Source organism: Argiope bruennichi, chromosome 4, assembly GCF_947563725.1.
Source record: "Argiope bruennichi chromosome 4, qqArgBrue1.1, whole genome shotgun sequence".
NCBI lineage: Eukaryota > Metazoa > Arthropoda > Arachnida > Araneae > Araneidae > Argiope > Argiope bruennichi.
The window spans coordinates 45,396,140-45,540,318 of NC_079154.1; the positions used below are offsets into that span (position 1 = coordinate 45,396,140).

Below are 144,179 nucleotides of genomic sequence, written 5' to 3' on the forward strand. Positions count from 1 at the left end.
ATTTTGACGAATCTCCTCGTTTTATATTTCCCTGAGTTCGAAAAACGCATTTTTGGAAAATGTCCGTCTGTTTGTCTGTGACAAAAATAACTCAAAAATGCTTTGACCTAGACGGGTGAAATTTGATAAGCGGTCTTTACACCAAATTTACAGAATTCTATCAAATTTGTACAAAATCTGCTCAGAGGAAATCAGTCTGTACGGTTGTTCGAATGTTATGTAACACTATAACCACAAAATGTAGAGATCTAGAAAGATAAAATTCGATGCACAGAATTAACATCTATAGTCTAGATATCAATCAAACTTTCAACCAAATCCAACAAGAGATTGACCGTCTGTCGATATTTACTTTTAGAAACATATAAACTCGATAACTCAAATGCAAAATGTCTTAAATTTATTAAATTTAGTATGTGATTCTATGACTAAAGATTCGTGTCTTTTTTTGTTTGTTTGTTTGTTTTAATCGGTTGAGAAAAACGTATCTAAAACACAAATTCGATTTTCAGATATTATTAATCGCCAAAAAACTCGCCAAGGATGACATGATAAATTCAGTAAAAATACTAAATTCACGTAAAAGGTTAGTATTTCGTAATTACTGTTTGCCAACGCCATGTAAGGCTTCCTCTGGGATATCACCTTTAATAGAGAGTATGCGAGAAAGTTTTGGGAAGACTACTCACGCTGGTTAAGTAACCGGAAACTTCACAACCTTAAACGAAAGTTATTTTTCAGTATCAAGTATTTTCAGTATAAGAAACTTTATTTAGATATCTTTCTTAAACATGTTTTGTTTACTTCGTATTTAGTTTTCTTTGCAAATCTAAAATGCTGTCATGCTTTTGCTTACATGATACTTCTTATTCGCAATGAAACACATAGTTTTTAATTAATATAAAATTAACTTATAAATTAATTGACACTAAATGTTTACTGAAATCTTCCGCATCCTTCAAATTATTTGTGATTTAAATTAGAAAAAGATCTGATCAGTTGAGAATTTTGTAGAATACACAGAAAAAAAAATTGCCATTTCAGTTTTGTTTAATTAGGTTACTTTTTATCTGAACTATTTTTGTAACTGGGTTATGGCAGCAATAAAATATTATTCTATTTAGCGCTCAAAAATTATAATTCAAAGTGCCTACGCTTCAATAAATGTATTTTATCAAGGAAATAGGAGTAATTTATGACATTTATATTGATTTTTACCTATTTAAAGAGAGAAATATTTAGCTATCAGAGAGATAAATGAAAGAAATAAGATTAATTATAACACTTAAAGCCGCATTTTTTAGTATAAACATTTATCTCATGGCAATTTTCCAAGCAAATAATAGTGCTTCGAATTAGTGATGTGATTACAATAATTTCAAAGGACATTTCATACTTTTTTTCATTTTCATTCATTTTTTCATATTCAAAAGGATTTTAATATTATCAATTTTAGAAGGACAAACAAATAAAACTTTTATAGTTTTACTAGTTTTACAAATAAAACAAAAAAAAATATTCCATGAAGTGTCAACGTTTTTAATCCAAAGAAAAATGAAGCAGAATAGGAATGGATTATAAACTAGTAAAACGACTTTTCAAGTGCGAACGAAGTGAACTTTTTGGAGTCAAAAAGAGAAAAAATCGTCTGCCCTTTTCCAAAACATTCAAATCAGTTCTTATCCTTTCGTTTGTAAACAAACAAGGAAAATTGATGGATGTACTTACAATCTCCCACTGCAATTTCTTAATCTCTTGACGATCTTGAGAAGAGTTTTTCAAAGAATTGGTTCAAAAAATGTAAACAATGTTTCTTTATTTTATTTATAAAAAAGTACAACGAAACTAAATATAAGATGGATATAGAGTAAATTTCCAATCAATTGTTGCCTTTAGGTTTAGCAATGAAATTTTTGTTGAAACGTTAAACATTTATTATTCTTGGAAAATTTTAAACTTCTGTTAAAATGCATTCCATAAAATCTAGATATATAAAACGCTAATGTACTTGGCACAGAAATTACTCTTATTACTTATTACGGAATGGCAGCAATGAAATGTAAACATATCGATATACGAAACTTTCAGCGTTTTTATAGTTGCACTTAATTTAATATTCCTCTAATTAAATAAATTTTTTGTATTATAAATGCGGCTCGTCGTGTCAAACATTTCATTCGGGTAGAACCTGTAAAATAATAAATAAGCATTAATCGGAAAGTTTAATAATCGCAGAATGAAAATAAACTTAACCATCACTATGGATACTCGCTATGACTTATCCAAATGGAAATAGATAATTTCCAAAACTATTAATTTCTCAAAAAGGCTTTTGCATTATCTTAAAACTAAAAAAATGCCTCTTTAATGATATCGAACTCATTTCTGCTCATTTTTTTTCTTTATTTTTAATAAAATCTTCGAGTTTATTTTACAACGTTACGATGCTTTTAATGTTATGAAATTCAAAATATTCATCCACCTGCTTTTGCCAATGTTAAAATTAAAATTTAAAAAATTGCCTTTTTTATCATTAATTCCGAAATAGAATTTTCACTTCCGCTTATATTTCATAATATATACACTTTTAATTTGTGCGCACAATAATTTGTTGCAGAATGATTAAGTTAAAATCATATTTTTAAATCGAATAAAATAAAACTGAAATTTATAAAAATGCATTTCATATTAATCGTTTAATAGTCTAAAAAGTCAACAATCTTGGCGAGCAAATTGGTCGCCAAAGGCGGCTAGAAGTAATAATTTTATAATGCGATTCTAAAGTCATTGTAAAAACTGCTGAGAGATAAAAGAACAAGACATTTTTATAGTAGAACATGAGATCGCAAACTTAATAAAAAGAACGATGTTGCAAGAAATCAGTCTTTTGCCAATTAATTAAATTAAAGAAATGGATACATACAACACAAGTTTAACGGAATATAATTTTACAATAACATATTTTAGAGTTATGAAAATAACAATATGCGAAGAGTGTATAACTTCAAACGACAAGTCCTTTGAGCAGCTGTTTCAAATATTCAATAAGTTTTATTGCTTAAAGTTTATCTGCGCTTTACTTGCCATTGTATTACTTTCAAACGGAGCTTTAATATAACTATACTTGCAAATGTATCCATCATGTTGTGTATAATTTTTAATGGTGTTATTTATGCAATAGATTTATTGTACTAGAATGAATTTATATAGCATTAAAATATATCATTATTCACTTGTCACAAAATGTATCACTTTTTTTTTTATTTCATGCAAACAGGTCACTACATCACTTGAAATCTGATTTGAAATTTCGTGTTCTCGATTGAAAATGACTTGTTATTTTATGCCTATGCTTCCATTAAGTAAATCTTAAGATCTCCCGCCCCTATTTTCCATATTTTAACATGCTGTGGATGCATGATGTCCGACCTAAAGGCTTACGAGCTTTTAGGAAAATTAAAGTAAACTTAGATCAGGGGTGGGCATTAAGTCAATCGCGATCGACCGGTGGACCATCAAGACATTTTGGGTTGACCGCCTTTACTAAGACCTAAGAAGCGCATATTAAAATAAACATATTTATGGAAAATTTTAATTTCTTGAGGAAAACGTAGTTTTTCTCCTTCAAAATGACATAATTTTAAAAGCACGTTGTCAGAACCTAAGAATAATTTTTGGAATCTAATAAGCATATCCTAATTTTTTTAAAAGTTGCATACCATTTAACATTGTTCTTTGATTCTACTTACCTGTGTGAATTTGCATTTTCAACGATGAATATAATTAAGACAACATACCGTTTCCGTCTCACAGACGACCACTTAGAATCCAGTGCAAGATTAGCAGTTATTGGTTATGTACCGAGATATTAGCGGACAGTTAGTCTTCTACTAACTATAACTACATAAATTAACTTTTGATGAAAATGATTTATTTTTTTAATGTATTTTGAATTTTTTGTATTAAATGCATCATTTGATATTATTATATTTGTGGCAATTATTATGTTTATATTTATGTAGGTAAGTACATATTCCGTATTTATTATTAAACTAGCCGCCTTTGGCGACCAGCCGGTTCGCCAATCTTAATGTTCGTTAAAATTTTAATAATTAAATATTTTATGCAATTTCTACTTTAATAGCTTCTTCATCAAAATATTTTAAAACTTCAAATTTTGATTATCATATAATTCACTCATAATATTATAAAGGCCTTCAGTCAAAACGTAATATGTATCTCTCTCATTTTCTGTTAGCACCCGTAGAATTTATGCTTTAAATTAAAGTGGAAAGAATTAATCTTCAATTAATATAATAATATTTTTTACTGAAACAAAGCATTTTTTTATAATCTGATTACTGAAAATAGAGTCACTCAGCGTTTAAACTTTATGGGCACTAAAGAATATCTTTTTTAATTTATGTAATATCTCAAGAGTTGGTCAACAAAATTTTCTTAGATTCATTATGAGCAGATCGATTAATTAACAATGTTTAAATTTAAATGCATCAAATACTAAGAAAATAAAACGAATCGTTTAAAATAAACGGTTGAAAACAGGTTTTAAAAAAACTACTTAAAAAACGATGTACTTAAAACTATAAGCATATACAAAAAATATATAACTAACATAAATACAATTTACTTACAAAAGCATGCAACTAACCCAAAAATAATTTAAATCATCCATTGATAACGGTTGTCATGGCAACAATCAGAACAGAATGCGCATGCGTGAATTTTCTTCGCCGGTTACGTAACGCAAATACGTGATTTTTTCTACGCCAGTTGGGGTAACGCTATGCGGATTAGAAATTTTTAATTTCCTTTATTCTGTTTTATTTTAATTCAAAAGTACTTCAGAATGAATCTGAAAGATCGATTCATTAACAATGTTTAATTTTAAATGCATCAAACATTAAGAAAATAAACAGAATCGATTGAAATAATCCGCCGAAAAATTTTAACCCTAGCCTCATTACTGTTGGGAGAAAAAAAAATGAAGCCTTTCTCGTTTGGTGGTGGGGAAAATGGAAGATTTTTTTGGCCGGAAAGTTAGTTTTTAATTAATAATTAAAATTCTAATTAAAAATTCGAAAAAAGGAACCCCAGGTGCACATTCCCAACCTCCAAGGTATACATGTACCAAATTTGGTAGCTGTATGTCAAACGGTCTGGCCTGTAGAGCGCCAACACACACACATTGAGCTTTATTATAAGTATATAGATTATATAGTAAACCTACGCTACTAAGTGGACCGTAATAATAACACCTTAAAATTATTGGAAGTAGCCCGTTCCCTGAAAAAGTCTGCCCACCAATGACCTAGACCTATCTGTATCTTTTAGCAATGTTGGTATGTTCATGCTTACTAAAGGCGGTAGATGGCGCTGCACGGAAGTGGAAATTCTAAGCTTTTTGTAGAATGATATCTGATAAAGATGTTTATCTACAATTTCCTTTTCTCTAGCTTTTGTGTCGGTTCGCAGATGAGTTATTCTTTATGAGAGAAATAATGTTCAAACCTCATAATGCTTAATCTGCATAATGCACTTGTGTTGGATGTAAAGATTTCATAGGGCACGGAACAGTGCATTTCAGGAGCGTTTTATGATCAATGTTTGGGAATTCATAATGGAGGATCGCCTAATCGAAACCATACCTGTTGCTCGCTCCTCTAATAAGCGCAAATTACTTGATATTTTTGGAACAATTGTTACCAGAGATATTCGGCAGCGATGCTAATTTGACTGTGGTACCTGCACTTTGGAATCTGTAGTGAAGAAAAATTCTTTTTGTAAATGAGTGATGCTGCATGCCACCACGTTTGTATAACTGTAACTGTGACGTTGCTGCTGGTAGATGCAGCTCGCAGAATTTAAATGTGCTTTTGTTCTTTACAGAATCTCTATTTATTGCAACCTTGACTTTTGCGACTATTTAAAGGACACATTTCGGCTTAATTTGGCCTTCAATCATAGCATCTATGTCCCTTTTGCTTTTCTGAAGACAAATGAAGTCATTTGTATATAAACATTTCCGTTAGTGGAGGATAGGATATATATATATATATATATATATATATATATATATATATATATATATATATATATATATATATATATATAATATTATAGGAAATGTTCGAAACATATCCGGAATCTTAGAGATTGTTCGGGCTTCCATGCTTCCCGATGTGAAAGCTACATACCAGCTCTAGGACGACAATTTGAAAATCTCTTTCAACACTTTTATCTAGTAAAATTTGGTTACTTTGGACTGTGCAATTTTTTATGTATTAATAAATTGTAAATTCAGTCCTGTGATGTGCTCTCATTTCTTGATTTTTCAGCGTACATTATTACATGAACACATCATTTTCAACGTAGCTAGGTTTTGATTTGTTTAAATGTACTCCTATATCATGAAATTATAATTTTTTTGTGTGGAACACCCGGTATAAGCAACTGGAAGAAACATTGATTTTAAAAGAGGTACTCAAAAATAAACGAAAAAAATATTTTTTTTTTGATAATGTCATTTGAAAAAGTTATTTTTATCTATGTTAATATCATTGATCTCGTCTAACAGTAAAACAGTAACGCATGTTTTAAGAATGCCTTCTTTCACAACTGAAAGGCATTGATTTTTAATTAATATTCCTTATAAAATGATACCATTCATAAAAGATTGATTTATTTTTTGCTGTAAAATGAAAACTTGTTTCTGATAAAAAATTTATCTAAAATATTTCTGAAACTTTTATTTTCATAATACAGATGAATAATAATAAAAAATAATAAAAATAACATATTACATTTTAATAAAAAAAAATAACACATTGCATTTTTTTGAATCATCCGAAAACTTTCTTTATCATTAGAGAAAGCGATAGCTAATTTTCAACGGATTGGAATTAAGCTGGCATTCAACGCGTATATTTTTGTTCGACCTTCTAATAATTAAATTCTTCAGGCAATTAATTAGAAGGCTAAATCATATCCTTGAATAATTGCTGTCATCCATTTTTATGTAATTGATAAGTAATGTGAAAGGAAGTGATTTTGTGGTTTTCCGTGAACTTTTCTTTTTTTCTTTTTTTTTTTTTAATGCTTATGCAAATAAATCGATTCTAACAAAAATAATATAATATTTGCTTTTAATATTACGTTCCGTTTTGCGCACTGTTTTCTGATACGGAAAGCTTTTTTTTTTTTTTTTTTTTTTTTTTTTTAGATTTTTACAAAATAGGGATGAGATGAAAGATGAGGAAAGATATACATATTTTAACAAGCAATACTTAAAAGTTGAAATTTCGAATCAAAGCAAAATAATAAGAATGAAAAAGAAATAAAAAATTGAAACCAGGAAAAAAAAACTTGTCTAGTAAAGAGCTCCGTTAGTTTAGTTATGTTAACGTCCCGTTTTAAAACAATACTATAGCTATTTTGGGATGGACCTCGTAATTTTGAACCATGGTCAGATAATAAGGACGAAGCCTGAGCTGGCACCCCTTCTACAAAACTCCACACAGCACCAGAAGGAGGATGTTTAACCCCGACGGAATTGGCGTTCTCCAGACCTGCTTACACGATGATTTTTCGGTGGAAACGGGTCTCGAACATGAAGCCCTCCGGTCCCGAAGCCGAGAGGTTACCACCAGGTGTTCTTGTTTATTACATATCATCCCTTTGCTTAGTATAATCGTCCATATGTTATAGGTGCACTTCTCTGAAACGAATAGTAAATTGCATATTTTACTAAAAATACTTTGTGAGTTTTTAAGCATGTCTCGTTTAAACCGCCATTTCATTATTATTTTTAGAACTTTAATTGCTAAAAATTCTTAAGTAACATTCATAAAAATTTTAAATATATTTTCGAAAATAATAATTCAGTCAGACAGTTTTCAATGATCAAAATATTTGCATGATTCTTTTCTAGGGTTCATACAAAAACCGACCTTTTGAAAAACCGGTTTTCGAATTTGATATTTCCAAAAAAACCGATTTTAGTCGGTTTTCGAATTTTTTTCAAAAAAAATTGAATAGGGAAAAATAAAATATTCTATTTTTCTTATTTTATTTTAATTTATATAAAATAACAAAAAACGAAATCAGTATCAAAATCAAAATATAAAAAACAAAATTAAAGATTACATATACATATTACTTACACAAAATAACGAAAACTCAAACAAAAATTTCAAATAATATTTATATTATTTTCACTAATTTTAATTTCTCCTAAGATAATAAGATTTTAAAAAACATAAAATATCCACTGAACGGTGGCCGAGTCTCGTTCTTATTTCGGACACAATATTGCTTGAAATTGAAAATACTCGTTCACTAGTTACTGAGTTTGGCATCAAATTACAAATCTTTGTTGTTCTTTTATTCGTTTGTTCAAATAATGAAAATTCAGCTTTCAGTGTCTTTGGATTTGTGTTTTTCTTCAGGGTCCTCAAGAAACGAAACAATTATATTATTTCCGACAATTATTTTATGAACTGCTTTCAAATGATTATGTAGATTGCTCGTAGATGATCCTTTGCAGCTCAACATTTTATTACAATGATTTCAGATTGCCTTGTCTTTCCCGCGCTTTTTGAAACTATCCCAAACTTCGGACTTAATCATTTTTATCTAAAAATGAAATTAAAGTTATTGAATAAATATTTTTGAAGTTTATTTTACAATTGTATTATTTTAACTATTCATATTAATGCAATTTAAAATAATCTAATCTACTCATTTTCTAAGAATTTTGAAGAAAAAAAAACACTTCTTAATCTAATTCAGATGCTGCTAAAGACATAATTTATGTCAAAACATTGCGAAAGAAAATATGGAATATTTAAACATCCTGTGTTTTATTTATAATTCCATTAAACAGAAGCCGGAACTTCTTATTTTACACTAATTTTTGATAGAAGAAATTTATATAATAAAATTTAAATTTCAAAATGTAAAATAGAAAATATAAACATAAAAATTAAACATACTTAATACTTACGTTATTTTTACCAAATAGAACAACTTTATATTTTTGTTTCCAGTTTTCACCTTCACAATATTAAGCAAACCTGTCGTGACTCGAGACGGATCGGATTCTGAGACCAAATTTCCACAATACCATTTCATTAAGGGGTGAGACACGGAAAGATGAGCACATTTGACCTTGGATTTCTCGCATTAGATACTTTTTTAGTTCTATTTTTTTTTCACGTGTATGTGAGTGTTATGTCATTTCTGACAGCATTTTATTTTAACTGAATATTTTGTATTGATATGGCTAGTTCAAGTGGTGTAAAAAAGCTTTCAGGAGTGGTACGAAGAAAATTTTATATGATATCATTAAATATGTATAAATACTGTGATCAAGAAGCAGAAAACGGGGAATTCCTTTCACACCTCCTTCGAAACGAGCCAGTCAAATTGCTGACGTTTCTATTAGCACCGACTTCATACCGACAGACAAAACATCCGACGAGAAGCAAGAAATGAACTTTATCAAACTTTTGTTTCACCTAGAAAAAAAACTGAAAAGGGATGTTCATAAAAACGTAAATTGACGAATTCGAGGCACAACGGTGCAGTGCACAAGCACTGACCAACGCAACTTGCAATGTTGAAAGAAATGTGTTTGCTGCCCGTTGCATAGAATGAATAGCAAATCAAATAAGTTCAAAATTAATTTTTACATAATAATATGAATTCTTAAAACCGGTTTTCTTAATTTAAAAACCGGTTTTCGAATGTGACAATATTACTTTAAAGAAACCGGTTTTTCAAAACCGGGTTTGAAAACCGACAAACACTATTCTTTACATTTCATTTTGTAATTTGATAGTCAAAACAAAGAAAAGGATTAAATTTTAAAATTCACGATTTTAAACAGAATTCATTGAGCTTTGATAAACTACTGATTAAAAACTTTGGAGGAAATCTAATTTCTTCTATTTTTTTTCTTCTTGGAGGAAATCTATTTTCTTCTACAGACTCAAAACCACCAGCAGTGGTCTCCCTTAAACTTTCTCATATATTTTCCGATAAAAGGATCATGCCATGTCCCCTGCATAAATTTGTGGATTTACAGCAAAGCCGCGATCACCACGAGGGCAGAATCCCACATTTATAGAATCTCTCGCATGAGAGTTTTGTATTATGTAATATGGCAAAGAAAACCGAATAGGCATTTTGAATTTTTTTTTTTTTTTTTTACTCTGATTGAAACAGTAATTTGAAAACAGAACTACAATTTTAGAAATCAAATTTCATTTATTTAAATCAACTAGCTAATTAGACTAAGTAACTAAGACGTACTCTTGGCCCTAGATGGCGCTACTTAAATAAGAGAGGCTAAAACTCGGCTTAAAATAATCGTTGACTTCGTCAGCGGGCTTTTCTATGTTGGTTATGACAAGTGCCATAAGCAACGATACAACATGCGTTTTTGAGATTCTGCGTTTACATGCATGTTAAAGTACAGACCGACAGACGAACAACGGATTTGGTTAACTGGAACTACTGGTTAACTGGTTTTGGAACTACGGATTTGATACGAATCTACATTTTATGTGATCCATGTATTAAATTTTTATCATTCTAGTTCATTACGTTTTGTAGTTAGCGTTTTCACTTGTTTATAGACAGCCAGACTTAATCTATATGAATATCATATAAAATTGGATAGAAATCTTCAAATTTGGTGTAAAGACCACATACCAAATTTCACCCGTCTATCTCAAAACATTTTTTAGTCATCGTTTTTGCAGAGAAAAATGCAGTTTTGGATTTAAAGGAATTCTGAAATAAAAAAATACGTCGAATATTTGAATGTAAATTTCGAGTCAAAAGCTCCAATATACAATACTTTATCTTTGTATATTTCTATACGAGGAAAATATTATCCGCTTTTGTTTTATTCCAGTGTTTTGAATCCCTTAGAGACCACCTAATTATTCTATAAATTGTTCACAAATGTTTTATGTGACCGTATTATCTGCCCAAATAATTGATAGATATAAATCGAAATAATTTACATTTATTTACGTCATTAAATTTCATAGCTTAGTTCTGGTAACGTTTTACGACTGTAAAACGTTAAACTAATATATAATCAATCAATATACTATAAGAAGTATAATCAATAAATCATCAGTAATTTTCCTGCAGAATGGCAGAAAAACTAATAACATGAATAGGCGAATGATTTAATCGATATATGATTTCCTTGGAAATTAAACAATATTTGCATTTGTAGTTTCTAAGTAATATATATATTTGACATTGAAGGTTGCAATTAATTTTAGTTTAATAACATAGAAAATAGCCAAATAACTTTGTAGCATATTAGTCAACTTATATTTCGATTAGAGTTCTCTGTGTAAACGACAAATTAAATTTTAATTTCAGTTAAATTAGGTAACATTTATATTTTTGAAAAAAAATTTACAATTTTTTAAAACAAAGTTTTCTTAAAAAGGTTATTTTCTTTTCAAGAAAGGGTAAATTTCAAAATTAGATTTTCTTCCAAATATGTTTGTCCTTCAAATTGAAAAAAAAAAGAAAAAAAAAAAAAAAGTAAATCGAAGAGTCAATCAATATCAAATAAAAAATGCAATTTAAACTTTCAATAGTTATACACAGTATTATTAAACAACAATTATTAATAAAATTGTATTTTTACAATTTTATTAATAATTGTATATATATATTTTTAAATTTACATTTTTGGAAAAAAGTACAATTTTTTTAGGCCAAGGTTTTTTTAAAATCATTATTTTTTTTCAGAAAGGGAGGTAAATTTCAAAGTTACATTTTCTTTAAAAAATTTTGAACTCTCGCCTTGAAATTGAAAAAAAAAAGAAAAGAAAACGAAAAATCAATCAATATGAAATAAAAAATACAATTTAAATCTTCAATAGTTATACAAAGTATTATTAATGAACAACTATTCATAAAATTTGTAAAGTAAAAATAATGTTTTAGTATTTTTTTTATTATTTATTTATTTATTTATTTTGTATTTTAAACTTATCAGTTTTCTGACCTAGAGATGAAGAGGATTATTTTTGATGTCTTTGGCGCCAGTCTTAAGAGGCGCATGGCGACAAAAGCGCATAACATGTACGCCAATTGTTTTAAACCAAATATTATTAAGAGACGAGACATATTAATAAACCCTGGGCCCCATTTACAGTCGCAAGGCCATTGATGACAATTAGAAGTGTAAAAATCATATAATGACTCTGGAGGTTTTAACCTTAATCATGATACTGAATTTGCATTACGTTCGGATTACCAGACAGAATTACTCGTGTATACGAACAGTATTGACGGTTGTTTGAAATTCTTCTGGCATTCTTTCATTTGTTAACACTTTACAAATGTGCAGGTCATCAAAGGGTACGTTAGCTGTCTGTGTAAATGAATTCTACAAAGGACTAAAACTTAATTACGATTGTACAGAAGTAATTAAAGAATATTAAATGAAAAAGAGAGATATGCGTGCTATAGAAACGATGTTTTATCGCTTAAATGTGGCAGAAAAGTGCACTTATGCCACATTAACAACCATTTTGCTTACTGTAGATTAAAAATTTCCAAACCGAAAATATGATTCTATTTATTTAGAATTGTCACTTCCTAGTAGATTTTGTTTGAGTCATGATTACATTTATATAAAAATAACGCTTCTCATTTATATATATTATATCCGAAATGAATTCATTCTAATATTTTTTATATTTGATTTTGAATGATTTTAATTTTAATAATATTATCGTTTTTGTTTTCGGTTCTATATGATCGTTATTTTAAAAGTACAATTGTATTTTGAGTGGTAGTCAAATGACGTGGACGACATATGAATTGGTACTACATCAGCTCGAGCATATATAATTAAGTTCGGAACAGATCTATAAATGTTTTTCATAATTTATTTTTGCCAAATTTGAATTTAACTTGCATGCAGACCTATACTCGAAATCTGGTATGTAAGTTATCACCTTTCAATTTCAAAATCATTTGGCCAATATAGTTATTTATGTTATTACGAATTCTAATTTAATTCCTTTGTTATTTATATGTTTTATGTAATTTATGTTATTATTGCGAATCTTTCTCTTCAGATTTTATGCACTTTTCAGCTTTTTGAATTGATGCAGATGACAAGAACAAATTTTATATATATATATATATATATATATATATATATATATATATATATATATATATATATATATATATATATATATATATATATATATATAGTGTTTGAATTTTAGTTGCCAAAATGTTCTAATCTTCTGGCATTTCGAAGCGGAAAAAAAGTAATCCCAAAATGCATTTAAAGATAAAATGCTATAAAAAGAAATACACTGTTTAATAGAGGAAGATGTCTTTATCTAAAAGAGCTGCTTTCCGGAAATATATATCTAATGCTTCTCTACAGATCTTACCATCAACTTTTACTTGTCATAACAGATAAGCTAAAAAACGTTCGATAGTGCTCAATGTTTAAGGATTCCTTTTAAGTCATCTACGGCAGACATCCTTAACTTTCATGACGTGAGACATTTTTAGTTCTTTGTAATTTAGTGTTGTATACATGGTAACAGAAATAGAACCCATTTCTTTTTTTACTTTCTCGTATGTGGAATATACATACGGGAAAGTATTGTAATTGTGAAAAAATTCGAACGCGGGATTTGACAAATCTCCACTTTTGAGTACGAAAAATGCATTTTTGGAATTATATCTGTTTGTATGTTTGTGAATGGTGATAACTCAAAAACGCTTTCAGCAGGACTAATGAAATCTTGTATATGTAATTAAAACTAAATCTGACGATTTATGTCACATTTTGAACTAAATCCAATCAGAGGAAGTCTATGTGGCTGTTCGAGTAAAAAACTCGATAATTATGAAACTAATTAGAACTAATCAGATAAAAATCGGTACACAGATATGTATGATACATCTGAAATATAGATCCGTATGAAGTTTGGAACTAAATCTGTGAAAGAGCTGACCGTTGGTCAGTTTGTGCTTTTGCATGCGTGTAGACAATTACTCTAAAACTCAATGTTATTAGTAAAAGAAATTTGGCCTCCGATCTTATGACTACAATTATAGCCCTGTGTCAAATTTTTGTTTCTATCTATTTAAAAAAAAGTTGTCAAAAGTATTTATTCAACTTTTTGGCATTTGTGTATAATGGCATGCATACGATTTATCAAGCAAAAAAAAAAAAAAAAAAAAAAAAAAAAAAAAACCCGCCAAAAACTGCATTCTAGTTTCAGTAAAACGCTAGATTCCCGCCAAAGATGGGTGTTTCGAAACTACTGTACGCCATTGCTATTCAATTAGTACACAAGTACCGGTTTTCTTTACACACAGCTAGCATGCGTGGAAGTTTGAAAATAACAATCTGAGCATTTCTGGTATTCATAGCCTTGCCTAAGATTCACAATTTTAAACTGGGGAGGGGGAGAGGAATAACACTTTTATTAAAAAAATATGCGAGATAGTTTTGTTGAGATCACTTCCACTGGCATCTAATGAAGCTGAAACGTTTATCAAAATATTCACTTTTCTTTACTTTTACTAATAACGGTCACTTTTGCTGTTATATCGCATTATAAACTGAGGCATCTCTTTATCGCTTTTTCTCTGTACATAATATAACTCCCGCGGTAAAATAAATCAAAGCTAAAATTCCAAAAGTTTTTTCCTTTCGTCCACGCATCTACAAAATTATATTTATGCTGTCGCGTAAAATTGGATTGTTGGAAATTTGAGTTTGTTTAAATAATTATTAGCTGATTTTCTTTCACTCTAAATTTTTAAAACTGACTGAATGTTTTGTTAATTTTTGTTATCTAAGTAAAGACATTATATAAATAACTCCTAAGAATAAATAATTGAGATAGTATATATATAAAGAGACAAAATTTCAATAGTTTCCAGTTAAGGTCAATATCTTTCAAAATGGATACAAGAAAGATAGAAAAAGGTATCAAGTGTCGGCAACAGATTCATGAAGATCGGCTTTTATTCGTTATCTTAATTGTTTAGAAGAAAATTTGATCTTAGCTGGGAAATACTTTTATCTTCTTAAAATTGAAAAAAATTCTTCAAATGAGTTTCTTATTTATAAAACTCACAAAAATAATTTTTAAAAAAGTTTTGCCTTTTATCTCCTACATGACATAAAAGAGATAAAGACTTTTCACGATTATGAAACGATCAAAGCGATAAAAATTCAGAAATAAACTTTTCATGCTACATTCTTATTAAATATTAACTAGCGATTAATTAATAGCTGTTAATTGATTAATTATTAAAATCCGTATTTTAATAGACATGTTAAATCAATTAATTATAATCGGGTCAAATGTTAAAAAATTTACAAAGAGAGGGAATTTTTGAACTTTTGAAACTTTTTTAATACTTATTTCTTTTATTAGAAGTTAATCATTGTAAATCAATAATTCAAATAAAGCCTATGTTGTTTTAATTCATGATATTTTTATCATTTTTACCTCTTTCAACATATTTTAGGTGATACACTTTCTAAATTTCATCAGCAGCCATCTTAATGGAATCACATTGAGCAGAATGTTCTAAAATTCGTTGATCACTGCTATTTTATCCCACACCAAAGTTTTAAAAAGAAAAATGAGAACCACCTGCTTAAAATATTTTTCTCATTATTAACGAATATTTATCTCTAATATTTGTCCGTATTTATCAAATGAAATAGTTTTAATAATCCAATCTAGAGTTTTTCTCACTGCGGATTTAGTAAAAAATGTTCGCGTCAAAGATCAATATTCGTAATTATTGTTCGTCAATGCCACGCAAGGAAATTGCGGCCTCACCCATGTACCACAATTTTATGCATAGGGGATGGGAATAAAATCATTATTAGAGAATGTACGAGAAATCATTATTAAAATCATCATTAAAATCATTATTAGAGAATGTATTATTAGAAAGTATTGGAGACATCAGTCACACTGGTTTTAATAAAACTTGTGTAACATTTGTATATATTGCCAAATAAAAAAAAGCATTTGATACCTAGTTTGGGGCAATCAGAGTCGACTGAGGCATATTGAAATGAAAGAAAGGTTCGTATCTGAAAACGAACTACATTTGTTTATTTTAATCTTTGCTTTATTTTTTTTTACAAACATTTTTTATAGTTTTTTTTATTAACACTGCAGGCCTAAAATACATTAACCATTCTCTTTTTTTCAGTGCAATAAGACATTTAAATGAAAATGATTCTAATTTTCCTTTTAATACATTATTGATATCATTTTGTACTATTAAGCGTCAGGGAGTATTAAACAACATTGTTTAATTTGACTTCGTTTATTTTGGATGCAAAAATCGCAAACGATCTTTAAAGTAAACAGAACATTTTGCATTTCATAATTATTTTTTTCAATGTAAAAAAAAAAAAAAATCAAAGAAGAAGAAAAAATCAAAAGAAATCCATTTGTTCTTAATTATTCCTACGCAGATTATATGACACGGAATATTTAAGTCATACAATATTTAATTTAAACTCCATACGTTAAAATCTGTTGATATGTTTATGAATGCACAATCGATTAAGATGAAGGACAACTGCTACTTATGTGCAATGTTTTTTGTACTATAAGGAAATAATCCCAAATATTAAAACTTATAAACTATTTTTTGTTATTTGGGGAAATAAGAAATAATAGGAAATAGATTTTGATTTTTCGTTTAATCTCACAACAGGCGCGTTAATTAGAGATATATGCTAGTTTAATTTAGTTATATGAACGTTCCGTTTTAAAACAATACTAGGGCTATTTTGAGACGGACCTCGTAATTCGGAACCGTGGTTAGATGATGGGATGACACCTGAGCTGGCACTCCTTCTCCAAATTTCCGAGATATATGCCAGAGAGGAGTTTCATTTTATACCTTTTTACTAGAATGTTCTACGAAAGCAGGATTTTGGCTATTCTTATAGACCTTTTCGACGAAATGTTAGCCAAAATTTGGAATTCAAGGCGTTAATACAACTCCGCAAATCTTCTATTAGTATTTCAAAGATACGAAGGTTGGGATAGCCTCGCTTGGTTGGGTGCTGGATTCGTAGCCCTTGAGTTTTGAGTTGGAATCTCTCCGGCCGAAGACTCTTTGAGTGCAGGGTGGTTGGTATACGTATAAATATGTCGTAGTCACAAAGTCCACCAAGTCTAGACAATGCCACCGGGGGCACTGGATCTTGGGTTATCGTTTTCTGATTTATGTCTAAATTACAACCTGTGAATGAAATGTATGAATAAGTCCGCCCCGTGAAAGTGTGAGTAGATAAGACGCATTCGTGACCCTAGATGGCGTTACTGGAACACGAGACGTTGAAACTCGGCTTAAAATCGTTGATCGATAGCGAGCTTGTTTATGACAAGTGTAATAAGCAACGACAACACAGATATGAGCGAAAGTTGACGCAAGTTTTTATTGTATCTTCTTTTTTTACTGTATTAAAGTCATTAATTTGATTTTAAAATAATATAACTGCAGTCAACAGTTACATTATTCATTCGACAAACAGTGAAATAAAACTTAGCAGGAAATATCAATGAAAGCTAACAAATGTTCTTATGAAAGAATACCATTATGAATTAATAAAGAGGTAATAAACCCTTGCTTTTTACAAAACGATTTAAAATTAAAAGTATTGGATATCTATACTTTTATAGATATCTGACTAGATATCTGAAGAAGTGAATGGTCATTAAGTAAAAAATTGATTTACATCACGTTTAACCAGTTACAATCTAATTTTAATAATTAACCTATTTATATTTTATAATCAAGTATCTAAAAATACGCGCGACCGTACTAGTTAGTACTAAGGGCACGTCCGCTTGAAGGTTATTATTAAAATCACCATTTTCCCTTTCTTTCTTATAATTAATATAGTTATTCATTCATCAGCTCTTCTTATAATTTATATATTGTGCATTCCCGCGTATCCGGTTCGCGACTATCCAGCATCCGTACTATCAAACCTAATGTTCTTTTATCGAAATTAAATGAGAAAGGCAAAGAAAGCATTGCATTGGCAACAGGCTTCAGCTACGATCTTCCTACATGTCGCGTGCAAAATACAAGTTGTGAAAGTATAAGAGCAGCGGTCTGTTCGCTGTTCATTGTTTCGTCTGAGTGTAACGGACCTCAATTGTTGCCGTTGTTCCTGCTTATAATTGCACAGAACGCACAGTATTCGTCAATTATTCTTGGAGTATGCTTAATGTTTTTTTTAATTGTACCACAGTAAAGATTTCAAAATGGGTGATATTTTAACTCGATAAGTTACTGGCAACTGCTTCTCTGATTCACCGGACTACGGTCTGGTTCGTATTCTACGTGGCTTGAGGTAAACGGAGGGCTTAGTACTTAATAAGAATTGAGAAAATATGTATTATGACAGTGAGTTTTGGTATAAAAAAGTTGTCTTTTAATACCAAGCTTTTGGAAAAGAAATGAATTCATTGAACTTCGGATAATTCGGTTTTATTATACTACCTGCCCCTCCACCTCATTAGGCCGTATACTAGGGAATGTACACTAGTTACATATTTTGCATCGTTCCTCAATTGGTTGGAAAGACACATAACTTCTCAGAATGAAGAGCGGTGTTTGAGAGACTAAGGAATTCTTAGTTCAACTTTTGCAGCTTAGTAGAGAGCCATATAAAGACCATAGATAATGAAATTGATAAATTGGAAAATATCGTTCCTATAAAACAAGCACCACATTCATGAGGAAATATATTTTTTTATTTACTAACAATCAGCGAATCATATCCGTGACTGAAAACTGTTTAATAGTCTGCTGATTGAAGTCAAACAATGTCAGCCAATCATATCCGTGACTGAAAACTGTTTAATAGTCTGCTGGTTGAAATCAAACAATGTTCATCGAATCATGTTGCTCATATTTTTAGAGTTAGAAGCGCCGGTATAGACTAACCTTCTGTGATATCTTCGAATTTTCATTTGTCTGATTTTTACCTCATTGGGGCTTCTCTGGAACTCGCTTTTTAATTTTGAAGCACGTCAAATGACCTAAGCGGGCACTTCTTATCAAAATTTCTATTCCATATTACTAAGATAGAAACAAATTTAAAGTGGATCAAGCCCTCTTATAAGAGTGCAAGACCATCCAATCTGAAATATCGAAACTCGGCTACCATGTAACGGCAACTCCTACAAATTAGAAACGGAACGTTGTATGCCTTCATTTGCGGCATGGAGGTGCTATTAACAACCTGTTTAAGCCAGTCCAGTAGATATAGCTTAATACCTATTTAAGTTTACTCTAGGAAAGGGTAATATTATAAATTATATGAAATTTAATAACATAATTATAGAAAATAGCCTATCCTTCATGGTGACTCCATGCCAGTATTCACACAACACTAAACTCAATCCAGAATGTGTCAGAATTGGTATGACGTTGAGTGATATTAGATATTCATAATTTCTTGATATCTATAACTCCAAAAAGGCTTGGTGATAAGGCTCGTCTACAGGACCAAAGGGTTCCAGGTTCGAGACCGGCTTCTATCGAGGAGCCGTTGTGTAAACGGGTCTGGTGTATGCTAAATCCATCGGGGTCAAATGCCCTCCCTTTGGTGTGGTATGGGAAGCAGCTTAAGTGTCGTCTTCGTCACCTAGCAGCGGTTCAAAATTACGAGGTCCGTCCCAAAATTGCCCTTGTGTTGAAATAAAACGGGACGTTAATATAACTAAACTAAACGATAAATCCATATTGAGTTGGGCACATATAATAGATGCAGAAGTAAAAAGAGAGTTTGGAGTTCGTGGAAAAAGAGTTATGTTTGGTGCAGTCTAGCAAGCTCTTCTCTAAGGTGGTTGACGTGAAGTTTTTGTGTAATACCGTTTAACCCTTTTAGTATTTTTGAAGTTTAGATTGTATTATCGATAATCGGATCTGTGTAAATACAACATCTTTATATTTTAGGAATGCACTTTATTTTAAAGGTTCATTTTACATTTCAAAAATGTAAAAACACCGACTGTGAAAAAAAAAGCATCAGCTTATTTTTGTTGCACTGTTATTGCTCGAATTTCAAACGCTCAAGCTTCTGAAATATGATTATATATTTTTAAAAAATTTAGAATAAATTCATTTTTATGACATGTTCAGAGAAGTACTTTGATATTATAATTATGATACAAAAATACCTCCGGCGAAGTTCTAAAATTAAACTCAGAACACTTTTAAAAGTATGTGAGAAGAATACGGATTAAAAGCGGGAGTCATTAGTTTTCCATTTCCGATGCGGTTATTGTCCGATTAGCTAATTATTATTATAATAGGCTTTTGTGAATATATTAATCTTATCTGCTGAGCTGGTTCATTAGTATATATTGTAATTGAAACTTGATAATGAAACTGAAGTTTATTATGGACTCTCATTACTTTAACAATAATTCTGAGTGGAAAATAGTTTTTATTAGAGGTTTTTACTTCCATTTACCACCTTTTTACTTCGCAGAGACTAAATACCTTGTTAATTGGAATTTACTAAACACCATTCCATTAGAAACGCAGTTTTTACATCTGAATAATTAAAAATGAATATGGGAATTTTCGCTTAGAGGCCTTGCCAGGAACACCATGCAAATCGATTCTGCTTATCATTTAAATCCACCTGCCTGCATATATTGTTTTAAATATGAGATAAAAAGATAAGTGAGCATGTAATAATTATGTAATTTCGTATTCGCATGCTATATTTCATTATTGCAAAGATCTCTCATAGTTATACAATTAAAGCTTTCAAAAGTTTAAATTATAATCTCATAGAAAGTCTAGTAATAAGAAGATATCTGATATAAATTTAAATGCTATTTGCAGAGAAATTATTTGTATTGAGAGATTTTATAAGGAATTAAAATAATAAAAAGATATAAATTTTCTTTTAATACTCTTGGGTTACAAGAAAGCGGAAATTTCTACTGCTTGTAGCTTGAAAATTCAGTACTTTCATAGCAGAAATGGATCTCTGTTTTCAAAACTGGATAGGCTGCATTCATGAGATAGACAGTGTGAAATTAATTGTTTCTACCTCTAACTCACTTATCATTAGTAAGAATAAGTTAAGAAAATTATGATATGTTTGTATCATAAAGAAATAATGATAAAAAAATTTTAACATAGATTTAATTAATTACGAATTTACCCATTCATTTATTAACTGAAAATCCTAATTTAAAGCTGTTATAAGACTATTTGGCAACGTAACTTCTTGTTCTGATTTGTGGTGAGATAATTCTTATTCCAAATTTTTATCAGAGGAGAAAGGGGAAGGGGCATTCGATTCCGACATAATCAGATGCCTGCTTTCACGACTGCTTTGTAGTGGTGTCAGATAGCAAGTTCATGATCATCCAACCCCTTAGTCCTTCCGTCAATGTCACCAGACCACCACTGAAATTGTCAGCCAATTTGAAATGATTTCGGAAGAAATTTTAGAAAATAAATGATAAATATGCTTTACTACTTCACTGTGTTACACAAGATATATTTCTATGAATTCACTAAGTGTAAGTAATTATTTTCTTATTGAGAAAATCTGAATTGTCAGCTTTTATATACCTAATTTGGAAGAAGATTTTAAATCTCCTGAATGTACCTCTTAACTTAAAGGATTTTTCATATAAAAATTCAATTCATTTTTGATGCTTATTAGTTTATTAATGGATTTGATTAGTTGTTAAAATTAATTATCATGAATTGCTTTTCTCCATTGTTTTAATTAGCTGATAAGACAAATTCAAATTATGGGGAGGGGGGAATGGAGAATACATACTTGTTAATTACAAGACAATATTTAGTGGACTTATTATTTACCAAATTATTTTACTATCATTTTTTCCATTTTGCTGTTTGCATTATTAGTTTAGCTATATTAAAGTCTCGCTTGAAAGCAATAGTAGGGCTATTTTGGAACGGACTTCGTAATTTTGAACCGTGGTCAGAGGACGAAGACTATATCTGAGCTAGCATACTCTATCCAAACTTCCACACCCCACGAGTGGGAGGGTGTTTCATCCTGAATAATTTAACATGATGATTAAATGAATAATTAAAGTTCTTAATTCCTGCTTTTAGTTGGTATCTACTGCATGTTATTGGAGTCGCTTTTCTTTAGAATATTTTCAGAAAAAGCAGTCAAATAATTATGATTTAAATGATACTTTAAAATACCATCGAGATATCGAGAGATAAAAACGCATAGTAAATTTCTGACAAATTTCAAAAATGTTACTGGGGAAAAGTTTGAAACCTAAAAAGTTTCAGAGGTACAATAGCAGAATTTAGGATTGATAATTAGGAAAAAAGGTGTCGAATTCCCATATCGAGTGAGATATGAGCCCAGAATTCATAAATAAAAGCTAGGAGGCGTGAAGTTCTGCTGGCAATTTCTTAGCTTCAGGATCACAGTCCTTTTAAAATTTAATTTAGCCCTTTAAATTTAAAATTGCAAGGGCCGCGGTGGCCTGAATGTAAGATCTCGGCTTCGGAACCGGAGGGCTTCAGGTTCGAGACCCGCTTCCACAAAAGAACCGTCGTGTGCACACTAAATCCGTCCGGGCGAAACGCTCTCCCGCCGGTGTGGTATGGAGAGGGGGGTGCCAGGTCAGGTGTCGTCCTCGTCACCTGAGAGAGGTTCGAAATTACGAGATCCGACCCAAAATAGCTCTGGTGCTTCTTTAAAACGGGACGTTAATATAACTAAATCAAAACTGCATCCGGAAGTAATACGTGCCTATTGTAAAGTGACAATGCAGCATTAATTTAGACAGGTTACAGCGTACCTAGAGACTAAATAAGAAAACAAAAAATATCTCCAAAAATATACAAAAAACATAATTTTAAAAATATTTATCCAAAAGGCAAAACAGAAAAATGGATGCTATATTATAATAGAAACGTTTCATGGAATTATCCTCAAAATTGGCGGAGGTATTTGCGATTAACTTATGAATTTTCCGTGGCTTAAAAGAAAAAAGATTACCGACCTAAATTCAAAAATGTATTCTCCGTTATTATCATACAGTTTTCAGAAGGTCAAAATGAATTTTAAAATAAGAAAATAAATAAAACAAAATCTGAAGAATGCACTTGGTGTGGGGATACCGGAGAATACATTTTTTCCCCCATTTATACAAGATGCCGTTTTGAATTTAAAGAGGTTAAAAGACTTTAACAATCACCCTGTACATATACATTCTTACAACACATTTTCTGCATTATATTTAAAATTCACGAGATGCTTGTTGAACCAAAATTTTCATAATGCACAGTAGAGTTTTGTCGTCCTCATCACTATGGCTCAGAATTATGTGAAGTACCTCCTCCCCCAAAGTAGTCTTAATGTTGCTAGAAAAATTTGTATGATAACCAATCACGTGTCATTTCAAAATATTCTCATTGATAAAGTTATAAACTAATACATGATTACAAGCATTTTTATTTCTCTTTCTTTGTGAAGCAGGTTATGCAATAGGAACCAATGTTCTCATAATATCATTGGAACCATTGTTTTTACAATCGCTAATTTCTAAATTATTATAGTATGTTTTATTTAAATTTGGATGGTTCGCAAATGCATTTTATTTCTCATTAATAAACTATTAATAGATTCTTTTGTCGATATATTTTATAAGCATTGTAAAGTCTGTATTCACAGATGTTAGCATGCAAACAAAGAAGATGCCGTTAATTGTTACTTTTTCGTATATGTAGTATAAAGAAAGTATAGAAATCATCGAAAACTCCGAAATCGAGATTTTGACGAATCTCCACGTTTTAGACGCCCCCGAATTCGAAAAACAAATTTTTAGAACGTGTCTGTCCGTGACATAGATAACTTAAATATGCTTTGAGCTAGACGGTTGAAATTTGGTATACAGTGTTTACACCAAATGTGCAGATTTCTATTAAATTTTCAACAAAATCTGTTCAGAGGAAGACCGTTTGCTTGTATGTTCGAATGTAAATTAAAACGATAATCACAGTTGTTTCTAATGGCACTTGTCACAGACAAGCCCACTGACTTTAGAAGTCAGTGATTTCAGCGCGTCTCTTGTTTTTTCAGTAGCGCCATCTAGGGCCAAGAGTACGACTTAGCTACACACATGTCACAACCCTTTTTACGGGGCAGACTTTATTCATGCATTTCATTTACTTATTCACAGATCGTAATTTAGACCTGAATCAGAGAACGATCACCCCTAATGCAGTGCCCCCAGTGATATTACTCCCTACATGGAGGACTTCGTGACCACGACAGATTCATACGTGCGCCAGCTACCATACACACGGAGGGTCTTCGGCCGACGGAGTTCGAATTCGCAACCCAAGGGACGCGAATCCACCGCCCTACCAACCCGGCTATCCCACCCATCAATAATTACTAAATTTATGGAGCTAGATAGATAAAATTCGGTACACAGATTTAGCAATTATATTGTTGACACTTGTTAAATTTGAGCCAAATCCAACTTCATATTGACTATCTGTCAGTCTGCACTTTCAGAAACTTTGTAAACACGATAATTAAAAAAGGCAGTGACTCAAATATGGTATGGATTTTGTGATTACAAGTACAGTTCCATGTCACAAATTTTTCTCTCAGTCGGTTGAGAAAAACGTGTCTAAAACACAAATTCGATATTTGTATATTATTAACACATGTCAGAGATTTATCACCAAATAACTCGCCAGAGAAGAGAAAATAGATCAATTTAAATGCTAAATTCACGCCAAAAAATAACATTTCGTAAGTCAAAGCCATGTGAGGTACCTGTCATGACAAGTTTATTAGAGGTTATACGAGAAAGTTTTGCGGAGACCATTCCCGTTGGTTTAATACAGAAAATAATATTCGTGAAATTCTATTTCAACGAAATAATATTGATTGCAAAATATATGTTTGAAAAGGAAATTATATTTGAAATATGCGTAGATCCAATGATTTTGGTGAGGCAATTTCTTTAATCATTTTATTCTACTGTCCAATTGGATCTCGTAAGACTGTGTTGGAATAGGTTGGTGTTTTGATTCAGTTATTAAATCACAGACCACTTGAGATGTTTATGGATTTCACACAATTTTTTTTATCAGAAACCTATGAAGTTCCGCACACTTAAATATTTCATCTGCGTAAACACACAACAAAAACAACAAATAGCACAAGCGTAGTTGTTTGCGCTAAAGCAGGCATAATCTCCAAATTCCCACTTGGACAAAATTTCAAGGATACGCAAAACGCGGCTTGCCAAGGAGGAGAAGGAGGAGGCGGCGGCAAAACAAGCAAAATCATTCACATAGTTTACGACACCGGAGTCCTTCGGCGGAGTATCGGCGGGTGGCGCTGTCCGCGCTATAACTCGAGCAGACGACTTTTCTCTTCAGTCAGAAGTGAACTGGAAGAGAATCAATTTGGAATGGAGAATCCGGGACCAGCAGCCGTTGTGGAGCGAAAGCGGGAATCCATGTATTCCTGGCTCATTGCTTTTGCTTGTTTCTGGCTCAGTTTCTTGACTGTGGGTCTTCATAGGTCCTCCGGCATTATTTATGTGGCAGTCGTGGAAGGGTTTAATGTGAGCAGAGAACAAGCATCATGGCCTTTCAGTTTATGCGGCTCCCTCATGTGTTTGCTAGGTGAGAATATTTTTTTAATTAAATTTTATTTATTCATTAAATTGACAATTAAAAGAATAATTAATATGTGTTGTAGGTAGGTTCTTAAAAGAAAACTACATAATGCAATAGTTCTCATGATAAGATTTCAGGAAAATTTCTCCAGTTTTTCACCGATCATGGTCTCTAGAACCCAACACCAACCTTCGTTCAAAAGTTTAAATGTATATATATGTTATGCATGCATACAACACTTTGCCCATGTTATCTTGTGAACAGTATAACTAGAGTAATTTTGTTTGGATTTTAATTGGCTTGGAATATGTTCTTAGAAATATAAAAGACTCGGACGAATTCGTGAGTGACCCCTCTAGCTCAAAGGGGATAGAAATAGTAGAGGAGTGAAATTTTTATTCGCTATAACTTTCTTATTATTGAATATAGAAAAATAAATCCAATTAACCAAATCAGAGCCTCATTAAAACGAACAACTTTTGGAATTAAAGTTTTTCGATAAGTGCAATATCTTAGAAGTTAGGGGTTGAAAAGTGATTTGCAAGCTCGTCTATTGACTGTTTCTAACATCAATAGTTTATTTTGCCAGATAGTAACTTAGATGTAAAGGAATCTACCTTTGCCTTCCAGCTTGCAGATATGAATTTTTTTAATACGGAATTATATTGAGACTTAGAGTTGTGAAATTAATTCCTTTGATCTTATTGATTTGAAAGTTTGAAAGGCCAAGAAGTCGAAATCTTGATAACAAAATTATACCAAATCGCAATTTTCTACAAATGCATCAGTTTCGTTAAACGCTGGTATTTAAACTGTTGCAATTTTTCGTTTCTAAACCTCAAGTACCTCAAGTCCAATACAAAATAAAGCAATAGACGATTGTGTTTTCGTAGTTTTACTATGTCATATCATATTGAACTGTAGGGCCCGACTTAGCCTATTTGGGGCCGGGGCAAAAATTTTTTTGAGGGACCATCTGCTGATTTGAGCTCCTCTCTGATATGGGGGCCCGGAGTAACTCCTCCGTATGCCTCTGTCTAAGTCAGGTTCTGTTGATCTGAATCTTATCTCTAAATAATTAAATATTCTATTGCATTCCAACATTGTAATCAATAAGTTTTGTTGTTGTTTTTTCCAAATTTCATCTTAAGTACTCTCATTTTAATCTTAAATAAAGCTTTAAGACAAATTGAACTTGTCTGATCTTAATGAATGTAATAAATATTATTCATGAAATAAATTTGAATTATAGAAATTACTTCCAGTATCCAATGACTCCATCATAATGATTGGTTGAATTTTCACGTCTATCTCTGCAGATAAATAATAAATGTTTTTTGTTTGATACTTTCGTGTATGTTAAATGAGAAAAAATAGAATAATTTTAATGAAACCATGTGAATGAAATGAAGCAGTATAACGATATAGATGTAGTAGAATATCTAAATTATGTTTCGAATTTTATAAGGTTTATTTTGACTAAAATTGATTAATATTCAGTTGACATTAATAATCTGAAAAAAAAAAAATGAAATCTGAATCATTTCAAATTTTATAAGGTTCTTTTTGGCTAAAAATGGATGAATATCCAGTTGACATCAGTAATCTGGAACAAAAATGTGTAAAATCAGTGAATTTTAGAAAAATTTAAATGCTTTCTGACAACGGAAAATGTACCATTAAAATAAAATATTTTATATCATTGAAAGTTGTGAATTTACGACACGATGTCAGGTTCGTTTATGATTTGTCATTCTTTGAATTCTATGAATGACATTAAATTTCAGATTTTCCGGAAGTTTTTATAATTATAAAATTGATAATGAGAGCGATGTCTTAAAAGAAATCTATTTAATTTATACTATAGTTTTAATTAAAGATATTTTAATTAAAATTTCTGTAAATGCTTATTTTTTTATTGAATCAATGTCTTTGAACCCATTTAAAACGATGACTAAATGAAGTCGCATATTTCTGCTTGTGATAACAAAAGCAACATGAGTACTTATAAATTATTCTTTATGCATTTATTCTGGATATGCATTTTGAGTAAGAATGATACCATACACTCTTCATACATTCTTAAAACTTATGTAACATTCTTGTAACATATCGTATAGCAAAAGTTCTTAAAACAAGAATAAGAATGTGGTTTAATTTATTCTGAACTTTAATGTTAACATGCTTGTCATGCATTTTAAGTAGAAATCAAAATTCCATTTTTGTTTAAGCGTGAAAGCTTAAGCTTTAATCATAATATGAACTTTAGTAAACAAAATAAATAAAGCGGAAGATAATTTACTTTATAAAAAATTTAACCCAGTTTCATAAGCATTTTAATGTATCAGATGCAACATGTCTTTGTCTCAAAACGAAATTTTATATTTATTGTACCTTGATCTAAACAATCTTATCTTCGGATTTAAGTATTCTAAGAACGAAAGTTTTTTGGAGACAATTAATTACAGTTCAAGTGCCGTTCTAGTCGCCGTAAGAGTTAATAATTAATACTTGTAAAAAGAATGTTTCATCTGTAGAAAAACAACGATGTTTGTCTATCCGATGCTTTCGGGCTTATTTTCTTTTAAACGTATATTATCCTCTTTCCCCCTTTATGAAATAAGGAACCGTGGATATAACTGCAAATCCATTACATGGCATTAGAAAACAATAGTTACAGAATATGGTATGAAGCTACTGTTTTTACGAAATATATCATATGCTCTTTGATGGCGAATCTCTGGCATGTGGTTAATACACAAGTATCCGAAGAATCGAATTTGTATTTTGACATACTTTTTCCCAACTGATTTGAAACCAAAAAATGTTATAACAGTGCAATTTTAGTTAGAAGATTACAGGAAAATTTCATTCATTTATTTAGATTTCTTTCTTGATTTATCACGTTTATATACTTGTGAATATACAAACTGATAAAAGATCAACACTCCGATGGATTTGATTCTAATTATGATACGTAACTGCATTTTAGATGTTAAATCTATGTACTAATTTTTATAGATTTAGCTCTTTACTATTTTTAATTATCGTCTTCGCCTTTATTCGGACAGACAGACTTTCTGTGATTAGATTTTTTTTTTAATAAAAGTCTACAAATTTGGTATATATACCAAATTTTACCCATCTAGTACAAGTGTCTTTAAAATATTATATCCATAAACAGATAATTTCAAAAATGTATTTTTTGGATTTAGATAATATAAAATGTGGAGATTCATCGAAATCTCGAATCCTAATTCTTTGAAAATTATAGTTTTTTCTCTTGGTATACGAGAGAGTAAAAATTCATTAATTCCATTATCTTTCCATCTTATCCTAAGAAAAATTTCTTGTCTTTCAGAAAAAAAAATCATTACCATTCAGATCAAATTCTTATAGTTTTTACCTTTATTCTAAATAAAATATTTTTTTGTGCAAGTTCTACGTAATAAATCAAATAACAAAATTGTGTGAATTTGAAAGAGAAAAAGAAAAAAAAAACAAAAAAAAAAACTTACAGACGATAATTTTCTATTAGTAAAAAACAAATCTCCCTTATTTTTAAAAATATTTGCATTTATTTTCATAATTTGATGCCATAATTCATACATTCAAAAACGGAGTAAAATTTTTATTTACTGTATTTAAAATAAATGGTTTCCATTGCGCAGATTTAATTTCTTTTTAAAAGTACTTTAATTTATTTGCAATATACAAATACTATGAAACTTTATATAAATGAAAAAATTAATAGTTCTATTTTTTAAAATATAAGTGTAATATATATATATATATATTTGCAGAATTGATGAAAATCTTATAAGGCTTTCTTTCAAACTAACAAAGTTTTTATCTTTGCTGAATTTATTATATGCGAGTTAAGTATGAAATGGCAATATTTTTCCTTTTTTATGAATAGTAATATTGTTATTGTTATAGAGACAAAGTAAATTTTTGAGTTGAATGTTATCATCAAATAAAATGAGACGCAAGAAATGTCTCAAAGAAATAGAGGTGGATGAATTCAAAAACTTTTCCCTTTCGAATAATTTTTTGTAGAGAAACTTCATTATTCAAAATTGCGCTGCGTTCGAAACTTATACAAATTATTATAAAGCTTTCTAAATTTTATAGAATAATTGTGGGACTTCGGTGTGAAATGTATGGTTGTTAATTTTAATTACAAACGATTGTAATAAAATATATAAATATTTTCGCACTGTATAGTAAATTACGTCGCAGATATGAAAGATTTATTTTCAATTACTGAAATGTGCGATTATTAAAATATAGGGAAAAAAACCTTTTGTGTTTAAAAAGTAATGAAGTCATTTAGTGAAGTTACAGAAAAAAATGAAAAATTTATGCAAGGTTACGCATTTTATTTAATATTTCGGTCATATTACTTTATGATGCGTTATGATAATGCATTTAGGTTTTATTTATATGATAGTTTAGATTCACTTTAATTTTCATATATTTAATTAATGTCTCCTTTTTTACTATCAAAATTAGGAAAAATTTATATTGATGTAATTTAAAATTTGTGTAGAATGAAAAATATTACCTTAAAAAAATAAGTAAAATACGATTACTAACTTTTGAATAACAGAATATTTTTTTACAAAAACTTTTTTAAAAACGCTTGATTCCTTCCTTATTTTTAATGTTTCGTCAGAACTTTACAGCAGCGATAACATGTACATTAAAGAAGGTATTTAATGCAGTAGCAACAACATTGTATATAACTAAAAATTCAGGTACTAAAACAATTAAGCAAATATACTTAAAAATATTTTTTAAATTCATAATGGAAATAAATTGTTAAAAATCGATATCACTGAGAAGATAATTTTTTTTTTTTTGAATTTTTCTAATATAAAAAATATTGTTGTGCAGTAATATAAACCAAGATTACTAAGCAAAAACTTTGAAATTTTGGTTAATTTTTTAATTAAAAATCTAATTAAAACTATGAAAAATCGTTTCTCATGTGCGCCTACTCGGCAAAAAGTAACTACATGCCGATGTTGGTAACTCTAGATCAAAAAATTTCATCTATAATAGCAATTTTTGCATCATTTACAGATATGTTTGTTTATAAGCATTTTTATGTTAAAATCGAATTATTAAAAATGATTGTGTAGTTATTCAAATAGCACACAGCCGACTTTCAGTAATTTTTGATAGTTAAACGTCATGAATTAGAGTAGTTTCTATAAAATTTAAACTAGAATGTACTTAGGATGGGACTTTGATGAATTTTTATCTTAACCATCTGATGTTATGTTCTACAAAGCGATGTTTTGAGTTTTCGTTGCTTTTTCGCTCGTGTTCTTAATCGGACGAGTTCTGGTCAATATTTTATAAGAGGTAAATCCTTAGTATTGGGTCATGTTCTACATAAATAAAGATTGTTTCTTGGGTTTGTTGATGTTTTCCACGAAAGTACAGACGGTGAAACATCCCTATTTTGGTAAACACTTCCATTAATCCATTGAATGATATTTGCCGAAGTTTTTAAAATTTTATTTTGTAACATTAATCTATATCAATATAAGAATCCCAGTTTAGTATATATCTTTTTCGGTAATATTTGTGAATTAATAATTTGAAGTTCCACAAACACAGTATTCTTCTTTTAGTTTCTGACTATATCAGTTTTTTATAGCACGGTACTTGAGACAATATGGTCAATCTTATTTCAAACTAAAATTGTGATGATACCAAAAAGTAAAGAAAAAAAAAATATTTCTCTTTGTTTTCGGGTTTTTTTTTTTTTTTTTTTTTTTACAATTGAAATTTAAATATAAAACCCCAGTTTAGTGTATAACTTTTTCTGTAATATTTATGAATAATTTAAAGCTCTACAAACATGGTAGTCTTTTATTTTCTGACTATATCAATTTTTTACGGCACTGTTACTTGACACAGTATGGTCAGTCTTATTTCAAACTAAAATGTGATTATCGTGGTGATTCAAAAAAAAGGGGGGATGATTATTTCTCTCTATTCTTGTTAAATTTTTTTAAATAATTCTTCACTTTAAATAAAAAAATTATTTCATTAACAAATTGATTCCATGTTTTCACGATGCAGCACAGTTTTATAGAATGAACTATTTTATTTTGCTATACTTTACACATTCAAATAGCTTTAAAAATGAGGCGTTAATCTCACAAACGAAGATGTTTAAATTTGTGTGACATAATCGTTTTTGACTGAAGCCTTTCGCTTACCGTAATGGATCTGACCCATACAGTGAATTACAGAATTTTTTTAGTATTTAAATCTGCAATTAAATGAAAGTATTATTTAATTTAAAGCTCAAAAAGTCTTTGAAAATGCTTGAGTGTCTAAAATGCTCTTTATGCCATTATAAGAATTGAAATAACAAATATCCCAAATAAGATGTCCTCTAATTAGGAGATTAATAAATTCGTAATTAAGGTCGTTAGAATGGAAGAATATTACCTACGAATCAAGGATATTTAAAGAGAAATTTTGATGGTAATTCGGTTTTTAAATATGCTAATACTACTATCACTGATGGCAATTCCTCAAACAAGCAAAATTCATTTTCTATAAAACTCTATAATTTAGGTGCAACTTATGTGGAATGAAAGACTGACGAAACTTGAGTTCTTATTGAAAATGAAAGAATTAATTAATTCTTGGGAACAATATGCAAAAGAGAAAAAAAAAAAACAAAATTGGGAAGATTTTGATTTTTTCAAAACATCGTAGAATTATAATGTATTACGAAAACGTAATCATAATACTTTAGAATTGATTTGTCAATCTTCACAATTTGCAAAATTTATTTTAAATTATACCAAGGATAACATAATATTTCTTCCAATAAAAAAATATTTTTAACATTATGTTTGTTTGGTTGGGCGTAAACGTAGTTACTAAGACGATTAAAATTACTCTTATGAATAAACATTTAGAGATATTGTGAATTTATTTTTATTGAGAGAAAAATTATGCGAAAATAGAACTGATGTTACTAGAAAGCTATCTTTTTAGATTTTAAATTAGTGTAAAAGATTTTTTCTGCCATATTAACAAAGAAAGCTTTCAAGGTTTAATTTTCAATTGCAAAAAAGAATGTGAAAACTTCTTTTAGTGAGCACCTGTTACACAAAAAGGCAACTATCTATCAAATTTGACATCTCTATGTCCAACGATCTATCTTATAGAGCGGTTTCGACAATTTTTAATTTTACGTGCATCACAGTTTATAAAATTATTTTGCTTAACACAGTTTATAAAAAGTACTCCTGACTATAAATATTATCATGTTAAAAATACAGCAGTAAAATTAAAGTTTTCTTTCTTGCATATAGAATATCTCCAATGATACCATTTTTCTTACTTCAGAAATTATTGATACCTTCGATAATTTTGGGAATAATTAGATCCTAATGTCCGTAATGTCCTTTAAGATTGTTCGATCGTAATGGCCTTAATTCGGCCCTAATCCTTGTAAAGTATGCATCAATTAGTATTTCCAAACATGAAAATAGCTCCGTTTGCGAATTTTTAAAGTTATATTGTTGTCTAATATTGCATTAGTGAGACAAAGTATATCTATTATAAGAATTGTTAAACTAATTCTTGAATGCAACTAGAACTGATAATAATATTAATCGAAATTGTCTGGAGCAGTTCTCAAATTGCTTATATAAATATTTTGGCAGAAGATATATTATAGCTATGGAGGTGTTCACCGTATTTGTAGAAACTCTATAATATATAATATCACAAATTGTAACGATAATAAGATGTTTTATGTGACATTTAAGTACTAGCACTGGTGTATTCCCCAGTGAGTTGAGTGAAGTGTCGCGGTGGTTTCGCGTACTAGTCGGGGCTTTAGGGTATCAGTGGAAGTTACAGATCCGATATATGATCCCACAGTGTGTGCGCAGGCCTCTTTCATCTTAAGACCCATTGCCTTTACAGATATGGTGGTAAATCCGCCATCTAATCCTTTGTAGGACCACTTTCTTTTGTGGACGTCGATCGGGAGCTTCTCACAAATTGTCAGTAAAATGAACAGACATCAGAGAACCCTGAAAAACTGCAAGTAAAGGGGGAAAGAGCAAGATGTACCGAACTCAAGGCGCGCACGGGCCATGGGAACGGGGCTTTATATTCATGGAAAGCCAAACATTTCATTAGATAGCGCAGAAATGTGTGCTGGCAAATGCTGGTTCGGGTACCATCTTCGATCAAATTCGTCGCTGAAAATTACAATGCGAGTTCGACAATAATTTTCGTTTCACTCCAAAAATGAAATGTGTACCAGACTAAACTTAATTAGCAAAATACTTATACAGCTGTCATGGATCTCATACCGAAACAGTATTGCACTTGCAAATATCAGTAAAAACAATCTGAACTGACGAATTAAACATTTTTATATCCATCACAATTATATTCGAATATATCAATCGTTTTTTTTATGAAGTTAGCAAATATGAAATGCAATGATGCGAATTTGCTATTTCTCGAAATCGAGTAACAATCAATTTTGTTACTTTTTTGTATCAATTTTCTCATAGGATGAGTAACCAAATGTTAATTAGACCATATCATGCAAATCAAATTTATGCAGGAAGTTGATCATGTGGAAAGGAACATATCGGATAAGTGTAACAGTAAATTGTAGCCATAAATCATGAGATTGCTGAACTGCTGAAATACCAAGAAAAGCATTTGTTTCTTGTCGAAACATGGGTTGTTAAATCCTGTGGTTACATTTATGCTAGATTACTCGTAGCACAATTTAACAGCAGTATAGACAAGTTCTTGCAACATTTTGCATAACAGTATTTTTTTAAAAACAGTGAAAGTTTTTAAAATTTGTTGCGATTTAAATTTGCATAAGTATGATACGTAAACTCTTTTAAAGGACTGAATTTTTTGTTTTTTGAAAATTTTAATTAAGTACTTAGTGAAATTTATGATTATAATAAAAATGACATGAATTTATCAGTCGTACATAACCTAATTTTAAAAATCCTTCATTTTTTTTTTTTTAAATTCTTAGTTACTTTAAAGTAATGGCTAACTGGTCCATTGAGCATTTCATTTCTTTGCATATTCAAAAATTTCCATTTAATGGCATATTGCACAAAATAGAAATGTAACGCTCCTATAAAATCTGTGTCCAATAGGTCTAATAAATCGTCTGCTTATTTTGCAGTTTATCGAAATATTCGCTGCCCATGAATTGAGTAACAAATTTACATTTCTCGTTTGTGGCAACAACTTGATCTGGGTATATTCAAGAGAAGTTTTGTAATTTTATGTAGTTACCCAAATAAAATTTTGAATATAGTTAATTCTCAATATAGTGTCTATTTTTTATGTTAATTGGTATCGTATTGTTAAAAAATATTTTTAACACCCTACCTTTGTTCACATACTTAGTGATAAAATTCTGATAATAATTCAAAAATATTCCTTTAAATTACTATTTTCTATATTTACATAATGCATTTTTGGAATATATAGTCTTGCTTTTTAAATCTTCGAATGTATAAAATGATATGAAATTCAGACTAAAAGGTGCCCTAAAAGTCATTAACAAATTTTAAAGGTACAAGATCTGTTATATAGAGATACGACTTTTTTTTAGACAAAACTAACTCAAATACGCTTTGAGGTAGACGAATGAAACTTGGTATACAGTCTTTATACCAAAATTGTAGATTTCTATAAAATTTTGAGCAAAATCTGCCATGAGAAAGTCTGTCGGTCCGCTTTTTGAATATAAATTAAAATGTTAACTACAAAACGAAGAGAGCCACATAGATAAATTTCCATACAAAGAATTAGCATCTCTAATTTTGACAGCTTCCAAATTTTGAGCCAAATTCAACAAGGAATTGACCGTCTGTCGGTCTGTGCTTTCAGAAACTTGTAAACGCGATAATTCAAAAACGGAATAATTTGAATACATAAAATTTAGTATGGGATTTTGTGACTGTAATTGTAGTTTTGAGACAAAATTTTGTTTTGGTCATGAGAGAAAAACGTATCTAAAACACAAATTCGATTTTCGGATACTATTAACTGCACGCCAGGGATTTATCGCCAAGTAGCTCGCCAAATATGACATGATAGATTCAGTAAAAATACTAAATTCACGTCAAGGTTTTATACTTCGTAACTATTGTACGCCAATATTGTGCAAGGGATAATACCTCGTTCAGAAAATATGCCAGAAAGTATTGAGGAGATCACTTCCATTGGTTTATTTTAATGATTAACTATTATTATTTATATTACGAAAATTTTATTTTAATTATTTATTTATTTTATGAAAACGAAAATTATGATCTTTAGAAAACCTCTAAAAACCGCCAGCGACAGAAGTCTTATCGGCGCCAAACAAAAGAATTCCGATCAAACGTGCAGAAGGTTTGGTGTTAAGTAAAAGAAAAAGATATATCCCACAAAATACACAACATATATTTTTAAAATATAAAGCACATATAATTTTACAATGAAGCAAATCAATCACATATTAAGCAAAAGACAACTTATAATGAAATAATCAATTTTAAAACAAAGCAGCAGATAAATATATCGTGCTTTAAAAAAATTATTCTATATCGAATTACGGAATTGAATTCTAATTGCTTAATTGCTTCCAAGTTTTCTTGCTATCAATAACGAATATCTTTGCCCACTTTTATATCAATATAACTCGGAATTAGACCATTACCTTTTAACCAAGATTCTTGCTTTTTAAATGTACGAAAACATTGATTAATATGCAACAAAAGAGAATCGATTTGTGAATGGAAAATAACAAATCGATTGTGAAACGATGTATTGTTTTATTTTTAGTAATTAATCTATTTGAATGAGGTGCTATTTTTACAAGCTCTTTCTGATGCAATATTTTATTGTATTTATAACACGCGTTAAGAGAAAAGAATGATAGCCAATTGTTCTTTATTTAAATGAATCGATCACAAAAATACAACGAACTTTTTATAAATGACTTTGACATTCTCGCATGCTAGAATTCAGATTTTATTTAACCCGAATAGATCAACATGTTTTTCAGTTGTCAGCTTAATTCAATCTAACCTAACCTTATTCTCAGTGTAATAAACTGGAAATATTAGGCAATTTTATTAAGTGCCATTTCTACATAACTTGAGATTTGAAAAGATAATAAGCGGATCACTCTCTTTTAAGAATATCTAATGAAGTAATTACTCTTTTTTATTATCAAAGAATTTGCCCTGTCATAAAAATATCGCACAGAGATTAGAAGCTTGAAATAAACGTTCGAATGCAATTCTAGTCTTCTAATTACAACAGCACTTCTTTCTTAAAGCGTATACAGGGAGCTCGCTATTATTGATGTCTAATAACTAATTTCTAAACTTTTAGAGATATGAATATTATTTTAGTTGAAAAAGTGCTTTAAATCAAGGGAAGAATTATATTTTACGTTTTGAGTCAGTAAATATATATCTCAAAAAATTAAAAATAAAATCTAACTCCCGGGTCTACCAATTGCATTTAGTAAAATATTTTTCACAATATAAAATTTTAAATAAAACAATTGTTGTTCTCTGACTAACAATAAAACGATAGTTATGTAGCATTAAAAATCTCTACTTTATGTGAATTTTGTAACTGAATCCGCAGCTTCAAAAAAGAAAAGATCGTTTGCAAATTGAAATTATGCATTGTTTTATTAAATTTATATTTTTTGAATACTTTACACGAAGAACTATTACTATAAATTTGAAAATATTTTTTAAATTAATCTCCTTTCTTCAATTTTATTTTCTTAATCCGATTTTTCAGGGTTCTTTTTAATTTAAATATAAATCTATAATTTGCAGAATTTGAATTCCATATGATTATTAATAATTTTTGAGTTAAGTTTATCAAAAAATTTGCACCTTGTGATTGTGATTGAAAAATGTTTAATATCAGTAAGAAAAATTAAGAGATGCTCAACTACTCATAAAAGAAAAAAAGAAAGCAAAGAAACGAAAATATCGATTTCTAAATGGAAACAATTTATCGCAAAGCAGATGACAATTGACAAACGAAAATTTAAATCCTTCTTTGTTGCAAAAATTCACCTGCTTATAACCATACGCAGCTGAAATATAATTTCAGCTTCACATTTACTGTTTTATTTTTCTTAAATTTTCATTCACACGGAAAATTTATTTTTCATTTCAATGATTGCTTTTGCATTAAAAATGTGTCTGCGATTTACATTTTTATTATATCTTTGTTTGTATGGCTGCATACCTGAACAAGAATTAAATATAGAACATAAATCGTTTTCAATGTTAGTAACTTTAGGAGGTTAACGGTGAAGTAACTTTTATTTTTAGTATTTATAATCATTGATTATAATTGCATTTTAAATTTTATTTTATTTTATAAAAATATTAATTAGCTTTCTCATTATATTTTTTATACAACATATTTCTACATGTGCAAATTAAATAGTTATTTTATGTTTTCTACTGAATTTATAAATCAATAAAAAAAAATAAGACATTTTTAATTTCACCCATTTTTAATTTGAGGCGAAAAAACCAAATAATTAGAACGATTTTTTCACTTTCAAAACTCAAACTATAATGAGGTATGGAAAAAAATTGAAAATGAGGAGTTTACTAATTTCAGTATCACTAAAAATATCTCATTAGAAAAATTAAATTAGTGAAATAAAATAAAATCTGTAAGGATGAAATGAACGAAGACATGTAATTATCATTTTATACCTTGTAAACATAGTTCAAAAGTATTTTTAATTTATAGGATTGTATACTACTTTTCCACAATACTTCATTTTCCATCCACGGCAATTCTAGTTACAAGTAGGTTAAACAGTTATCGCAATTCCACCATAAATTAAGCTTAAAAGAAAGTTCTCTGAGTCTTGACTATTTCTAGGAGCTTCATCCTCGATTAACACGCTTATTTCAACAGCACTGTTATTGTTAGACACAACTACACAAATTCACAAACCGACGATTTATGAAATCGCTGCGATAATCGATCACTTTTGTTCAGGAAAACCAAAATGCTTTATTGTCTTTAATCTTGCTTGTCACATTTATTATTTTATTTTTCAACACAAACTGTATGAATCTCTGTAAATCAGTGTAAGTTATGTTTGAAATATAATTAAAAGATTTCGTTTTGAACTTCATTTTTGAGTAAAATTAATTACTTAGAAATACTATTTTAATAAAATTTCTTTTTTAAAAAATGTTTAAAACAAAACTTAAGTTAGTAATTTTATTAAAAAATTAACTAAATCATTGAGTGTAATCGAAACAAGGTAAAAATAGTAATGATGCAAATATAAAATCAGCGTACAACTCTATTAATAATCTCTGTTGAATGAGGAATATATACTTAAGAGAGATTCTTTTGAAATTTTAAATATAATTTTAAATTAATCGAGAATTCAGCGTTTTCCCATGATCTCCCCCCTTCCAAAAGTATTATTGCACAAAACTGATTAAAAATTTTTAAAATCTTGTATGTAAATCTGTATCTTTTTGATTAAACTAACTTGATTACAAATTGTTCCTGAATTTTATCATTTAAAAAAATTTTCTTGCATTATTTTTAACAATAGATTTCATTATTCCATCAAATACTTAATCGTATTCTTTTCTTCAGTTGTTAGGAATTTGATAAAAAAAGATTTTGCTTGATATGTAGGCAGTTTGTATGGAGAATTAGAAAATGAGGATACATCACGATGGTATAGTTTAATCAGACAGTTAACGTTTTAAAACCACTATGATGTCATGGGACTTGACTCTATTTGGATGGTTCTTATATTCTATTCATAGAACAGGTATAAGAAATTAAAATAATTATGTCACCATTTGATGCTCAAAGTTATTTTCTTGGGGAATCATGAACTTTAAGTCATTATTAAGAGATTTAATGGAAAATAATATAGACAATATTCCCGACGAATTAGCTGTTCGCTAAAGGTAAAAATATAGCCGAAATTTAATTTTTAAGGAATTCGTAAAAATGTTGAATAAGGTGGATTGAATAAAAGTACACCAGAATGAAGCGGATTTTTGACTTGCTGCCGGTCGATCCTTGGAATTATTTCTAATTCTTGAGATTTCAACTGACCAAGTATAATCAATTGTAAATACAGGAAGTCATGTTGTGAAAACCCGAAGCTGAAATTAAAGCGAATATTTAAGGAATTTTGATTTTCAAGATTACTTTGATTAGTTTTTTTTTCCCCTAGAGAAGTCTTTGAATGACTTTTTTCAACCACATTGAAGCTCCCTTGCGTGTTGAGATATTTATTTATTTATTGAAATAATCTATACGAAGTGATGCAGTAAAAGCGGAAGCTAGATTTCAAGGGTATTTTTGGCATAATATTGAGTTATCTCTATTTCACAACTACTTCCGTATGAGAGGTCAGTTAGTTATAAGGAAGTGTTTTACATAGATGATGGACAGGATTACTTGGTTCAGCGTATTGCATTTGCGCAACTTCGAAAAAAAAATCTGACGTTTCCTTTGTTTACTCTATTTAATAAATGCTCACTTCAGTATTTTCCTGCTAACTATGGCATAATGGTTATTTATCATCCATATTCTAATGAAACGATTAGCTTACCAAGGATTTTTCTTGATAAAATTGTGACATCAAAGATGGAGAATCTTTCTTTTAATTGAAAGGTTTTTATAAAGATTTGTTTATCAACGTCTTTAGTTGATAGGTTTACGATTTTTTTTTGTCTATAATTATGTGGAGTTGCACATAGGTTTTAAATTCTTCTTCATTTAAATCCTGATAGTATTTTTATTTTGTCAATTTTTTAATATGTATTGAGACCTATTTAATCTTTTGCCATAACGTAAACAACTGCCAATAAGCATCTGCAATTACATAGACTGCTAATTAAAAAAAAGTTTAGATTAAATTTTCTGAGATATAATTGCTGCCTTGCTGGTTCCATAAGTTGCATAAATAGAACTTCATAAACGAGCTAAAATACTTAGAGAAATACTTAGAAAATACTTGAGAAAAGTATTAGAGAAAACAACACAAAGGTATAAAAACTGATTTTAAAGATATGGTTAAAATATTTTTTAGTTTTTATTTCGAGAGAAATAAGCCTACATTTGTGTTACATGGAAGACAAGGCTAGGAGGAGAAACTTACCTAAGCTTTTTTTATTCCTTCTAGGATTTACTTGATCAAAATCTCTTTATATAAAATAAATAAATCTCTTTTGATAAAATATTTTTTTTATTCTGAGAGACGAAAGCGTTTATTTAGTGTTAACTTTTCAGGGTGAATCTATTTGACTCATTAGATTTTATTTCATTTTATATTAATTTTATTTTATTCTTTAAAAATATATCTAAGTTTTAAATAATATAATGAAATATATACATTCTTATTCTAATTTGTCTTAATTAATTTCCAAATTTTTATCTTAATTTAGCTCATATTAAATTCATTCTAAAATGGTCTCTTATATTCTGATCCCGCTCCCGATTTTTAATTTAATTATACACGCGCTATATATGACTGCTCACTTCAGCATTTTCTCACGCTCTGAGTGAAGGGATAAAATTGTTTACAACATTCTTTTAAAGATACCTAAATTTCCTTTTCCTAAGTCTGTCAAAGAAATCCCTATCAAAGTATAATTGTAAAATCCCAGAAGGGAAAAACTTTGGTCTCTTGTGTCGCGATGTAGAGTGACGTATTTCTTACCACTTATTCTTTGTACGTAAATTATGTCTCCCATGGTGAAATAAATCGAAATAAAAACTTTCAGAAATTTTGTTATATTCGGCCAAGCAAACTGCTAAAATATGTTTACTTACATTTATATAAAGTAATCCTTTCGTTCACTAATTTCGTATTTTTTCAAAAGTCATATCTATATTTACTATTATGTATCACATTTATATGTTAAATGATTTAATGATCAGTTAGTTTAAACAAATAAAATTTCTCTTAAACGGTGGGAAAACGAAAATTCTAAATACAACTGATGCATAAACTTTTAATGATTATTCTTATCAATTAGTTGCATACAAAATCAGTCATTTCAATGATGTAATTGAATTATGCAAGAATATTATTTAAAAACATTTGTTCGGAAAGCAGAAAAAAAAAAAAGAAAAAAAAGTGGCCATTGAAAATATATTTAAAGAAATAGTGTTTATGCCAAAAATGTTTTCAATAATATTTTTTCGTAGTAAATTATTTAAATTACATTTAAATTGTTTGTTTTTTGTCTAAAAGCATCTATTTAATGTACTAATAAAATTGACACTTCAGTAAGAATTGGTAAATATTCAACAACTGTTTATCTGATGTGAATGAATGAGTATTAATTATAAATGTTTTCGTTTTTCCCTTCTTATTCATCGAAGAGGAAAACGAGCAATTGGATAGAATTGATCCATTTTCTCATGTTTGCAAATGCACTGCAGAGACTAAAAACGTGATTTAAATTAAATTTATTTTAACTTAAAAAAAGCAAATTGCATAGAAATGTATGTGCACCGAAGGGATGATTAATCACCGGAATCCTGGCAAGAACCTGGGAAAAGGAGTTATTATATAACGAAAGTGTTAAGTGTGAGTGGAGGAACATGCCATTACTTTGAACTTCCCTGCTAAGTACTATGCGGCAGATCCCTTTCACGGAATTTGGCTAAAATTTGATATAGATGTGCAATTTTGGAATACAAATTATTAACCAAATCGCTCTTGTTTAACTGGTTCCTTCTTTCAACTATTGTGTTCCGATTTATAAGAAAAGACTCGTATACTGATTCTCAACCCACCGCTGGATTCAGTTCAAAATTTCATACGGATGAAAACATCATCCTGCCGATGAAAATATCATGGGTTAAATTTTATCATATAAAACGTCGTATTTTTAGTAATCTTATTCTAATGCAAGCAATTGGATAGAAATTCGTGATTTCAAAAACGAATTTTTCCTACTGAAAGAAGTTAAAAAGGGTCTAAAAGATTCATTAAAGTCTAGAAAATATATTTTGATTATTTTAGTACTTTCTTTATATATTCTAGAAATAATATAAAAATATATTATATTACTATAATAATTGATCTATTTTATCAACTATTTTTCGAACTCAATCTAATTATGATCTGTATTTATCATATCAATCTGATGCTTATTATCTCTCAAATGCCAATAGATCTCCATAGATACTCTTCTCATTTTACCACGTTTTACCTTTCTAATAAATAATGAAGAAAACTAGAAAAGTGGAATAAAGCATTACATTTTTATATTTACTTTATTTACTTGTAGAATAAAGCATTTCAGATGCGCCAGATATTTCTGTTTCATTTAGTTTACATAAATTTATTGAATGCTTTAATTATATTTACTTAAATAAACCATCCCCACCGAGGCTCCTCAGGTTAGTAGATGAGAAGTTTTCGGCATGGTGGTTGGTTCTCGACTCCTGAATGGATATAGAAATGAAAAGGGTCGTCTACCTCCTACCGATGATGTGAGGTGCTTCCCATGGGAAGGGTTATACCGTGGCCGGTTATGGCCCTTATTACTCAACCTTAGTTCCCGTCAATGCTTTCTCGGCGGTCTGGTCTTCAAATTTAATCCACATGCCTTAGGACTAGGCGGGGTGGTGTAGATTTGCATTGTTACTAAATAAATCAACAGTTTTTATACAATCCTGCATAGGCATTGAGATTATTTATTCATTATATTTCTGGGCAAATTGTTTGTCAGATTTTAAGACAATTTGGCCTATAATTACAGAAATGGAAAGTTTCTTGAAGCAGGAATAACATGCATGAATATCACAGGGAAAAATTCAGAGAAAGTAATCAACAATCTTTACATAATAATATGACACCTCATGAAACATGTCTTCTCTTCCGGCAAATAAATCTGGTTTTCTGTTCACATACAAGGATTATTACTTTCTTGAGGTTTTATATATCACTATTTAAATACAATAAAAGTAAATTTCAACACGTGCCGCAGATGACAGTTATGTGCAGTCGACCATGACATTGAAATAGGTGAAAGTGGCATGAACTGGATCTTTCTATTTATTTTTATTTTTTCTACTTCTTTCTCTTGTCTGCGAACACTTGAGGAAGTAAAGTTAGAACGAAATGATACGTTTACGTTAAAAAGTTCTTCGCTAGTAAAATTTATACTTTTTAATTTCATGCAAAATTTTTCGTGAAAAATTCTTGGTTTGGTGTCATTTATTTTTAAGCATATAACATTTTATTGGTGAATTTATGAACACTTAGAATCTGCACTTATAAAACTAAAATTTCTTTTTATGAGTAAATTTCAATTATTCAGACAAGTAATTACTTTTGTTCCCTAGGTAATGGCAGTTCAAATACACTTTTCCGTGGATGTTATTTTGAGAAAAGCTGTGATTTTTAGATAAGATTAATGATTTACTTTATCCGATTCATATTTTTTGTAATTTTTACCAGTGTATGTTTTAGACCAATTAATTCTTTTTTGCAACATTTTATGATTTTTTTTCTATTGAAATTTGAACAAAATTAATTAAATTTATTGCCATGAAAGATTGAAGGACTTTGGAAATTTTTTTGAAGAAGGTAGAGAGTTATCTAATTTTCTTCTGTGAAATTAAGAGACTGTGCTTGCTAAATTTCCTGCGAGTTACAACATATTGCAAAGTATTACGGAATGTAATATAAGACCTACAGAGAGTTACAAGAAATTAAAAAAGTATCTATTTTATGCGAATAATTTATTTCATTTTTTAAGCTAAGTGACTGCGTTAAAAAGTCGATTTTTTGCAAAAATACCATTTTTTTGCTAATATTTTTAACGTTTGAACAGTTTGTTTTGTAAAATCGTTTTAATTTTATGTTTTAGGAAGTTACACTGATTTTTATATCCGCATTTACACACGTTGAAATCTATTTTACTTCTTTATATGTTATTTACTCAAACACTAATCTTTGGTGAAGTTTTCTTAATAAAACTTTCATAAATTAAAGTCTAATGCGTATCTTTTGGTCAAATTTTGTATATTAATTTCTCAATATGTTATGAAGTACTACTTATTTTTAAGTTCAGGAGCTGATTACATTTATTTCTTAAGCTATCTGCAAATTTTTTTAGCAAATCTTTTGATAGATATTTAAAGTAAAAGAATTTTGCCTTATATCTTTTTTTAGACAAAAAAAAAAAAAAAAAAAAAAAGGCAGGCCCTTTTATAAAATTTGAAAAAAGCTTTGTCATTTAATGTATATTTTGATGATATAGATGATTTTTTTATTCGTTTTTATTTAGAAATGCAAAAATAATATTATTTAGAATGTTTTTCAAAAACTCCATCCTCAAAGGACTGATATATAGATTTTAAAAAAATATTTTTTTAAAGAAACAGTTAGTCTAGAAATAAATATTCACGTTTTTTTTTATTATTATTTTATAAAAAGTAATTAAGAAAATTCAAATTTCTTATCCTAAAATGCATGTTTTAAAAAAAAAATTTAACATCAGCAATTTATATATATCGCGAAAGTTTTTCAAGCAGTTTTAATTTCCCTTCCTTGTTATGTTTACCTCTTTCTAACCTATTTTCTAACAGAAACTGAGCCATAATTAACTCATTCGAAAATAGAAAAGAGTAAGATTTGATCACATGTTTAAATAAAAAATAGAATTGTAATTAATGAGAAATAAATCGGTAGAAAAGAACTCTCATATAATCCCAAACGATTTTTGACAAAGCTTCAATGTATGAGCCAAAGTGCATTACTCGAAAATCAGAAATATTTTTAAACAGTATATTTTGTTGCATCTATCAATTTATAGAACTGTATATCACATTCTTATTTTTGAAGAAATTATTTTAAAAGAAACTAATTACAATTGATAAAGATGTTGACAAGCGGTATTATTTTGCAAATTTCATATTTTCTAACTTTTCAGTATTATATTAACTTGAAATATAAGTTATTTTTTTGTTTGAACTGATGATTGAACATCGATTGAACATCTATTTCCTATAATAAAATTCTAATACTAAATTTATAGAAAAAATTATTTACTGTAATAACTTAAAATTATATGTCTCAAACTACAAATCATAAATCTTTGGATTCAGAAACATAATCAAAGATGCTGCTGAGAAAAATATTTGATGAATTTTTTTAAAAATTGGAATTATTATAACGGCTTGAAATACAGAATATTTTCCTCGAGCTGATTTATTCGCAAATATCATAATAGTGGAAACGTTAAGCAACTTAAAATAATATTTAGCGTTTAGATAATTCTGCTTTAAAAAAATAAATCTAACTAAAAATAATTATTCTAATTAAATCTAAATAAAAAATTTTAGTTAATTTTAATTAAAACTAATACGGAGCTGGTTTGGTGTATTTTTAATTAAAAATGTACTAAATCTTTAGCTTTTTTTTTCCTCACTTTCGGATGATACGAATGTTCAAAAATCATTATTTTTATATCGTCACAAATTTCTAAAAATAAGTTCTTCAGTAATATTAATTTTCATTTTCGTACTGTTTTTTTTTCCTTCTAATTTGAATAATTTTTCAAATATGTTTGAGTATATTTTAAAAGAACATTTTTTTTATTGCTTTAGATACTGAATTTACATTTATATGGGTTGCGTTACATAAATTTTTCACACTTTGCTAAATAGTGTTAAAAGACAATTTTAAAAAGTAAAATAAACATATATTAAACATTATCATACTATGATGAATCCAAATGGAAGTCAGAATTTTATTTCAGGGGGTATTTTTGCATTAACAGAAGATCAAATATTAAACAATTTAACAGAATCCTATTAAAATTTTAAATACTGAAATGCGAGTAGGGGCATTTTATTTTAAACCTTTAGTATTAGATACCTTTTAGTATCCATTAGATATGAGGACATTGATTTATATCGAAGCACGATCAAAACACTCAATGGGTTTCTTATAATGAATTGAAAAGTAAGGTTAATTCCTGTCAGTCGAAATAACTGTAATTTTAAACCAAGTAAACTTAGTGATTTTTATTCTTAGAATTAAAGAGAATTACTAACTGCATAAATGTCTGTAGATATATTCTAAAACATCCGTGGAAATTTAGATTTCCTTAAGTTTTTATAGAAACGTTATCTGATTAAAAGAAATTCCTAGATTCTCGAATATGACATTTTATCACACTTCTTTTTACAGTTAACAGTCATACGAGTAACAATGAAAGTATGATTTACAACATTTGATAAAATCTAAGATGATTATTTTCAGTGTCCTTTACCTTGAATTAACATCCATTACTAAAAACTGATAGACACTGTGATGAAATATTTCAAGAAGACATTAATTCCGGATTTTATCAGTATGAATATTGTTTTTGGCAAAAGAGAAATGTCTGCAGTTTGACCTTTATCTTTTTCTTGAAGATGTGTGTTGTTGCATTTCTTTGAATTTATTTTTCCGCTTTCATGAGCGATGCGTTAAAAAGGATTTTTTTCGAATTGTCTGAATGCTTTATCAGATTGCATTAAATAGATAATACGTAAGAGTGTGTAAAAATAATTCCAGAAAATGAGGAAGAATTTGTTGACACAAAATTCTTTTGTCATAGCAAGAGTTTTCTTGAAAAGAAATTAAGAAAATTCTTTCGAAGTTATTAATTTTAATATTGACTTCATAGAACTGAAACAATATGAAGCGGGCATGTCTGAACATAAGAGTAAATTTTTTATTGTTTCGTTGTACGAAGAATGAGGAAATGAATGCAATTGTTTCTGTGAAAAGAAAAGATTATTTTTATTTTATTATTTTTTTATATTTTATTATAAAATTTTTGTAAAAATTATAGTAATTTGTAATAATTACAAATTTTGTAGAAAAAAACTTATTCTTTTCTCTACTTTAGTAAAACATAAAAATTGGTCAAAATTGAAATTTTGGTCAGCTTATGTACGTACTGTAAATGTGCCGAAATATATATGATCTAATTTAGATGCTGCCATACAGCTGCATCAAGTACTGTTTATGGAGCCGCGGTGGCCTGGTGGTAAAGCCTCGGGCTCGGGGATTTCAGGTTCGATATCCGATTCGACCGAAGAATCACCGTGTAAGGGGGTCAGGTACATGTTAAATTCGTCGGGGCCATACGTCCTCACGTTTCTGTGGTGCAGAAGTATCGAGAAGGGAAGGGGAGGTATCGTTCTCGTTCTATGACCTTGGTTCCAAATTATGAGGTCCGTCCCAAAATAGCTCTAGTGTTGCTTTAAAATGGGTCATTAATATAATTAAATTAAATTAAGAAATATTTGTCGATCCTTTTAAATTCAGTTTTTTGTTTTTTTTAGATAAATTTTTGTCTGGACAGATTTTAAATGATTATTACTTATAAATCCGGTACTATGTCTATTGTTATTGAAGCATTGTTTACTGTTACTTTTTTTTGCAATGGAGATTTCGAAATTTTGTTCTTTAAAATATCATGAATTCATAAAAGCAATGAAAAACGTGAGGTATAAATATTCTATTTTTGCATAAGTATTTCCTGAACAAATTTTCTACACAACAAAATTTTATATTTATACAGGTTTGTCTATATAAAACGAATCCCAAGCTATGAAATTGCGCGCAGCAACAAGAACATGACCTAGCGACCCAAAACTCAGTTCACAGGATGGGCAGCGTGTCGTTAAGATTGCTACATGTCGCTGAAACGCACGAAAATAATAATCCGCTCTTCAGTGGGGAAGAGAATATGAAATGAATTCACGGTTTCCACTCTGTAGCAGTGAATATTTATTCTCAAAGTTTGTATTTTTTAAAAATAAATTCACTGATCTCTGCAACCATAAATATTTATTCTCAAAGTTTGTGTTTAAAAAAACAAATTCACTGATCTCTGCAACAATAAATATTTATTCTCAAAGTTTGTATTTAAAAGAACGATACCAAGAAGTAAAATTAACTTCATTAAAAAGTTACCAATTTTTCCATTGTCGAAAAATCCGCAAACGGTAACTGACCTTCATAGGCATAACGAGATACCTTAAACAAAAATTAGTCACATTAGGCAATTATTAGAAAGTTTACAGGTTGAATATTTAATATAATATAGAAATTCTTTTACACTTTTTATAAAAGAGCTATAGTGTTACATTAAATGCTTGTTGAAGCATGTTTTTAATTTGGTTTTCTTTTATTTTCTTGTATACGAAATATAGAATAAGTATTGCAATCGTCGAATTTGAAATTGTGACGAATACCCACGTCCCAGAACTCCCCAACTTCAAAAGAACATATTTCTGGCATAATGTCCTGTTAGTCCATCTTTCTGTGAACATCACTAAAACCTGGTTTGAATTGGATTAGTATTTGGACTTCAGATACGCTTATAGATTTCTCTCAAATTCTGAACAAAATATATTAGGAGTAACGCGGCTTCTCCGTGATCTGGGCGTCCTGGGGTCGAATCCCGGTTTCGCATGGTTGTTCTTCCGTTTTTCTATCTCTGAGATGTGTGAATGTGCTTTCCTGTAAAAAGGGGTTGTGCAAGCGAATGAGTGATGTGTGAGTAGCAAAGTCGTACTTTTGGCCGTAGTCGGCGCTACTGAAAAAACAATAGACGCTCTCCCACTGGCTTAAATCGCTGTCTTCGTAACAGCGGGCTTGTCCATGGCAAGTGCCATGAGAAACAACAACAACACAACAACAAATATATTCTGAGGAAGTCTATGTGTCCGTATTCGAGTACAAGTGAATGCGATAAGTACAAAATATAAAGAGTTGGATAGATAAAATACTTTAGGATTTGAAATGTAGATGCATAAAAATTTGGAACTAAATATATCAAGGAGTTGACTGTTTGTTTGCCTGGACTTTCGCTTTAAAATGCAGTGAGACACAAACATTATGACTTAAATCAAAGAAATTCAATGTATGATCTGCTAGCGATTTGACATGGAATTACAGTTGCATTCCATGTCAAATTCTGGCACTAGTCGATTGGGAAAAAAGAAATCCGAAATATGTACACGCACTAAAGATTCAATAAAAAAATATTTGATTTAGACATATTTTGCAACTATTGTTCTTCTATTTGGGCCTTATTCTCAATAAGGCCCAAATAGATCTCAAGTGATACAATTTTTTTTTTGACTTTCAAATTTTAAATAAAATTCGTCTGCAGAAATTCTTGTGCTGTACGTTTCAGTATGATTAACTCCAAAACGAATTGTGCTAGAAATATTAAATTTGTCACATGATTTCATCATTATAACTGTATATCTATATCATATTTTGAAACAAATCCATCTAAAAGTTGATTCTTTACTCTTTCCTGGGTAAATGAAAAAAACATTATGTCTTAAATAAATGATTTTGCAGTTACGTCAGGAGTACGTCGTTTCTTAATAGGAGGGAATTTTTGCTCACGTGATTGTCTTCAATGTACTATGAAGCCTATAATCATATTTTTAAAGTATACTAGAAAGCCGAGAGGAGAACACAATCTTTAAACTCTTAAAAAAACTGTTGACTAAAATTTTTTTCTAACTGAATTCTTCAAGTCCTAAGACCAATTCTTTATATGTCTGAACTATATAACTATAACACTCACTCAAAAATGCATTTATGGATTTTGACTTCATAAATTCAAATTTTGGACCTAAAAAGTCAATAAAGGTTCGAAATTCATTCGAACGATTCTATCACATTACTAATGACTAGATGTAATTTACTAGAAAGGTTCAAAATTCCGCTGGTAAATGCCTGTGTCAGTCATTCGCAGAGAAATCAACTACTTTAAATAAAGAAGAATTAGAATGAAAGTTTTATAAAACGATTCTAAACTCATTAATGATGCACTCAAGCGTGTCCATGAAACACTTCGGAACTTTCTATTTTACAAAGATACGGGTCAATCTCCGCTGCGAAACAGAATAGACGACCTAGGGTTGTGTTTACGAATTTGATGGATTTTTTTTCGCTCTTTAATCACTTTTTCATTGAATGTAAAAATGCAGAAATTTCAGAATGAAGTAAAATTGCACTCGTAGACAAAATTACATCTCTAATTGTATGTTTTTTCCAAACTTTGAAAAAAAAATGTTCTTAGAATTGAGTTTGGATTTCGCATGCCATTTTTGGGCCCCGAAATCATTTTTTTTTTTTTTTTGCAAGTTTATTCCCCCCCCCCACAAGATTATCAACTAAATTTTGAAAAAACGTACAAATAAAGTAATTCATTAATGATGAAATATATACAAATTAAATAGATCCAATTAACCCTTTGTATTTTCTTTTCTTTTCGTCACAGAATATCCCCGAACTTGGAATCTTTAGAATAACTTGCCAGTTGAATGATTATATTAACGTCATGTTTGAAAGCAATATTAGGGCTATTTTGGGACTGACCTCGTAATTTTGAACCTCGGTTAGATAACGAGGATGACACCTGAGCTGGAAGCCTCGTTCCAAAGTTCCACACCACACCACACCAACGGGAGTACCTTTGGCTTCGACGGATTTAACGTGCACCAGATCCACTTACATGACGATTCTTCGTTGTTAACGGGTCTCAAACCTGAAACCTTCCGGTTCAGAAGCTCAGGCATTACCACCAGGCTACCACAGCTCTTGTCAGTTGAATGGATATACGTGAAAAGATTTATTAAGAAGAATAAAAATGTTTAAGTTTACATAAAGTACTCAAAATAACACAACATTTATACATAATATAATAATGAAAAAAAGGGTGTGTTTGGTGAATAATATGAGTTCAAGAATTTTGATTGAGAAAAATAATGAAATGAATTATTATACAAAATTCTACTTATATAAAGATTCCTTTTAGTGTTTATAAATCTCAGAAATAATTGAAAGTTTTTGTATAATTTCTATAATTTAATGTGAAAGTTTTTGCTTTTATACGGCCTTTATAAAAATAATTATCAAACAAAAATGAGAAAACGATGTATCCTGTGTAGTGGCAGTCAGACTGAATAAAAGAATACAAAAATTTAATTTAATCAGTTAAGATGAAAAAAGACAAAATTCGTAGTAAAATTAAATTCTAATTAACTGTTTTAAGACATTATTTTAAAGCTTTATTTAGCTATAAGTATTAAAAAAATCAAAAAAGGGAAAGCCGTGAGAATTTTGACAAGCCGTGTCTTGTGTTATAGATCTTAATTTTGGCCGTAAATCAATACAACTGTTACTTTTATTGTATTTGAATATTTTTTTTCAACTTTCATAGTATTTCTTTTGGTTGGCTTTTGCTTCGCAGTTACGGCTTATTTCGTTCAACGTTGTAGTTATAGTTCTGAGTAAACGTGCCAAAAATATCTAAGGATTGGCGGTTTTTTTTTTCCTTTCTCTTCCGCCTTTTATTTAAAGCTCGTTTGTTTTGCGCGATATCATTATTCTATAAATAAATATTGTTCTTTGTAATTCATCTATAAAAGAAATAACAAGCATAAATATTAAACATAGATGTAGTAATAGATGTAGGGCTTTCAAATTTTTTCTCATAAAATTTCTACTTTTATCATTTTTTTAAAAAAAAATTGCTGTTTATTGTTTTTAAAAAATGTGTGATTGCGATTTTCAAATAAATAATACTCAATATCCACTAACAGAATAGAAAGTTTCAAAAACAAGAAATAAAAAAAGGATTTCATTCATAAATTTCATTCATAATTTCATTCTTGGCTACTATTAAATTATTTAACACATTTCGCCAAGCATAAAGACATTTTTTATGATGTACTATTCAGCATGTATTTGGCAATGTTTCCAACAACAGTTCAAATTGCAATCGCCAAAAGGCGCTGCGAATTTGTTAAGAACGGGCCATCATCAAATGTAATGCAATATATATAAAGCCAATTTGTGATGCATAGGGACAACATAAAAAAAAATTTAAAAATATTCTGAAATTTCTATATAGTTTACCAATTTTTGAAATAGTAATTTATTAATAATTATAAATAAATATTTTCTACACTATCTATTGAAGCTATGCTTTATAGTAACATATATTTTTTACAACATATTAAAAAAATTTTATCTGACAAATAAGGACAATATAAAAAAATGTCACAAACATAAAATAATTCATAATTCTCATGTGTAGTTGAAAATCGATTTTCCAAATAAGGCAAAAATTAATTTACACAGGGACGATTTTAAATGTTTTATTTCCTTATGATTTAAAAATTATATCTACGAACATTTCAAAGTATACAGATAAATATTATTCATTGTAAATATGTAATAAAACTGGCTATATAACATGAACATATTTTTTTATGTGATGATATTATATCGTGTGTCATCTGTTACATTCTTTTTAAATTACTTGCTTATTACTTGATACGCATATTACGTATTTTGATAATTTATATATATATATGTGTGTGTGTGTATGTGTGTGTGTATGTATGTATTGCATTAGAAAATCTCACAAAAAAGGAGTGCATAAAAACAAATTTGAAATTATTGCCAAAATATTAAATTCTTCTTTATAAATGATATTCCACGAAGATGTAAAATATTAATTCTCGTCAGAATATTTAATAATAAATTTGAATTGTATTTAAATTAAAATTCGATTTTTTTTAATAAATTAAGAAAATACTCTGTAAATAGTTACAATTTATTGCACTTCAAAAAACTGCAATGATATATCTTCCGCGTCATTTTAGAGACCTGTGTGCGATTTTCACATAATTGCACCGTCAGATTTGATTAAGTAACAAGCCAAATACATGCGTTTTGCTCAGGAATCGCATCGACGAATGATAACTAATTAATGCGCAATTTTTGCTGATGAAATAATTTAAAGTGGGAAAACAAATGGTATTTTGATTCGTTGTACTATTTTGGAATTATCATCGTATGCTGTTAGGTGTAGATCTGCTTATTTTAAACTACCTTAAAATCGCAATGCCGACATTTGCTGTAACTCTTTATTACTGGTACTAAACACTTCCTTCATAACAATGACCGTATATGAAGAATATCAATCCGTAGATGCGATTCCTTTTTTTATGAATACTGATGCCAAGATTACTGCGCGACTGCAGTTACTAAAAGATACTATAACCTTTTAAAGATAATTTTTTTTTCTTTTTGCGTTGATATGCATGATTGTTTTCGTCCTTTCATTAGTTGATACTTTAAGATATGACAAATATTGTTAAAATGGGGCCATATCTCTCTTATATTTTGAAATTTCTTACAAAAACATAGTTTATCAAATCAAATAAGCGTATCTAAATTTATTCAGGGATTTTTGGTCAGGTAAAAACATCATTGTATATAAGATTACTTTAACCATTTTTTTTTTTCATTTACAATTTCTAATATTTCTGTAATTTTAGAAAAACTCGAATTAAGCCAGACCATTTAAAACAAAGTTTGACTTTTTAAATACTTGGTGTTTTAAAAGATATCAATTAAATAAATTTCGTAATTTAACATTTTAGGAAACAAAGTTGATTTGCTTTTGACACATACTTTAAAAATAAATGTGTAATTTAACGCCGAAACTCTATAACTTTGTTTCTTTATCATTATCATTGGCCCTTTATAATTAACCTACATTTGCCATTTCAAACAATTTCCTAAGACTGCAAAAGTAATGATAGAAGATAAATATTTGATTATTTTAGAACAAAACAGTTGTTTTTGCAATAAGTGTTCTAAAACTTTCGCAAAACTTGTTCGCGATTCTGTAAAACACAGTTTTGTGTGAAATTAATTTCTAAACCTTTCACCAAAGTTTCCAAATGTTTCAATTCATAACAATATTTGGGAAATACACCACATCTGTAGCCAGCGAAGCATTTATTCTTGAAATAATAGACCAAAAGGCTAACTTATCTTAATAGTCACGCTAGAATGATAATTGCTCAACCGTGGAAAAAGCTTTCTTGTTTAGTTAATTCACACATTTGATTACAAGATATTTGGAACTACAAATTAAGAATTGCGATGATATGTCTTATTTCTTTTTTTCCTCAAAAAAATTTGACATTATTTTCCATAAATTAACAAAAACATTATCAATAAAAATATCTTCTGTCCAAAATGATACTTAATCGTAAAATATCTGCAAAATACGTTGAACAAATCTTGTATGAAATATAATTTAAGATTTTGCTTCTATCATGCTTACGACCCGAGGTTATTTATGTTGCATCAAATGACGATTAATAAAGTTATTGGAATATAATAAAAAATTCATCTCGCCAAGCTGGAAGACAAACGTAGATGCCTTAGCATCTGAGTTGCTATCTGGCAACATAAATTGTTGATGCTAAAACCAGTCAAAATAGGGGCTTGAAAGTCCCTTTTCAGCCCCTAACTTCTAAGATATTGCTGTTATCGATAAATTTTGATTCCAAAAGTTGTTCGTCTTAATGAGGCGCTAATTTGGTTGATTGGATTTATTTTTCTTTCAATATTTATAGCGAAAGGAAAATCTCAAATCCCCAACCACCAGCATTTCCACCCCTTTTGAGCTAGATGAGCCATTTACGAATTCGTCCGAGATTTTTACATTTCTTGCCTAAAAATAACATGCCAAGCATTTAAGGTTCATCTATTTGAACCTTTTAGCACCATCTTAAAAGGTGTATCATTTTGGCTTTTCTTGATTTTGATGATTGAAAAACTGTGCACAGAAAGTTGTAATAAATTACTGATTTATTTTTCATAAACAATCGGCATGTACAGCATTTTTTACTTGAAGCAATAAAATGAGCTCTTGTATTCAGTGAATAATCATGAATCTAATTCTTTTTCACAAGTACAAAGTTAATAATGAATTCAGAGTTCAAGTTTATGCTTTTGAACTACGAATTTATTTAATCTCGGAGTTTAATCATTCTGCAGATTGTGGGCATTTTCCATTTAGTATCTTATTCCATTTTTAAAAATAAATTCTTTATATTCCAAATTATTCTGTATTTCTTATGTGTGTCAAATCTTAGTGTCCCAGAGCTTTCAAATTATGTTTAACACTTGAACTACCAAGACCGTCATTTTGACGGTTTTCAAATTTCATGTTTCAAAATTTTGATATAATTTACGTATTGTTCTACAACTTTAATTTTTTTTAACTCTAATGAAATATAAGAACATTTACATTTTCCTATTCAATTTCTACTCTTCCCACTCAGCCATTTTAACTTCCATAATCTATATGGCCTATACCTATTTATTCCAAGATTCGTCAAAATGGTGGCTTTAGCAATTTCAAAGTTTGATATTTTATGGATCATCTATCTATGTAAGCCTGGACATCAATACATATTTACATTCATTTATACATCGCTTTCAGACATTTCCTGCAAAAATTCGAATTGCATTTTTTCATATGAATCCATCCAAAGTATTAGGTAGCCGTTATGATGGGATCTATTTTATTCCTACTATGATTCAGTTTAGAACAAAAAGCTTCAACTGGATATCCTATAAATGCAAATACAAAGTGTTTTTATCAGTTTTTAAGTAATAATTAATGAATTATATTAAATGTTATTTTTATTAAATTATATTCTATTTTCATAAACTCAGTCAAATATTACAATGAAAGCCATGATGATCAAAAATCCGTGAGTTTGACGGATGTGGTAATACTAGTTATATATTTAACATCGTAGTTCTAGTGTGTAAGATTTAAGAGTAAAACTCAAAGTTAAGAGTTCTAGATAATTGTCTCTTTAGTTTCCACACCTCTGTAAAAGTCGAAATTTCCAAATATTGCAATCAGTACGAATTTGAAAGTCAAGCTTAGACTGCCGATACACTATAATTTTCAACACTTTTCCACCTGTATTTCGATGCTCAAAACACCACTGACCTTAACCTGAAAAAAGGAAAGTTTTAAAAACCAGCATTAGAGAGCAATCCCATAAACAGGGATCAAACTTTGAGCATGTCCGCAATTCTCACACGTGTTACTGGAACCACTGACACGCATCGGCAGCGATCTACTTTCCCTAAAATGCAAAATTTTTGCGTAAGCTGGTGTTGAGTTTGTTTTAGTATGTGAGAACCAAGGTTAATTAGTGTTTCTGCTGTGTTCGCACTCCGATTTTGACTATGCCTTGACCTCTTGGATTTCTCTGCGACTGTAAGCGTGGATAACTTGGTAAAACTGAGGGGATTTCCTAGCGCTCACAGAAAAGTGAAAACAAGTGAAGGGCATGTTGTTTCTGATTATGAGTTGTAGGTTAATTGAAATATTGTCATTGGATCGGATTTGTCAGTGGTTTGGAAAATGGAAAACACTGATTGCATTGACTCTTTTGCAAGAATAGTGAAATCAACTTGTCGTTATGTTAGTGTAATTAGAATAAGAAGGAAAATTTTCTGTCAGTTTAATTTTTATCACTTACTAAATTTTATAGAGAACAATTTCAACAACCTAGTTTTTTGACGGATTAGATGACATTTCCCCTTGCGAAATTGATAAAGATTATGAATTTTAACATCCCCTGATTGTCTTGTTCAAGACAACCATGTTTGATTTGGATCAATAAAATATATCGAGAAACATTTTAAGATCCAGCTAAGAATTTCATACAATTTAATTAGAATTTTCTTTTGCAAAAAGCTTTAGAAAATGTTTAGCTATTTAATTCATTTATTTTCTCTATTTAGACGACAGTTTTTATTAGCAAAGTGAAATAAGAATCTGTTGAATATTTGTGATATTTATGTATTCGCTTAATTTTTTAAAAATATAACATTTTGAATAGTTGCTTAAAATTGTAAAAATATAACAAATCGATGCATACGTGGTGTATGAGCAAACTGGTTAAGAAAAGTAATCGAAAAGGCCTTTGTCTATCATAGACTGAACTTATGTGTGATATCTTTAGCATTTATTTTCAAAAAGGTCTTAGCTTGAATTCTATGAGTTCTGTATTGATATTCAGAAGCAATTCAAAATGAAAGGTGTTGCCTGAGGGAAATTTTCTTCTAAAGGGCTTGTAAGGATACGATGAAATCTTCTCCTAAATATATATGATAATCTTCAAATAGTTTCAGATAGTTATAATTATCGATTAATTAAATATTTAATAAGATTGTGTAAAATGAAACCTATATTTATGTTTATTAACTAGATATTTCAATGTAAACGCTGACAAAAAATAAACATGAATTTGATTGGATTCGATTTATAAGCTATTTTGAAAGGAATTTTACATTTAAATTAATATAAATGTTTCTGCTTATATTATTTTCGGTTTGTCCATTTTTTTTTGTATTGAATAAATTATTTTATTCATTGCAGTGTCAATCATAAAATTTAACATTCGGCCTTTAGAAAATAAGTATAACAAAATTATTCCTATATTATATGTATTATTTAAATAAGTGTATGGGTTTTTTCTTTAATAAATTCTAAAGAAATAGCCTTAATAAAATAGACAGATTTAAATGGAATTAATGTTAGTTGAATACTGAATCAATTCGCCAAAAGTCTTCAGAAGTTCGGTGGCAAAGATTTCTTATTTATTTTTGAGTGATCTATTTTTACAGAATTTATTGATCATAGAAACAGGTGAAGCAAACATATGCATTTATCAATCACAACTTTTCTTTTTTATTAATAGAAAATCCCAATCTGAACAAACATTAACAGTTGCTCTGAATTGAATAACTCAAGAAGGAGTATTATTATTACAGGAGTCGCAATTTAATAAAATTTATGAGTATCAAAAATAAAGACAAATAGCAAAATAATCTAAACATTTAAAAAAATTCAATTATATATGATTACAAAATTTTTCGAAATGTTTTTAAGCGATTGTTTTTGGAATTCAATTTGTAAAAGTGCTTCGAACAACTTGTGCCTTCAAAGCTTTGTGCCCTCGCATTAGACAAAAATACTCCCTTCTTGGAAAACAGTCCATTTTAATTATAAATGCATGCAGAAATTATGAAAATCTCGATGTAAATCATGGTGCTCTTTGAAACTTGTAGATTTACGTTGATTAGATTCTCGAACGAAAAGTTTGGAGAAATATATGGATATATATATCTAGAAAAGTAAATTTCATTATTTTTCTTTCTATACATTATTTATAATAATAAAGGAATGTTTATTATTATATTGCAAGTTATGTTTGCAAGTTAGCGCTTTACAGACCAGACCGTTTTATTTAGAGCTACCAGCTTTGCACAAATATACTTTAGAAAGTGGGCATCTGCTCCTCGGAGGGATTTTTTTTTAATTTTTAACTCATTAAAAATATTCGAGGTTTTGGCTGTTTTTTTCGAAAACGAAATACAGAGAAACATTATTTAAGATTTTGGCTACGAAAACATTTTATACAAAATTGAGATTTACTTCATTTTCAAATTAAGAAAGATAGTAATTAATGTTGCCAATTTAGCTGACGTAAATCCGTCCTCTGAATTTGGATAATTAAAAAAAATATGTTGTACAATAAATAAGTTATAGTTTTATTGTTGCAATAAAATTGTTTCATTAAATACTTAATCGCGTGAGGTTTTTTTTTTCTCCTCTTTTCCATGCTAAGGTTGAACAGTTCTATTTTATAGTTTGTGTAATTTATATAAAGTTTAAGAAAGTAAAATCACAATACCACAAAAAAACAAAAACAAAACAAAACGTTCAGTTAGAATATAGATAATTTAAACTGTACCGTTTTAATGGATTTGGTTATGGAATTTGAATATATTGGAAGGAAATCATGTACCCAGCAAACAGAATTGATGTAAGGTTATTAGAAAACACAACTTTATTGTCTATTACAATTTGATCCTTGAAAATACTTAAATGAGGGAATTTTGAGCATTAAGTTATGTATAAGAGTTGTAACTGAAAATAAACACAACCAATATTACTGTCAAACCAGATGGTCTTTAAAGACATCTAATAATAAAATTTATATTTAAAAACTTTCAGTAGGATAAATCAAGGATTTTCTTAACCATTTTTGCACATGAATGTAGAGGATTGGAAATATCGATGGAATATGTGCTATCACAATGTGATGCCTTTCAAGTCGTCATTCAGAATTTAAAAATTAATTTTAGGTAACCAACAGATATAGATATTAAGTTTGAAAAGTTATTAAATTCATACAAGTCTAAGAAATTACCCATTAACTAGAGTTTATCATATAATTTCGCACATAATTATTTATCGATATAAATAAACATTTCTAAAAATTTAAAGAAGTACTTCTTTTTCAACTCCTTACTTAATCCTTACATATATTCATGCAGTTGAACCACTGTGGCTTCATAATAGATCTACGTTTAAAATTCGATTCTACCAAAAAAAAATCATCTGGAATCGTCTTTCTTAACATTCTCGTATCTAAGAAACTTGTCATGCTCGAGATTAATAATGAAACATTAACTTTTGGCTTGAATTCGGCATTTTTATTGAATCTATTGTGTGATACTTGGCGAATTTTTTGGCGATGAATCCCTGGGATGCCATTAATAGTATCCAAAAATCGAATTTATACTTTAGACATATTTTTATCGACCGATTGAAAAGAAAATTTGACACAAAACTACATTTGTAGTCACAAATTCCCATACCAAATTTGATATATTTAAGTCACTGCATTTTTGAATTATCGCGTTAACAAGTTTTTGAAAGTAGAGACACATTATTCGGTATGACTCTCAATTTGACAAGTGTGTACACTATAAATTTTAAATCTTTGTGCTATCTATCTTTCTTAGCTTTGTAATTATCATGTTCACTTATGTTCGAACAGCCGGACAGACGGACTCCCTCTGAACAGAATTTACTCAAAAAAAATTGCAAATTTGGGGTAAAGACTGTATGCCAAATTTCATTCTTCTAACTCAAAGCGTGTTTCAGTTATCTGTGTTACAGACAGACAGACGGACATTCTTTGAAAATTTGTATTTTTCGAGCTGAGTGAGGTTTAAAACGTGGAGTTTCGTCAAAATATCGAGTTAGAATTTTTTTGACGATTACTATAGTTTCTCTATACTAAATATACGAGAAAGTAAAAATCTATCGTGTGTATCAGGTGCATGTTAAATACATTGTCGAGGTTTATAGGTCCTCCTACTGATTTGATTAGAATAATCGAGTTTGGGAAAGGGTTAATACTATTGCTGTCATCTTTGTTTATGTTTCGAAATTAAGAGTCGCCTTGTATTCGTTGAAAACAAATATTATAAGTAATAAGCGTAGTTCAAATTGCATAAATTTTTTTAAATAAAATACGGAATTTTAGAAATTTTAATAACTTCCATTTCAAACAGTCGTTTCGAATTTTAATCGTAAGTCTTTATACAAGGACACACCAGAACTCTCATATTTGACTGATAGCGAAAACTCTTCCGTGAAATGAAAAATTCTAAAACTATTGTAAACATTCCACGGGTGAATTTAAATGTCCTCGGTCCTTCATAAAACTCTGATAGGAATAATAATTTGTATATATATTCAACTTTTATTTATTTTGAAGTCCTTTGTCTTACTTCCACCTTTATATGAATCTTATATTTAACTCTGATTTAAATAAGCAAATCAGGCATTAGAAATCTAGATATGCTTCCTAATGGAGACATTATAAAATAAAAACTTGTTTACAACCCAACAAACATATTTAAATGTCTGCCAAATTGTTTTTGTTTGCGAATAAATTATCGCCAAACTGGAGGTCGCACGTATTACATCATAATTAAAACATAACCGTTTGTTGCATTATAAATGTTTATCGCATTTCCATGCAAATGCAATTCCGGGACTGCTTGTTCCTAAGTTGATTGGTATAAAAATTTATTAAAACTTTAGGGTCTTACTTTTATGGAACGAAGCCACGTGCTGTTCACATGTACGCTGGTGGGATTAATAATATCTTAACGTGATTAAAGGAAGGCCAATTGCCTACTACATCCATCTGGATGAAGTATTCGCCTTCAATAAAAAAGACTGTTCTCTCACCTGTTCTATTAGTATTCCTATCGTTTGATGCCTTGGATTTGGCCAGTCTGAGTCGATTTCCTTTGCAAAAAAGAAAAAAAAAGACTTAAGGCGATTTACTTCTTTCAGTACTGTGAATTAAGATCAAGGGTATGAAGTCACGGGTACGTGAAAGGCCTCGGAAATGAGATGATACCGCATTTTTTAATTTGGAAATGTTTATGTTTATTCTGATGTCGTTGCAGTGATAAATTATTTCTTTTGTACTGTCATTCTGACGCTTCCGTTTATTTATACGAGATAGGAAATTCGAATATGTATATTTTGTTTAACACACCCTATTTGAATTTAAAGGAAAATTAATTTTATATTTAGTATATTTATAGCCGAATGATTGATAGGACTAGTTTTGACAAAGAGTGAGTTTTGTTTTTTTGAATTTGTAAATTTCCAACAAAAAATAAGACAAATATTTTATTGGGATGGCAGAAGTGGATAATGGAATTGCACTATTCCATTTAAATAGTCTTATTGATTGATTGATGAAGATGTTGATGTAATGAATAATTAAAATACATCAGTTGTTGCCATAAAATAAATTGAAACTATTCTCTTCAAAGCTTATTATATATCATTTTTTTAATGTTTTTATTTATGGCTAGGCATACTATTTGTAAATTGTGAGATGGATGGAAAAAAATTTCATTCCAAGCATTCTATAGACCTTGGACTTCTTACCAAATTTAGAACGTAATTATATTGGGAGTAAAATAGTCACTTAAAAATATTTTTCAGGACTAATTATGTTTTTAATTAAAAATGTATCGAATTTTGTTTTGCGTTTTTTTTTCTCAATAACTTCGGAGCTTATAATGTAAAAAAAAAAACATTTTTATAGCACTTTAAAATTCAAATAATAAGGTTTTCAGAGATGTCAATTTTTAGTTTCCGAATTTTTTTCCATAACTTTAATAAAGATTTGAAAATATTTAAAAATATAACAATGCTTTTCATTGTTGGTATTGTAATATTTAGAGTATTTTTATTACATAAGCATTGTTACGATATTAAATCCATTTACATATTATCTCTGCTTTGTAATTAAAAGCGGATTTCAAAAATAAAAAAGACGAATGAAGCATAAAATATTATCATGTTACCATGTTTTGAACTAATCTCTTTTAGATTTTTATCTTAAAAATTGGGAATTTTCGAAATCAAACATAATTTTTTCGATAAATCCGGTTAACAATAATATACAAAGAGCGGGATATAAAATGTATATTCTTGTGAAAACACATCAGATATATTTCTAAGAGTTTGGGTTTGCATGCCATTTCTGCATAATAAATTCTTAACAAGCTGGATATATTTCATGCATCACTAGAAAATGAATTTGATTATTTACCTGTAGATTCTAGCCTTCGGGGTCAAAATGTAGAAAGTTCAACATATAATTCCATCGTTTACATGGATTGGTAAATATTGAATCTGTTGCAGAGATCTAATCCCTTCTCATTGGTATTATCTGATAGTCATTAGAATTTGATACCAATTTACTCATTCGGTATTATCTGAAAGTCATTAGAATTTGATAACAATTTACTCATTGGTATTAATTATCTGACAGTCATTAGAATTTGATACCAATTTACCCATTGTCTTCGGCGTTTGACCTGTATCCTGAGTTTTTGCATCCGTTGAAAAATATTCGTCTTGTGGATATTGGTACATAAAACAAAACCCGAAAAATCTTTAAAACTAGAGGAAGTGGTCTCTCCAAAGCTTTCTCAAATATTTTGTAATAAACTTGTCATGACAGAGAACGTCTTGCATTTCATTGGCGTGCAATAGTTAAGAAATATTAATTTTTGGCGTGTATTTAGCATTTTTACGCGATCCATTGTGTCATCCTTGGCGAATTATTTTCCAATTAATCCCTTGCAAGCCTTAATAATATACAAAATCGAATTTTGGTTTTAGACATGTTTTTCTCGCCTGATTGAATTAAAAATTTGTCACAAAACTGCCCTTGTAGTCACAAAATCCCATATGAAATTTGATATATTTAATTAATGCGTTTTTGAACTATCGCGCTTACTTATTTCTGAGAATGAAGACCGACGAATAGTCAATCCTTAGTGGAATTTGGCTCAAAATTTGGCAGATGTCTACACTATAGATATTCAATATGTGTATCGAATTGTATCTATCTAGCTCTCTTCGTTTTTTTAGTTATTTTGTTAACTTATATACAAACCGCCGGGACAGACGAACTTCCTCTGAACAGTTTTATTCGAAATTCGACAGAAATTTGGAAATTTGATGGAAAGACTGTGTACAAAATTTCAACGTTATAGTTCAAAACTTTTTTGAGTTATTTTTGTCACAGATGACCGATGGACATTTTCCAAAAATGTGCTTTTCAAACTCAGACCTAAAATGTGGAGATTCGTCAAAATTTCAAGTACTAATTTGTTGACGATTATTATACTTCCTCTATATTACGTATACGAGAAAGTAAAAATCTATAGAAAGATTGCAAGGGAATTTTTTTTGTTGTATTTGTTTCAACCGTGTTTCAAAGGCTTGCATGAAATTTCAAGCATCCATTTTTATGTATATTTTAACCCAGATACAAAATAGGAAATTAAAGCAGACACTTAAATGCATCATAATACAGAAGCTTTTAGCAATTCTCACATTGAAAATAGATTTTAAAACAGTGAAGAAAAGTTGTTCTCTCTGTAACGTCTCTTTAAACATTTCTATTATGTAACTGCAAAAATAACATTCATAAATTTATACGAAGAGTTATGGGAAACTCAGAAATTCCATAAAAATTCATGACATTCGCATTATTTGAGCTTTCATTTGTATGTACCGAAACTCTTTCGCGGAATATTTTAGGCTTTGTTTCATATTCAACCAAACTGATTATATATGATATGTTAAGTATGAGACTGCTTTTCTAAAGTTTTCTTTTTATGAAAGTTTTAACTCTTTTCAATTGTGACAACCGTAGTGGTGAACTGCATGAAATGATTATATATTTTGCATTGAAAAAAACCACCTGCTGCCAGAAAAGCGCAGTCTTTATGTTTCGTGGTATGTAAATGTTGCTGAGTGATACAACAGGTGGTCTTTATTCCCAACTCATTTCTATCTGGGTTTTTTTATAGAAATTAATTTGCAAAAACTTTTAACTGCTATAACATGTTAAGAATTACAAATAATTATAATTGTTACGAAAAATTGTTATCGATGTTTAAAAATAAAATTACATAAACCGCAAATTTAAACAAAATAAAACTTTCATGGCCGTTTTGCCAGGATTAACTATATTTATTCTTATAAACTATTTATTTCACTAAGAAAAAGAACAAACCAATTTCATACCATAAATTTGAATATAATTATATCAGATTAATTTGCATTTAGTCTACTTGCAAAGTAAGTACAAAAAAAATCTATTCATTTTATTAATAGAATCAAATGTATTCCAAAATGGAATTTGTAATTTTTCCTTTTGATTAATCTGAATGACTTGACAAAGCGCAGTGCTGAAACAGAATCGAAAAATTTTTAAGTTATAAACAAGATAACATTTTATTCATAGATAAAGTTTTAATTAATTCAAAACATAATGAGGTTTCCAGCTGTCATCCTTGTACTAGTTCAGAAATTAAGAATTTTAATGTGAGCATTTTATTTTTCGATTCAGAAATCGGGTTAATATATGCGTCCTTAGACTTCTTTGGAAGATTATCCTTTGACAAGATATAAATCAGCGAAAATGTCCTGTTAAAACTGAAAAACGTGTGGTTTAGATCGTATTAAAAGTTATTTTAGTTTTTATAAAGAATATTAAAAGGATTTAAATTCTTAAAAATAGTTTAACACATAAAAATAAAAATATAAAAAACCAGAGATATCTGAAATTTAAGCATTTAATCTTTTGAACCAAAATTTCAGCAATGACACTTGTTGTTTGTTTAGGTAACAAATAACCAACACTTAATGACAGATTTCATCATTTAGACCATCAAAATTGTTTTTAAACAGTATTACATTTTTAAAATTTTATTTAGTTTGCAATAATTCAATCTCTGTAAGGTGACATCTAGAAAATCATCTACGGATTTTGTGTCAATAATTTGAAATTTTATCTGAGGAATTGCAGAAAATTCCATGATATATATTTTTTTGTCTTTAAAAAATGTTTAATAAATAATTGCTTTTACTTCTATTGTTAATTTCTCCTCTTTCTCATTTCTAGGTCCATTAGCTGGGTTCCTAACTCATTATTTTAGTATACGTAGCATTTTGGTAAGTGGTATTGCCATTTCTGCTGTGGCAATTGCGGTTTGCTTTTTCACACCAACTTTGATGTATCTCATCATCTTCTTCGGATTGTTCAGAGGTAAGAAATTTATTTATCTCTTAGTAAAACTTTAACATTAATTGTGGAAAAAAACGCAACATCATAATTAATTCCAATGTAATTGAGTGTTTGCTGGTTTGATGATAAGATCTATGTTTTAGGAATATAGGATTCAGATTAAAAAACCAATTCTTACTAAAGATTCAAAATGAGTGTGGCTAGAGTTGAATGAAGAACTTTATTTCAAGAATGCAGCATGAATATTTGGAATAAATATCTTATTTTGTCGATGACCATGGTTCAAAATTACGATTATAATCCCCAAAATATCCCCGGTGCTGTTTCAAAATCTTACATTAATCTATCACAAAAAATCTTACATTAATCTATCCTGAAAAACCAATTCTTACTAATCCCCGGTGCTGTTTCAAAATCTTACATTAATCTACCGAAACTAAACCAGAAAGCATTATGCTATTGGTTAGAATTGACTATTTTAATTCTTTTTTTACCCTTGAAGAGAAGGGGGAGGAGGAGGGGAAAGGCTGAAAGCTATCTTGACTTCAGTACCAAAAGATTGCGGGATTCAAGAACCTGATTCTTCTAAAAATCTGCTTTGAATTCCAATTCTTATTGTTGGAGATAGACATTTCTCTCTACTAGAGTGGAAACTCGGGGTGGAGGTAGCTGTCTGAAGTGTCATTATCACTGTGGTTCATATCTGAATGATTTGATTCAAAATAGAATCCCCCCCTAGTTAAAAAAAGAACAATTTAAATAAAACAAACTAAGTGCTGCATTTTCTATGTTTATTGAACAAAATTTCATTTTCAATTGGATACAACAAAGAAACTGTTACAATTTTTTTTTCTTCTTGTTTTAACTAATAGATAGGCGCTAAAGTAACTCGGTTTTTCTTTCTCTGAATGACTGCATACACTGTTTTGAAACAATGAGTGACTTTATATTATTTGAATCGTATTTTTCCATCTTTTTTTTCCTGCAATTTCATTGACGCACATGCATAGAATTTGATTCTTAGCACCAAAACTTGAGTCAAGTACTATCTCACTACTTTATTATAATTAAAATCTTTACCATTCAACGCATTTTGAGAACACATAAATAAATGATAAATTGGCAGGGTAAAGCTCGGTCTTCATTATCGTTTTACAATTAAACTAATAATGTTTTATAAGTCATTAAATATGTGCATGGTCCTCCGTTATCATGAAGAAACGTGACTCCTAAATGATTTGCTGATTTAAAGCATTTTTCTTTATCTAAATTCATTAATTTTTCTCGGAATACATTGGACGCTGATAAAAATATAAAATATTCTTCTAATTCAATCAAACCATAATCTGAAAGTCTCTATTTGCTTTGCACTTATTTATCATGTTTTCTATAAGTGTTTTTGGCATAACATTTCAACTGATGTTAAGACAAATAATTCGTTTTTAATTGCCGTTTAGCATTCGTTTTAAAATCTTAACGTTTTCAAGATAGGTTTGGTAGGCTGTGTTTATTAATTTATTTTTAAATTAATCTGGGATTTAAATATCTATATTTTTAAAACTCTCAGTTTTTACAAATACCTGTGTTGATTATTCAAAAATGAACTCGTAAGATTTCTCTATTCTCATGTACAGAAAAGTCATGATCCTAATCGGTTCTGGTAATCATTTAGTATCATTATTTGAGTTGGCTGACCGAAACATTGGTCACAAGTTAATGAATTACCATTGGAAAAATATTTGAGTCAGCTGTGACAAATGAGTTATAGAAATCTTTACCTAAATCCGTTTTTACGATTAACAACTTTGTGAAAATAAAAATGTAATGAATGTTGGGAACAATATAAAAATTCACCTGTTTTTCACTTCATATGAAAATCAACACCATACACAATTTTTATAAGGAAATTTGCATCAAAAGTGAGATTAAAATATCGTATTTTTACACTAAATGAACTAAGTTCTATACAAACAGAAATTATTCAAAAAAGTGACTATGTGCTTGTGAAAACCGCATTCATTTTTAGGCCAACCTAACTATTTTTAACAAACAATAAATCGACGCTCTTTCAGTATGTTATCCCCAATTCTGTTTACGAGTCAGATTTGTATTACAATTATCAGAGATTGCCATCATTAATCTCCTGCGTAATTGTGTATATGTTTTTGTAACAATTGATTAGTGCACTTTTTTTTTCAATATTTGGTAGTAATATATTTTTCTAGAGTATATATTTTTTATATTTAGGTATAGGAAATGGCCTTGTTGTAACACTGAACCCAGTTCTCATTCATCAGCATTTTAAATACCAGAAAGCAACGGCTACGGGTATTGCTTATGCAGGGGCCTCTGTTGGATCCTTTGCGCTTCCACCTCTCATTGAATACCTGTTAGGAGCTTACGGCTTCAAGGGCTGCTTCTTGCTTCTTGGTGCAATTATTTTGAATGGTCTCATCCCAGCATTCATTGCGAAATCGCCACCTCCAGTAGAAAGTCCTGCAACACCCAATAAGAAGAGGATCAATGGAAAGCTAGTCTTCCTTGAAGCGAAAGCTCTCAATGGAGTATCCCATGTTAATGAAGTAAGTTACAAAAAACAGTTTATAAAAAACTTATTTGTATTCTTTTCTAAGGAATGTAGGCATGGAAACTATGAATATGATACGTTTGGATATAAGAGATGAATCCTTTTACAATTCCAAATTTCACCGTTTCCTAGATTATCCCGAGTTATATTGGAATTAATTATTATCAGAATAAAATTCAGTGCTCACAGGATTTGTCAATACGATTTGTTTAATCGAGTTTTTCTTCGGAATAAAGCTAAAAAAAAAATAATCTGGTTTGATTGGAAGTTTTATTGGAGAACTTCGTCATTGGATGTTGGGACTGGCCAATAGGTGCTTATCTCAATAGTTTTTCTGGCAGATGAGGAAAAAAAATAACAAAAAACGGCGATTGCGTATGACAAAAAATATGCAGTGCAGATGATTTTTCAGATGGAGTTTATGAAGGCGTGTACTTTAAATATAGTAGACTAATATTTAATTTTTTCTCATTAGCCCAAGGTAAATTTGGGGGAGTGAATTGATAATAAAACTATGTGCTTTCACTTCTGTAAAAGAAAAAAAAATCAACTTAAAATCTGTTTATTATGTTTTGGTTCGATTCCTCATATTTAAAAAAGAAATTTAAAAAGTATGGATTTTTTTTTTTTTTTTTTTTTTGCAATTTTAATTAAAAAGTGCTAAGAGAAGCGGTTAATATTAACATGATTTAATACAGATTTATGTGTTGAAATTCTAGAAAATTTGGGGAATTGTTCATGTAAGAATTTACCGTAAAATCTTGTTTGTCTTCATATGCAAAGCTGCAAGATTAAATTTAGGTTTTGAAGGAATTTAATTTCATATGTAGATGAATTATAATAAGAAAATGATGATTTTTCTAACTCGTTCATTTAAATACTCGTTTTTTTTTCAGAAAGCTACAACTGATTTGGGCATTATTTCATAGAAATCTTTCATTAGACAGAAACCTGTATATACATAAGAAATTTTTAATGTTTAATATATTTTATAATATAAAAGCTTTTATATTGATTTGTAATTCTATAAATACAAATTTTTAGGAGAAATATTTAATGTCTGAAATATTATTCATTGCCAAATTTTTTATCAGATAAGACACATTTCTGAACTAGCTTTATTTTATGTTTTTACTTTTGATTAATAGTTGTTTATTCTTTAAAAATTTAAAAAAAAAATTTGAACAGAGAGATATAAGAAAATAAAAATTTTAATCAATAAATTTTAAAATTAATAATTTTAATTCAACTCGTATATTGGGAAGCTCGTTGCATGTCGAAAAATTTGTGAAGTACCTAATAAACTTGAAATTTTTTACGAAAGTTCTTTTCCATTTTTAATTTATCTTATTTATCATACAAGTATAATTATTTTGTTAAAAACTGCTATTTTTATTTCTAGATTAGAGTATTTTTTTACACAAATTATAAGTATTTTTACTTTGAAAAAATGTTGTTTTCAGAAAAATGTTGGCTTTATTTATATAATCATTTAATATTGAATATAGTTTTATTTTAAAAAGTTAACTATTAGTTTTATAAAATTAAATTACTTGACAAGTTTTACAATTCCATGTGTATATCACTTTATTCAGTAGTTATCAGTGAATAAAATTAATATTATTAAAATTCTACATTATCTAATAATTTATTTTATAGCCCACAACTGCAGATGAACCTCTCGCAACTGAACCTCTGGTCGTTAAAGATGATATTACCGGTGACATATCAAAACATCAAATCATCATCATACCGAATCCATCCCTAGAAAACGAAGATGAACCTCATAATAAAGCTTCCAACGGTGTTCAGCAAAATGGTGATTACAAACTTATACCAATGTGCTCTTCTACCGAAGTTAACAACCCAACTCGTTGTCCAGTCTTGGGTTCCACAAGCCCTATCAGTCTGTTTCAAAAGATGAAGCAACGGGAAGATGGCGTATTTGGCCAGTTCCGTCACACTGCCCAAATCCTCACCAGTCCAGTATATTTAGCCATTTGCATCACTTTTGGCTGCAACGTTGTAAATTTCATTGCTTATCTGACAGTAATCGTAGATTTTGCCAAAGACAGAGCCATAAATGAGCCAGATGCAGTGTTCCTTGTTTCTGCTTTCTCTGTTGGCGATCTTTTTGGTGCTGTTTGTCTTGGATGGTTGTCCGACTTCAAATGTTTGAAGAGGAAGTACACTATCATGGTTTCCTATGGTATCATGGGAGGCCTGCTTTTATACCTGCCCATGTGTGATACTCATGCCTACTTCTTGGGCATTTCTGTCCTTATGGGCATTTTCAATGGATGTGTCATGACGAACATTCCAGTGGTCATGAGAGAATATCTGGGTCTAGAGAGGCTAGCTGTTGCTGTGGGACTTGGTCATTTCTTCGTTGGAGTGGGCCAGCTTTTGTTCCCAATGTTAATAGGTAAGTTATAACTTTTCCTCCTCTTAATTTAGATAGTCTTTTCATTATGTCTTAGTGATTTTGTTTCATTCATAAAAATTTGTACAAAAAATTGGATTAATTAAAGTTTAAACTACTGCATTTTACAACACACTAGCAGTGTTTTGACTTCGATATCGGTGAATTTTGGAACTTGAGATTCAATTCCACCAAAGATTTTTCTTATATGTTGGTCAGATACACATTAAATCTACTGTCACAGAACAATTGTGGCGCATAAAAGTATGGAGAATTGCTTGAAAGTTTGATTTTTGATTATCATTTGACGTCTATTTGGAATTAGGTTTCGATTAACTTTATCCAAAGAATGGTCTTGCTCCAAATAACATCCATTTACTTACATGCGTTAGAATTGCAAAACCCCAAAATGTGCCTACGGTAAATTCAAACGTTATGTTGGTGCTTAGTAATTCTGTAACGTAAAATTTAATTGTAAAATATAGAGAAGAAATTGTAAATTGTTTAAAGATTGTCTTTATATCTATAGTCTTAAGGCTACAAATTGCATATATATATATATATATATATATATATTCCTTTTAATCTTTTTTTAAAAATCTAACATGTAGAAATACTAGTTTTTCAAAGTTATTTTTCTTTTAAAAGTTCTTCCTTACTCAATGACACACAAACACCCACAACCCTATTATTAGTAGACATTTTTTGAGTAAGCAAACGCAGTGAATTTAAATTATTTAAGAATACTAGCTGGTGCCGTATCCTTTACTATTTAGGTTTAATTTATTTAATGCGACACACGTTTGATTTATATTATTTTTAACAGATATGTCGTCGCATAAACTGAAAATGAAAACAATATCCATTTTTTTTCTTACAATTAAAAAAACTAGTTTCGGTATATTAGTTTCAGATTAGACCCTGTAATTGCAATGTTAATGATTATCAGCATAAAATCTGTTTAAATGTTTAAAGCACTTTTTTTTAAATTTAAATACATAGTTTTGCAGAATTTTTTAATTATAAAAATGAAAGAAAACGATTCATTTAGATTATTTAACATAAAACATTGCTCCAAATATCAAAAGAATAAATTAAATAAAATAACATTTCAGTAAATTCTTTTGTACTGGTGGATCATATATAATCCTACCAATCCCAGCTGCAAAATGAGTATAAAGCATCAAATAACATGTTATTTTATTATAAAACAATTTATTCTTATAATAAAACAACACATGCCGTTATGAACACCAAAAATACATTGCATTACACAATATTCCAATCTGAATGACAGCAGAGCACACACATAATAATTTGCATAAATTGCATACAATGCTAAGCAAACATTGGGGACAGTTTTCGACCTATTTAGCCCTAAAGCATAAAAATTTCGATTTAAAATTTAAATTCTACTTTAAAGCTTTATTGAACACAATTTGCAATTGCTTCTGCAAATAAAAGCATAAATGCCAAAGAAAATATATAGACAGACTTTTGCTCTGAATACATTTATATCATTTTCCAAATGCTTTTATTTTTTTGGGGGAAAATTCTTAAAAGCTGTATTAATTTCTGGTTTTTAATACACGAACTTAAAGCATTTTTTTACACCTTTTGTATTGAAGAACAGATATTAATCTCGCTGTTAAAAATTTCATTGACAATATCCGAAACAAAAATTTTGGTACTACCAGTCAAGATATTGAAGTTTTTAATATTATTTTCAATAAAAGGATCATTGGCACCATTTTTTTATAAAAATTCTGTTTAATTTATATTAAACACTAGTTTGATTTTAATAAGCAAATGGAAACTTTCAAATCGGCAGTTGATACAACACTCTTTTCTTTGGCTAGAACTTGGCCATAATTCTTCACAACCGTGACGGGATTTTGACATGTTCGCTGCCGGAACTGATATGTGAACTATTATTAAGGGTAGCTTCCGGTATTCTTATGTCAAAACTAGGCAGATAAATGTAATCTACTATATCGAAGCGACTATTTTCTTCATCGTTTTCTTTCATTTTTGCCCTTTTTATTTATTGAATACCGTTTGTTTTGTTTTATATAGTTAAAATAATCCCCAGATGATTTAAGTTGTATTTTAGGCATATTAGTTAGATTTAATATGTTAAATTATAAGTTAATTATTTTATCAATTTTTAAAATCAAAATTTTATTCAAAATACAAGTAAAAATAATAATGACAAAATAAAAATGAATTGAGGCATTCTTATTTTCATATATCATCTGTGTGACGGATAAATCTTATATTTCTTTATCATTAGATAGCAGTATATTCTGCACAAGTTTTGATATGCACAATTTTTTTTTCTGAAACAATATATAGCAATTTATAGCAATGGCATTTTAAAAAACAAGAACACAATAACTCTTTTTTTTGTTTTGATCCTTTAAATTATGCACCTATGATGTTTAAAAAATAAAATATTCAAACAAATATTCCTTACTGAAAAGAATCTAGAATTTCATATTCAAATTATTTTCTAAAGTTGAAGATTTTTAAAAATTCATTTCAATGTATAACTTTGTAAAATTTGTAATTTCTTATTGCATTTGCATAGAGGTAACGGCAAAAATTCAAGAAATTTAATATAATATTGTTTATCAGAATTTGTATCTTCAATATATCTTAGATTATATTTTTAATTTTCTAAACTTTTACTTCAACATTTGTAACTCAAGCAGAAAAGTATGTCTTCATGAAAATTGTAAAATGAAGAAATCGCTTCGATATAAACAATAAAACACCAACTAATATATTAAAGAAATAACACCCAGCATTGATGTTTCCTATTAATTTACATTTTTTAATAATGCACATTCTGATTTTTAGATACATTCACATGAATTCTAATTGATTTTGTTTGTTAAAATGAACTTTAAAAAATAAAATAACGAATGCTCTAACTGCTATTTCTATCATAGTTTTTATTTTCTAAAATCGTTTGCCGGAGAATTAAACCGTATCTTTTAATTCCGACTTAACGCTTTCGAAATCTGATGAAACTTTTGCACCTGCGCCTTAAAAATAAACAACTTGGCCAACTAAACCTTGGGGAGAACTGCAGTTTGTGAAATCGAACCAAACCACCTCGCCGGTTCCACTGCGATCTGACAGTTCAAACACGCCGATTACTCGAGGGAACGGAAACATTTTACCTTCCTTTTCCGCGCTGGAATATTTAACATCCGAATCTTGACCTGAATTTTTATTATCTTTTGCTCTTCTGGGTCAATGTCGCATCATCAACCAGAAGCAAGTGTAGCATGCATGTATATATTTTTTTCACAATCTAGGAACGACCTGTGCTCGCCTCAAGGTGAAAGGTGCTTTATGCAATTTTTTTTCACCGTTGAATAGTGTACTTAAGATATAATTATTCTTCATTTACACAGCCAATATAAAGGTCGTAGAGTCCTTTTGTGTAAAGTAAGGTGGCAATAGTAAAATTCTTTTTTGGTATCAATGAACTTTCGTTTCTTACGAATACAAGTGCGTTTCATTTTCTTTTTTTACGTTTTTCTTTGTTTCGTCCCTGCCTTTATTAATAAAAAAGGATTATGAGTATATTAGTTCTTTTAAAAAGCAAATCACTTAATGTAGAATCCCCAAATTTGGCACAGAGATGCTTTGGTGGATAAGAATGTGCACCTTAAATAAATTTTTCAAATTTGTATTAATTAAAAATTTTGTGAAATTTTGTGTTTTTTTCCATGATAATTCTTAGAATATTACTGTACAAAACTGATTTTTGCCTCATTTAAAAATTTTTTAAATTGAATCATTACACGATAATTCAATTAAAATCATGATTTTTTTTTTTTTTTTTTTTTTTTTTTGTAATTTCGACAATATTTTGAAAGTATTTTTTGCGCAATTTGTTACAATAAAATTCAAGCGTTTTCATTGTTTTATCAAATATTTAATCACTCGCTTGATTATTTTCTATGATTGAAAGCTACATAAAAAAAAGCTTTGTTTGGCATATTATTAATTTATAGAAGGAATAAGGAATATGCTATGGTATGGAGGCTAGGTCTCGGATTTGGTGGAACAAAGGTTTCCTAGTTCGGAACCCAATTCGATTCGATTGAAGAAGTGGCATGCAAGCGGTTCTGATATGCATTTAATCTGTTAAGACCATATTCCCTCCTGCTAGTATGGTGAGGAAGTCAAGCGAGAGTGGATGTCAATTCAAGAGACGTTCTTGTCCTCTGCCAACTGTTCAAAATTGCGAGTCTTTTCCCAAATAACCCTACTATTTCAATAAAACGTCACGTTAATATAACTAAACTAAGGGAAATAAGGAAGAGAAATTATAATACCTTGATAGTTAAAAATTAGAACCATTTGGCAACTACGCTTTTTACAATACTATGATATGATAGAACCCTTTAGCAGTGAAGTTTTATTCTCTGCAAAGTATCTATATTCCAACTTTGGTAGTTTTGAGCACTCCATCTGCACTGTTGAGTATTTAGAACGATTTTTGTATGACATTTCACGCAATTTACAAACCGTATACAAACTAATAAAAACTATCGTTTTAAAATAATTAGGTCATTTCAAGGGAGCTTTACATCGAGAAGTAAAAATCCAAGCTATCGCCAGGTGATTCGTAATTCGTTCATATTATGAGGCGCGCTAAGGGTGATCTAATCTGCGGCGTAATTTTCCTTATCCTCTTAAACACATAGCTAGCTATGCTGCAAGTTTTAATAAAATAAATTGCTTTCTCGCTCTATTGCAATTATTAACACACCACAAAATATTTACCTTGCTAAATTAGAATAAAAATGCCTGGAAACTAACGATTCTATTCCTTATACCTTTGGAGATCGCAAAGAAGTGAAATGGAGACACTTTTTATCCCCCTCGCTGTATGAATTTATCAAAAAAATTTTATAGATATTAAATATATAATATAAATAATACCGTTTATGTACACTTCTTTTTTTTTAGTTTCGCCTGCTTCGTGTTTCTAAAAATGAAATTTTGTAATTGATTTTTATTCACTCTCTGATATGCTAAGATTCCGAGAAATTTTATAAAATGCAGTTCAATTATGGCTATTGTAAGAAAACAAAAAGTATAAATAATAAAAAATATCAAAAAAGTGATATTTAACAAAAAAGAACTTCATATTGCCTTAATATTAATAATGTTTAATTATGTTTAAAACTAAAAAAAAACAGAGAATATTAATTAAAAGAAGAAAAATCGGTTTTAGCACACTAATAAAAGAGAGTTTCTAAAACAAAATTTTAGCATAATATTTCGATTAATTTTTTTAACTAATTAAAAGTTAGTTAAATTCTTAGTGAGCCTCAAGATGTAATTAAGAGCGAAATTTGGTAGCTGTTAGTCACACGTTGCACTCTGTTTAAATGATGTTTTCAATTTACAAAATTTGCAAACGATATAAACTGCAACTTTTTAAATTTCTAAATAACAACGATTTAAATCGCAAACGATTGTTCTGAATGTACAAAAAATATACGTTATCTAATGAAAAAAATTAATAAAAGTAAAATGAATATATTTTTTTGATTCAGCTGCTTTGTGATTTTAAATTACATTAGAATTGAGTAAAGATAAGGAGTGATTTAAAAGTATTGTAATAAATCATAATTAACTTAGAAATTCATCAGATCTATATCAAAATTGGGTATATTTTTCTGATCATATTTAAATGAAAAACTATCAAAAGATTGCGATTTTTTTATCCTTGATGTTTTGATATAGGTAACAAATGAACAACAGAGCTCAAGATTGAAATCAAAGCAAATTATCAAATTATTTAATTTGGAACCATTATTGAAATTATCAAAGAACAGAAATGCATACTGAAAAATGTGAAATGTACATTTTTTTTATCATATTCAAATTAAAATCTATAAAAGTTTGCGATTTCTACTTTGATGTTTTGATATTCTCAACAAATGAGCATATTCAAAATCAGAACTTAAAACTGAAATCAAAGCCGATTGTCGAGGGATTTTAAGTGGGATCACTATTAAAAATATCAAAAATGTATATGAAAAATTTAATTTTTCTGATCATATTTAAATTAAAAACTTTCGAAAAATTGCTATTTTTTTTCCTTGGTGTTTTGATGTAGACAATAAATGAGCATCAGAACTCAAAACTGAAATCAAAACAAATCGACAAATGATTTAAATTAGATCCGCTATTAAAGTATTAATGAACAAAAATGCATAGTAAAAAATGCAAAATGTAAATTTTTCTGATTATATTCAAAATAAAATGTATCAAAAGATTGTGATTTCTACATTGATGTTTTGATATAGACAAGTAATGAACACTTGACCTCAAAATTGAAATTAAGACCAATTGCCTAATTATTGAAATAGGAACCACTATTAAAAAAATATCAAAGAACAAAAAAAATAAAAAAAATACAGTGCTATTTTTGGAAACTCATTATTTTTTCTGATGCCCATCATAACGGTGAGGGTGGAAAAAACGTGTCCGATTTATTAACACCTATGTAAGTAACGCATTATCTATGAAATAAACCTGTTTTGCCACAGATGGTAACCACGGATAAGAAGATTGTGTATTTTGTTGTCTATTTTTTAAATTTCTTTTCAGTAAGTTAAATCAGGTGTAGTCACTTTTCCTTCTTTTGCAACGTTAATTCGCCAGACATGTCTTCTGGACGGATGAATGAATCAAACAGGTCAAGGGTTAACGGTTCAGCAATTTATTCAAAGCTACTTACATGCGCAATTCACGTGTGTAATCTCAATCATTTTACTGCTTAATATTCAGTAGCTTTCACTCTGAGGCGAAGCTATTTTCAGCAGTTTAGAGCCCGTTGGAAAATGGGCGAAATTCAAGGTTGATAAAAACAATTGACATCTAATTTCTTAGTGAATCCCTATCAAGAATACCTTTATTCGTATTTTATTAATTTAATTTTTTTTTTGAATTTTTGAAAATCGAATTTTATTTGTTTTTTTTATAACTTAAAAATATTTTTTAATATCTTGATTTGCACTGATAGATTTTCAAAAGTCACTTATCCGAAATGAATCTTTTAAAACTCTTTCTAAGTTTAAATCCTAATTTAAGTCCTCAATTTGTTTAGAAGTTAATTTAAATTTTATAGAATGATTGACCCATTTCAAAAAATAGCAAATACCTCTGTTTTCATATATTTTTTTGAAATGTAAAATATTTTCTAGAATAACTTTTCAGGCAACAATGATATCAATCGTAATGGCAACTCATTCTTAATAACAAATTTTATGCTGAATCAACAGATGAAGCTGTTGCGATTTAAAATTCAAGGAAATCCTTTTACAAATTTTTGAAAGAATATTTTTATCGAAAATGCTTTGAATAGGTTGATCTATCCATGAGTTTGCAAATCCATTGTAATACCTTTTATGCATTTCTTTTTACAATTTACACAGGCGAAACGACTATTTTCTGAAAAAAATTAACAGTATAATTCTAGTCATGCTTACGAACTTTGATGACTATGTCAACAATTGCATATTATTTCCAATTAAACAAACTATTATTTTAAATTAGATTTGCACAATGAACTTTGAGAACTCTTACCGGTACGCTATATTTGGTTAAGCTTGCAAAGTGGCGAAATCGGCGCAGTTGTCGAAACTGGAGATTATAAATTTTATTTTGCGATATATCTTAAAAATGGAAGGGGGTAGGCGACCAAAGAAGATTTATCTATAAGTCATGAATTTCCATATGAAATAAAAATTGACGAAATCGGAGTAGTAGTTGGAGCTAGGCAATTGTTTTTGTTCACCAATTATTTTTACTTTCTGATACACGAAGTATAGAGGAAATATTATAACAGCCAAAAAATTTGAACTCGAAATTTTCATAACTTTCCATGTTTCAGACCTTCCCGAGTTCTAAAAATACATTTTTGATATTACTTATACTTGTCACATTTTGAACCAAATTTGTCTTTGGATTGACCGTCTGTCGGTCTGTACTTTCACATGCATGTAAACTTCATGCATAATAACTCATAATTCACATGCATAATAACTCATACGCGCAATTTCTTAAATCAATAAAATTCAGCATGTTATCTTGTGACTTCAATTGTAGTTTCATGTCAGATTTTAGTGTCGATCGTTCTGGCAAAAAGCATCTAAAGTACATATCCTTGAAATAGATTCATTAAAAGTAATAGATACACGGTAAGCATTTCGTAAGTACAGTTCTCTAATATCCTATTCGGTTCCATGGAACCATATTCCAATATCATATTCGGTTCCATGGAACCATATTCCAATATCATATTCGGTTCCATGGAACCATATTCCAATATCATATTCGGTTCCATAATCCATATTCGGTTCTTAATCAAAATCCACAATTCTATACGAAGGGAGACGAATGTGATCTTTATCGGACAGTGCGAGAAAGTTTCATGGAGACCATTTCCGATGGTTGGAATTATATTTAATGTATGTCTTTCGCTGTGTCTGTCTCTGACTACAACTGAGAAACGCTTTAAGCTAGATAGATGAAATTTGGTATATGATCTTTACTCCAAATTTGTAATTTTTTTCTATCAAATTTTGAACGAGGCTATTTCATATGATGTCTGTCTGACAGTTCGAAAACAGGTGCAAGCGATAAATACAAAACTAAGGAGGCGAAGGGATAATATTTTGTACACAGATGTAATATCTAAAGGTGCACATTCGTTTCAAATTTTGAATCAAATCTCTCAAATTGTTGAACATTTGTCTGTCTGTTTGTACATTCTCATGCACGTAAACATTATAACTCAAAACACAACGAATTAGACGACTGGAATTTGGCATGTAATATTATTTCTATAACTTTTATATGTTAAATTTTGGTTTTATTCCGTTTTTAAAATGAGGCATTCATCCAAAATGCCTAGTGATTATATGCGTAAATTATATTTTGAGTAACATAACATACGCATAAGACTCAGAAATATATTGAGCAGCCCTGGTGTTCATCACTTTACCAAAAGTTTGAAATTTTATGCGAGTGGAGTACATCTTCATTAGAGAGCATGCGAGAAAGCTTTAAGGAGACCACTCCTATGGTTAAAAAAATTAACTTTTTTTAGTATTTGAATTTCGGTGTATTTCTCAAGTTTGTGAAAATTATATATTCAAATTATATATTCAATTATATATATCTTCTAGTTCTTAAATTTAATAACATTAATCTGAGAATTATTTTTAAAAAAATTTCACATGAAAAGAAGGAATTTACATAGTTTGCATGAATGATTTAAATCGGAAGCTTTTATTCCTAGTTGTTTATTGGTTATCAGAATATGTACAATCCCTTTTTAGATATTCTAGATAATCTTCAGACATGTAACTTCAAGGTTGAGCAGAAGAATCAAAATCACGTACGTGGTCTGCTTGATAAATACGATTTCCCAGAAAAAGCATATGTCAATATTTATTCTAGATTATAGTAGTTTGGAAATTATATTCTTCGAATTTGTTGAAAGCAAATATCAATCGGCAGACGCCCCCTTCAATATTTTTTTCAGATTTTTAAGCAATAATCGCAACTATCGATTAAAGATGTGTTTCGCAATTATTTTTATTTTCAGAAATGAATATTATAAGTTAAAGTTATTTAGAGAAGGGTTATAGTGCCTTTGTGTTTTCTAAATACAATGTTAATTTCTCGATGAATAAGCTTTTAGTGTCGTTAATTTCTCGATGAATAAGCTTTAGTACAGTTAATTTCTCAATGAATCAGCTTTAGTACAGTTAATTTCTCAATGAATAAGCTTTAGTGTAGTTAATTTCTCGATGAACACGCTTTAGTACAGTTAATTTCTCGATGAATAAGCTTTAGTATGGTTAATTTCTCGATGAATAAATTTTAATATTCCGTATTTAGCAACATCTACAAAATACCCTCTCCTTGAATTATCTTGTTGAAAAAAGTGGGGAATCCTGTTTAGAGGGGAATATCCATGTTATCGTTCTAGAACAGCGATTAAAATGAGTTTGATAAATGTAATTTAATATGAAATTTGCTTTTAATAGTAAGAAAAAAGAATGGATGTTACATTTCTCGACTACTGACCAGTGCTGATGATTTAGAATCATGCAGGAACAAACACTATTATAATATTGTCCAAAGAAATAAATCAAATTATTTCAATATTACCATTGAAATGTGATGTACTTTCAGATTTCTACATCCCAAGAATTTTAAAAATCGAACGGTAATTGTGAAAAAGAATGTAATCCAAGCAGGGAGAATAATTACATGACTATTATGTTGACTATATGACTATTATATTATTATATGACTATTATGTTATATCACTATTATGTTGAAAAAATAACGAAATCGTATAGATTCAATTTTGTACTGGTGTATCATTTATCCTAATACATAAAGTAGGTTCCAAACATTCTATCTAAAAATAAAATATCATATTTGGTTGTCAAAAGAAAAAAGAAAGTTCTACCTTGCTTATTATTATTATTTTTATTTTTTTCATTTTCTGAAAAAAAATTACAAAATCATTAGATAAATTGTACTGCTATTAATTCTGACAGCGTTCAGAAATTTGAGTCTGTAATTCTGCGGAAAAATTTTTCACTCCCCAAAAGAAAATAATTTAGTCTTTTGTCGGTTTATTAAAATGAAATAGTCAGCAAAGTGTAAGCACAAAATAGGAAATATAGTGTATTTGAAGTATCTATTTTCAACTTATATTCTTCTTTATATGCAATTTTTGATGTCATAATGCAATTATTGTGAATTTTGTCATTTTTGGTAACTTGTACGAATATATTTTAAAATTTACTGAATCTTGGAAGAAAATGATATGAAATCTATAATTACATATTTCTGCACATCCAAAAAAGTCAAAGGGTAAACTTTCTTTATGGCAAACAACAGATTTTATTATCAATATTCATCTTCAAATTATCGTTGATAGAGAACTCGGATTGCGATACTGAAGTGCTTCGAAAGTTGAACTGGTATGAAAACGCGCGATTGAATTGAGCGAGCACGTCTTGGCGATACATATTTGTATCCTTGAGTACTTTATCTTATATTATCAACTAACCACGCTATATACTGCATTTCGGGAATTTTCTTTATTTTGTTCAAAACTGAAAATATTTTAGCAAATATTATATAAGAATTCTTGTAAAAATTCCTTAATACTGATATTTTATTCATCCCTATAAGATTTATATTATTTAAAAATAAAGGATGTTGATAACAAAAATATCTTATAGGATTTTTCATTCCAAAATATTATCTATTAAATTTACATTATCCTAAGTATTCTTGTCTTATTTGATGAATACGAAATGCTTAGAAACATAATTTGAAAGTAATATTAAATTCTTCTGCTAACACATTGTAAATAATGCGCATTTTGATGATAAATTAGCTTCTTCAAGGTCAAAATAGAACAAAAAAAACTATGTAAAACAAATGACCTTTGATAATGAAGTGGACAGCGATATTCTATTTTAAGAACAATTGGGGAAAAAATTTAAATTTTTTACCGTTATTTGTCAAAAGTGAAGAATAGAATTAAATGCAAGTTTTTCTTTAATAAGATTGCAAAACTAGATTTTAACCTTCCTTGGCATCAGAGAAATAGAAATAAATATTCAAGACATCTTAGAGTAAAGCTCGAAATATAGAACGCAGTTTATAATGCGAGATCAGAATTAATATTCGAAAAAAAGATGCTTATCTGCAATCTTCTTAAAAAAATGCTTATCTTGTTTATCTCAAAGATTACGTATTTAGTTAGTTTGCTTAAATTTTGAAGACATTTCAACAATTCTTTTATTTTTGAAATGTTTCAAAAATTTTATTTCTTAATAATTTTTAAAAAATAGCATAAAAAATAGCAATAACTATCAACTTTACTATAAAATTTGAATCCAACCCAAAAAATAAATATTTTCCTATAAAATTATGCAATTCCTATTAAATTATTTGGGAAACAATAGAAACTTATATTTTCGAATGAGTTAAAATTTCATTTTACACTAACTTTCTTTAACCGCCATTTAGTTAGATGGGAGTTATGATTTTGCTCACATTTAGTTCAACAATTCTTCATTCTTATGTATATTTATTAACTTAATATACATGATTTTCTATATTACTTAATATACATGATTTTCTCAAGAAAATATTTTTCAGCATCAAATTGTGACATAAATTAAATTTGTGTAAGTTAAACGACTAAAACCGTTACGTTCATTGTTTATAAAAACCATTCTAATAGTCAAATCTCATTAAATCATAACATAGTTCATCTAATTAGTTTACTATAACCACTTTCTTATTCGTCTCTTAAATTATACAGGTATTAAGCAGAATCCATCTGCCTTAACTTTCAGCTATAGAAGGAAATTAAAATTTTTTTAAATATTTGATGAAACAATGAGCTATAGCTTGATATTTCAGCTTTTTCCCCCTTTCTCTAATCAAAATATTTCTTATTGGGACATTCTTTCTTTCGTTTGTATTTAAATACTTTTTATTTATTTTATTGAAAGGCTTTAATTTCAAAGCAGCAATGTACTCTATTGTTAAAAATGAATCAAAAATGTTTTTAAAAATTGCGAAATTTGTACTCTAGTTAAATTTGTATTATTGAAAAAACAATTTCTCAATTTTAAAGTTGCGTAAAAATTAGTTTTGTTTAAAACATTTCTGGGAGTTATCACAGAAAACCATCAACATTTCACTTAATTTGTAATTAATTAAAATTCTAAATAAAATTTCAAAAGCATCGCTTCAGAATTCTCATTATCACCCTCCAAAGTATATCTGTGTGATAGCTCTAGATAAAGGTTGATATATATAAAATTAATTAACCAGTATTAACCAGTTATAGAGCATTTAATAATATTCATGAATATCTTGTGAGTAATGTCAATTTTCACTAATGCACTGGAATTTTAGAAAATGTATCCGCCAAGAACAGTTTGCATATTGTAATTTTTTTCATATTTTCAAGTGAACATATTTTATGTATTAGCTGGTTTTGGTTTAATTTATGAACGAAGATTAACCCAGAGAAAGATTTTGCTGGGTTAGAGAACAAGTCATTTTTGGTGAATTTTGAATCTGATAAAACTTACATTGAAACACGAAAATCGTTCCATCCATCAAAACACAGTCATAATGAAAAATACCCTATTCTACCGTCTACAACTGCATGATGTCTACAACAATACTAATTCCATGAAAAATGGAACAAAAAGCCCCTCTTGCAGTCATATCTCTCTCTCTCTCCAAGACTGAGCATGCATTGTTCAAAGGCATCGGATTTATGTCTTACTTTGCACTACTGAAGCGCATTAGTTTTAATATAGAAGTACCTGGGAAACCAAGCTTCGAGCGGCAGGGTTTTATTTTTTTATTTTTTTGTAAAATTATAAATAAATGGCCTATATATAATTATGAATATCTTATGGCTCGTTTAAAGTTGAAAGCGAAATCTAATTCAATTGCAAATGTGGGACTGAACATGATAAAAATGCTTGGGAGTCCGAAACCCTAACCACTACTCCGTCTCTGATACGCTTATGGAGGTTATGTGTAGCCACATGTCAATATTTAATTATAAATGTGGGGTTTTTGTGTAAAATTGCTTATTTTTAGGAAAGACACCAATGCAGATAAACTCAAAAAGCAAAACCTTACCTAAATATAAAATTTAATCCAAATCGTTAAAGCGAGATACACGAAATAAATTTATATACATATATAATATACCTACAAGAATTACTCGTTTAAAGTCATAAGATATATTTGTAATTGTTATTGTATGAAAGGATGCCTAGCAGAAAAAAAATGTGACCAAAATGCAATGCATTTTACTTTTTTTTACATATCATAAATTTTCTTTTTAAATCCTAATAGAATTAGGAAAAATTAGTGAGTCATTATAAAATTTTTTTTCACTTTATGTTGATGGCAGCATTGAATATTTATTTATCTATACAGAAACGAACATCATCAATCTGTATCAAACTAATATACTCCTAAATCAAAGCACTTTTTTCAAAAATTTTATTTAGGTATCAAATTTTTATCAAAGAAATAAAACTAATTTCTCAGTCTTTTTTCTTTGTTTTGATTAACTGAAAATTCATTAATTTTATATTTTTTCCTATATCACTTTCAAAAAATTTATAATGCTTTATTATTTCCTACAGGTTACTTCAGAGATAACGTTGGTTCCTATGATCATCTGTTCACAACTCTCGGTGTTATGTGCCTCACCTGTGCGGTACTGTGGTTGCTGGAGCCTCTGCTCAAGAAAATCAAGCCTTTGAAATGAAGTGCGACTTAGCAGTATTATTTCAAAAACTTCCTAGACGTCAGGCTTGTTGCTCTGACTGCCGTCTTTCATTGTGATATACAGAGAAACAAAAACATTTTCTTCCTCGTGTTTGATAACTTATGTTTTTATGGTAGTCCGCGAGCATTGAAGGTTTTGTTGAACTCTGATTTTAGTTTTACATTAATTAATAATTTTTTATTAAAAAAATACAGCCAGATTTTGCTGACTAGTGAATAAATCTGTTTACATTGTTTATCCAGCATAATTGTTTTATAATAGATCGTTTTGGTTTGAAGTGAAACTTCTATGGTAAAGCCTTTAAGGTAGAAAATGTGCTGTAATGCCGAAGTCAAATGTTGTAAAATATCAATGTCACTCAGTAGCGTCCATTTACTAACGCGTTATTTTGTAATTCATACAAAATCATCAAGTGAGATACTTCTAAATGGCCCTCCACTGCAAATAATAACACAATTGCTAAATTCGTTTACAAAATAGAGATCACCAGCTTATGTCTAGCTAGATGCAAGTATGATTTGTTTCGGGATGCGGTCTTCGCGACCACTGAACTAATGCTATGCCCATAGGAAGAACGAGAACTTATCCGGCAATTTTTCATCCACGTGTGACCCCCTCCCCTCCAGAAGTTATACTGTAATCGTCAGCCATGCTGTAAATGTAGCATCCAGCCCGTCCAGATGCAAGTACGATCCTTCTCGGGTTGAGGTCTTCGCGACCATTTCACTAGTGCTGTGGACATATCTAAATGCAGATATATATGCTAGATTCACTAGTGCTGTGGAGATATCTAAATGCAGATAGATATGCTAGATTCACTAGTGCTGTGGAGATATCTAAATGCATTTAGATATCTGTGCTAGATATCTAAATGCAAGTCTTGCATTGTGCTGTAGCTTAATACTAAAGACAGCAAATGCAGGACACTCTCAGGATATCAAATTGAAATGCCACGTATTAATTGATCACATAGCATTAATTAATAAAAAATAAATAATGAAGGATACAAATTTCTTATGATGAAGACAATAGTTGTAAGTATATTATAGTGATATATTTGTACGCTTTTAAAATTATTTATTACAAATTTAATGATTATGTTTTATCTTAATATATCAGTTTAAGTTATTTTTATTGACTACCTATCAAACATGAAAATTGGTAAGAAAGCAGATGTAAATGTTTTCAAACTTTTCATCATTTACTGCAGAAGATTCACTTCAAACTTTTACTTAAAAGAAGGAGGAAAGATTTATTTCTTTTGTAATCGATGTGATTGTACTTAAATTATAAGTATACATTTTTTGCAGCTAGGAGATTTTTATGGTATTCACTTCTTTTCTGAAAGCATTGTTTCTCTTGCTTTTATTTTGAATGTGATAAAAATGATCTGCACCTCAAAAAAATTGTAAACTAAGAAGTTTAAATTGGATACCGTAAACTTCTTTTTATATATCCATTTATGTGCTCGTTGTGGGTTTGTCTACAAGAGTTTAATAATTTATACAGATATGAAATTCTGTATCTTTGTTTACAGTGGACTACTTGACTTATTTTATAAACTAAAAATGTGTTAGTTTTCATACATATATTAATTATTTTAAAGACTGTTTGTGTGTATGTTGAAAATAATATCATGGGTTATTTGCTTACTTTTTATAATACCATTTGTTTTTGTTTGGATTAACTTAAAGTACATTTAGATCGTTTTCCTTTTTAGTATTCAACTTTTAACCGTCCAATAAGTTTTAAGAATGAACCTCAAAAGCCTTGGAACCAAAATAAAAGTCATGAAATCAGAATTGTAAATATCTCTATTTTAATTTGGAATTTTTAGTAATTGTCACAACTGAAGTACTTAATGTGGAGAGAAACGAAAGATGCAAATTAAAAATGAAATTCTTGTGAATTTCTTTAATATCTTATTAGAGTTTTAGAACATTAAAAAGTTGATTTCAGCCAAAACTTTTTCTTCTCCTCTGACGACTGTATTCTGTAATACATCTGTCTTTGTAAAACCCCATTACATATTATTGTTGATGAAATTATATAATTTTTAGTATTATCTGTTTCTCCGTTATTCAGAAAAGCTAATATTAACGTACGCTGGATAACTGAATATACTGAACCTTTATACTGAATTTTGATTTATCGATTACCTGAAACTTGAACTCGATTACCTGAATTTTGAATTATCCGATCTAGTTTAAAGAAATTCTCCAGCATACGGTGAACAATCTTTGTAACTAATAAGAAAGAAAATATTTTCTACATTGATGTCTTATTCATTTTAAAAGTTTACGCATTTTTATTATTTTCTGATTCTATTTTCTTTAAAATTAAGTCAGACACTTTAAAATTTATCTCAAAATATGTACAATATTATATTCTTGGACTTCTTTTTCTTACAATAATTTTTAAACGTTAAATATACTCATAAACCTTTGTAAATGATTACCTATATTATAAAGTTAATATATATATATATATATATATATATATATATATATATATATATATATATATATACAAGAGCGTGATTTAGAATTAAAAAATATGCTTTTAAAATATGGGCTGTTAGAAAGTGAGCATTTTTAGAACTCCGGCCTATCAATCTTTTCTGTTTTTCGACTTGCACTTTAACCCCTTTTAAATCATATAGTTAACAGTCGATAGCACTTAAATTTGATACTAAGAGAAATGTTGTTAATATCAAATTTCGAAACTGAAGAATGGAAACAATGGCGATTTCCCATGAAATGTATGAATGCAGTTATGTAGATGAGAACCAACCATCATAATTTTGTTAATTTCAGATTTTTCAATTTCATTTTTGTCAATTTCAGATTTTCTATTGGAAACTTCACATCGGGGTTTAGTTTGCTGCATAAAATAAACCAGTGCCTATCTTTACACAGCAAAATATTTGTCAGATATTACATTACGCCATCTCTGTTCCAATTTTTGGAGCCAGAAGGCCCTTTTCCGGTTTTGATGGATGGTGGGGATTTTATTTATTTTTAAAGAAAAGACTAACAACTGAAATTAAGTAGAAAATGAAAGAGAAATATACAAAACAAGTATAAACAATACTGAAAGCAAAGCAATAACAAAAAAACAATAAGAAAGTAAAAATATATCATAAAAAATAAATCAAATAAAGGAGTTTTATGTTGTTGGATGTGAAATTAAGTTCAAAAGAACATGCGTTCAATGATGTTCTATTAAAAGATTGTTCTCATCATATTTGAAACGCAATAGAAATTGAAGTCTGATTCTTGAAAAGATACTTCTGATGATACTTTTACAGTTCATTGTAATTTGTCATATAAAATTAAATTTGAAAAATGCAATGCCATATCGTTTTTAACATAATAGTATTGATAGGCTATCACTACGAAATCACACCATATCCCTGTTCCTAAAGCGTAATTTAAGCCTAATCGATTTCGTTTTTAAGATAATAGTATTGATAGGCTATCACTACGAAATCACACCATATCCCTGTTCCTAAAGCGTAATTTAAGCCTAATCGATTTCGTTTTTAAGATAATAGTATTGATAGGCTATCACTACGAAATCACACCATATCCCTGTTCCTAAAGCGTAATTTAAGCCTAATCGATTTCGTTTTTAAGATAATAGTATTGATAGGCTATCACTACGAAATCACACCATATCCCTGTTCCTAAAGCGTAATTTAAGCCTAATCGATTTAGAGTGTATGTAGATGGAAGGTGAAAGTTGGATGTAATTTGCTTTCTTTAAAAATATTTGCTATTAGAAAATAAGAAAAATATTTTAAATTGTATAAAATAAAATTTGAAAGAAGGAAATTGTTTTGCATACAACAGCAAAATTGCTGCTTCATTCCGTATCATCTCGTTTGTTTTGATGAGTGGCCACTTCATAAAGGGAAAAGAGTGATTAGTGTGCTATCAGTGGAATTTGCATACAAAGCATTAAGTACAGAAGAAACACAGAAAATTCCAGACACCCAGAAATATAAATAAATATAAAATTCTCGTTCACTAGCTAAATATATTTTTCAGAATGACATAGCATGTAAAAATAGAAATCGAATTTTAAAAATATGCGTAAAAAAACAAGAAAACAAAACAAGATCAATAAAAATAAATGGAAAGAAGAATTGATGTTTATATCCTGGCATACCATTTGTAAATTATAAATGTTCTGTGCATGTGGTTCCATGCATAATTTTTTAAAATTTCAAAATTGTTTTCTGTGCAGACCGTTGTAGCTACCAAATTTTGCTTTTAATTACATATTAGATTGTATGGGATAATAAAGAAAGGTGTTTTTTAATGTATAATTACTTATTCTTAATTGAAAGATAATCACCAATTTAACGTTCTTCTTTATAGCATTGGGGCATATTTTTGCTTTTCAAATGCCAAATTTTATGGATACCAAATTTATTGCTACTTAATTTTAAAAATTGTTTCTGAGTAGTTTTAAATACAGTTTTATAACAATATTTTTCATTACTTTAGTTAATATATACACGCGTGTTTTGACATTACTTACGATATTTTTGTTAACATTGTCGCTGTTATATAACGAAAAGTAAATTTTTAAAATAAAACACGTATAGAAAATCAACATTAAAATATTCCCAATCTCCTTTCTAACTCCATGCGAAAATTGCTCATTCTAGACTTAGTTCATATTTGTATAATGAAGTCCATAAGTAAATGTTAGAATCTAGCAAACGACCAATAGTAACTCAAATGATTAAAAATATTTTTATTTAGAATTTTTAGCTCAAAAAAATGTTTATAGGAAACAATAATGTATTTTATTTTAATATTATATGATTTATATATATAATTATATTATATTATTTATATAATGCATTCAATCCCTGGGAGATCTAAAGTTAATCGTGCATTACATAAAAATACGATTGACTCTTATATCTGAAATTTGATCTAACGTGCAAGACTTTAAACTGTCTGATCTTAGAGGAATTACAGCTCATCAATCTATTCTAAAGGACATCGATTTAAAGCTTTTATTTTTAAATGCACGTTTGTATTACTTTTCTAATTTCATAGAAAAGTATTATAAAACTTACGTAGATGTGACGTCATGTGTGATTTTAATCAGCCATCAACAAGCCTTCGGTTTCTTATTAGACAGAATGTTAATCTGTGAAAACTAGTTTTCTAAGCCTGATGCATGACTTTTATAAATTGTTGCTTACTATTTTTTTTTTTTTTTTGGTTTTATATAGATTTCTCATGTCTCTCATTAGATATACATCAACTTAGATATTTAATTAAACATCCGTCCGTTATTTAATAAGTACTTAAAATTGTCTTAAATAGCTTATTGGTTCCTATCCTTTACATTTTTTTCCTACAAGAATTGAAGACTAAATTTTTCTGCATATTTAGAAATGATAAAAGCAAACTGAGATTTCTATTTAATAAAAAATTATTTTCACATACTGCCTTTCTTATTTTTGATTTTTAAAAAATTGGTTGTTTTTTTATTATAATATAAATTTTCTACATGAGATTTTTCATACAATTTTTAATATTTAAATTATTTTGATATGCTCTTTTCATCCCTGTTTATAAAAAGATTGATGATTTTTATTACAATATAAACTTATCATTTGAGATTGTTTACATGTAAGGTTTAGCTATCTGCTTTTATTAGAATAAGCTAAATTAAAATATATGTGTTGACGAAAAGTGCTTATTTAGCTGAGTGGTATTGTCCTTAACATTTCCATTTGTATATATTGTTTCATATTGTACTGTTTATTAATAAAGAGTTTTGAAAAAAATGCATTTATTTTTTATATATTAAGCTTATTTTTTTTCTATTTCTATTGATAAAAATGAAATTAAAACATACACACAATTCATAATCTTTTTAGCAATAAATAATTAATACATTATCTCAATTCATGAGGAGCTCTGATATAAACATGAATTTAATTTCTTGACACAGATAAACTTTCATAAATTTAGAAAATATTTAAAAATATTTTAATTTTAAAATTTTTATTTCTTTTTATTACATATTAGTGAAATTAATAACACCACTTTGAAGGAAAAGATGTTAAAACGAATGAAAATGTTCTAAATATAAGTTAATATAAATATTGCCCGGCCTTATTAGAAGAATAACCGAATGAAGATACATAAACGAATTTGGAAAGAAGTCAATCCTTAGAAACAAAAATGACAATGCTCAGACCAATATCACGATTCACATTCAAAATGTAAATTTTTCCTTCCAATATAAGCACGGAAATATTTTTCTTAATGCGTAAGCAGGTTTTTTTTTTTTTTTTTTTTAACTTTTTTTTTGTATACGAAATATACAAGATAAAAGTACTGTAATCGTCATAAATTCGAATGCGTGATTTTGAGGAACCTCTACGTTCAATCCGATATTTTTAGAATTATATCTGTCACGATAAATGAAAATTGCTTTAAGCATGACGTCTGAAATTTCGTAATTGATGACAACATCAAAAGATCATTGTAGATTTCTTTCAAATTTTGAACGAAATCCGTTCAAGGAAATTTGTTTTTTGTCAGTCCGTGTGCGTGCGAACACAAAATGTAAATAGCTAAATATATAAAATATGATACAGAAACTTTCTGCCCATAAAGTAAATCTATATCAAATTTGGGACTAAATCCGTCAAGGGGTGACCATCTCTTGGTCTGTGCAAACATACAAACGCGAAAATCCAAAACTCAGGTAAATGAATCTGAATCACAACTTAAATATATAAATTATAGAATCATATTCATTTTTGAAACAAATATATCCACGGGTTGACCATACGTCGGTTTATACAACTCTATAAAAATAAGCGATAAACTCAAATATAAATAAATTCATAAATAAATGAATTTTGTTGAATGATATTTTAGTAGTATTTAGTAGTGATTATTCTCAAGGCCTAATTTATATATGGAAACCTTAATTTTGCTGTTAAATGCTTAAATTATTGATATTATAAAATTATTCGGCTCTGGTGACCTGCTATCTTGCCAAGAACGTTTGTCATATTTAATTTCAGATAAATCATTTAGATATAATTTGATGCCTAGAATTTTTAATAACTTAAAATCTATTTCAATTAAAAATTAAATAAATTTTTTTGTCCCTTATATAATATTTATCTTATTATATAAGCTGGTGAACTATCTGTAAATTGCGGTATGCATTTTTAAATAAATTTCTCAAAACCGCTGTTGAAATCTAGATCCAACGAATTCAGAAACATTTCTTCTTTAGGTAGGAAGTTCTCAACAAAATAAAGATTTTTAAATTTTTAATTAGATTTTTAAGGAAAATTAAGCAGAATTTCAATGATTTTCTTTCATGATTTTAATGTTTTCTTTCCAATTATATTAATGTATCGCCTTAAAAATAAAAAGATTAAATTCTTTGTGTTCCTTGAATTTGTAATGACTACAGTAAACCAAACAATACAGCGAATTAGTACATTTATTAGTCCTTCGGTTAACGTGTTTATTGTTTATGAGTAGTACACTATTATTTTAAATGTTGTACAGTTAAAATTATAATTGAAAAAAAAGCAAAATTAAAATATAAATAAAAAATAATTGAATTAAAATTTAAAAAATCAATTAAAATGGGGATATAACTACTTTTAAAGAAAAATATTTTTAATAATAAAAAAATATTTTTGAGCAATTTTTAAAAATAACATGTTTTTTCTTCTCTTTAGATTAATAACGAACAGATATTTGAATTTATTAAGTAAATAAAAATCGTCTGCCTCCGAATTTTTTGAAATCGTTTGATTTTATGTCACAATTTTTTATTTCAATTACAGTTTTCGTTTTAGCGGAAATCTTAGAATTTTTTTTTCTTTTTGCCGAATCTTACAGGGTTATGTATATATATATATATATATATATATATATATATATATATATATATATATACTTCGGCATGTAATTGAAAGCTAAGGAATTAATGGTGGTGAGTGAATTGTTTATTAAAGAAATTGATTATGTCGAAGAAAATGCTGCCAGTAAGCACCATTCGTTATTAGCTTTGCTATTAGTAGTTAATTTTTTTTAGTTTCTTTCTTTTCAAATTTATTCTCTGTAAATTTTTTCATTTCATAATCTTGATTTTTAATAATTGAATGGTGTTGCAATATTCCTTTTTTGTGATTAGTGAAAGATAAAATAACTTTTTAAATTGCAAAATTTTATCCGGTACTAATTTGAGAAATCAAATATGACAAGCAGCATTTAGCCCAGTTCATTTGTATTATTCGAAATATGCAAATTTTGTACTTTCTGAGCCTTAGCAAAAATATTATGTAATCACTCCTGTGGCTAGCAAAGATATTAAATAAAAAATATTTTTATATGCTACTTAAATTGATATTTAATAATATATGGAAAAATTGGTGATATCTTATCTATGATTGCTCAAAGGTATTTTTTTTTTTGCAGTCATCTTTGCTTTATGCATTGATAATTTTATATCCTTTACCGTATGAAAGTAAATTTTAACCAGAATTCATTTTTCAATGACATCAGTTTTGTTTCCATGCAACTTTTTCTGTAAATTTAGTGAATCTTTAAAAATATTTTTAAATATATTTTACGAAAGTGTTTTTCATTATCTTAGTTATTGGGTTTTAAAATCACGAGGGTTGCAACGACATTCAGTGCATTTTTTGTATGTATTTGTAGTCAAAATTTAATTTCATTGATAAAGCCTATTTTGGACAACAAATTAAAAGCTTTTTAATTTCTCTTATTTCTCTCTCTCGCTCTTTTTTTTTTTTTTTTTTTTTGTATTTGAGTTACCTTTTTATCCGTGAAATTTACCATTGCCCGGTGAACATCATGAGGAGATGGGTGTTCTCTATCCCTCAACGACCCCTAAATCTTGCATTACTAGCTTCACTTTTTTTTTTTTTCAAATGGTTCTCTAACATTATCTATTTTTAGGGGAGTTTTCACATTTTTGAATTTCAAATGTCTTGTTCCATTATGGCGACATTTTTATTCAGGAAGATTCTTAATAAGATTATTTTAAAAGTTCAGTTTGGAACTTCAAAGTCATCACGGCATACGAAAGTCGTGCTGGAAATAAATTACTCCGAGATGTTCATATAAATTACCTTTATTCTTCTCAAAGGAGATAAGGAAATAGATCCATTCAGGAGATACAAAAACACATATTTATCGTGAGTACTTTTTTCTAGTTGGGTTTTTTTTTTCTGTGTGCATGTGTAATTGTTTGGATTTACAGTGGTTGGTATATAACTGATGAGAATATAGTTGGTTTCAAACAGAAAATTTAATGTTGCAGAACAAATTCCATTCCGACTCTAAAATTTTACCTTCTCTTTCATTTCGTACTATGCTTATGTTTACACTTTTTACTTATCTGAAATTTTGTTTTAAATTTTAGCATCTCTAACTTCACATTGCATCCAGTTTTATTACATAATATTTTTAATATCTGTCTCTCAGCTGAAATTCATTATTTTTAGACATTTATTTCATTTGAAAACATATTTAAACATATGAACAATGTTTTTTTATTATGTAACCAAAATATTACTCATTCTCACACAACTCATATTCCTTTGGATAAAGATGGTCGCCAAAGTGGGCTGGTTATAATAAAGAGTTAGTACAAAATATGTTATTTCTGTTAAGTTCAAGGAAATTGTTATTTATTGGTACAATATTTACGAACAAAACGCTCTTCAACGCATTATTCCTACCAATAAATTGTTATTTAAAGTTAACTTCGGTTTTTTTGGTCCAAAATTAAATGAAAGATATGAATTACTTTTATTACATGAATCATTTTTATTTGGTTTACTCATAATTACCATTGTATTTGAAAAAATGAAATTTTATATTAGTTTGTGAAAATTTGATGTTTTTGGTGTCCATTGAGTTTCATCCCTTTTTCTAAAGACAACATAATTATTGAAAAGTTCAATTATGATATTACACTTTTTTACGGTTAGTATATAATGCAACTTTATAATGTATAGAAAACTGTAATACAGAAAGCTGTAGTTTTTTGTTTATTTAAAAAGTAATTAATAAAGAACAGATATTTTTAATTTGATCAACTTTTGTTCGCGGATAAAGTACCATCAAATAAATGAATCCAAATTTTAATGCAACTTGAATTTTTGAGGAAAATTTATTTGTAAATTAATAGATTAAGTTTGCTTATATTTCTTGTCTAGTTGATAGCCTCTGATTCATTCTGTTTGAGGAAGACTTCATTCAATTTTAAATTCTAATCTCACAGAGATATATTAATAGTAAAAAGTTGTAAATATTTTTCCAAGAAAAGAATAGCAATTTCTTAAAATTCTTTTTTTTTTTTATAAGATTTGTGGCAATTTAGAACTTTTGGGCCTGGACAAGTAATGGAACTGATAAATAATACTGATTGCTGAGTAAAATTGGAAGTTTTTATGATTTAGAATATTATCTATATTCTAAAGCATCACATTTTACTAATTATTTCTAAAATTACAAATTTATTGAAAAATATACGGATAAAAAAATTCTGTCATTCGGTTTTTACAAGCAGCATCCAAGTTAAATATTAGCATATATATTTAATTATTTTTCTGTACTTATTCAAAGATGAACAAATTTTTTTCCAATTTTATTTGACATTTCAAACTTTCGATATATAAACACATTTAGCCTGCTGTCATGCAAACATAATTGTTTTAATAATTCCCATCTTAATATCAAATTAGTGCTCTAAGCAGTCATGAATTACCTATCTTCACTCTATTTTCATATTGAAAATTAGCAATACAGATTACAATTATTTTGTTTGTAACTACTTAGAACTATTATGAAATTACTTAGAAATAAGTCTAAAAATGATATTACGATATTGAATGATATAATATTTTCCTACATGCATTGAAAAGGTAATAGCATTTTGAATAAACATGCAAAAAGAATTATATAACTTAGTTATTAATATTATTTGCATCTAATAGTATAAAAAGAAATTCCTTTAAATAAAAGCTGCCATCTCTCTTGGTCTTAAGCATCAAAGACTGTTCATAAGAAAACGAAAAGTCTTCAATTAATAATTTGGGAAGAGTTTGCTTTATTAATGTGAGCAAGGTTGTATGCATAACTATAAGCTTCCTTGACACATCTAGAATTTTAATATGTTTTATGATGCAATTAAATTTTTTATGCATCACTTAATGCATTACATAACTGTACAAAAAATTAGACATTCACTAGGCAAAAATTTTAATCAATAGGTTTTTCTTTAATATATTACCAAGGGCAAACGTTGTTTACACTTGTATTCTTTAAATTTATTGCCATATTGTAAAAAAAGCAGTTCATAAATCATAAAATCGTATGTCAACATTTATTCACCATAAAGCTGTGTATTAATATTTTCCGTGATTTGGAATTAAGAAAATAAACAAAATAAAAAATAAAATTAATTTTAATAGTTTCAAACTATGATTTTGATAAACTATTATCTCATAATCAATAATATGATGCAAGGTAACTTAAGCAAACTTAAATCTTTTTAAACAAAAAAACTAATGTATTAAGTCGTTGAGCACTTTAGTATGTTATAAGTATCAACGGGACATTTGGACTTGAAAATGGAGTCCTTAAGAAGCTCAACAATTTTTATAAGTCAAAATGAGATGTATTGGTGTTTTTGAGTATCACACGCACTGTATTGTCCTCCGCTTTCTTCAATAAATACAATAAAACAAGTGGAAGAAAAAAAAGATGTATATTTACAAGACATATTGGCAAGAAGAAAATTGACAACAATGAATTCCGTCTTCAAATGTTCTTTCTGCGTGGTAAGTACGTTGTCGTAGGCAAAGCTATTCGCAGATGCTATATGATCGTTTGTCGGATCGTATTTCTCCACAAATATGTATTATTCTAAAGAATGTCGTTGAATTACATATTCTATAAAAATCTTTATCTTGCTCTTTGAATTCTACAGTTAATAGAATTTTGGAGGACAAATTAATCAGTTCAATAGTGAAAAGACATCTGAAAAATATTCGGCATTGTGGGAATTCCTTAAAAATATATAAAATGGATATAAACCTATTGTAAATGATTTATAAAAGTTTAAATTTCCTATAAGCAAGCAAGTGTTGCTTGGTGAAATAAGTGTGTCCAATACACAATCTCGTTAATAGTGTATCAAGCACTATTCGCGTAAAAAAGATTAATTTTCGAAAGGATTTTAAGAAAACTCTGATGCCGGTATCCATTTAACATCTGTGAGATTCTTAAGAAGGAGCTTGCATTGGTAGACGAAGTTATCCCGTATAGATTAGCTTTTAAACAATAAAATTTCTTAGTTCCCATTCATCTCATAGAAAAAGTTATATGCGCTATTTATAAAGTGTCAGTGCAATTCAGAATGCTAGTGCTATTGTGAGATTCATTTCTTTTCAGAATGATCGAATGAATATGTTATTCTTATATATCGTATTTTTTAATTTCATTTTTCCATCTACAGACCTTTGTCCTTAAGTAATCTTTGAAAAATAATAATTCTCCTTTCTTATTCATGTCATAAATAAAGCTATATGCGCTGTCTATGAGTTCTGAATTTTACTCAGAACAACTTAATGCTCTGTGTGATATATTGTTACTCAGAATGATTAAAACCCCATTGAATATATTTAATGCTCCATACTGAAACATCTTATTTCTCAATTTCAATCATGCACTTTTTCTCCAAAACAGCAGATAGCCAGTCTCATTAGAAAAATCTTTAGAAATAAAAAGTTAATAGATATAATAGGTGAATAACCTTTATTTAATCGGGTCGATGAAAAGTTACAAATCAAGTTCCCAAGAGATAGCTGCTGAAATTGCTTCCTTAACCAGAGAGATGACAATCGCATTTTTTAGTGACATTTTAAGCGGTTGGATTTCCCAATTAATTGGCCATTTACTTTTTTTTTTTTTTTTGCTAGATCAAAGTTTACATTCTTTAATCAACCATCCACTCAAACGTCTTTACTAAAAATGTTTCGCTTTCTGAGCCTAAAATATCCCGGATTCATAATTTGATTCAAAAAAAGATATTGCTCTTTATTCGATTAAAATCAATTTTTCAATCGAATCGAATCAAATTCTTTTGTACTAGATCCTTCTCAAACATTATTTAAACAGTGTTGTCATTTATCTATTTAAAATAATAAATAAAATCTTGAGATAGAATTCGCTAGCCAAAATCACTGAACAAATTTGGATAATTTTGGTTTCATATGAAAGCTCATGATCTTCGACACCTCATCAATAATAGTCTAACCCTTTTCTTTACGTTTCGGGGCAATTTGTAAACTAAAATTTTGGAGCGACTTTCAGCTTCAGTAACTGAAATGATTTCGCCAATTTTCACCGCCATCTTGAATATCTCACCTCTTTGAAATATTGTCAACAAATCAAAATGCTGTATTATTATAATAGCTATTCTAATCTAACTATTATTTTTATGTCTTTTTTGTAATTAGTAGTAGTTCATTAAGGGTGGATAATATAGTTAAATTAATCTTAATAACAAGATGCTTTTCAGCGGCCATAATTATTGCATTAATATAGTCATGTCGACGAATCTTGATCAAATACACCTTCTCAAAATAAAAGACAATACAATTTTAAATGATGATTGCATAATAATACAAAAGCTTGCTGATTGGTAAACTGTGTTTGTGAAATCAGTTCTCAATTAAAAGTGGCGACATTGGTCCAGTTGGTGAGTTTGGGTCAAAGATTTATTTTTTAATGTCTCTCGGAGTAAGAGGGGCACGTGGCACCTTATGATATATAGTCATGAACATTCGTACAAAATTGAAATTTATGAAATAAGTTCAGTGGATATTTTATTTAATGATTGTAACAGACAAAATCGGTGAGCAAAGACTAAACAGTGATATAATTCTCTTGAAATTTCTCTTGGAGAAGGACCTCACCGATTTGATGTGAAAATCATGTGATCATTGATAGCATTAATTGAGCAGCAAATAAAAATTGTCAAAATCGGTATAGTGTTTATGCTTGGGGAAATGGCTCTTTTATATCGCCAAATATTTAAAAATGTAGATGGTAGGCAAAACAGCTTGTCTTCAAAGGCGGTCGATTCCTCTTTAGTTCTCTTTCTGCTTTGATTTCTAATGTAAAATCAATAACTAGTTTAAGCTACTTGATCAGCAACGAAGGTTCAACTGTAAGAGCCATATCTAGAGACATTTTCTAGAATTACATAAAGGACTCACCAATATATCTGTCCCTGTGTTTTTATGAAAAGACATGTAAAAAGCACTTTTTATTTGAAGATTACTTTATTTTTTATATTGTTTAATTTGGTCATAAAGGACAAATTTAAATAATAATCCATTTAAAGGAGTGCGTAACTAGTTCCAATTAACAGACAAGGTAAATGAATATATAGATAGAAATTATAGATACATGCTTATTAGCGATAGTAAAATATCATAAATACTTAAATCTCTTTAATCATATTGCTAATATCGTTTTGTAATGTTATTGTTTGTTTATACTGCTTGACATATATTTTTTATGTACAAAATAAATCTTTTTTACCTGTATTGATTTAATTATAACTTGTATCACACTTTTTTATGAAAGAAAAAGTAAAAAGGAACCGAATACAGAATATAAAGAAAGATTTTAAAATAGTCAAAATTTTTAATTCAGATTTTAACTAATCTTAAACAGAGCCATAAAATAAGCATGAAATACATACTAAACATTTGGAATTTGATCTGAAACGAAGCACAACGAATGATTTAGTAAATAATCTGATTGCCAAAATCAGTATTAATATTTTTTTTTTATTTTCTCATAAATAAATTGCATTATGATATCAAAGGAATGAAGAGAAAAAAAAATAATTTGCAATACATCTATACTTATAATAAAGCTAAATGTGTGTGTGTGTGTGTGTATGTGTGTGTGTGTGTGTGTGTGTGTGTGTGTGTGTGTGTGTGTGTGTGTGTGTTGGCGCTCTACAGGCCAGGTCATTTGACATACAGCTACCAAATTTGGTACATGTATACCTTAGAGGTCGGGAATGTGCACCTGGGGTCCCTTTTTTTGAAATTTTAATTATTAATTAAAAACTAACTTTCCCGCCAAAAAAAACTTCCATTTTCCCCACCGCCAACTTTTCCGCCAAAAGAATCTTCCATTTTCCCCACCGCCAAATGAGTAAGGCTTCAGCTATTTTTTTCTCCCAACAGTAATGAGGCTAGGGTTAACATTTTTCGGCGGATTATTTCAAACGATTCTGTTTATTTTCTTAATGTTTCATGCATTTAAAATTAAACATTGTTAATTAATCCATGTTTCAGATTCATTCTGAAGTACTTTTGAATTAAAATAACACAGAATAAAGGAAATTAAAAATGTATAATCTGCATAGCGTTACCCCAACTGGCGTAGAAAAATTCACGCATTTGCGTTACCGTAAAAGGAGAAGAAAATTCACGCATGCGCACTGTGTTCTGATTGTTGGCATGGCAACCATTATCAAAGGACGATTTAAATTACTTTTAGGTTAGTTGTATGCTTTTGTAAGTAAATTGTATTTATGTTAGTTATATATTTTTTGTATATGCTTATAGTTTTAAGTACATCGTTTTTTAAGTAGTTTTTTTAAACCTGTTTTAGACCGATTATTTTAAAGGATTCATTTTATTTTCTTAGTGTTTGATGCATTTAAAATGAAACATTGTTAATGAATCGATCTGTTCATGATGAATCTGAGAAAATTTTGTTGACAAATTCTTGAGATATTACATAAATTAAGAAAGATATTCTTTAGTGCCCATAAAGTTTAAACGCTCAGTGACTCTATTATCAGTATTATATTATTAAAAAAAATGCTTTGTTTCAGTAAAAAATATTATGATATTAATTGCAGATTAATCATTTACACTTTAATTTAAAGCATAAATTCTACGAGGGGTAACAGAAAATGAGAGAGATACATATTACGTTATGACTGAAGGCCTTTATAATATTATGAGTGAATTATATGACTATCAAAATTTGAAGTTTTAAAATATTTTGCTGAAGAATCTATTAAAGTTGGAATTGCATAAAATATTTAATTATTAAAATTTTAACGAACATTAAGATTGGCGAACCGGCTGGTCGCCAAAGGCGGCTATTTTTAAATAAAGCTTAAAATATAAACTTTTATGCTAGATCATATTTTATATTATCAAACAGGTTTTGTCAATGCCGCGGAACTGATCACTTGACAAGATTTCCTCAAGTTTTCTTTCAAAGAGAAGTTCTTTCAAACTATTCATTAAACTCATAAGTATTAAACTTATTTATACTTATAAAGTCATACTTATTATCTTTAATAACTTTACTTATTAATACTTATTAATTCATAACTATTATTATAACTTAAATAAGTATTAAGATTAAACTCATAAACTTGGACTATTTCATTGAATATTTCATTAGGCTAACAAAATGATTTTTTTATGAAAATTTCATTAAATTTTGCTTAATTTGGACTATATACCTAAATGATTCTATTATATGTTGACTTCGCTTGCAGCTTTTCCATCAAAATACTCTTTATTTAAAAACAATGAAATAAAATAATGTTTATTTTCTTATACGAAATATACACTTTTATTTAGACTAAAATTCACTTTAATAAGTTAATGGCTCTTGCACAAAAAAAACAGCCCTAAACAAACTATACGAAGTTTACAATTGTAACCATGGAGAAATTCAAACTTAAGATTTTGACAATCTTCCACGTTTTAGGCTTTCCAGAATCCCGAAAAAAACAATTTTAAAATCAATATCTGAATATAATCAAAAATTCTTTGAGCTAGATGAATGCAATTTGTAAAATGTTCTCTGCATCATAGGTTTAGATATTTGAAATCGTCAACCAAATCCGTCAATTTCTTGAACGTTTATCAATCTTCACTTTCGCATGCATGTAAATGCGATAATTCAAAAACGCAACGGTTCAAATAAAAAAAGATTAGAATGCGGTTTGGGCACTGAAATTCGCATTCTGTATCAAATTTTGCTTTCAGTCTATTGATAAAAAGGCATCAAAAAATAAAAGGGGACTATAACTACTTTATTGGAGAGTATGTTTTTATCAGAGAAAGTTCCTATGAGATACTTCCCTCTGACCTGGTGGTAAGGCCTCGGCTCGTGGGGTTTCAAGTTCGAGACCCGATTCCACCGAAGAACTGTTGTGTAAGGAGGTCTGTTGCATATAAAATCCGTCAGGGCCAAACTTCCTCCCGCTGGTGTGGCGTGGAGAGTAGGGGTGGCAGCTCAGGTGTCGTCCTCGTCATCTGATCGCGGTTCAAAATTATAAGGTCCGTCCCAAAATAGCCCTAGTGTTGCTTTAAAACGGGACGTTAATATAACTGAACAAACTAAACTAAAACTCTGATTTATTTGCTAATTTTTATTATAATAAAGCTTGAAACAAATAACAAATAACTGCTGGCAAATTAAATGAACGTTAATATTTCAAAATGCATAAAATATATACAATAACATTGAAATGAACTGATTATACATAATTACAAATGATTACTTATGATATCTATGTTCATTTTAATTTTAAATACAATACTTTTTTTAAAAAATATCGTAGATTGATCTTAGATACATCAGCAAACTTTGTGTCTATAATTTCGAACAAATGTTGTCGATAATAAAATATATTCATTGTTATAATCAATATTCTTATTTCCAATCTCGGTAACACTCATATGATTTATATTCTAACTATAAGATACCCGAGAACAAGGATATGAATATGCTCTATAAGTAAGCAGATTCTCGATTCCCTTTGGCAGAAAACTAAAGTATCACCCCTTGTTAACATTCTAATCACCATTAACTCTCATTGTAAGAGATATGCGGCGGTCGTAATGCAATTTATTTTGCATGGTAACAGGACTCCTGATAATTTCAGGTGCTCTGGTTATTAGCTTCAGTGCTAGTGAATTTTTATAATTACATCATTCAGGTAATAAAAATTACGTTAAATTAGCGGCAACATTCAAATGTGCGTAAACCTCATGCGATATTTTTCATTATAATATAAAGATTATAATTTGTCATGTCATTGAAAAGCCCCGCCATAGGGAATAGTTAGAAGTGATAAAGGTGTTAATAATATCTAATATTTTAATTAATTATTATTATCTGTATTATTGTTTCACAAAGTGACGGTTGTTATTTTGCAGTGCCACAAAATTTGTAAATCAGGACTCTAAATAGACAATTCCAACATTCTCTTGTCTGTATCACATTCAATTTTGAAATTTTATCTCAAAAGTGCAAATTATTGTGCAATAGCCACCTTTCTCGACCAATTGATTCTCAGGGAAAAATGATTGTTAAAAACTTTGAATAAATATTTTGTGTAACTCCGTTTTAATGGCTCTGTTACTATTAGCAATAGGCGAGGATCGAACTCGCAACCTTATGGTTCGTAGCCGAGTAACATGACCACACGACAAAAGAAATTTCTTATGTCTCGTAGCTGTTATCTGGCTTATAAAGCGTCACCACATTACTCTCCTTCCAGTGCGTCGGAGGTGAGACGAAAGATATTTTGTCCTGTTTTTGCTGTTATTAGTGGTGATATATTGGCTGTTGCACATTATCCTTTTTTTTATTGGCTAATTATTTATCAGCTTCATTTTTTTATTTTTATTTTTTATTTATTGGCTTGATTTTTTATCAGCTTCATTTATTTATCAGCTGCATTTTTTTTAATCTTTTTTGGCTGATTATTTATCAGCTTCCATTAGATCCGATTTACATTTCTCAAAATGGGCTATTGCTTCATCACGTCCGGGTCACCAATGTTGCCATTGGCAATAGGCGAAGATCAAACTCGCAACCTTATGGTTCGTAGCCGAGTAACATGACCACAAGACAAAAGAAATTTCTCATGTCTCGTAGCTGTTATCTGGCTTATAAAGCGTCACCACATCTCCCTGATAGCAATGAACAACAATGAAACAACAATATTTTACTGCAGAAATTATGATAAATTATAAGAAAATATTTAATTAATATTTCTAGTAACGATTAATCCTGGTGAAACAAAAGTTGCCAAATGTAATATAGCAAAAAAAAAAAAAAAAGATTAACAATTTTGAACCTCATGAGTGTTGACAAGTACAAAAAAGAAGTTCAAATAATTTATGACAAATATTTGCATCAAAATCATGAAAGGCAGCTACGTTTTGACAAGTATTAAGAACAAGAAATAAATATCACCATTCTTTCAAAAATTATTGGTTTCTTGGCAGCTTTCTGGAATACTTTTGTAGGGAAAAACCTTGAAAAAAAATACATAATAAGAAGTTTAATTAGCCCTTATTTATTATTCATAAAAAAGACTCCGAAACATCTAAATTAAGTAGGCATCAATCTCTCTAAAATTATTATAATTAAATCATTTGCATCGTTGATAACAAAAGTCTCTCTCATTTTCCTTGACATCCCAAAGATAAGGTGATTAATAGATCACCTTGATTTTATTCAAAGTAGCATAAATATAAGGTTTAATAAAAGAAAGAAAGTTTTCAAAAAAAATTTTAATCGTTTCTATACTGTTTTAATCTTTAAATTAGTATGCGTTTGGTATACCTTGACCAGTACTGTCCCCTGTCCGCTATAAAAAGACAATTTTTCAATCATCCATCTTCTTCCAATTTTCTCGTTAACTCGTATAAAAGGAAGTCATTTATAACTCGTTATCATAAATGAATGTGTCTATTTGTTGGGCAAATAGATTTTCTCGACTGACTTCAATAAGGTTAATTAGACTTATTTATTCGTTAAAATATTGATTCTGAATAATTTATTGTTCAAATCTATCAATTAGATGATTGATTATTCTTTGAATTCTTAATTTTAATGCCATGGGTTTAAAATTTTGGAAATTACAGACTTTTAAAATTCTTTAACAGAAACACAACCACTATTTGAACACGATAAAATTATATTTAAAATTACCAGATCGCAATTTTAGCATTTTATTCCGTTGGATGTCAAGATATGTTGATATATCTAGAAATGATCCAATCGATGCTGTAATAACAAAAACGATTAACTCTAACTTTGAAACATTTATTCTTTTTCAGGGCATAGATAGTATCCTACTACATGAGATACACAATTAAATAACTAATTGCCCTTCATTCAATAATTAGTCTCTGAATTTAAAGTTGACTGTCTCAACCATGAATTGAATATCACACTAATAAAATTAAAGATACATTTTCACCCATATACATCTACTTCATTCGGATCGAATATATCCATATTAAAAATGTGATACAATCTCCTCTTTCCGATATATTCTATAAGAAGGCTTTAATATCAATTCTTAATAAAATATTTTGGGAAGACATAACCTTATTTAAGAGAGGTCCTAGGCTAACTTTATCAAATAAACGTTTTTTCATTTGTTCATGATATTGATTTCATGCATAGTATTTAATTTTTTATAATATTCTATCTCGTTAATTTTCTTTTTGCTTTCTCTAGAACTGTTTTATATCGATACTGTTTAAAGATTTGTGCTTTAATTTAACATGCGTTTGGATCAGCTTTGCTAATATTGGCCTTTCTGCCTCAAAATGGCAATAAATTAATCAGTCAATGAAAATTACAGGTTACCAAAAATTTACCATATTTTAAAATAAAATATAAATTCAATTAATTGGTATTAAAAAAACGATGCTTGCACCATATTTAAACATTTTTTTTCTGGCTAATAAAATAAGTTCGTTTTTACTTGTGTTTTTAGATGTCATCATTTCTCAAAAACAATAAAAAAAAAAATCCATTTATCAGTCTAGCCCATTTTATGCTTTTTATTTTAAAATCTTAAGGATTTTATGATTAAACACGAATTATATATCAAATTTTACATTTATATTGAATTTGAGTATCATTTGGAAATGGTCCCTGTTACGAAAAGTGTACATTTTAAAACATGGTTGTAGGTAGTACAAGATTAAATGATCAGGCAAAAGAAATACTATGCAACAATTTTTTTTTAATAATGAACTTGACTTATTTCTTAAATTTTTATGATATTTACTACATGCAGAGCCGGCTGTATTCAAAATCCGATACCAATTCTCTTTTATTAAAAAAAAAAAAAGAAGAAGAAGAAGAAGATAATCTATGAGAAAATTTTTGATGCAAATCGCATTTTTCTACTCCGATTAATTAGTTTTATATTTAATTTTAAAATGTCTCGAGACTTTGAGAATTTCCAGTATCATTCAAAAGCAAAAAAAAAAAAAAAAAACTACATTTTAATTAAATACAGATTCAGTGATGTCTGATTATTAAGCTATTTATTTCTGTAATTTCCACTGACAAATTATATGACGCAATATAATTTGCGTCATAATCGTAGTAAAATCCTTAGGATTATCGTTTATACGATTTTTTATATACGATTTATAATCGTGTATAAAAGCACTTTAATTTAGCTGCCTCTGATGACCACCAGGTTCCTCGGAATTAATTTAGATTAAATCATTTATGCATAAATTATTTATGGTTCCTTTAAGAAAAGTCTCTCTAAGCATTGTGATTGGTATAAAGCTATGGTCTTTTAGTAGCTTTACACATTTTCTCTATGTGTTATACTTGTGATCCATGATAGCATGATGCCATCAAAAACATAACTGGGTAGGTCATCTATTGACTAATTGCAAGCAGACTTTTGCGGCATTGTAACATCATTTTCTTTTTCCTTAAGTAAACTGCATAAATAATTAAGAGATGTCCTTTTTCTTTAATTTAAAATAATGAATGAGAATATTATATTAAATATTTGATGAAACAATGTAAACTGATTGAATTTTATTTTAACAATAAGAGCTATTAATGACATTGTGCAAAAAAATATTTTAAAAATTGTCAAAATTCAGAAAAAAATTCATCTCAATAAAAGTGACATCCTTAAAAGGTAATTTTTTTTAAATTTTAAAACAACATAAAATTATTTTCCTCAACAAAACTTTCGTTCGGAAGCTATTTTGAAAAAACGCTAAAATCTCATTTAATTTTTAATTAATTAAAACTCTAATTAAAATTTTTAAAAACAATCATTCTGAGATGCATATTTCTACCCTCCAAAGTATTTACGTGCTAAATTTGGAAGCTCTGATCATTACATTAATTTACACCACCTACATTTCAATTTTTGTAGCTGTGAACAAAAGGTTTGGCCTGTAAAGAACCAACATACATTCCTTCTTTACTTTTAGAAAATTTCTCTATATAGAGTGACAACACAATATTTTCATTCAGCATGAATGTTACTAGCATATTATATAAACTGTGTATATATTGCCAACTTTTTTATGTAAGGAGAACTGAGTATTGTCTAGAAAAAGTACCTTTTCTGTTAAGATTTGGTGAAAATTTAATAGGCACCTACTATTATGAAGTATGGAAAACATACAAAATTTAATTTGAATTATCGTGTTTCAATATAATTAACAAAGAGATAGGCCAACAGATATAAGTATGCAAATACATTTTTGGATTAAAGGAGACCCAAAGCATTGAAATGAGAGTCATCAAAAAGTAGAGTTCGAAATTTTAAAGAATACAAAATTTCCACGTGTTCACTTAATTGATGATCCAGTTGAAATATCGATTTGAAGAAGAATCAACGAGTTTTTTCATGCAACCTAATTACTTAAAATTCCGTTCATCACAGAGACAGTCCTTGAATAATTTGTGACAACCTGTCACACAGATCGATACTGGCTGTCCACCTTTGGTACTTCTGAGAAAAGAAAAAAAAAAGCGATGAAATTACAGCCTTTTCTACTGTCACTGAGATGTGGCTTTTGAGCTGGTTCAAGGATTTGGATTATGTGCAATAATCCCGAGTGATAAACGGTTCCATCAGCGAAGGTTGCTTAATAAAATACAAATGAAAAGAACAACCGTTGCTAGCTTCGAGTGAAATTTCTTTCCCAATCTTTAATATTGCTAAGACTGATATAAAAGTATCAGCTAAAATAAAGAAATAAAAGAATTAATGATACTCTAGGTTATATAAAATGAACAAAAAAATGTATAGTCTTTGAATTGAAGTTCATTCGGAGAAAAAAAAAGATAAATGCTAAACGAAATTCTACTGTCAGTCTGTTGCCAGTTGCTTGGATACATGGCTGAAGGGTTTATAAGTCTTATGCACATTAAATTCATCAGCCAAAACGTCCTGATTGACGTGGCATGAAATTTTGAATAATGTATAACAAAATAGGTTCTTCTTTGTTATGATTTAAAATTATGAGGTCTATCTCAAGACAAACTTTACTTGAAATAATCTTGAATCGTTCTTTGTTTGTACTGAAATTCTTTTGCAATAGTGTTTCTTGAATTGTGGGTTTTCTTTATTTTTGATAGTACTGAATATTTCAATTAAACAATATTTCAATAATTTTTAATTGAAAATTTTTCTTGGGTCTTTTAATTTGCTGAAAAAATATAAAATTCATATTTAATTATTCGTAAATCAGAATATCCGACCCTTAGGTTATGCAAAGTACAAAATTATGAAGCCTATTCAAAGAGAGTCCTTGTGTGACTTCTAACTGAACATGGATCTAGTTAAACTAAAATGATTTTGAATCATTCTTTGTTTATTGTGGAGTTTCTTTGCAACAGAGCTTCTTAAATAATAAACTGACGCTCTACGTTGGGTATTGTAGAATAGTTACGTAAATTAAAAACGTTAATAAAAGGTTTGAATAACTATTTTAAATTTCAAATCGTTTTTCAATTTGATAAATGTCTATAAAATTGTTGTATATTTATTCGAAAATCAAGAATATCAAAGTCTATCTTGGGTATTCCTCTATGTCTAGTTTATACAACCTAGATCTAATTCAAAATTATGAGGTCTCTCCTAAGATAGTCTCCTCATGAGCCTTCTAAAAGGGGTATGAATCTAATTAAATTAAAATTATTTTATGCAATTCTTTGTGTGCTTTGAAATTCCTTTGTAGCAAAGCTTCTAAAATTTGGGTTGCACCTTATGTTGGAACCTACAGAATAGTCTAATAAAATCTTTGCAAATTTCATTTATGTCTTTCGATTTTTTTAATCAAATATAAAATTGTTGTCTAATTATTAGAAATCGAAATAATGGAGGTCTAGGAAATTCTGTAATGACGTGAGTGTATACGCTTTTAAAAGGTATGGAGCATTTAAAATTCACATTGAAGTTATTTCTGTGTACGAAAGCAATCGTACACATTCGTATTCATCTACCAAATAAGATCAGAGACAAAAGTTATTCACGAATTATTTTAGGACAGATATCGTAATCTGAAGCTCTGATCAAATGACAAGTACACACAGGGATCGATTATTCTAATTATTATCATTGGAGAATAATTTCTCTGTATAAAAGTCTAGATATAAACTTTGTATTATTTAAAAATAATTTAAGAATAAAGCTAAAAATCTCTGAATAATTTATCTTTCGTACACTATATTATTCGAAGCAGTGAACTTCCATTTTAGCATTCCAAGCACACATAATGAATGCATATAAAACTGTTTCGTGATGTTCGAGTTTAATCACGTCCAGAAGCATATGACTTTCTGGAATACGCTGCTTCCTTGTGAAAATTTCTATTTTTGAATACAAATGAGAAGAACTTATTTATAATAAAGACATTAATAATCTAAATAGTATCATAAAAAATGCAAAAAATATTTTGATAAACTCAGAAGTGTTTTTATCAAAACGAAAACAGATTTAAAGCATTTTAAAAGGTCGTTTTCAACTTTCGGAGAATCACGTTGAGGATACAGTGAAATTTTAAAAAAAATATCTTCCTAATATACCAAGGTCTTTTCGAAAACCTAGAGTAAAATTTAAATTAATTTTAAAAAAATTCGTGGAATCATTTTTCTAGAAAAATAATATAGATATGTGCAAATACTATTATTACTTATATTAATTTGATATTATAAGAAATATTGATTGTGTTTACTTTTAATAAAGATCTCTTATGCATAGCTTACTTTTCATGATTTCTACAAATTAAAAATATATTTTTAAGCAATAATTGCTAACATAAATTAGTTTCCTTTTAATAGCTTTACATTTATTTCCATTAAAATTATTTTTAAACAACGGCAACAGAAATTAAATTTGTTTTGTTTTAATAGCTTTACGCTTATTTCCATTAAAAATATTTTTAAACAACGGCAACAGAAATTAAATTTATTTTATATTAATAGCTTTACACTTATTTCCATAAAAAAATTAAAAGCCTCGAGTGGCAAAATAAATTAAAATTGTTTTATTTTAATAGCTTTACACCTCTTTCCACTATTTTAACTAATTTTAAGAATATTTTTAAGCATCAATTGGTAACAGAATTTAAATTTGTTTTATTTTAATAGTTTTACTCCCATTCTACTAATTCAATTCGTACTATAAGTTCATATTCTCCCTATGTATATTTATATATCTTGTTCAAATTTTCGATCGTTAATAAAATACTTTTCATTCATCCACTCAAGTTCAAATACACTTTTTTAAACTTGTGGTGGATGACACTTGATGTTAATACAGTTTTTTTCAAATATTAATTCATTAATTATTAAATTTAATTAATTTTTAATACTTTAAATAGAGTTTTAGCAGTTTGTAATGCAAACTGAAATCAACAGGCAGTAGCTCAATCGGTAAAATGCAAGGATTTCAGTATTCGTCACGTGAAGGTGAAGAATGCGAGTTCTATTCTTGCGAAAGTATCAATTAATTTTAAAATTTTTCTTTTATATTACTTGTTTTGTATATGAACCATCCTACAGTCAAATCCCATGACGTCATAGTGCTATTAAAAACATAACTGTCTGGTTTATCTGTCTTTGACTTCCGTGGTCAAGCAGTTGTACAAGTTGTATGTGGTTAAACTTGTGTTACATACATTGTTATAAGCCCTAGTCTGTTGTAAAAGGACCTGTTTCTTTAAACCTGACATACCTTTAAATTTGTCCAATCTTGTGCCTATTTTGTATTCTAATGCGCAAAATGTTACTTAAAAAGTTAATCGAAATATTATAGTTTACTTTATAATGATAATATTTCGATTGCTAGTGAATTTCTTTTTTTACGCATATTCATTTGATTAATGAATATGCATAAAATATTGAATGTAATTTAATCATAACCAATATTTCCAGAAAACGAACTGTAAATTAAAAGTATATAGTGAATGAATAAAGTGATGAATAATATATTATAAGGAATGTGTAATAATACTTTCTTGAACAATTCGTTTATTGTAAGAAAGAGAACTTTGCAGATAACTCTAACGAACCCTGATGCCATAACAAGTCAATAACTCCCGACTAGGGTAACCATCAGGCAGCAAAAATGAGAGAACCAGAATATTCGAGAATCTTGGCGATATCTCTAACAAGGCACGAGTTCCAACAGATCATTCGTTGCCTTGTGACGCGACCTATAAAAACGGAGGAGTACCGAAGATCGAGAAATGTGAGTAATCGAATAAATTCCCTTTGATCTCCAGCAAGTTCTTTCTGGGCGCTTTGTGCTGTTGCAATTTTTTAATGACGATTCGCACTGTTGTTTAGTTGAGGACACCTGTAAATACTGTTTTACATATGTTTCGTATGCATTTGGTCATTTGTTTTTCTTGTTTCCATGCCGAACTATACGTCTTGAGGCTGTTGGACTATTCATTTCTCACACATAGGATGGATTTTCCACTATATCAGTGAATAAAAGTTTCTTGCAGACATCTGATAGAGCTTACCCAATGTTCATTAAAACACATTTTTTTAAAAATTTAAATTAAAAAAATAATTTTTGAAACACATCTGAACTTTACGTTTATTTGCAGTTATGATCCTTGAATTAGACTGTATCCAGATAGTAATTCATTCCAGACAGTAATATATTATTTCCTTACACATCCTTCAGATATTTCTGTACACTATATTTATCTATTACTACAAATCTTATTACAAGGAATAATGTATTAGTACATAGGATTTTTTACTGACTTCTAACTCAGTAGATTCAATTTACATTAAAACACATTTTTTTTTAATTTAAGTTTAAGAATTAAAATATCTCAAACGTTGTTTTACCGAGCATAATTCCATAGTTCCTTTATTCCTTAATTGCATAATTCCTTTATGCCTTTTTTTCTGGTTTATTAAATTAATTTAACTTCACTTTATCCAACATCAGCTAAATATTTATTTTTCACAAAACCAACAAATTAGTAAATTATTTTTTTTTACGAAGGGGGAAGGATTGAAAGAAAATATTAAAATTCTGCTCAATTTCATTTATTCAAATTCCTAATGCCCTTCATTTTTATACCGTGTATCACGTGCAGTCGTATTTTTAATAAAATGCTCGATAAAAAAAAATATTTACTCAAAAGCTTTACACGTTTCTAAATATAATTCCAGTACACATTCCTTACTTTGATTTCAGAAAGGTTGAATTAACTGTGCGACATTTGAAGGTTCAATTTAAAGACGAATTTCGATTTGAATGAATTTAAAAAATAATTCTTATACTTTGATTAATTATTTATCTGCTCTAGTTAAATAAGAATAAATCATGGTGACGGAACCAACCTTTATTTGATACCACCAACGAATTAATTTCGATTCGAACATCAATCAACTCGAAATGATGAGAATTTGTAATGAATCTTATAAGATTCATATTCAACTTTCGTTTTCATTCCCAAGGATAAAACAAAGAATTACAAATACCTGTTTACAGAATCGCCCATTTGCATGCGTTTGAAAGTTTTTAATCTTTTTTTTTTAATCAAAGTGGAATATTCCATCAAAACAACATCCAACAGAGGACTCTTGAAAAATTCATAATATTCAAAAAATTTCGCAAAATTTCTCTTGGATGAACTAACTACCAGTGTTAATTTCACAAATAAAGTCAATATTTCGATTTTTGTTTTAACTTTTATCCGATGTTTTTTTTCATGTGTTATAAAAAAGTCATGTATAACTATAATTATATACAGTAAAGCTAAATTGGGAAAATTTTGGACTTGATTTTTATTTAAAAATATACTTTGAAATGAAAGAAAACGAAATATATAAAAGAAGTCAATTTTTTTATTATGGAAATTATTCCGTAATATACTATTGGTAATATTTAAAATTTAAAATTAATACAAACTATTAGATTATATGTATATATATTATACGAATTCCTTTCCTGGACAATTGCGGGGTAAATGAGATCTAATGCATTCGATGCAAAAATTGATACTTTGGATTATGTCCAAGTCTTTCTCCTGCTAGTATAAGAACTCTACATTTCCAAATCGAACAATGTAGAGAATATTTTAAGGTAATAAGAGAGAATTCGTAGAGTCCATGGACAATTATAACAGTTATATGGACATCTTCACGATCGACATCTAGTTCTGTCATTTGGGTCTTATTTTAGGTAAAATCGATTCCTTCTTTTCTGAGTAATTAATTCAATTTGGACAAATGAATGTTGCTTCACTCGAGATAGAAATGTTAAACTTCAAAATAATCACTTTGGAAACAGTTAAAAAAACATTCTTCGTACAAGAGATGCTCAAAAATTTTCTGTAAATGCGTGGAGTAATATTTTTAGAAACTCTATAGCAGGGTTGGCGAACCATCAACGGCACGCGACACAATATTTTGGGCACGCCGCCGAACAAAACGGCTTGCATTTTAGTTCAAAATAACAAAATTCACTATGAAGTATTACGAACAAATGCGAGTGTTCCCATTCCATTTTTTAAAAATGACGTATATTGGTACGACTGTTAAAAATTCGCTTGCTGAGAAAGAAATTGATTTGAAAAGAATTGTTTCAGTAACTGATGGTGCTTCAAATATGGTGTGCAAAAAAAATTGTTTTAATTAGATTATTTTAAACAGACGTAGGGCATTCGATTCTTGAATTCCACTGCATTATTCACCAACAAGCCTTGTGTTCTAAGAGTGGTTTAGCATTTCTTGATAATATAAAGGCGTTAGTCACAAAAATAGTCAACCTCACATCGTCGTAGGCTTTAAATAAGCGAAAATAATAATAGGTTTGAAGTGGAATAGGTTTGAAGTAAGCGAAAAGACTTTAATTGAGGCTTTGTGAATGAAATCAACTCGGTGTATAATGGCTTCTTTATGTATAATAATGTTAGCTGTTTGAGCCGCGGGAACGTACTTCAAAGATTTGTTGACTGCTTGTAATAAATCAGACTGTTTCTGCAAAATGAGAGGGAAATTGAACGATACTCACAGTTGTTGGATATTATGTGGCTCTCAAAATGGATGTTTTTACAGACACATGTCAACATTTCAATGAATTGAAAGTAAAGCTTCAAGGCACAAACAAAACAATTATCGTCATGATGGATCTCATTCGCGTTTTTGGCGAATGACTGCACTGCATATTTTCAGGAACGATATTATTACAATATTATACATACATACATATATATATATATATATATATATATATATATATATATATAGAGAGAGAGAGAGAGAGAGAGAGAGATGTACATGAGAAACCAGACGAATAATAAGTTATTGAAGAAATTTATTTCCGTAATTGATTTTTCAATCAGGGAATTTTCAGCGAGATGTTCTCAGTTCAAAGAATTATCGGAAATGCTCAAGTTTATTGCATACCCTGATGTGACTTCATTTGATAAATTGAATTAATCCCAATTCTATTAGTTGGAAATTAAAGAATTTGAAATGCAACTGATTGATTTCCAGTCCATATAGATTCAAAAATTTATTGAAACAAGGAAGAAGTTGGAATTGATTGAAACAAAAAGATTAACAAGCAGTATAAATAAAAATGCCAGTAACGAAATTTTGGAAACATGGAATTCGGTTCCAGACACATTTAACTGTTTTGAGAAGCTGGCTCATGCTATTTTAACCATATTTTCATCCACCTATGCCTGCGAGTCATTATTGTCAGAGGTAAGTAGCATTAAAGATTTTTAGAAACCGTTTGGTAGAGACACCAATTCAACATGCATTCTGCTAAAAGTAACATCTTACAATCCTAATATAGGTTATTTGTCATCTAATCTGCAAGCACAGAAATGATACTAATGTTACTTTACTTTGAATTACACGTATAACTAAAACATTTACTTCTATACAGTGCAAAATGTATTTTTGCGTAGTAAATAAAGAGTTTTGAGTTGTTAGTATTTAGTTTTATTATTATAACAATAATCAAAATACGTGCCGTCAAAATTATTTGTCGGCACGTCTATACTTCATTAAAATTTCTTTACAAAAAATGATACATTGATCCATAAAGGTTCGCCACCCCTGCCCTAGTCCATAAGTACACGAATAGACAGACAGACTTCTAACAAAAACGATTTCGCCCGAAATCTGATATAAATTCGATGTAAAGACCGCATTGCGTAATTCGTCATTCTGCCTTATAGTGTTTTTGAGTTATCTTGTTTGTCCAGAACAGACTAACAAATAAACAGACAAAATTTCAAAAATATTTTTTTTTTCAAATATAGGTAGTGTAAAACTTGAAATTCATCAAAATCTCAAAAAGCAGTATTTTTACGATTACGATATTTATTTTATACCCTACATGCTAGAAAAAGAGCAGTCAATAAAATGCTTTTACCACCGAACCTGGGCTTCTTTTTTTTAATAACAATGATTTACAGTAGAGCAACTGCATCTCTTAGTGAATTTCTGGTCGCGTTCTCAAATTGTATGGAAGCTCAAATGCTAGAAAAAGAAACTGTCTCGTGATTAGAGCGGGAAATATTGTCGAGTTGGATCGTTCACTGTAGGTGACCTTCAGTCTAACCTCTTAAACACGACCTGCGCTGAAAGAGAAGGGTAAAGATCATTACACGATAGGAATCCATCACGAAAATGAATAATAATGAAGTGAGAGGTACTCCCATAATAGTTTCTTTTACACCGATGAAAACGGAGTTCTTATTTTGCGAATGACGTACATTTCGAAAACATATATATTTTTTATGAATAGCAAAAATTAATATAGACATTAAAAACAAGTTTTTAGATGCTTTTCTTGGCACTTCTTGGAATTTCTGCGGAGGAGGAGGTGAAACATTTTTCCAAGAATTGAAGCAGATGATCCAAAACAGTTTTCTTTTATAAAAAAAAAGGGTAACATCTTCTGAATTTTAATTAAGAACAATCTAGATATTGAAGTAAATATTCAAACTTGGGCTCAGTGCCAAAACGTTGGATTCTGCTGCTTAATCGAGATCTCAAATCACTTTTATTATTGAAATAATGATAAATAATAATATCTAAATGAAATATGATGCATCATTTTGGCCGTTTGCCGAGATAGAATTTGGCATTCTCCGTATAGACTATGTTGATACAGTCGACCACAACAAATCCTGTCGATACTGCTACGTTCAGTGGTGGCGGGGTGGTCGGCTGTACGCAAGAAGAAGACTATGTTGATGCTCAGCACGTATCAGAAACTATATTTTCAAAGTTGAATTTAGTTCATCCTTTTTTACTTTCTCGTATACGTAGTATAGAGAAAATATAGTAATCGTCAAAAAATTCGAACTCTAGATTTTGACGAATCTCCACGTTTTAGATTTTCCTGAATTCGAAAAACACATTTTTGGAAAATGCCCGTCTGCCTGTTTGTCTTCGACAAAGATAACTCAAAAACGATTTGAGCTAGATGGTTGAAATTTGGTATACGGTCTTAACACCAAACTTGCAGATTTCTGGCAAATTTTGTGTAAAATCTGTTTAGAGGAAGTCCGTTTGTCCGGCTGTACGAATATAAATTAACACGATAGCTACAAAACGAAGAGATCTAGAAAGATAAAATTCGGTACACAGATTTGACATCTAAAGCTTGAGTGAAAACCAACAAAGTGTTGACTGTCTGTCGGTCTAAACTTTCAGAAATAAGTAAGCGCGATAATTCCAAAAATGCAGTGACTTAAATATATCCAATTTGGTATGAGAATTTGTGACTACGAATGCAGTTTTGTGTCATATTTTTGTTCCAATTGATTGAGAAAAACATGTCTAAAACACAAATTCGATTTTCGGATAGTATTAACCATGCTAGGAATTAATCGCCAAATAACTCGCCAAGTATCAAACGATAAATTTAGTAAAAATGCTAAATTCACGCCAAAAGTTAATATTTCGTAACTATAGTACTCCAATGCCATGTAAAGCGTTCTCTGGTATAGCAAATTTATTACAAGAAAGTTTTGGGAAGACCACTTCCGCTGGTTTACTTATGAAGCAATACATATGATTGAATTTGTGTAGAATTTTTACAAAATAATTGTAAATCTGTGCCAAGTTTTAGATTAAACCTGATCTGTAAGCAGAAATGCGAATAATAACTCAAAAATATAATAAACAAAATCAGATTTTTGGTATGGGTAGCGTGTCTATTTGTTTTCCTCCTTCAAAACGGGATATCGATTGATTTTTAGGTAATAGGATATGTGTTCAAGAAAAAGGATATTCTTTTATAATTTTGACATATGAACAAAAAACTGCAGGCAAATAGTAAATTTATATACCTTTGACTTTTCTGAAGAACAAATTTGCTTCATTTATGTTTAGTAATGATTTCAAATAAGATTGAAAATCTGTAGCTATATATCTCTAAATTTACGCTGATAATTAGCATTGATTTAAAAACTGTGATTTGAAGTTGAATTTTTTTTCTTTCTGCAGGTGCTGATAAAAATATACGTCATAATTATGCAAAAATTCGTTTGGTTCAAATTATTGGAATTTTTTTTTTTTTTACAGTTTAATGTTATAAGAAATAAACGAATACATCTCAAATATAAGTGTCCGTCTTGCAATTAATATATTCTTTTTTAATAAATGAATTCATTACACTTCGAATTTTTTCCCCATATATATTTCAATTTAATTCTTCCAGTAAAATATTTCTAATTTTTCCCAGAATTAAGTTAATTGCTTTGTTTCGAAAAAAAAAAGTTAATTGCTTTGCCCAAATGTGTTTGAAAAATATCTCCAAGCACTAAAAATGGCAAGATCACTTTCAGAATGGGACTTTACACTATTAAGTAAACGATTTTAAAACCGTAATTGCAAATTTATATCAAATTTTTACCCTAATCGGTTAGCACAGAGAAGTGTGAAATCATATTCAATTTTCTTTTCTCTGAATCGAAGCTTAGCATCAAATACGCTGCACAGTGTAAACATAAGAAAAGGAGAGAACATTCCAACTGTAATATTTTTAACATCCATTTTCTTTTTTTAAAAAACGGGACAATCTGGGAAAATCTATTTTAAACGAGAATAAATTTGAGGCATATTTTTCTAACCAGGGCCATATCAGAATCAGTAATCGGAGCTGAGCTGGTTACTCTGGCTGGCAATTTTAATTCATGTACTATGAAATGGATTTTAAAGAGCTAGTAATAATTCAAATTACCTTTCGTATTTCGTAATGATTTCAAAAAGTAGCATTAAATTCTTAGTGATTTTATGATATTAAAGTTATAAATCGAGTTATTTTTAAATGTATTTCTATAATTACTTATTTGGAATCCAAATTTCCTAAATGAAAAGAGACATTCAACGCTTAAACGTATTTAAATCCGCATAAAAAAACTGTTCATGTTGAAAACACTTTAAATAGATAAAAATTAAACAAAATATTTTACAGTTGAAAGTTATTCAAGATTCATATTTCAAGATTTCAGTTCATAAGTCAATATTCTGAATGAATGACCTATCTTTACTCTGAATGGATGAGCTACTTGAGTAGCAAAAAAGCTCCTACAAACGAAAATCAGTTTGATTCTGTTCGTTAGATCGTCTTAACGCCGGCTTCCTGGAATAGGGGTAGCGCGTCTTCCCCGTGATCTGGGCGTCCCGGGTTTGAGTCCGGGTTTGGGCATGGTTGCTCTTCCGTTGTTCTATCTGTGAGATGTGTCAAGAGCCTTCCTGTAAAAAGGGGTTGTGCAACCAAATGAGTGAGGCGTAAGTAGCAAAGTCGTACTCTTGGCCCTAGTTGGCGCTACTATAAAAACAAGAGACGCTCCCCCTCCCGCTTAAATTGCTGTCTTCATAACAGCTGGCTTGTCCGTGGTAAGTACCATAAGAAACAACAACCGATCATCTTAACACCAATGACTGTTCATGCAATTATTGCAATATTTAAATGGTACGCAAATAAAAGTAATTTGTTAGAATCATAACAAGCTGTTCAAGATATAAAACAAAAACCAGCTTGAGTGGTCGCATAAAACTTTGTTGCGCACTCTCTTATAAAGGCTGAACGCCTTTCATGACACTGGCGTACAATAGTTACGAAGTATTAAACTCGACATGAATTTAGCATTTTTATTGAATCTATTGCATGGTTCTTGACTAGATTTTTGGTAATTAATCCCTAGATTTTTGGTTAACTGTGACCGACAGTCAAATTTGCGTTTTTCATGCATTTTCCCAATAGGTTAAAACAAAAATTCGATACAAAACTACAATTGTTGTACCTAAATTTTATATCAAATTTGATATATGGAAGTCATTGAGTTTTTCAGTTATAGGTCGATAGACGTTCAACCCCTAATTGGATTTGTCTCAAAATTTAATAACGTCTATATTTATAAGTGTAGCAAATATTAAACATTTCGTAACTTGAAATTTAAGATAAGCTAACAAAGCTATCACTTACAAAATTTTAAATATTAACGAAAAGTTTTATTTTCTTGCCTATTTCAGTTTACTGTCGGCGTGTTAGCAATTTGTTCTACTCTGATTACTAAACTATAACAAAGTTGGCTAAGATAATCACTTTAATTGGCTCACTGGAATTTAGTTTACTAGAAAGAGAAATAGTAAATGCGTTTAAAAAACATGATTAATGCGTAAATATTTCACAGATTTATCCCAAAGTTTTAGTGATGGCATACAAAAGAGTAAAATCCTCCTGCTTCTGGTAATTAAAATCGTTATAAAAGGCAAGAAATTGTCTCGACATAAATATAAAACTGCTTTGAAATCCAACTCAAACTGAATTTCAATTTCTTATTTATAAATTCACAACATTCAAATAGAATAAATGCTCTTTCGAATTTATCATGAATATTCACTAATAATTTACATTTGCTGAATATTCTGAGAAATAGTTTAAAAGAAATAATAATTTTGTAAATAAATGTTTCCTACAACATAAGCTTAAAAAAAAAGAATTTTGCTCGCCTCTTTCAAAGAAGGCTTAATTTTAACTATACAAGTTGCAATATTTTTCAACATCTCAACATCATCAACTCGCTTTAAAAAAATTGTCTTTGTTCTTATCCATGTCTTGAGCTGTTGGTGACAGTTAGAATGGTAGTTGAAGGGATAGAGCGATATACTGCATTTTACTTGGACATAAATTTATGATGATCAGCCTACTCATTTATATACTATCTATCTATTTATCAGCCTACTCTTTATTTTTGGTGTTCGTGTGTATCAAGATACAGATAGAATTTTTAAAAAATGTATTGCATAATGAAGAGAACAAATAATATGACCTAAGTGTCCATCAAAATTTGAAGTCTAAAAATATTTTGCTGAAAAAAAAACATTAAGTTCAGGTTACAAAATATTTAATTGAAGTTTTTATTCCTGAATACCAGTTGACCGTCAGTAATAAAATAAATAAATACCATATAATGGGATGCTTCTTTGAAGATTTTCCCAAAAAGCTTTATAAATTCGTTACCTTTACTCAATTCAATACTGTTGTCGCTATTTCTGAAACGATTAAGAATTTTAAGCATGACACATAACATTGTCATTAAACGATTCTCTGTAAAAATTAATGTGAATATTCAAAAATAAATAGGCGACAATCTTTTAATCACGACTACTTATTGGGAAAAAAAAACTCTAAAATTGGTTTTCTATTTATTTTTCGTTCCTTTCAATTAACTCAAAATTTCTTGCTTCTTTCATGAAATATATAAATATATCGATGCAGAATTGTTCGTTAACTTTTAAATTAACCTTTACAGCCATACGATTAATGTGTTCTGCAATTTTCTTTCATTTTTATGATGAGATAATGTCTTCGCTCTCAGTATTTTCTTTCAATGATTATTTTTTTTTATTTCCAAGCGTGCAATCAAACAGTAGATGACCTCGCAAAAAATATATTTTATCAATAGATGGTGGTTCATAAGCAAAAGCTAAAGTCACCTCTAGTCAGTAAAAAAAAACTAGATCAAGGAAAACTATAATTTTTTAAAGGTAAGAAAATGCTTAATATTTATAATGTATTGCTTTAAGATTCTAAATATAAGCTAATTTGCAATCAATGCAGCCAAAGAAAGTAAAATATTAATCTCAGGAGCGCTCTGGGAAGATGTTTTAAGGTTCTTTCTTCCCTTATGCTTTAATTAGCGACAAAAGTAGCATTTTGATACAATTTTCAAGGATTGAGCGAGGTTAATAGAGTAATACGTTTAACATATAAATTAAAACGTTTAATTTTTTTTATCTATACACAGCAGCAGATAAGCAGATGTGTGAATATTTCCCTGTCCACTTTTACAGACGCAGTTATTAAAGCCATTACCAGTCAATGACACAAAAGCGGAAAACCTCAATTTACCTTCCGATGAATTGTAGTTTTTATCTTTCAATCTATGAAGAATCAGAGTACCTTGAAGAAAAGATATAAACTGCAAGGACATCCCGCCTCAGAGTGCAATGACTACTGCATACAACACCAGTTATGAAACAGAAAAAAAAAATACAGCAGAAAAGAAAAACGCTTGCCATTGGTAAACTGAATATTATTTGAAATTAATGAATTTATTAGACTCGAAATTCGCTGTTTCAGTTTCCCTTGAAGCCTGAATAATGATATATCCTTTTACATCACGATATCGTGCTTTGTAAGTTGATTACATTGATCTGATTACGATTCATTCCCCAAAAGTGGCAAGAATTTAGTTAATTCAATTTAACTTAACTAATTAGAGTAATTTACATTAAAATCTGTCTAGACTGATGATTATCTAGGTGATATATTACTCAATTGTTGTTATAAAATTCTAAATGGTTCTTTTCTTGATATGGACTAACTTGAGGTTAAATATTTTAAATAAAATTACACGAAAAAAAATCTGACAAGAAAGAAAATTTCTAGACATTTATTATATATTAAATTTATATTAAATCTGATTAAAATTCCAATTTGCTCAGAGTATTCCTATTTGAATATAAATTGTTTGAAAAATTATTTAGAACACTTACCGTTATATGATTAAATCAAACAAAAACGTGGTTAAAAAATTGTTTTCTAATTTTTATTGTTCAGTTTTGCAATTGCATGTAATCATACGTGTGGACACACATTATAATGAAAGTATAAATGTAACCTCTCCACAAAATGAAACCTCAAAACTTTTCGAACATTAAGCTATAGACTTTGGGCAAGGCCATGAACACCACGAGTGCTCAGATTTTTATTTTCAGAATCCCACAATTCGTTGTTTTGTGTATAGTAAAGAAAACCTGAATATGCGTTTTCGGTATTTTTTCCTAGCAAATGAAAACAAATTTTGATACTTAATTGCAATTCCAGTGAAAAGATGTTAAACCAATACCTTATTCCTGCATTTTTCAGTTACTCCATTTAGTTATCGCAGAATTACCCTGTAGATGATTATTCTAGGTTCTAGGCTAGTTATTGCAGAATTATCCTGTAGATTCTTATTCTGGGTTCTAGGTTCCAGGCTAGTTATCGCAGAATTACCCTGTAGGTGCTTATTCTGGGTTCTAGGTTCTAGGCTAGTTATCGCAGAATTACCCTGTAGGTGCTTATTCCGGGTTCTAGGTTCTAGGCTAGTTATCGCAGAATTACCCTGTAGATGCTCATTCTAGGTTCTAGGTTCTAGGCTAGTTATCTCAGAATTACTCTGTAGATGATTATTCTAAGTTCTAGGTTTTATCCATCTAAATCTTTGCATTTTGTAGCTATCCTGTTGTCTTATATTTCAGATAGCTAGAAGACAGATTTCATCAGAAATGTATTTCATTCAAAATTTTACAGAAATCTAAGAATTTAACTTCAAAATCACTTACCAAATTTCATTCAAATAGCTCATTTTTTTTTTTAATTATCGTGTTCACAGACACGTCGATATAATTTCAAAAATATTTTTTTTTTTGAGCTCATAGATTTGTCAAAATCTCAAGCTCAATTTTTTTTCTTTTAAATTTGCAATATTTTCTTTCCGTATACAAGGAAATAAAAAAATTTAAAGGCATTCGAACCTCTATTTCAATTGACTAACAAGAAAAAATCTAATATATAAAAATCTCATGTCACGGTGTTTGTGTTCGAACTCCTCCGAAACGGCTCGACCGATTTTCATGAAATTTTTTACGTGTATTTGGTAGGTATGAGAATAGATCGTAAAGTATATTTCACAACGCTAGGTAATTAGGGTGTTCCTATCCACGTTCACCGTACACTGAGGAGATCAACGCTTGCTTGAAATCATTGCCACTGCGGCGTAATCTTGAAAAAGTCCATCAAAAAAATAAACACGCGCGTCCAAATGCTACAACATCCATCTGCTGACACATTCTCGGACCAATTGTTAGATATCGATGATGGAAAAGTTGCTGTCCATGAAAATAGTGGATGCATAAAATTGCCCACTCATTTCTGCACTATCGTTGTTTTGCAAAATGCTCTCATTGACCGCATATTTCCCGATGTACGCACATAATACATAAAACATGCATGGCTGGCAGAAAGAGCCCTTTTGGCAGCAAAAAATGTGGACGTTGACGATTTAAACTTCAAGATACAGTAGGCGTTGCCAGGCGACTTGGTATCATACAAACTGATCTATACAGTTTGCGATGCTAACGAAGCTGTACATTATCCAACAGAGTTTTTGAATTCACTTTATTTGCCAGGCATGTCACCACACCTTCTACGACTGAAAGTTGGATCACCGATTATTTTACTTCGGAATTTGAACCCACCACGGCTGTGCAATGACATGCGATTGGTCATTAAAAAATTGATGAAAAACGTTATAGAAGCCACCATTTTGAATGGTAAATTCCGTGCCGAAAATGTTTTGCTGCCACGAATTCCAATGATTCTCACAGACGTGTCAATCGAATTCAAACGCGTTCAATTTCCTATTAGATTCGCATTCGCAGTGACAATCAATAAGTCACAAGGCCAAACGATGTCTGTTTGCTGCTTAGATTTGGGCACACCATGTTTTTCACACGTGGCATGTACTCGCGTGGGCAAACTATCGAGCTTATTTGTGTTGTCTAAAGACGGACTGAGAAAAAATATCGTACACTCAATTGCTCTTCGAAATGAATATTGATTTTCTTTATTTCAGTTTTATACTTTAGGACAAAAAATATATTACTTTTTTCACTTTACGTTTAACTTTTAAGAGATCAAACAATGTATATGTTTGTTACGTTAATGAAATACATTGTATTGAGAAAATAAATGGTTGGTGTTTTATCGGCGATCATCGCCTACAGTGCTCCATTCCTCTTTCTGTCATAGATCCCCTCCCTATACATGTACAATACATTCGTTAACAACCAAACTATTCAATAGAAATAATTTATAAGGCAGAACAACGTTTGCCAGGTCAGCTAGTAATTACATAAAACTTAAAAAAATATTTTTATATATTGTTACAGCACGCATATGTATAGTTAACGATGATAAACAATGATAATTATTGTCATAAAATATATTTCAAAAGTTTATTAAAGTGAGAGAAAAAAGTTGTACGAAAACAAATAGTTTTAAAAAGCTAACTGTTGTTATTTAAAGTAGCGTAAAATATAATTTCTGTAACGTAAAAAATATTATGTTCTGAAGTCATTTAAGATAAACACTTTTTATAGAAAAAAAAAATCGAAATTCATCTAATTTTCGAAATTGAAATTTTAAAAATAATAATAATTTCAAATGCCTATCATATTTCAGTTTATGTACAAAAGAGTAAAAATGGCACCAAAAAATCTTATTTTAAATCTTTACAGCAAGCAATTAAGGTATGTTAAAATATAATATTAAATAAATTGAAATAAGAATGGTGAAAGCAGATAGAGTAAAGACAAAAACTTTTAAAATGCGTTAATATCGATGATAAAAATCTCTATGCACGTGCATTGATATTATCGATCCGTTTTCCAAACAATATAATCAACAGATCTCATAAACAAGATAAAATTTCACATCTGAAGAGCCGTTCATGTGCAAGAAAAATACCAAAGTGAATCCAAAATTATGCAAGCATTTTCGATAAGAAATAATGACATGAAGGATTTTTATGTTGGCATCATTATTAAAATAAAAATGCAATAAATCACTAAATAAAAAAGAACATTTTGTTTTCTTAAAATACAGATAAAAAGATATGCTGATTTCTTTTTTAAAAATATCCTCTTAATTTTTATTTTCTCGTGTACGTAGCATAGCGAAAGTATAGTAATCGTCAAAAAATTCGAAATCGACATTTTGACGAATTTTCACGTTTCATTTCAAACCGAGTTAAAAAAAAAAAACACATTTTTGGAAAATATTCGACTGTCTGTCTCTTTGTATTCCTTTGACAAGGATAATTCAAAAACGCTTTGATCTAGATGATTGAAATATGGTATTGGGTCTTTATACCAAATATTGAGTCTATTAAATTTTGAGTAAAATCTGTTGAGGAAGTCCATCTGTCCGAATATAAATTAACACGATAATTACAAAACGGAGAGAGCTAGATAGATACAATTTGGTATATAGATGTAACATCTATTGCGTAGACATCTATCAAATTTTGAGATAAATCCAAAGAAGGATTGACTGTCTGTCCGTTTGTACTTTCAGAAACATGTGAATGTGATAATTCAAAAATATGAAATTTAAATATATCAAATTTGGTACAAAATTTGAGATTATATTTTGTGTTTGCAAGTGTAGATTTGTGCCAAATTTTTGTTTCAGTCGGTTGAGAAAAACGTATCTAAAACTTAAATTTGGTTTTTGGATACTATTAACACATGTCGGGGATTAATCACCAAATAACTCGCCAAGGATGACACGGTAGATTCAGTAAAAATGCTAAATTCACGCCAATTAACATTTCATGACTATTGTACAACAGTTCCATGTAAGGCTTCTTGGGTATGAAAAATTGCTTAGAGAGTATGCTAGAAAGTTTTGAGAAGATCATTTCAGCTTGTTTAAAAGTAGCATAAAAACTTTACATGAAAAGCCTTTTTTTTTTCCTTCTTAATTTAGCAATGATGTAAGAAAATTGTCTGAATAAAACTGATGATTAGACAGACAGACAAATTTACATTCAAATTTAAGATTACGCAAAGGATTTTTATTATCACATAGACATTAAACGAGAAATAATATAACAGAAATAATACTAAAATGTTGAATGATTTGAAAAAAAAAAAAAAAAAAAAAAAAAAAAAAACATAAGGGAGTTGTCTTTCCGAAACTTTCTCGCGTGCATTCCAATAAAAATCTTATTCCCTTCCTCTCGCATAAAATTGTGACTTTGGGTAAGACCTCGAATGCCTTGCATAGTATTGGCGAAAAATAGTTAAGAAACATAGATCTGAGATGTGTTTAACGTCGTTACTGTATCTATTGTGCGAATATGCATTTTGGATGCCTTTTTCGCTGACTGATTGAAACCAAAATTTGTTACGGAGCTACTACTGCAGTTATAGGATAGTATATCGAATTTCATTCATTTAAGTTATATTTCAAGTTATTTATATGCATACTAAAATACAGATTGGCAGATGGTCAGATTTGGTTCAAACTTTGATAAAAATACACATTTTAGATACTAAACGTGTATCAAGTTTTATCTGTCTAGCTCTTTACATATTCTAGTTGTCCTGTTCACTTGTACTCGATAATCGGATAGACAGACTTTCTCTGAATGGATTTCGTCCAAAATTTTGCAGAAATCTAAAAATTTGATATAAAATTCTTACATCAAATTTCATCCACCAAACTCAAAGCTTTTTGATTTATGGTGTTTACCAACAGACAGAAGGACAGACAGGCATAATGCCAAAAATGCAGTTTTCGGTCTTAAGGATCTCCGAAACGTGAATTTCGCAAAATCTCCAGTTCTAGTTTATTGAAGATTAAATACTTTCTCTATAATTCGTATACAAAAAAGTAAAAAAAAAAAAAAAAAAAAAAAAAAAAAAAAAAAAAAAAAAAACATTTTTTTTAAGGCATAAAATTAGTTATGGGTAGATGCTTTCTTTTCTGTGATCACAAAATGGGGACTGGAATCTATGAAATGGACTAATTCTGTTTTTTCTACAAATAAAATTCATTTTCTGTGGATTAAAAAAAAAACATTTAATACAAAGGCAGAAATCTAGTTTAAAAGAAAAGAAAAACTATCAATTTTATGAACTATTTCATTCTGAAACTATTTGATTCTGATATACAAGAGGATAATATATCTGATATAAGATAATTTATGAAATTATCTTCAGTGGAAGTCAAGTTAAAAAGAATATTATTTTTTTAAAAAAAACTCATTTTTGAGCCATTATTCCGAAGTAATAGCATGGTAAAGGCTTTGGGTTTGATACGTCTGTCCTATTTTCTTCTCGCTCGATTACATTAGCTGTTGCATTTTATGCGTAACGATGTTTACATTACAAAATTTACAAAAAGAATGCCAGCTGAAAATCATTAGCATGTTAATAAAAGTGAAAATGAAACTTTTTAAAAATCTATATTCAAAGGAATGGGATTTTTTCTTTCTCTTATGCGAATATATAAAGAGGACATTTTGTTGTCCAAAAATTAACGGAAAACACATTTTTGGAATTATGTCAGTCTATCTGTCGCTTTGGCGGCCTTTTAAAATGATTAAGGTAGTCGTATCACTGAGTCTGCGACCCGGCTTGAGGGCACATAGATAAAGAACTGAATGATTGGACCGACGCAACAGCAATACTGGTGGAAATTGTGGTTGAGTCCTAAGGGCCGTCACCGGCCTCATCATTTTTTTAATTTTTTTTTTGGCTCCTCCCGTCATCAATGGGAGGAGCCAGACCCCCACATTTTCGTGTACCCTCCAGGATGGCAAGAACCAACCACAACGTCGGAAGCTTCTCATTCTTAATTACGAGGTGCCCCCCGAGGGGGATAAATGATTAAGGCAGATAGGTGAAATTCGGTTTGTAGTTTTTAAATCAAATTTTGAATGAAATCCACTACCGGCAAGTTTCTCAATGTTTCCAAATGCAAATAAAAACGATAATTACAAAACTCAAAGAACTAGATAAACAAAAATGTTTCATAATTTTAGAGAGTGTAGATCCATATAAAATTTTGTACCAAATCTATCAGGGGGGGGGGGGGTTGATCGTCTGTGGGTCTATATTTTCGCATTCATGTGAACGTGATAGTTCAAAAACTCAACGACATAGATAAATGAAATGTACCATGTGATCATGATTCTATCTTACAATAAACTTGTAGCTTTGTATAAAATTTTGGATCTAAAAAGGGGTTCAAAATGCATATTCGGTATTCTTTATTATATCATGAATATAAAATGCTCGCTTTCGGAAAGTGAAAATAAATATCGGAGCAATCGGGGCGATCATTACTTTGCTAAGGTCTACATTTTTGTATGAGATTCATGTATAAAATCTGTACTAAATAGTATGCTTGAATGTTTCAGGGAGATTCTCGTTAATTTTTGTTTTTTAAAGTAATGTAAAAATATTTTTATGCAATAATAGACTTTAATGTTATTAAGAAAAAATATAAAATTTCAATTCCTTTTTAATTATTTAAAATTTAAAATTTCTTTTCTAATTGATTGCTTATTACCCTAGAAGCCTAGAAGTATTTATGGGAAAAATTTGGTAACTTTGATCCTGTATAGTGTTCTACTCAATGAACAATCATTTTGTATTACACAACTAACCAATAGTATATATACCAGCCTGAAAGCATCATTATACTGAAAATCTGCTTTAAGAAAAAATATTTTTAGCTCATGTAACATAAGTATACTAGACATTATCGAAAAAAAAAATTGCAATGATTTTCAATAGTATTCTGTCCGACGCCAATGCTAAAACTCACCAATAATTACTGGGCTCTGAAGGAAATTCATATTGTTTTGTTCTTCAAAACAAACCAGCGGGAGTAGTCTTCCCAAAACTTTCTCGTATACCCTCTAATAAATTTGTCATGCCACAGAACACCTTACATGGCATTAGCATGCAAAAGTTGAGAAATATTAACTTTTGGTATGAATTTAGCATTTTTACTGAATCTATGGTGTCATCTTTGGCGAATGTTTTGGCGATTAATACGTGGCATGTGATCAAAAGTAACTAAAAATCCAGTTTGTGTTTCAGACGCGTTTTTCTCGACCGATTAAAACAAAAATTTTACCAAAAGTTGCATTTATTTTACGAAATCCGTACCAAATTTTATATACTATTTAAGTCATTGCTTTTTGCATTATAGCGTTTGCTTCTTTCTAAAAGTTCAGACCGATTGACAATCAACCCTTTGTTGGGTTCGAGTCAAAATTTGACAGACTCTTATCACATTTTGGCAAATCATTGCATTATATCTACATTATAGATATTAAGTCTGTGTAACGAATTTTATCTGTCTAACTCTCACTATTTTGTAGTTATCGTGTTAACTTATATTCGAACAATCGGACAGATAGACTTCCTCTGAACAGATTTTGCTAAAATATTTGTTAGAAATCTGCAAATTTGGTGTAAAGACCTTATGCCAAAGTTCAACCGTCTAGTTCAAAGCGTTTTTTAAATATCTTTGACACAGATAGTCGGACGGACATCTGCCAAAAATGAGTTTTTCGAACTTGAGCCGATCATGGAGATTCGACAAAATTGAAGTTCGAATTTTTTGGCGATTACTGTAATTTTTTGTATACTGTTTTCTCTATACGAAAAAGTGAAAAGATATAGATGATAAATATTATCGCTAAGCATTTGAATCATTGAGAAGTGTTCTTAAAATTCATACTCAAGTGATGAAAGCAAAATGGCAGGCGATAACTCTTTCTTCATTCGATAATTATTACTTAGAAAATTAGACCCCCGGGGGTGAGGGGCACCTCGAAAAGAAGATGAGATGTTTCCGGTATGGTGGTTGGATCTCGCCATCCTGGAGGGTACACAAAAAGGTGGGGGATCTGGCTTCTCCCATCGATGAGGGAACGTACTTCCTTCGGGATGGGTTGTACCGTGGCCGGTGATGGCCCTTAGGACTCAACCACAGTTCCCGCTAGTGTTGCTGATGCGGTGGTCTGATCATTCAGTTTTCTTTATCCATGTGCCTCCGGGCACTTCGGAGAGTCAGTGATATGAATACCTAGAAAATTAAGAACAGTTATTTTGCTTTTTGAAATAATTTGTTTTATTTTTTAAAAATATAATTCTGAACTTTTTTACATTATAACTTTTATTTAGTTTTTTTTTCGGGGGGGTGGGGATTCCTTAAAAATCATTCTCAAGCTTTTTACTTTTTTCAATATCCTTTCTATTTCTATTCTCTATATAAAGAAGACGTCGGTTCGAATCCTGCAACATTATTAAGGCAAATCTAAGATAAATTGGATTGATATTTTTAAAATATATAATACAATACTCATCTTTAGTAATCACCAAATTCTTTGGAAATTTTGGTTTGTTTTGTTTAAATTCGATTTCTTAAAGTAGTGCAGAATTCTCTCTCCAAAGGAGATGTTTGTCAAATGAAGTCGAATTCTATGACATCATAGTCTCATTTAAAACTATAGTAAAGTCTTTAAAATTGCAAAATGTCTTTTATCATAAAGTAATTTTACTTTTTGATACTTCATGTAAACTTCTCAGATAATTAGCAAAATCTTTCTTTCTTAGCTTCCACCAATAAAAAAAAAATCACACGATTAAATATTTGAAAATGATTTCAGAAAAATTCTCTTGCAAAAATAAAAAAAGTCAAAACTCAAGCAAAAAATATATTTAAAAATTATCAAAATAAAGAAAAAAATCTCGACAGTTAGTTTGTATTCCTTAAAAAAACGATTTTTAAAATTTCAAAATAATATAAAAATTAAATTTTTGCTATAAAATTTTTAGTTACTTTAATTTTCAATTAATTTTAAAAAATTAAAAAATTTATAGAGGCGTATATTTTTACTATCACAAGTATATTTGTGCCAAATTTGGCATCTATAGATCTAATGGTTTGTCTTGTAGAGTACTACCACATGTGTACACGCACACTTTTGCACGCTTGTACACAATTGTATACACACGTGTACACACTTCTTTTTATAAAAATTTAGACTTATTATTAAAATGGGTTTTCATAAATTAGCATATAAATATCGACAAGAATGTTCGTAAAAGCTTTATGTCTGAAAGAAAAACGCAAACAGCATGTTGCATGATGTGGCTTTAAAAATTTCCGTGCCCCTAATAACTCAGGATTGTCAGACAGGAGATTCGGGAAAAAATGCTTTCAGACGACAATCGTATTTCTCATTTGCATTGTCATGACTTTCAAAAACAGAACAATAATGCAATCTTACCAGTCACAAGATTCATGCAATGGGTAAACAATGCAGAATAACATCATGATGTAACGTAAAATATTATATAAGCTGCAGCGTCATACGAATTGATATTACATTTATTTTCTAAATATAGACAGACTCTTCTAAATTTCAGCGAACTCGGCACAATCACGACACCTATAACGCACTTTTTCACTTTCTCATATGCGCATTTAGAAAAAGAAAGTATTCTGATTCGTCAAAAAATTCCAACTCGAGCTTGTGATAAATCTCCACGTTCCAAATCTCTCTGAGTTCGAAAAAACACATCTTTGAATAATGTCCGTCTGTCTATCTGTGAATATGATAACTTAATTAGGAGGTAACTTAATTGGCTTGATAACTTAATTAACAATTAGGAGGATAAAATTCAGTTTTTGGTCTTTTTATCAACAAAGAAAATGAGATTGTTGAAATTTCTTTTAGATTTAATATATGATGTCCGGATATGTATCAAATTTAGAACCAAATCTGTCAAGGGATTGGTCGTTTGTCGGTCTGTACTTTCGCACACATGTAGACGCATTAACTTTAACAATGACATAGATATATGAAATTTAGTATGTGATTTTGTGGTTAAAACTTTTAGTTCTGTGTCAAATTTTGCTTTCCATTGGTCAAAACGAATGGAAGTCCTCTCCTCAAAAACTTCCTCGCATACTCTCTAATAAAGATATTATCCCAGAGAACACCTTGCATGATATTGGCATACAATAATTACGAAATATTTGCCTTTGGCGTGAATATAGCATTTTTAATGAAGCTATCGTATTATTTTGCGATTAATTCCTGGCATATGGTTGACATTATCCGAGTATCGAATTCGTGTTTTAGACGAGTTTTTACCAACAGATTGAAACAAAAACTTGACACAGAACTATAATTGTAGTCACAAAATCCCATTCCATATTTGCTATATTTAAGCCATTGAGCCTTTCGGTTATTACGCTTACATATTTTTGAAAGTACAGACCAACAGACGGTCCATGCCTTGTTGCATTTGTCTCAAAATTTGATAAATGTCTACGCTATAGATGTTATGGATATTAAATGTATGTGCCGAATTTTATCCATTAAGCTCTCTTTATTTTATAGCTATAACTGGCTGACCCGGCAAACGTTGTTCTGTCATAGAAATTATTTCTCGTGAATATTTTGGTTGTTAATTAAAAAATAACGAATTCATTATAAACGTGTGGGGATGGGATCTATGACAGAAAGAGGAATGGAGCGCTGTAGACGATGATCACCGATAATATATATATATATATATAACATTCATTTTCTCAATACAATGTACTTCATTAACGTAACATTGTTTGATCTCTTAAAAGTTAAACGTGAAGTGAAAAAAGTAATATATTTTTTATCCTAAAGTATAAAAATGAAATAAAAAAAATCAATATTCATTTCGAAGAGCAATTGAGTGTACGATACTTTTTGTCAGTCCGCCTTTAGCCAACACAAATAAGCTCGATGGTTTGCACACGCGAGAACATGCCACTTATAAGTGTCAGTGTGAAAAACACGGTGGGCCCAAATGTAAGCCGAAAACAGACATCGTTTGGCCTTGCGACTTATTGATTGTCATTGTGAATCCAATCTAATAGGAAATTGAACGCGTTTGAATTCAATCGGCACGTCTGTCAGAATCATTGGAATTCGAGGCAGTAAAACCTCTTCGGCTCGGAATTTGCCATTCAAAATGCTGGCTTCGATAACGTTTTTCATCAATTTTTTAATGACCAATCGCGTGCCATTGCACAGCCGTGGTGGGTTCCAATTCCGAAGTAAAATAACCGGAGATCCAACTTTCAGTCGTAAAAGGTGTGGTGACATGCCTAGCAAATCTAGTGAGTTCAAAAACTATGTTGGATAATTTATAGCTTCGTTAGCATCGCAAACTGTATGATACCAAGTCACCTGGCAACGACTGCTGTATCTTGAAGTTTAAATCGTAGACGTTCACCTTTTTTGCTGCCAAAATGGCTCTTTCTGCCAGTCACTATGATTTATGTATTATGTGCGTACATCGGGAAATATACGGTCAATGAGATCATTTTGCGAATCAACGATAGTGCAGAAATTAGTGGGCAATTTTATGCATCCAGTATTTTCATAGACAGCGACTTTTCCATCTCCGATATCTAACAATTGGTACCAGAATGTGTCAGCAGATGGATCTTGTAGCATTTGTAAGCGCGTCTTTATTTTTAGCTGGACTTTTTCAACATTACGCTAAAGTGGCGATGATTTCAAGCAAGCTTTGATCTCATCAGCGTACGTTGAACGTGGAATGACAGGATAGGGACACCCTAATTACCTAGTGTTATGAAATATACTTTACGACCTATTCTCATACCTACCAAATACACATAAAAAATTTCATAAAAATCTGTTGAGCCGTTTCGGAGGAGTACGAATACACGAGATTTTTATATATTAGATGTTATATTCGAACAGCCAGAACAGACAGATTTCTTCTGAGCGGAGTTTGCTCAAAATTTGAAAGAAATCTACAAATTTTGTGTAAATATCGTGTACCCAATTTCAGCCGTATAGCTCAACGCCTTTTTGAATTATCTATGTCACAAATGGACAGACATTTTCCAAAAATGTGTCAGTCAAAAAAAAAAAAAACTCACGGAGTTCTAAAACATAGAGATTTGTTAAAATCTTGAGTTCGAATTTTTTGACAATTACTATACTTTCTTTATACTACGTACATGAGAAAGTAAAAAGAGACAAAGACACATATCCGATTTTCTGGAACTTCTGTATTAACCGTATCCCAGCGATTTATCCCAAAAAATCGCACTCTAAAAGGATTCTTTTGTTAGTGCTGTGTTCCAATAGAGAGATATACGAGATTAGATAACATTAGAGAGTACATGAGAGGGTTTCCGGGGGACTATTCCCACTGATTTTTATTAGGTCTTTTTACAGTTGCATCTTAACTGATTCTTTCGGTTCTGTTTTACTTTCTCGTAAACGAAATATGAAAAGAGAAAGTATTGTAATCCTCAAAGAATTTGATTTCCAGATTCTGATGAACCTTTATGTTCTAGACCTCTATGAATTCGTAAAGCACATTTTTGGTATTATGTCTGCATGTCCAAAAATATAACTAAAAAAAATCATTCAGTTAACCCTTTAAAGGGCCATTTTTTTCTAGTCATATTATGTTAAAATATTTTTAGACTTGAAATTAGGATAAGAAAAGGGATTCATTTAACTTATTAGATAAATTTAATTTGATTAATTAACTAATAATGAAGTAACAAATGAAGACACATCATTTTGTCTGAGATAAAGAACTGAAGCATCTAAGTTTCTGTCTTTCTAAAAAAGTTTGTCAGAACTTATGCCGACCTACATAATTTCATACAAAGATTGATAAATTTGGTGGGAAGCATGCTTCCCACGGCCCTAGAAAGGATTAAAGCAATAAAATTTTAGATAGTTTGACCATCCAATTTGTAGATTTCTGTAAAAGTTTTGCGAAATCCATTAAATGGAAGTGTCTCTATCTCTCCCTGTCTATGTGAACAGCATAATTCAAAAATTCAAAGAGCTATATGGATAAAATTTGGTGTACAGATTTTAATGAGAGCCGTAGATGTGTGTTAAATTTTGCCCTATCAAAGAAGAGCATGTGACAACTTTAAAATGCAACGATTTAGATGAATAGAATTTGGTCTGAAATTTTGTAAATTTCAGACCAAAATTTTGTGTCAAATTTTAGAATCAAGTGGTGAAAAGGAAAGCCTTTATATAGACAAGCATAATTTTCTATCTTATAAATCAAACGGATAAAATACACCATACTGTGTCATTGCACATGGAAGTCGAACACTAACCCTTACAGATTGCCGTAAATTTTTTGAGTTTAACGCATCCTTTCTACACTACCCCACTATGGCTATATGTTTAAGAATTGTAGAGGAAAATAAAAGGGAGAGAAAAGAAAAGTCGCTATATTATCTGAATATAAGAGAAAATCTAAGAGAGAGTATTTCTATCTGTTTGTTATTAGATTGCTCACTATTTATACCTAATTAATCCTGATATTTTTTTTTTTTTTTTTTTTTTTTTTTCAAATTTGAAGTATAGTTGAGATAAACTGCATGCATGTATTTGCAATTTTGATGTGCTTTATTTTACTTAAGATTTATTCATTGTTTAATTCAATCGATATATTGTAAGCCAATTTTAGCAGAAAATATAAGAGAAATTTCTTATTTTTAATTAAAAAGCTTATTAAATCATAGAGCGAAACATTGTATTCCAAGATAAATTTGCGACAACCCCTTTTTATTAATGTAATTTAAAAATCGCTATTATAAGTGGAAACTCAACATTGTAAGAAATAGATTCAGATTCTTAATACTGACCTTCTTATTCTTATTCTTAATACTGATACCACATAATTTAACTGAAATTGGAAATAATTTCATTAACAACTTTTATTATGGAATAGAAATTTAACTGGTGGGAGAACACGACATTAACAGTGAAATATTTACAAATCATAATAATAAACAATAAAATTAATTAATTAAAACAAATATCTTTATACAAAATTATTTCAACTGAAAATGAAAAATATTGCTCCTTTCTTTCAGTGCCATCGTATTAATTTTCTCCAATTTCGTTACCACAAACGTCAAACGGAAGAAATTATAAGTGCGCCATCTATTGTCAACTTGTAGTTCTAAATACACAGTATTATCATAATAATGAAGGTGAAATTCTCTGATATGTAGCATATCTTGCATGCTTCTGCGTTATTGGATGAATCATAAGACCAAGATTAACTAGATTGATCCGAGAATATTCGGATAGTGATAATATATAAATTAATGAAGATTTACACACATAAATAATTTAAACTCAGTATTTTTTAAATAATTATCATATATGTACGATTTGTATCAGTGATGGATTTTTGAAAAGCAAATTAGGTACTTTTTCAGACTAATTGGGGCAAATCGATTATAAAGTCAATATTATTAGTGAAGTTGCCAGAAAATATCATAAAAATCACTGCTTATGATCCAGCTATCTCAAGTTTCTTAATTCAACTTCGTTCCGTTTTGGAACATTTATTAGATAATTTTCCCTCAACTAAAAGAAGACTTTCCTTTCCGTAACTGAAGTGCAAATCTGAAAAACCTTATGGGGAATGAACCGCATATACAGCGTCATGCTGGCCTAACAGTAAAGATTGAACCTCGGGTTTGCGAAGACTCCAGGGGTGAAACCCAGCTCTACTATAGATCCATTGTGTATCTGGATCTAATACACTTTAAAAGTGATGTCGTAAGCCAAATATCCTCTCTTAGATGTTCAACGAAAGTTTGGAAAAAGAGGTACCAGCTCAGGCGTTGTCATCGTTCTCTAACAGTGATTCAAAATTACGATGTTCATCCCAAAATTGCCCTTTTGTTACTTCTGGGAGGAGTGGTAATATAACTAAACTATTCTTCGTGCATACATGTAAAGATTATTTAATATTTCCGCTCTAGAAGTCAGCAACATATTTTATTTACAACATATTATAATAATATTTTAACTTAGATCCTTTATGATTCCTATTCTCTAAACTAATAAGCTCTCTAAGAATAATTTTTCATATTTTATTCACAAAAATAAGCAAAAATTAAGTTCGCATAATTGATGTGTAATTTCTAAAAACAGCACGAAATTATCCATTATAGAAATAGAATATAGTTTTTTTTTTTTTAATTTAAAGAAAGGGGAATGCTGAAAATGCTTACTGTATAAAAATATGGAAAAATTAAAAATATTGTAGATAATAATTTTAATGTGATTGTGATATGGTATAATTTTTTTTTTCCATCAGATGTTTATTCTGTAGTATTATTGATGAATTATTCTGCAACAAAGCCCAAGGCAAGTTGATTTCTTTTAGTTTGTGCAGCAAGTGCTGTGTTAGCATGATTCCATATTGTTTGATTTTAATTTATTATAGTGCGAAACATTTGATTGCTTTTTTCTTTTAAATAAGGAAAAAATAAATAAATGCCCATGAAAAAAAGATCCCTTGTTTTGCATATTCAATAATTAATGTGTTTCTGCTCTTTATTTCTGCTATATATTTACTCGCGATTTTGAGGGATAAGAATATTTGTTTTTATGAAGAAAATAATTATTCAAATAAAAAGCCAACAATATTAAAATAACTAATCATCAAAAATATTTTTTTCTTGATTCAAAAAAATGTATCACAAATTTTTAAAAAATTATTTAATCAAATCCTTACAGCTTATTTCAATTTATCTTAGATATTTATTAGTTACAATAACTGCAAAAAATAAGATGGATACAAACATCTATTGTAATTTTCAGAGTTTTACAAAGTCAAATATTATATTAAAAGGTGTTGGTCAAATCGGGGTCTAAATTCAAATTTCCTTCTATAAATGAATGCCGCCTCTCACTGATTAGAAACTAGACATAAATTCGCTATATTTATATTGTGGAAAAAATATTGTTGGTCTAATTCTCGACCTCACACAGACGAGTTCATTTGCAAGAGGGAGGGAGCACTGATATAACCTGAAGGGGGTAACTCCAGTCAGGAGATATAAGTAACAGAATTCTCAAATTACTACAGACGCTGGATAAAATTACCGTTTTAAATAAATTTAGCAATTTTTTTCCATGAAAAAATATTTTGTCATCACTAAGTTATAGAATTCTTCATATAAACTTATTATCTTGATGTTTATGAAAATAATAGCTCATACAAGGAATTCTTAGTTAATTTTGTTCATTTAGACAAAATTGGCATTCTTCTTTACTTTATCTTGTCGAGATTATGCCAAATACGCTAATACAGCCCCATGCAGGCAAGCATGCCACTTAAACAGATGGTATTAACGTACGGAAAAGTTAATTTCCTATGTTTTAAAATGATGTAAAAATAATTTTTGTGCAATGATGTGTTTCAAAATTATAGGGAATAAATGTAAAATCTTTTTATCAAATATTTTCCCCACCCTTTAGATGAATATTAATTTTTACTTTTAGTTAAGTTAATATTCATCTAAACTTTATTAAATTTTAATATTCACCTTATTAATTTTTTATATTATGCTAAAGAACATATGCCTCAAATTGTGTTCGAATCATCAAAGAGTGCGAATTGTGTAAAGTTCTAATAAATAGATAGCAATTATACGGATAGATTTTATCAATAATAGATAACAATTATACAGATATATTTTATCAATAATAGATAGCAATTATACAGATAGATTTTATCAATAATAGATAACAATTATACAGATAGATTTTATCAATAATAGATAACAATTATACAGATAGATTTTATCAAAAATGTTAAAAAAATAATAATAATAATTAATTAAAAATAACTTAAGGGAAAAAACCTTCTTGAATATCTTTTGTGTAAAACTATTCAGTATGACTTGATTGCATTGACAAAAAATTTATCTTTTTTATAATTATACATTTTTACTTATTTATTTATTTTGCTTTTTAACGATATTTAATGAGTTATTCTAATCACTGTACGCACGCAGACTTATTTCCGATTATTTTCAGGGACTAAGCGGGCGTGGCTCATCATCAATATAAAATCCAGTATTTGTAAACAACTCAGCAAAGACTGTTTTTGTCATGTCTACACATGCACGTGTTTTCCTCGTTTCATAAACGATGATACTTAAAATAACGATTCCATTTTTCTTATAAGATGAAGAACGGAAACTTATCTTTTTAAAAACTAAATATTTTTGCCAATTTAAACCATTACAAGATGGGAATTTTAAATAGTGACTAAACTAATTTAACTATCACAAAAACTTCTCTCATTCCATTCATATTTCCTTATAAAAAATTATAACTCCTGATGATGATGGTGTCGTGTACGTGTTATCACGGAAAGGGGGTGCAGTAACTTCTGAGAGTAAAGACCCCTGAGCACCCGAGGGCAGAAGTCTGACTTCTACCTCATATGAAGATGAAACTCACAAATTCGCTTGCACAACCTCTTTTTACAGGGGGGCACATTCACACACCTCACAGATAGAACACAGATGAAGAACAACCATACCCGAACCGGGATTCGAACCTGGGACACCCAGATCACCTCATAACTCATATACAGTACACTCCCGATTATCCGCAGAATTGGGTGGCGCGGCCGCCGCGGATAACAAAAATCGCGGATATTCCGAAAAAACCTAAAAACGGGTATAGCAAAAGAGAAAAGTCATTCTAACTTTGAAAAATCGTTTTATGTACAATAAAACGTAAAATAAACAGCAGGAAATGTTTAACTAACGCTTAATATTTTAGTATATCACTCAAAACTAACCTAAATTGCATTTTGGTAATGAAAACAGAAAAGTGCTTTGTACTTACGAAAGGCATCAACGATACACAGAAAAATTAATACATATGTACTGTTTTAATACTGTAATGTATTATGTAATTACAAAAGCATAACTGTAAAACTACACCTTTTTGAAGAAATCAGTCATTTGTGTTTGCTTCTTGCTTTGGAAGCATTTTCTCTTTGCTTGGAAGCAAAAAAAACAAAAAAAAACTTAGTGCTGCAGGCGCGGATAACCCGACCGCGGATAATCGGGAGTCTACTGTATAAACAAAATAGCTATATAAAATAAATACATTTAGTAGAATTTTGAAATAAAGTTATTCAGAAATTCTATAAAAATTACTAAAGTAGTAAGAGAAAGTCTCATAAAATTATAACACCAAATTATACATATTTAAATAATTCTAAAAAACTGAATTGTTTAATATTTTATGCCCTTTTTTAACTTGATTTAAATAATAACTTTTGCATGTCATTATTTAAATATATTCAGAAGAAGGAAAAAATATCCAGACGTAAGCTTTTTTTTTCAGAAAATCTTACAAAATTCGATAACTATGCAAATAATACACAGATTAACAAATATTTAAAATAACAAAGACAAAAAAAAATCACATGCTACTTTTTTAATATGAATTAAGTACAAAAACTGCAACATTTGAAACAGAATGCAAAAATATCGAAGTCGGAAGTCTTATGCGATGAAGTTTACATTCTTTTGTTTAGACTAGAGCGGTTTAAATTGGTTTAAATGGACAGCTAAGCTGCTAGGTTTAGTTTGAAATCTGTTGACCAGACACAAATTATTGTCGCTTGTGATTGAATTGCGATAACAAAACAGATAAGGGGGGGAGGGGGATTATTTGATTAAACTAATTTCTGAAGAAAGATTCTAAATCTGCATAAAAGTTAAATATATAAAATGAATCAAAATAACGTTGTTGCACAGTAGGCAATTTTCTTTCTTATTAAAAACGTGAAAAATCGTTGCTTTTTGTGAAGAAGATCAATTAACAAATATTGATGATTCCGACAGATATGAACAAAACCGTCCAACGAACGACAAAATGGCTCACGCACTTAATATTTTTTAAATGGCCTGTAATATCATTAAAAAAATTTTTTTTAATCAATACAAGTGCGAATAATATGCATAAGGAATGACTGTGAATAAGCCACAATTATGGAATATTTTTAATTGTTATTTTGAGAAAAATTATGGATATCTCGGATGTAAGTGATATTTTCTTTTCCTTCGGTATGATAAAAATATAGTTGGTTTTATTTAATCCGTTTATTTTTATAAGTCAGTGAATGTTATCGAAATTCTTGAACCTCGAAATGATCACATTAAGCAACATTTACTATAATAATATTTTTAATTATGTAATAATATTAATAAATTAGTTTTAATCAATAACTTGTATCAATAAGATATAGTTTCTGAATGCATACAGAACTTGATCCTTACTTTCAGTGATTATTGCCATGAATCATACCTGTGATTCAGACTATTATCTAATAAGATGCTTATTTCTTTACTATATATTCATTGTAGTTGAGAAGAGAATATAATTAAAAATAGGCGTGAATCATGGGTGATTCACACAATGAACAGCGTGATAAAGCAAGGAAATACAAACTAAACATAAGCGTTTATGATTATTTAAAGCGGCTGTGGCGAGTTGGTGATTGACATCAGACCGATACAAAAGAGAAAAGTATGAAACGGGGAGGGAGTAGACGTGAAATTATAGCGATGGATTAAATGTGATTATGTTAATTCGGACATTTTTTTTTTGTTCCTTTTCATTACTGACATTGCGGAGCAATGTTTGTGAATTTGATGTTAAAAAAAAACAATCAGACCTTAAAAACTTGGATTCACGTCCGCCTAAATAAGCTTGTCCGATAACAAGCAGTCTTAACATAATGACGTCATGTCCGCTTTACAACGGAAAGAGGAGTACAGTAGCTTCTGAGGGTAAAAACCTCCGAGCACCCGAGGGCAGAAATCTGACTTCTAGATCATATGAAGATGACACTCATACACACGTTTGCACAACCCCTTTTTTCAGGAGGCTCTTTCACACACCTCACAGATAGAACACAGGGAACAATCATGCCCAAACCAAAACTCGAACCCGGGATGCCCAGATCACGGAGAAGACGCGCTACATCTAAGCCAGGGCGCTGTTCAATCGTAACATCATAACTGCTAATCCGTCAGATCCATACTATATACTGAACCTACATATATGTTTCAAAAGCAGATTTTATCAAATCAGCGCATTATAAGTGAGGTCTAGTGCACATTAAATCTGTTGAAATTACATGACTTCCTGCTAAGGTAGCCCGAAAATTTCGATAAGCAGTTGCAGCTAAGCTGTGGTCCTCGTCATCTGATCACCGTTCAAAATTGCAATATCCATTTAAAAATAATTCCAGTGTTGCTTTGTAACTAACATAATGCATGTAACATGAACCGACAAAAATAAATGTACGAATCTTCAGTAAAATCGAGTTGAGTGTCGAAAACCTCCCTTCCCAAGATTCTACCATTTACAAAATGATTTATTTGTAATGCATAATATTCTACAAGATATAACTATTAATTTCAACATATTTTCACGGATCTGTAATACCATTTCATTGTCTATTAGTCTTATGATAGAAAAGATTTACAAATTTAATGGATAAGTGACAATGATCTACGACCTTGTTCACAAAAATGAAGGTCCTGGAAAATGCAAGAATTTTGTCCCTTCTCTCTCTAAAAGAACCTCCGAGGCCTGGAGATTCTTTTAAAAATTCCTTATAACATCATGCCCGTCGGAAAACTATAAATATCCAAGTTATTCGCGCAAATTAGTTTCTTTATGCAATTCGCAAATCAAGCTGTTAAGTTGTGGATGCTGAGAAGCATTGCTATTATTTTATTATCGATTTGCTGTCTGTGGGTGTAATTAATTTTTAGAAATACTGTATTTTGCGTATGTTTTTGTTCTGATTTAGTTATTTGGTTAAACTATGTTCATCCTATGAATTTCATCTTAATATAATTAGTCAAATTCATCTAAATTTATATTTACAATTAGTTATGATATTATTTTGCAAATAATCCGATTCCTGACTGTAGAAGTCAAATATTGAATTCCGAATTTTTCCATGTAAAAGTTAAACGCAAAGCATTAGTTGGGTAAGAAGTATTAAAACATTGTGATATGTAAATGATAGAAAATATTAATTTTTAAAAGATATTATTGGATTCAATAGTTTCTATTTAAGAGTTTGGAATATTTT

General features: G+C 29.3%; 1 protein-coding gene across 1 annotated transcript; it reads left to right on the forward strand.

Annotated features, from left to right (window-relative positions):
- The first annotated feature begins 25,500 nt into the window (after positions 1 to 25,500).
- LOC129966878 (monocarboxylate transporter 9-like) lies at positions 25,501 to 88,076 on the forward strand. The gene is made up of 5 exons (XM_056081483.1): positions 25,501 to 25,770; positions 66,085 to 66,228; positions 68,455 to 68,789; positions 70,454 to 71,219; positions 85,481 to 88,076. Exons 1-5 carry the CDS (start codon positions 25,554 to 25,556, stop codon positions 85,603 to 85,605), a joined length of 1,587 nt encoding a protein of 528 aa, XP_055937458.1. The 5' UTR covers positions 25,501 to 25,553; the 3' UTR covers positions 85,606 to 88,076.
- Positions 88,077 to 144,179: the final 56,103 nt, after the last annotated feature.

Excerpts from the sequence above, each read along its gene's own strand:
- LOC129966878 (XM_056081483.1), top strand. The coding sequence starts at position 25,554 with ATGGAGAATCCGGGACCAGCAGCCGTTGTGGAGCGAAAGCGGGAATCC. Across the intron at positions 25,771-66,084 it reads CTCCCTCATGTGTTTGCTAG|GTCCATTAGCTGGGTTCCTA; the intron begins GTGAGAATATTT and ends TCTCATTTCTAG. Across the intron at positions 71,220-85,480 it reads TTTGTTCCCAATGTTAATAG|GTTACTTCAGAGATAACGTT; the intron begins GTAAGTTATAAC and ends TATTTCCTACAG.